General features: G+C 39.1%; 2 protein-coding genes, 2 long non-coding RNA genes and 1 pseudogene across 7 annotated transcripts; 3 read left to right on the top strand and 2 right to left on the bottom strand.

Annotated features, from left to right (window-relative positions):
- Positions 1 to 16,398: 16,398 nt before the first annotated feature.
- Positions 16,399 to 16,518, top strand: LOC145018955 (5S ribosomal RNA; annotated as a pseudogene).
- A 15,775-nt stretch (positions 16,519 to 32,293) lies between these two features.
- On the bottom strand, positions 32,294 to 38,302 carry LOC145017205 (uncharacterized). Of its 2 annotated transcripts, XR_013666417.1 has the most exons (4): positions 36,113 to 38,302; positions 35,736 to 35,818; positions 34,777 to 34,845; positions 32,294 to 33,133 (listed from the first exon to the last, which is right to left on the bottom strand). It is a non-coding gene; the product is annotated as an uncharacterized LOC145017205 (long non-coding RNA). The 2 variants fall into 2 exon arrangements; XR_013666418.1 differs by lacking the exon at positions 34,777 to 34,845.
- Positions 38,303 to 43,420: 5,118 nt separating this feature from the next.
- On the bottom strand, positions 43,421 to 46,259 carry LOC145015742 (putative bifunctional methylthioribulose-1-phosphate dehydratase/enolase-phosphatase E1 1). 2 transcript variants are annotated; one of them, XM_078974216.1, is made up of 9 exons: positions 46,008 to 46,259; positions 45,788 to 45,931; positions 45,231 to 45,410; positions 44,995 to 45,150; positions 44,527 to 44,676; positions 44,244 to 44,345; positions 43,996 to 44,105; positions 43,807 to 43,925; positions 43,421 to 43,681 (listed from the first exon to the last, which is right to left on the bottom strand). In XM_078974216.1, exons 2-9 carry the CDS (start codon positions 45,890 to 45,892, stop codon positions 43,584 to 43,586), a joined length of 1,020 nt encoding a protein of 339 aa, XP_078830342.1. In that variant the 5' UTR covers positions 45,893 to 45,931; positions 46,008 to 46,259; the 3' UTR covers positions 43,421 to 43,583. The 2 variants fall into 2 exon arrangements, with proteins under 2 accessions (XP_078830342.1, XP_078830341.1); XM_078974215.1 differs by having other exon boundaries at positions 45,788 to 46,259.
- Positions 46,260 to 49,508: 3,249 nt separating this feature from the next.
- Positions 49,509 to 53,740, top strand: LOC145017671 (uncharacterized). Of its 2 annotated transcripts, XR_013666612.1 has the most exons (7): positions 49,509 to 50,015; positions 50,118 to 50,234; positions 50,309 to 52,039; positions 52,156 to 52,226; positions 52,303 to 52,413; positions 52,588 to 52,673; positions 53,500 to 53,740. It is a non-coding gene; the product is annotated as an uncharacterized LOC145017671 (long non-coding RNA). The 2 variants fall into 2 exon arrangements; XR_013666611.1 differs by having other exon boundaries at positions 50,118 to 52,039.
- A 13,037-nt stretch (positions 53,741 to 66,777) lies between these two features.
- EMB2737 (embryo defective 2737) lies at positions 66,778 to 70,161 on the top strand. The gene is made up of 12 exons (XM_078976176.1): positions 66,778 to 67,076; positions 67,266 to 67,330; positions 67,458 to 67,556; positions 67,632 to 67,764; positions 67,854 to 67,913; positions 68,052 to 68,111; positions 68,201 to 68,323; positions 68,412 to 68,483; positions 68,550 to 68,687; positions 69,524 to 69,679; positions 69,776 to 69,880; positions 69,983 to 70,161. The coding sequence occupies exons 1-12, from the start codon at positions 66,852 to 66,854 to the stop codon at positions 70,016 to 70,018; spliced, it is 1,272 nt and encodes a 423-aa protein (XP_078832302.1). The 5' UTR covers positions 66,778 to 66,851; the 3' UTR covers positions 70,019 to 70,161.
- The last annotated feature ends 74,018 nt before the right edge of the window (positions 70,162 to 144,179 follow it).

Below are 144,179 nucleotides of genomic sequence, written 5' to 3' on the forward strand. Positions count from 1 at the left end.
ATTAAAAATATAGATTGAAGAATAAAATTTAAAATGTATATATATTTTTGAACGTCGGAAGAGGCGTCAAAAGCGTTACATTATACAATAAAAATGACTGGAGAAGAACACCAATCAAACAAATTTATGGAAATAATCTCTGCTTTGTATTTGATCCAGTTAAACGCTTCAATTTGAATGTCATCAGCCAGCTACATTGAACTTCACCTCATCTTATTGAAAACGAAGCTTTTCAAATGTTCTATAAGACCGAGTCGATCAAAGTCCACAACAACGTCTTCCTTTTATTACCAATTCTAATGGAGCATTCATCATTTAAAATTAGGGGTGTCAATTTATGACACGAGACGACAAAAATACACGATACGAAACGAAATCGGGACGAAATCAAAATTCGAATTCGTTTTCGTGTCGTGTTCATGTCAAGTTTAAAAAACACGATGTCGTGTCGTGTCGTGTTCGTGTTTACAATCACACACAAAATTGACACGATTGAGCATGTATTTGTCGTGTTTTCGTGTTTGTCGTTTTTATCGTGTTATATATAATTAAATATGAATTAAATAAAATAATAGTTATGTAATATTATCTTTGTCGTGTCGTGTCGTGTTGTCGTTTTTTAATTGGTTCGTTTTCGTGTTAGTGAAAAAAAACACAACATCGTGTCGTGTCGTGTTCGTGTTACAAAAAACTTTATCGTGTCATGTCGTGTCAGACAAAAACACGACACGACGGTCCGATTTGACAGGCCTATTTAAAATATATGTAAGTTGATAGTTTTACAAAAAAAGTTACAAAATGAGATAAAAATTAGAGACCCATCAAGGGGTGGAACACGAACATGACAATTAGGGGGCCAAAAAGCAAAACTTCAAAAGAAAACAAAACATACAAGTATAACATTTAGAATTTTATATTTTCGAAGTTTTGCACAATTAATCATTTTCAACAATTTTGTTTTCCTGATACGAAATCAATAGTAGGATATTATGATGACAACATATATATAATTGGTTTTTGAAAATAATTTTCTTTTTTTTATTTGTTAATTGTCTTATTTTATTTATTTATTTATTTTGGAACGGTAGAATTTTATTAAGCTAGCAAAAAGTTAGAACAAACAATTACATGGAAATAGAAGAGGGATTTTGAAGTCAAGTAATCCAACCTAACTTAGCTTTGTTAATTGTCTTATTTAAGTCTAAGAATTAACTATTTTATATATTTATAATCTTTTAAGATTTTGTTTCTTAATCTGTTTTACTAGGTTGTGTTGATTAGTTTTTCGTGTTTCTTTTTACAGGATAATGGCCAGACTGAATCAAAGGAGTGATCGGGATCAAGCTCCCAAAGAATTGGCTGATCACCGGTTTTTACAATTCCCGAGGAACTTGAATGCCAAAACACTTTCGACTTATTAGAGTAGGATTGGTCATTTGCTTCACCAAGAGATTGACATAGCACCATCATTTGACTGGGAATTGGCATCCTGGACAGGATGACCTGATACGAGGTTTTTTGACATACACCTACTTGGATGCAGGTGGTGTATTGTGTTTACATGTCGTGGTTGGGACAATTTGTTAGAGTTAAGGAGCCTGCTTATGAAGAGTTTTTGTTGGGGTTCTTTCTGACAGTTACTTTCGATCCTACCAAGGCTTATGATGATAGGAATGCATTTTCTTTTAGGCTATATGGTGTTAGCAGAGAGTGTAGCGTGATTGAGCTTGCTATTAGAGTTGGGATTTACACCAAGGCCGAAACGAGGAGCTTCCACTTTTGGGAGTTTCTTAGTGCTTGTATTACATCATCACGAAGGGATTACAGTGAGAGTGATCATTAGGCTGAACTTACGGGCAATGTGTATGTACCATCAACTATATGAGAAAATATGATTTGTTTAACTACATATTAGTTATTGCATAGTTTAATTTCTATCTCTATCACACATCACAAGCATCATGAGAGGGGGCCTTCGACCGATGTATTTTACTTATAGGCACTTATCACACCAGGGAGGCACATGAACCTCTCAATTTTTGTAGCTATGTATTTGGCACATAAGGCCAGAGGAGCTCGAGATGATAACCCAATTTGTGGAGGGCATTTCATCACTAGATTTGCTCGATCTTATTCCTTGTTGACAGGAGAGATTACGAGAAGGATGGTACGATATGAAATGAAGATGATGAGTCAACAACTTGTGGAGATGGTGAGGGTTATATTACATGGCGATGATGATATCTTGAGGATATGGCCTAATGACGCCACACTAATATCTGAAGAGATAGCACCAGCACCAGAGCCATAGAGGCGCACGAGACGTAGACCTTCCATTTGGGGAGCGCAACAGGACTAGAGCCAGAGATTTATATATGTTACCTTGCTCACTACATGGAGGTGATTGATTCTCGACGGTAGTGGGTCGAAGATGCATTGACTACATTTTTCGTGTATCAGGATTTTTAGTATACGACCCCTAAGTAATGAGATTATCAAATGATGACTTAAGGGTTGGAAGGACTCGATAAAGTTTCGTAAATTACTTAAAACTTGTTGGTATATGGATGGATGTGTGACTTAAGGTTGGATAACTTTATTACATGATGTTGTTAAAAGTTGAAAGGGAACTAAGGGGTAAAAGTTTCCAAGAACGTTAATAGCCTCTAATGATGTACTACAAATTATTAAAACAGATTGAAATTATGACAAAATTACCAAGGTGATGTAGTCATGGAAGATATTGAACTGTGACGGGATAAAGATCTAATGAGGTGGCTCACGATTTTATTCTGGGGGCGGAATCCTTTTAAGGGGTAAATAATTGTAACATCTAAAATTTAAGACTAAGTTCTTAAATTTATAAAGTAAATAAATGAAAATGATTTATATAGTTAAATCATTAAGGAATAATCATAACATAAGTTGATATGAAGTTTAGAAAGCTAGAGGTGAAAATAATAACATTTTAAAAATTAAAGGGCTAAAAATATCAAATTGGCAAAGTTGGTTGACCAAAGGATTAACTTAGCTAGTGGAAAGGACCATCAAATTCATATAATGGATGGAGGATGACTTGTTATTTCAAACTAATAGTTTTTTTACCATATGTCACACTCTCATTAATTTTAACACATGTAATTTTCTGGTTAATTCTTAGAAATTAATTTCCTAGTTTTCAAATTTCTTAATTAAGTATTTTAATTTTAGGTTATACAAAGTAATTAATGTGTCATTAATTTGTTTCTTTATATTTTCAAATTTTCATAATGTTCCTTCAATGTACATAATTCAAAATTGACGTTTCTTTCAAAGTTCATTGTCATTTTAGGCTAAAATGGTCTACATAGGAAAAATAATCAAACTTTATTGTATTTCATTGATAAAACTACAAAAAGTGGTTAAACCACAAATATGAAAAAAAAAATGTAATTATTTCTCCACAGTTAGTTTTATTAGCATAAACTGAATTGTTTATTTATTCATCATTTGTGTGTATTTATTTTTAAATTTTACTATAAAAAAATACTAAATGTTTACACCTTGATATTTAATATTTTCTTTAAAAAAAAAATACTTAATATTTATATCTTCATATATAACTTTTTTTAATCAACCCGTGTAGTACAAGGGTCTCATATCTAGTGTGAAAATAAATGAAGTAATGGCAAATTTGACAAAAGATGTAAACTATAGGGACCTAATGTGATAAATCCAAAAAAAAAGTGCACCATCTTCATTTCAGTCATATAAGATCGATGAGAGGGGAAGGCAAGCTATGAAATGGAGATTCAAGCATAATAAAAACCATAGGATTCGATTTCAAGCTTTCTAGGTTCATTTGCTGCAAATTGTGAAGAAATCAAGCGGTTCAAGGTATACTTTCTTGCTCCCTTAGTGTAGAATTTGAATTTCATCTATGGATTGAGAGTTATATGCAATTTTCATTTCATTTGATTATTTGGGTTTAGTTTTCTAACCTCCCTTGAATTGTTTTAATGATCCCATTCTCAATCAAATCATCCCATTGATGGATTTGAGTATTTGGGTGAAAACCCTTATGAATCCTAGAAATTCAAATTGGGGATTTCATTTTTATATGTTAGATTGGAATGGATTCAGTGACCAAAATGATGTTTAGAAGGAATAAATCCAATTAGAATGCCTAAACACATCTATGATGGTAGAATGATGCATAAACATGATTTTAGATGGTTTTAGGGAAATTATGATGAAACAATGGAACACTTTGAATATGAGCATTTTATGAGTAGATGATACTCATAAAAATGATTTGGTACTAATAATATGATTTGGATTCAAAAAACATAGTCTTGAATTATCTTTAGATAGACGTATGGAGCATTTGATCATAAGGGCATTTTAGGAAATCTATTGATAATTACATAATGAATCTCATCTAAGAAGTGAATGACATTAGTTAACATGAATTAACACTCTAGATATGTATTAGAACATTAAAATGAAGGAATTCTAGTGAAGTTCTAGCCCTAGTGATTGTTTTGACCCAATGGGTAATTTAGGAACATTGAATGGAATAGATGATTCCATATTTAGATTAAGTACTTGCAATGAGATTAATTATGGTACTATATAGTTAAAAACAACGAATATGTATTAAATAATTTGGGAATAATTTATATTGGTTAAAGACTGTTCTTGAGCTCATAACCCTTTCATTTGAGTGTTTGTAAACATGGTTAACATAATGCTTTGATTGAGGACTTAATGAATTAAGTTGAATGCTTTGACATGATAAAATGACCTCTAGTAGTGCTTGAAAACCTTCAAAAGTATTACAAATGGTTACCCAAAAGACCAAAACCATCCAAGCAAGTTTAAGACTCAAAAAGTGACTTTTTGGGTGTGTTTCGGTTGTTTTAGGATGCGACATGCATGGTCAGGCACGTGGCCCACGCAGAGGTATCAGGGTGCCCAACTCGACCAAAATCTAAATTTTAGTATTTTCCTCATAACTTTTGCATACAGACTCAGATTTACGTGAGGTTTTTGCCTATGTTCATATTTTTTTCATAAGGAATAGCTTAAAGCAATAAAATTTAGTAATGGAAACCTTGAGGGGTGTTTTTCTCATTTTGGTTGACATTTACTTACTTGTTATATAGGTGGTGTTTGAGAGTGTTATTCAAACAAAAGGAACTAGAAGAGAACTAGATAACCTATATGTGATTGAGGTGAGTACGTGTTGGCATTTTTCTCACTTTGGGGTGTAAGGAGAAATTATTTTATGATGATGAAATGTAATGTTTTGATATATGAAACGTTTTGAAATGAAAGTATTTAATGTTTTTGGAAATAATGTTTTGAAAGAATGCCTTGAAGGCAAAAATGTTTTAAGAGCAAAAAACATTTTTTGAAAGAAAGAATGTTTTGATAAAGTGTTTGAAAATTTTGAAGTATATATGTTTTACTTTTGAAATGCGTACTATGATACTAAAGTATGAAATATGTAAATCATGGAAAGTAATGATATGAAATAAGAGTAATGACATGAATTGGAAAGTTAAGAAAGAATGAAAGTTGCTTGGGCAATGATGTAAGAGGTTTAGAGGAATCTATTGAGGTGGTGTCTCCCTTCGCGAAGTATATTTCATAGTTAGAACGATGCCTTGGTGGATTGATTTGTTCTTTCCACCATGGTCTAGACTTAGGGGTACCCTAAGTATAAAAATGGCAACAATTTAATACCAAAATTACCCCTTAATGATAAAAGATAATGAAATATGCAAAGATATTTTTTGAAATGAAATGAAATGATATTTATGATGTGTATGAAAAGAGTTTTCCTTGAAATTGCTTGGAAATATTTTATGGTCTAAAACTACGTTTCGAAAAGACAAAATGTTTTGATGAGAATGTGATAAATGTTTCTGGCTCACAAACCCATGTAGCACACGAGACAATATTGTCTTACGTATCTCTTTTAATGCCATGTATCTCAGGTTATAGTTAAGGAGAGAGGATGATAAATGAAAACTAGAAGTAAAGAGATAGAGAATAGAGTAGAACTTGTTAAGTTCCTTATTAATTCTATTGATGCAATTCTTATTTGCTTACTATGGTTGTAATGATGCTTAATGGTAACACCCAATGTTTTAATTATAAATGTTTTTATGGGACCAGGTTTTCTTAAATGTGGGTTACATCCTGAAAAGATTTTATAACCATTAATTTGGACAAGTTTGAAAATTTTTGTTTGTTACAATGTAGGGCGTAAAGCCCTCAACTAGAAAAGGGGACTCCAACATGCTATGTGGGGAATAGCCTGTATTACGCATTATGTACTATCTCAGACTCCAAAACTCACATTAAGCATTTATTTCATTAAGATTTTACACTCAATACTCATATCTGACCCTAATGAGCATTTTAAATTATAAAGTCTTTAACTTTATGCCTTTGCATGGATAAAGAGATTTGAAATCCAAACCCTAGTTTCATAACATCATTTAATGGCCAACTGCTTATGCATGGGTGAAATATAACCATCAAGATCCCATTTTTATGTAATAAGATCCTCAAAAACAACATGAAATGTTAATCCTAAGCTCTGGAGTAACTCTTACTCACAAGAACCAAAACCATGGAACCATAACCATACAAACCAAGAAACAAGCCTATATATAAACTAAAGAACCATAAAGTTGAGAACTTTATACCTCATGAAGTTGGCAAATAGATGAAAGTTCTGGATCTTCAAGCTTGAGCCACACCACACCACTATGATAGACTCATTCTTCTTTAAAATGCACCAAAACACATAAAAAGGTTCAAAACAAGCTCATAAAGGATTAGGGTTTCGATTTGGCTATGTGGAGAGGGTGGAGGATAAGTATAGAGAGGCCTCAAGGGAGTTAAGGTCTTTAAATAGGCTAAAACCCTAAAATTTTTGGGTTTGGACATTGCACACTTACACCTTGCGTAGGACAAGTATGCCCTGTGTAGGGCATTAAGCCCTTGCGTTTCACACCCCTTCCTAGTATATTACTCCCCGTGTAAGGACCATTTTGCAAGAAAATTATACGTTAAGCTATAAATGAAAACACTTGAGAAACGGGTGTTACAGGTAATAATTACATAAACTTAACTTTGTTTTAAATTATACTACAATGTTTCTAATAGACCCATAATTTATCCCTATACCCCAAAAAAAATTGACAATCGTTTGTGATATGATTGGCCCATGTATTGGTTTCAGCCTCTATTAAGTATAATTTCCCTTCAATAAACACCTTATGAACCAATAGAAAAACAACCCACAATCACCTTTACTGTTAGTCTATTGTGTTTCATCTAAACACCAATCATATTCTCTAATATATTTAACTATACTTAGAATAGAGTTAAATATAGATATCATCGTATTCGTAGAATTCACACAAATTAAATTTAATCAGACCCATTAATAATGTTCTTCTTCTTAAGCTGAGCATGAATGGTCACTGTAACACCCCCCTCTGGCACGTATCACAATATTGTCCGCTTTGGACCACTCGGCACGAGGACTTCCCAGGGGGTCACCCATCCTGGTACTACTCCCACCCGAGCACGCTTAACTGCAGAGTTCTTATGGGATCTGCTGCCCTCACGGCTTTAAAACGCGTTGTGACAAGGAAGGTATCCACACCCCTTATAAGGAGATGTTTTGTTCTCCTTCCAAGCCGATGTAGGATCAGGTGCAACCCACCTTCACACCCCATTATAGGGTTCGACGTCCCTGTCAAACACATCGACCCGTGCCCTAGCTCTGATACCATTTGTAACATCCCCCTCTGGCACGTATCACAATATTGTCCGCTTTGGGCCACTCGGCACGAGGACTTCCCAGGGGGTCACCCATCCCGGTACTACTCCCGCCCGAGAACGCTTAACTGCAGAGTTCTTATGGGATCTGCTGCCCTCGCGGCTTTAAAACGCGTTGTGATAAGGAAGGTATCCACACCCCTTTATAAGGAAATGTTTCGTTCTCCTTCCAAGCCGATGTGGGATCAGATCTAACCCACTTTCACCCCCGTTCGACAGGGACGTCGAACCCTATAATGGGGGGTGAAGGTGGGTTGCACCTGATCCTACATCGGCTTGGAAGGAAAACAAAACATCTCCTTATAAGGGGTGTGGATACCTTCCTTGTCACAACGCGTTTTAAAGCCGTGAGGGCAGCTGTAACAACGTAAATTTTCAAATAAAATTTTCATTTAAAATAAAGTGAATTATTTCAACGAAATATAATTATTCCAAATTTCATATCAAAATACAATCATAAAATCCCCAAGATCTCAAAACATCATCAGTGTGTACGCGTCATGTCGGCGCCTTCCCACGGTCCTCGCTAGTACCTGAAACACATACATGACAACTGTAAGCATAAATGCTTAGTGAGTTCCCCAGTATACTACTTACGCATATACGCCTTTCCAGGCCTTGAGGTAATCGCCTTCCGGCCCATAACATATTGCCTTCCGGCCCGTGCCTTCCGGCCCATAAACATACACAGCAATTAATACATTAATCCTAACACATATAGCACATATATCATATATCATATACGACCTTTCAGTCACATAACATATTGCCTTCCAGCCCGTATAAACATACATAGCACGCATAGCAAATACCTTACCATTTATAGCACGTATAACACAAATCATATCCGACCTTCCGGTCACACAGTCAAACCCTTCCGGGTACAGTATAGTGAGAAGACTCACCTCACGGGTAATGAAAGCTAGCGACTCCTGAAATCACTCGCACTCGATCCGCCGAGCTACAGACTCCCTATAATGTCATATATCCCTTATTAATACTTTTATCTTTCAAGACAACTGACCCTAAGAAATTACATGTAGGTCAACTCTGGTCAACGGTCAACGGTCAACGGTCAACTTGACCGGACTCGGCGAGTGCAAAGGCGACTCGGCGAGTCTAGACGTCCTCCCCAACTTTCCCTGATGTTCCCTTTCTACTCGTCGAGTATCCCTCTTGGCTCGACGAGATCCTCGTGGAAGAATCGCGGGGCCACCCCGACTCCACTCGCCGAGTCTGAAGAACAGCTCGACGAGTCCCAGTCAATCTCCAAGCTACTTGCCGAGTCTGTTCATTGGACTCGGCGAGTCCACGCCATGCAGTTGATCAAACTGCTTCCTGAGATAAGTATTGTCCCGAAATACACAAGCATGGGACCTTCTGGACCTCTAAAGGTCCTAATACAGGGTTATAGTCGTTTGGGTAACAAGGTAATAATCCATCTAATCACCAAATGGGTTCCATAAACCCTAAATCCATGCACACATCAACATAACAGAAAAGATCCAAAATATTACCTGAATAACGCACTCTCTGTGTCCCCAAACCTCAGAACTCGAATCCCTTGCTGTTCCTTTAGCCAAAACTCTTCTCCTCCTTGCACAACAATTTCTTCAAGGTCCTAATATCCTTCAATCTTGCTCTAGATGCCCACAGCCGTTTAGGGTTCTTCTCAGTCGACTAAAGACGGACAATGACGGCCTATAAGTGCATTATATACGTTCCAAAACCAAACGGCTAGGGTTTCCGCTGAACAGCGCAGACTCGCCGAGTCCATAATGGACTCGTCGAGTCCAGTCGCGAACCCGCGACCCAGTCTGTGGTCCTACTCGGCGAGTCTGGCTCCAACTCGCCGAGTCCCCTCCTAAAACACCCCAAAAACAATATTATAAAAATACCTGAAATTTCGGGCTGTTACAACTCTCCCCCACTAGGACTAGACTTCGCCCTCGAAGTCTCACTCTGCAAATAATTCCGGATGTTGCTCCCGCATCTCACGCTCCGGCTCCAGAGTCATCTCCGATCCTTTCCGGTGTTGCCACTGAACCAACACCAGAGGTACCTCCTTGTTCCTCAGAACCTTGATCTTCCGATCCCTGATAGCTACTGGTCTCTCGGCGTAATTCAGGCTCGCATCCACCTGAATATCCTCTAGTGGAACCACTGTCGATTCATCGGCTATACACTTCCTCAACTGCGATACGTGAAAGGTATTGTGGATCTGTCCCAACTCTGCTGGCAACTCCAACCGATAAGCTACCCAGCCTACTCTTGCAATCACACGAAATGGACCTATGAACCGGGGCCCCAACTTGCCCCTCTTCCTAAACCGGATCACTCCTTTCCAAGGAGAAACCTTCAAGAGAACGAAGTCGCCAACCTGAAATTCAAGCTCGGACCGGCGTCTGTCCGCATAACTCTTCTGTCGGCTCTGGGCGGTCAATAACCTCTGTCTAACCTGCTGAATCTGCTCTGTCGTCTGGAGTACGATCTCTGTACTGCCCATCACTCTCTGTCCCACCTCTCCCCAGCAAATGGGGGTCCGACACCTCCTACCATACAACAACTCAAAAGGTGGCATACCAATGCTCGAATGATGGCTATTGTTGTAGGAAAACTCTGCCAAAGGTAAATGCGCATCCCAGCTACCCCCGAAGTCTAACACACACGCTCGAAGCATGTCCTCCAGTGTCTGAATCGTCCGCTCGCTCTGACCGCCTGTCTGGGGATGGTATGCGGTACTAAAATGCAGTTTAGTACCCAGCTCCTCATGGAATTTCTTCCAGAACCTGGAAGTGAAGCGTACATCGCGGTCCGAAACAATCGAGATCGGCACTCCATGCCGAGATACCACCTCTCTCACATATAACTCCGCCAACTTCTCCACTGATGAACTCTCGCTGATGGCAAGGAAGTGTGCACTCTTCGTCAATCTATCCACAATCACCCAAATTGCATCGACTCTTCTGGCAGTTCTTGGCAATTTGGTGATGAAATCCATAGTAATCTGTTCCCACTTCCACTCAGGAATCTCCAAAAGCTGCAACTTACCATGCGGTCTCTGGTGCTCGGCCTTAACCTTACGGCAGGTCAAACACCTCTCAACGAACCAGGCGACGTCTCTCTTCATACAAGGCCACCAGTATTCCTTCCTCAAGTCCAAATACATCTTTGTAGCCCCGGGATGGATCGAGAATTTCGATCTGTGAGCCTCCTCCATCAAAGTAGCACGCGTACCGCCCACGAATGGTACCCAAATCCGACCCTGAAACGTCAGAAGTCCTCGTCCATCCTTAACGAACTCTGAAATTAACCCAACGACCCGCTCTTTCTTCTGCATCTCGGATCTCACAGCCTCGGCTTGTGCCCCACGAATAGCATCCAATACCGGAGTCATCACCGTCAGTCTCAGACATACATCTCGTAATGAAGTGCTCTCCACCCTGCGGCTCAATGCATCGGCTACCACATTAGCCTTGCCCGGGTGGTATAGGATTTCACAGTCATAATCCTTGACCACATCCAACCATCTCCTCTGACGCATATTTAGGTTGGGTTGATCCATCAAATGCTTCAAACTCTTATGGTCCGTATATATCGTACATCGAACCCCATACAGGTAGTGACGCCAAATCTTGAGAGCGAACACTACTGCCCCCAACTCTAAGTCATGCGTGGGATATCTCGCCTCGTGAGGCTTTAGCTGCCTCAATGCATAAGCTATCACATGGCCTCTCTGCATCAACACTGCACCCAGTCCCGAAATCGATGCGTCGCAATATACGACAAAATCTTCCATCCCCTCCGGGAGAGCTAATACCGGGGCTTTGCACAGTCTCTGGCGAAGTGTCTCGAAGGAAGTCTGTTGCTCGGGTCCCCATGAGAATGCAACACCCTTCCGGGTCAATCTGGTGAGCGGTACTACGATCTTGGAGAAGTCCCTAATAAACCTCCGATAGTACCCCGCCAACCCAAGGAAACTCCTGATCTCGGAAGGTGACTTCGGTACCTCCCAACTCATCACTGCCTCGACCTTGGCCGGATCGACCAATATCCCTGCTTGATTAACAACATGTCCAAGAAATTGGACCTTCCGCAACCAGAAGTCACATTTGGAGAATTTTGCATATAGCTTCTCCGACCTCAGTACCCCAAGGACCTCCCTCAAATGTCCCTCATGCTGCTCTCTAGATCGCGAATACACTAGGATGTCGTCGATAAATACAATCACAGACCGATCCATCATCGGCCTGCATACCCTGTTCATGAGGTCCATGAACACTACCGGGGCATTGGTGAGCCCGAAAGGCATCACCACGAACTCGTAATGCCCATACCGCGTCCTAAATGCTGTCTTCTGGACGTCCTCATCCCGTACTCTTACCTGATGGTACCCTGATCTCAGATCGATCTTGGAAAACCAAGATGCCCCTTGCAACTGATCGAATAAATCATCGATCCTCGGTAACGGATAGCGGTTCTTGACCGTCACCTTGTTCAACTCCCGGTAATCAATGCACATCCGGTGTGAACCATCCTTCTTCTTGACGAACAGAATCGGTGCTCCCCACGGCGAGCTGCTCGGCCGAATAAATCCCTTCCCCAGCAACTCCTGGAGTTGCGAGGACAACTCTTGCATCTCTGGAGGTGCGAGACGATAAGGCACCTTCGCAATAGGCGCAGCCCCCAGAATCAGATCGATACCAAACTCCACTTGCTTCGCAGGAGGTACTCCCGGCAAGTCCTCGGGAAAAACATCTGGAAACTCGCGCACCACTGGAACCTCCTCCACTGACCTCGGTCTCTCGGAAGCCTCCCACGTATCCATCACATACGCCACAAAACCCTTACATCCCTGCTGTAGACATTGACTTGCCCTAGCGGCCGAACAAAAAGCTGATCCTGAACGGGTACCCTCGCCGTACACCGTAAGAACTCCCCCACTAGGGTCTCGTATAGTCACCAGCTGGCGCTCACAGTCGATGACAGCGCTGAATCGGCTCAACCAGTCCATGCCCACGATGACACAGACATCACCCATCACAATAGGAACTAGGTCAATCGGAAACTCAACCCCGAAAATCTCTAGTACGCACCCCCGAAGAACCTCCGTGGCACAAACCACCCTCTCGGCCGCTATAGAAACGCTCAGAGGCCGACTTAATGGCTCACGACTAATGTTGATATGCTGACTAAAAGCTAAAGATACAAAGGACCTACTCGCACCCGAATCAAATAACACTAGAGCAGGCATAGAGTTCACAAGAAAAGTACTTGCCACAACATCGGGCGCAGCGCGGACCTCCTCCGCAGTCAGCTAAAAGGCTCTCCCGTGAGCCCTCGGGGCCTCGACCTTCGCCGGTCGAGTCTCAGTAGTCCTGGTAGTAGGTGTAGATCCCTGACGAAGCTGCGGGCACTCAGCCTTCCGATGGCCTGTCTGGTTGCAATGAAAGCAAACCATAAACCCCTTAGGGCAATCCCTGGTAATGTGTCCTTCCTTGCCACACTTGTAACAACCACCAGCTCGGCACGCCCCCTCATGACTTTTGCCGCACTTCCCACAAGTGCGGCCCTTCTGACCTCCCGTCCTCAAATCAGCGGACTTCATCTGCTTGGCTGCCGGCTGAGACTGATCTGGCCGCCGGTCCACCTGCCGAGACTCGGCCTCCTCCCTGGCCTGGGTCTCCAACTCGATCTCGCGCTTCCTGGCATTTGCCTGAAGCTCAGTGAAAGTACGATAGGTGGAGTTTGACACAAACTCCCGAATATCCCTCCTCAAAACGCCTAAGTACCGGCTCATCTGTGACTGCTCTGTAGACACCAGCTCGGGGCAGAACATCGCCCTCTCGTGAAACTTCCGTGTGACCACTGCAACGGAATCAGTACCCTGCTTAAGAGTCAAGAACTCCTAAATCAATCGTTCCCTCTCCACTGGGGGAACTTACTCGTCCCTGAACATGTCAGTAAACCTCTCCCATGTCACCGCTGTAATCTCCGCCAAAGTGAAGTTCGCCGTCACGAACTTCCACCAATCCTTCGCTCCCAGACGGAGCTGGTTCAAAGCGAACCGTACCCTCAGGTGCTCCGGGCATGAGCAAGTGTAGAAGCACCCTTCAATGTCGGCGATCCATCTCATCGCAGCAATCGGATCCTGCGTCCCATCGAACTCAGGGGGTTTCGTGTTGCTGAATTCCCGGAATAGCAACGAATCGCCCCCTTGCGGCCTGGCAGCGGCCACCGCTGTGGTAGCGGCAGCGGCTGCAGTCTCAGTCAGTGCGGCGTACCGCTCTTCGAACGTCTCCATCAGAGTGGTCTTAATAGACCCAAACATCTCCGGGATCTCAGCCCGGATCGCTGCAGCTACCTCCTCCTGTATCATCTGACGAATATCCTCGTCGCTCACACCGCTCGAACTCACCCCGTGGCGTGTGGTAACCATGATGTCTCTGAAATACAACATAAAATTATCAGAGACTCCATCAAGTACAATTGCACTTGATACGCAACCCTACTCAGTCTCCGATATCCAGGGATTCTTACTTGGGTCTCCCACCGACCCGGTGTCTTCGGTAGTACGGGCCCAATACTACCGACCACACCGTATCAGTATTCGTCCCAAATCTTCCTCCCTAAACCCCGAATAGTGAGTACTCTACTTTGATATGCACTATCTACCTGTATGCTACCAAATATCTCATATCGGCAAACTCCCTAGACTAAGGCATCACAAATCAGGCCACTCTAGTCCTATCATGAATACCTAGTCTTCTAGCATGCATAACAATTCATAATTCATTGCATAACATAACATTGTAAAGTATTCTGGGGATCTTTACCATTCGGGCGCTGGCTGATCGTACACACTGCTTCTTCTTGTTTACCACTTTACCATTTATAAAAGTTTATGCCTTTATTATTTTTTTAAAAGATTTTCCTCAAATCCTCGGTTTGAGTTCAGTTACACCCGAAGGTACACCCGAATCCCTCAAACCAAGGCTCTGATACCAATTGTAACAACGTAAATTTTCAAATAAATTTTTCATTTAAAATAAAGTGAATTATTTCAACCAAATATAATTATTCCAAATTTCATATCAAAATACAATCATAAAATCCCCAAGATCTCAAAACATCATCAGTGTGTACGCGTCATGCCGGCGCCTTCCCACGGTCCTCGCTAGTACCTGAAACACATACATGACAACTGTAAGCATAAATGCTTAGTGAGTTCCCCAGTATACTACTTACGCATATACGCCTTTCCAGGCCTTGAGATAATCGCCTTCCGGCCCATAACATATTGCCTTCCGGCCCGTAACATATTGCCTTCCGGCCCATAAACATACACAGCAATTAATACATTAATCCTAACACATATAGCACATATATCATATATCATATCCGACCTTTCAGTCACATAACATATTGCCTTCCGGCCCGTATAAACATACATAGCACGCATAGCAAATACCTTACCATTTATAGCACGTATAACACAAATCATATCCGACCTTCCGGTCACACAGTCAAACCCTTCCGGGTACAGTATAGTGAGAAGACTCACCTCGCGGGTAATGAAAGCTAGCGACTCCTGAAATCACTCGCACTCGATCCGTCGAGCTACAGACTCCCTATAATATCATATATCCCTTATTAATACTTTTATCTTTCAAGACAACTGACCCTAAGAAATTACATGTAGGTCAACTCTGGTCAACGGTCAACGGTCAACGGTCAACTTGACCGGACACGGCGAGTGCAAAGACGACTCGGCGAGTCTAGACGTCCTCCCCAACTTTCCCTGATGTTCCCTTTCTACTCGTCGAGTATCCCTCTTGGCTCGACGAGATCCTCGTGGAAGAATCGCGGGGCCACCCCGACTCCACTCGCCGAGTCTGAAGAACAGCTCGACGAGTCCCAGTCAATCTCCAAGCTACTCGCCGAGTCTGTTCATTGGACTCGGCGAGTCCACGCCATGCAGTCGATCAAACTGCTTCCTGAGATAAGTATTGTCCCGAAATACACAAGCATGGGACCTTCTGGACCTCTAAAGGTCCTAATACAGGGTTATAGTCGTTTGGGTAACAAGGTAATAATCCATCTAATCACCAAATGGGTTCCATAAACCCTAAATCCATGCACACATCAACATAACAGAAAAGATCCAAAATATTACCTGAATAACGCACTCTCTGTGTCCCCAAACCTCAGAACTCGAATCCCTTGCTGTTCCTTTAGCCAAAACTCTTCTCCTCCTTGCACAACAATTTCTTCAAGGTCCTAATATCCTTCAATCTTGCTCTAGATGCCCACAGCCGTTTAGGGTTCTTCTCAATCGACTAAAGACGGACAATGACGGCCTATAAGTGCATTATATACGTTCCAAAACCAAACGGCTAGGGTTTCCGCTGAACAGCGCAGACTCGCCGAGTCCATAATGGACTCGTCGAGTCCAGTCGCGAACCCGCGACCCAGTCTGTGGTCCTACTCGGCGAGTCTGGCTCCAACTCGCCGAGTCCCCTCCTAAAACACCCCAAAAACAATATTATAAAAATACCTGAAATTCCGGGTTGTTACAGCAGCAGATCCCATAAGAACTCTGCAGTTAAGCGTGCTCGGGCGGGAGTAGTACCGGGATGGGTGACCCCCTGGGAAGTCCTCGTGCCGAGTGGCCCAAAGCGGACAATATTGTGATACGTGCCAGAGGGGGTGTTACAAATGGTATCAGAGCCAGGGCACGGGTCGATGTGTTCGACAGGGACGTCGAACCCTATAATGGGGGGTGAAGGTGGGTTGCACCTAATCCTACATCGGCTTGGAAGGAGAACAAAACATCTCCTTATAAGGGGTGTGGATACCTTCCTTGACACAGCGCGTTTTAAAGCCGTGAGGGCAGCAGATCCCATAAGAACTCTGCAGTTAAGCGTGCTCGGGCGGGAGTAGTACCGGGATGGGTGACCCCCTGGGAAGTCCTCGTGCCGAGTGGCCCAAAGCGGACAATATTGTGATACGTGCCAGAGGGGGTGTTACAGTCACACTTGAGCTATTAAACTTTGTTATTCTAGAAATGGGATTTGATTTGGATTTAGTATTTGGATATTGGAACATTGTGACAACAATTGTGTTGTTTTGATATATTGGGATATTATCATCATATTAATACTTGTTGCATTCTATATTAACATATTTAATCCATCAATAATCTTATTATTCTAAAGTTCATAGTTGTTTATAATTGTTGGAGCGATTATGAAGTACGACTAATATGAATTTGATTTGTTGATTCTCATTAAATGAAAGTAGGCAAGTGTTTATAATCAAGATTTATAGGTACTTCTTAGAGAAGTATTATTGAACTGGCCCGCATCGAAATCATCTCATAGATCTTTTTTGTAAGTGATTCTTGATAAAAATGTATTATCTTTGTATCCTTAATACTTGAGATACATAATGGTACTTAAGTGTAGGGATTGCTATACTTTGATGTGGTCAATTGTTGATCCTTAACCAGACAATTATAAAGACTATTTTCAGGTATGGTATGAAGTATGCAAGAGGCTTGTGTATTTAATATAGGATGTTTTATGCTTATGTGTTGAGTGCTAGACATATAACGTGCGTTATCCAAATTTAAACACCAAACGAGATTAATTATGACCCAAATCTCATGTTCAACTAGATGTCTATAATAAAGGGATAACTGAACTTATCTTATACATCAATTTTAGCTTTGAGATTTTGGGAATTATATGTTGATGGATGACATTCTCCGTCGTATTTTGTTGGGAGCAGTGAAATGTTTCTAAGTGTTCACCACTATCTACATCAATCTATGATGAGTCATGTGCAAGTGGGAGATTGAAAAGATCTTTATACCCAAGAGTCATTATAGAATGATATTTGTTAATGACATATGATCCTATAGGCCACACATTTTAGCAATTTACTGCTTATTGATTATTTATTAGAATAATTTGATTATTAATAAATATTATCAACACATGTATTTAATTAAAAAAAACATTTTTTTTATGAAAATAATAATTTTACCATCGTATTGGAAATTATTTTTTCTAGGAAATGATAATTAAAGAGAACAAAAACTAGTAAATATCATATGGTATGAATATTGAGGTTATGTACAACATTTTTGGCACGTAGAGTAACCCATTTAGTTGCAATGTAACTACTAGTTATGATATGGAGTATGATACAATCAAAGATGTAACATCCCAAAATTCAAGTCCAAAAATTTCATTTTTGAATTAATAATTTTTAAAACATTTTACCACAACATTGTCAATAAAGTCACACATTACAAAATCATAATATTGGGTCCCAAATCACGACATCAAAATAATGAATATCATAGTGCAATCCCAGAAAATCCGATGCGGAATCATGTGTGTGTGTGATGCGATGCTACGTCGCCAGCTCCTTCCCCTTAGACGAAGAGGTACCTAAAACCAAAATAGAAACTGTAAGCAAAAAGCTTAGTGAGTTCCCCCATCATACCACATACCATACAATATCGTCGGTATCTTTCAACCGATAACTTTCATCGGTATCTTTCAACCGATAATCGTCATCGGTATCTTTCAACCGGTAATCATCATTGGTATTTTTCAACTGCTAATCATCATCGGTCTCTTTCAACCGGTAACTGTCATCGGTATCTTTCAATCGGTAACTGTCATCGGTATCTTTCAACCGGTAACAGGAGACTATTCCACCCCCTACCACTAGCATGCAACATCAAGATATAACATACAATCAGGCATATCCGGGTACCGACCGACCCTTCGGTCCTAAGGACCGCTGTTAGGGAAACTAATCCCTACTGTACACATAACATATCATACAGATAAATCTAATAACCAAGGCACATAACCAGACCAAGATAATTATCGCAAAGACAATCATCTCCTAATTATTCCTATTTGGTAGGCTGGCATTGTGGCCTTAGACCCACCCCTACTTAAAGGTAACTCACCTCGTACGACTAGCTGCTGAAAATCTGCACGGGAAACCTCTGTCTGTTGCTGCTCCGGAAATCCTCCGACTATAATCCCCACAAAACACTCAGTCAGAATCTGATATCTACTCTTAGGATAAGTTGATTGTTTTACCCCTAACCAAGTCCAAGTCAAAGTCAACTTCCAGTTGACCCGACTCGCCGAGTTGGGTGGTTAACTCATTGAGTCCCTACCCTTTGCTCATCCTTATCCAAGACTCAAATCGTTGAGATTGCCAACGACTCGACAAGTTCCCCTTCTTTACGAACATCAATGAACCTTCATCCGACTCGCCGAGTTGTATGAACAACTCGTCGAGTTCACCTTCATCTGATGAACAAGTCCTGACCTTGACTCGTCGTGTTGTATGAACAACCCATCGAGTTCATCTTCAAACATAAGAAGATTGCCTTGAACTCACTGAGTCTGTTCTAGCACTCGTCGAGTCCCATGAACTCCAGGTCTAAAACTAAGTCCAATGCGTTGGGTCACTCCTTCTGTCCTGCTACAACCCTTCTAACACCCAAGTGAGTTCTTTTGACCCTCAACAGATATGGGACTCAAGGCCTTGGACTCGTCGAGTCCCAAGAACGGACTCGATCCACACCCTAAATCCTCGATTTCTAATGTACAAAACTTGTCCAAATGATAGATCCGAGCCCAAAGCACGATCTAGCATGTAAAGTTACAAACTTTACGTGCATGCATGGGACTTTTGAGCCAAAAAGGCTCTAAAATGGCTCTTTTGTTGCATGGGGCCTTCCTTGGGTGCAAAAGCAACCCAAATCTATCTTGTGACTCTTCCCAAGTGCTAGATCCGAAGTATTGACCCCCAACCATGTTTTCAAATCATGGTTGGTCACCTCATATGGCTTAAAAGCCCTAAATCTTCCCCAAAAAGGGATCTAACAAATAAACAAGCAAGGTACATACTTTATACCTTTCAAAGACTGCAAATGATGAACCAAACTCGAATCCTTCAGCCTCTTCTTGATCCTTCTATGCTCTTCCTTCTTCCTTGAGGTCAAAAACCACCAAAAATCACTCAAAAGCCTTAGATCTTGCACCAAAACACTTAGGGTTTTCTATGGAGGGTCTTTGGGAGCATTAGTGACGAGTGGTGGATGAAAGAGATGATTAAATAGGGTGCAAACCCTCAGATTAGGTGTAACGCCCCAAAATTTACCGGTTAAAAATTTCATTTTTAATTTAGTTGAAAACGTAAAATATCATTACAAACATTCATGATAAAAAACCATGTCTGGAAAACCGGTGACATCATAATCAGAATTCAGAGTACATCCCAGAAAAATCTGTAATGCGGAAACAAAAGGCGTATGTGTGATATGTTGTTACCGCGCCGGCTCCTTTCCCCTAGCTGAAGAGGTACCTGAAATCAAACTGAAAACCGTAAGCACAAAGCTTAGTGAGTTCCCCCAAAATACCCCATACCATGCAAGCGTATAACAAACAACATTCAACTATGAGATACAGGCCCTGCCCACACTCGTGAAGATACGGGCCCTGCCCACACTTCGCTATCTGGGAGATACGGGCCACGCCCACACTCGTGGAGATACGGGCCCTGCCCACACTTCACTATCTGGGAGATACGGGCCTAGCCCACACTCCACTCTCGGAGAGATACGGGCCTAGCCCACACTCAACCGCCAACTCATATCATACAAGTATCACATAGACAACAAGTATAGACAGCTCTATCACACTAGCATATATCGTAATCACTCAACTAAGAGATATGGGCTCGGCCCACACTCTAATACTAACATCTCGTCTATACAGTCTGGCCTTGGTGCCTTAGACCCGTTACTACTGAAAGGAAACTCACCTCGAAATGGCTGCTGGTGTGTGGGAACCGATTGTCTGCTGCTGCTGCTACTCCGGGAATCCTCCGGCTGTAATTCCCACACATACTCAATCAATCACTATTTACTGCCTTTTTGGGTGAAATGACCCTTTTCCCTCCCGACCATGCCCTAAGTCAAAGTCAGAGTCAACTTCCAGTTGACCCGACTCGTCGAGTTGGCTATCCAACTCGTCGAGTCCATGTCCAAACAACTATCCAGGGTTATGTTCCTACTCGTCGAGTTAGGCGTTGACTCGACGAGTTCTCCATCCAAACTGATGTTCAAGTCCTTCATCCTACCCGTCGAGTTGTATGAACAAATCGTCGAGTTCATCTTCATCCGATGAACACTCATGCTTAGACTCGCCGAGTTGTATGAACAACTCGCCGAGTCTGTTCTTGATCTATGAAGATTGCCTTGGACTCGCCGAGCCAGGCCATCACTCGCCGAGTCCTACCATGGGTGAGTTCAGCTTCCAACTCACCGAGTCACACCCTGTGACTCACTGCTCAAACTCGATACAGCAAAAAGGGGACGACTAGAAGACTCGCGAGCAGACTCGCCGAGTCACATGAACGACTCGCTGAGTCGTTGCCATGCACCCATTAATTACACCAATTTGTTCGATTCCAGTCCATGCCATTCACAGATCTGGGCTTCTAGGACACGAATCACACATAAAGTTTCCAACTTTACGTGTAGATATTCACCAATATGGATTTTAGGGTTCAAAATGCCTCAAAAGGGTAGATCTAGAGTAAACAAGCCACATGGGTCCATAAAGCTAACAGATCTGAGCTCCTGGAACTCAATCTTGCCTAGATCTAGAGGCCAAACAACTTATTATGAAACATTATGCACATACTAGCTTGGGGAATGGCTCAAGAATGTCTTAAATGAAACCTTAAGCATAGAAACAGGGGGGAAATAGGGTATACCTCAATGAAACTGTTGGAAGAACACAATGATGCTTGGATGGCTCTCCTTCCTCTTGATCTACTTCTCCTTCTTGCCTCTAAGCCTTCAAGAAAACACACAATAGCCTCAAACTCTCAAGGAACAAGCTTAGAACGGGGGTTGGGAGCTCTGGGGGTGAATGGGGCCTGGCAAGGGGCGAATATGAGGTTTAAATAGGGTGCAAACCCTTGAAACTTAGGGTTTCATCCAACAACAGTGACTCGCCGAGTCCAGGATATGGACTCGCCGAGTCGCCATCATAAACATGTCCCGGGTCTCGTCCCTACTCGGCGAGTCGGACCTATGACTCACCGAGTCCAAGGCTAAAAATGGATATACTCAAATAAGATTTACATACCAGGAACCAGGTGCTACAAATCTACTTCACTTATTTTAGACTTCGTCCTCGAAGTCTGCTGCTCAATCCTGAAACAGCTCGGGGTAATGCTCCATCATCTCGTCCATCGGCTCCCAAGTCCATTCCGAACCCCTGCGGTGCTGCCATTGCACCTTCACTAGCTCCACCCTCTTGTTCCTCAAATCCTTCGACTTCCTGTCGAGGATTGCAACTGGGCGCTCAATGTAATTCAGGCTGTCATCAACCTGAATATCCTCTAACGGCACTACCGTTGAATCGTCCACTAGGCACTTCCACAGCTGAGAAACATGGAAAGTGTTGTGGATCTGGCTGAGCTCGACTGGCAGCTCCAATATATACACCACTTTGCCCACCCGGGCTACCACCCTGAACGGTCCGATAAATCTCGGGCCCAATTTGCCCCGCTTCCTGAATCGAATGACGCCTTTCCAAGGCGACACCTTCAGGAGAACCATATCCCCGACTTGGAACTCCAAGTCGGATCAACGCTTGTCAGCGTAACTTTTCTGCCGACTCTGAGCAGTCTGAAGTCTGCTCCAAACCTGCTGGATCCTCTCGGTCGTCTCGAGCACCACCTCGGTGCTTCCCATGACTCTCTGGCCAACTTCACCCCAGCATATCGGGGTTCTGCACCTCCGCCCGTACAATGTCACACCCCAAAACCAAGAACGGCAGAAACATTCTGGGGCGGAGGACGTCATGTAAGTATCACAACACAGTAAATGTAAATAAGCAAACAACATCATCCATTGCATTAAATATATAATTTTAATACAAGCGTGTTCTGTACAGTATATACACCAAAAATAATGTGTATCAAAACAATAAGATGAGTCTTGAATGCGCTCTATCTTCTCAAAAGCTGGCCTCGGTACTTGTCTAATGATGACCTGAGAATACAAGTTATTTTGAAAGAGTTTATCAGCATTAAGCTGGTGAGTTCATAAGTGTTTTAGTGTCAGTATTTGTCATCCAAAAATGTTTGAACATGTATCAAGTATAAGTTTGTAAAATGTATGTAAAGGTTTGCAATTGTTTGTAAAAGTTTGAATCTCTCATAAAAACCTATATTTTCTATTAAAGTAGCCTTCTACCAAGGCTTAACTGTTTTGCATGCTCGTTTGATGTAAAAGTGTGTAATTTCCCAAGTGTAACTATCATTAATTTTACATTATCGTTTAAGTGAGGTTATCACTAAAATATGTAATGGGTAAATCATTGTAGTACTGTAGCCTTGTATTATAAGAACTATTGTTGTACTAATTACCTTAAACCGGATTTATATTAAGGCATTATGTGATAAATTGCACCATACTATCGACTAGTAACAACGACATAATGAATGGTCGTAATAACGGAATGACGTTTGGCACCCGCAGACCTGCAGGTCCGGCTGTAGCTAGCAGCAAGGTGTAGGATTGTCAATCCAGTATAGATCTATACGCAAACTCACGCTCTCCCTCCAAGAGAATTCTGGCTACAACTCGAGCCATGACATTTAAGTCATGCTCCGATTTAAATCACAATAATTAAAGTATTCATGTATATGTAATGTTTCTCGTTCTAGTATAGTTGTATATGTATTATTTCTAGTATAGTTGTATATGTATTGTTTCTAGTATAGCTGTATATGTATTGTTTCTAGCATCGTTGTATATGTATTGTTTCTAGCATCATTGTATATGTATTGTTTCTAGCATCATTGTATATGTATTGTTTCTAGCATCATTGTATATGTATTGCTTCTAGCATCATTGTATATGTATTGTTTCTAGTATTGTTGTATATGTATTGTATTACCCCAATGGTAACTAGCTATCGATGTACTGGTAAATATGAATATGGAAGTACTTTTTATGTCTATATATGTATATATGATATATAACTAATATGGAAATGACCCTCGGATGGTCACCCAAAATCCCACCAGACCACATCTCAGTGCACGAAAAGGAAATAGGGCAGATGGCCTTCCTAAGCCCTTTAAACATTACTTATATATATATATATATATATATATATATATATATATATATATATATATATATACATATACATATATGGGCATGCAATTTATAAAAGTAAAACAAAGTTTAATAAAAGCATTTGATAAGTAAAAAGAGTTTGTAAAACATTTTGAAGTGAAACAATTTGATAAACAGTTGAGTAGTGATAAAATCATTGGTTTTCTAGTTATTAATCACATGTGATTAATGCAATCACATGTGATTGATGTGATAACTATAAGTATTTGACTTGTATCATAACATCATACCCGTCACCACATCGGGTGCTGCGCGTGCCTCCTCGGTGGTCAGCTAGAATGCTCGGCTCCTCACCACTGGAGCCTCTGCCTTGCCCTGTCGGCCACCTGTGATCCGTAGGGTCGCTGGGGCTGGCGCCATTACCGGTGCTAAACCTGTCAACTGGGGGCAATCGGCCTTCTTGTGGCCCCTCAGGTTGCAGTGGAAACACAGTAACTCAGATGTCTGTATCGCCGCAATGGGAGTAGTACAATCCCTACTAAAGTGCCCTGTCTTACCACACTTGTAGCAGCCTTCTGATCCCCGCCGACATGCTCCCTCATGTGTCCTGCCGCATTTCCCACAGCGGCCCGGTCCCCCTTGGCCCTTCAGCCTCCCATCTGATCCCCGGGACTTCTTTCCTGAAGTCCCAATCATCTGACCCGTCTCTGCTTTCCTCTTTTGAATGTGCTCTAAATCAATCTCCCTCTCCCTCGCCCCAGCGATCATGGACTCCAGGGTAGGACAAGCTGAAAAACTAACATGCTCTCGGATGTCGGCCCGGAGCATATCATGGTAACGGGTCCTCTTCATATACTCGTCACATGCATACTGGGGCACCAACAAGGCCCTCTCTCGGAACTTGGTGGTGATCTCCATCACAGTCTCAGTCGTCTGCCTCATATCCAAAAACTCCCTAGCCAGCTGCTGAAGCTCGACCGCCAGCTCAAACTCTGCCCTGAACCTAGTCACAACGTCCGACCAGGTCTGTAACATCCCGAAATATCAAAAGTAGAGTTGAAGGGCTAAAAGAGTAAATTGGGAAAGAGTGACTCGGCGAGTCCATGTGTGGACTCGGCGAGTCCATGTGTGGACTCGGCGAGTCCATGTGTGGACTCGGCGAGTAGAGTCGCGACTTGGTCGCGTGTTAAGTGGCCAACTCGGCGAGTCAGTGTAATGGACTCGGCGAGTAGGCGCTGAGTGGAGAAAACCCTAATTCTCGGGGTTAAGCCTTATATAAAGATCATTATGTTTTCCTCCCAGCCTCTTTATCACCCCTTGAGCCCCAGAAAACCCTAAATCGCGGAGAAGCACCATTGTTGAGTGGATTGGAGCTTGGAGAAGTAATTGTTGAAGGAATTTTGGGAGATTGAAGGCTTGGAGCAAGGGGCTTTGCTTGGATTCGAATTACATTGCAGTTGGGGCATCTCTTAGAGGTAATATCTCGTTATTGGACTGTTGTTATGTGGTTTCTTCATTTTGGGGTTGTGGGAATTTGTCTAGGGATGTAATGGGAAGTCTAGAGGCTAGATCTGAGGTTGCTACCTCAGATCTGGAAGGGAGAAGAATCAGAGAGCATGAAAGTCCCTGTGTTGGAGTGTTTAATGAAGCTTACATGTCCCAAACCCTAGCCCAATGTGCAAACGGCTTAGATCTCTTTGGATTCATGTAAAGTTTGCCACTTTACGTGATGGATGAGTGGTAGGAGACTAGATCTATGCTTTGGAGCAGTTGCATGGCCTGGAATGCTTCTGAATGTATTCAGACCGGTGGTACTTGGCGAGTCACATGGGTGGACTTGACGAGTTGGATGAAGATGGCCTGGAACTCGGCGAGTTGTATGAACAACTCGGCGAGTAGGTTGAAGATAGCCGTAGACTCGGCGAGTCTGTTCTTGGACTCGACGAGTCTTGTCGAAGAGTCCCAAATATTTTCTGGTTGAGTCGAGAATCGGCGAGTCAAGGGATAACTCGGTGAGTTGTGTGTGAGTGGACTCAGAGTTGTGGGACTCGGCGAGTCTCGGGGTGACTCGGCGAGTTGAGTCGCGGATTGGGGAAGTTCTGAGCACGGGGACTCGTTGAGTCGATGGGTTGACTCGGCGAGCAGGGTCAACCAGGAGGGTTGACTTTGATGGAGGACTTTGACTTGGACCAAGAGTTGACCGTTGACTTTTAGGGCTTGGTCAGCGATGTGGCCTTTGGGCCAAGAGAGGGGTAAAATAGTCTTTTACCCTTAAGAGGGTGCCATGATAGGGTTGATTCTAGTCTTGAGAGTTATATTCATGAGAGTATTTGCCTTACGTGTTAGGCGGTGGTGGGTTCGAGATTCAAGTGTGGGGATATCTGCTTTCTGTTTTCCAGGTGAGTCTTCTCACTATACTTTACCTTGAGTAGGTAACCAGAGTTATGTGATCAGAGTATTTGTATGCTATATGTACGTGATGTGTTGTACTGCATTATTTCTATGTGATTTATGCTGTGCATGTTTATAGAGTTGGAACCGGAAGGTTCCCAGAGTTAGAACTTGAGGGTTCACAGAGTTTGGGTGCACGGACCCATAGAGTTATAGCCTCGAGTGGCTAATATGTGTTATGTGTGGTATTTTGGGGAACTCACTAAGCTTCGTGCTTACAGTGTTTTGGGTTATGTTTCAGGTTTCTTTCAGGATCACGGGACGGCACCGGCTTGATTGTACACACCGGAGAAAGAGTCATGTTTTGAGGATCCTGGTTTAATATGCAAGTGAAAATGGAGTTATGTTTTGTAATTCGATTATGAATGAGATTTTAAACAAGTGTTTCTAAGAATTAAACGATTATTTTAAATGAAAAATTGTTTTGAAATTTACGGTGTTACAAGTTGGTATCAGAGCCTTGGTTTGAGGGATTCGGATGCGCCTTCGGGTAAATCTGGACTCAAACTGAGGAAGTAAGAAAAGTTTTAAGGAAATAATTTTCTAAAAATGAATAAGAGTTCAAAGAGAAAGCAAGAAGGAGCAGTGTGTACAATCAGCCAGAGCCCGAACGGTGATTTCCCAAAATACCCTTATTTTTGTGTTATGAGATATGTATGATGCACTTTATGAGATATTATTGCATGCTAGAGATAGGCTAGGTATTTCATATGTTAGGACTAGAGTGGCCTGATTTGTGATGCCTTAGCCTAGGACTCGTTGTTATATGTGTTATGCTTTTGAGTATGTGATGAGTGAGAGTATCCAGTTAGAACCCATGAGGGGTAGAGTTACAGAGTTCGGTGGTACTTTTGAGGATGAGCCGAGAGGGTAGAGTTATCACAGAGAGGGAGTCCTATGTATTCTTCGATGCTCGAATGCTGCTTGCTTTGTGCTTTGTGGAACTCTCGATGATGGGAGTTAGCTACCAAGTGAATATGACGATATTCAGGAGGTAGATGGCCGGCATCATTAGGAGCTCTTCAGCAGCTGATAGCAAAGAAGGGGGAGGACAACGGAAGAGCCTAGGGAGTAACCCTAGCCAGATGAGTGCACTTGCAGAGTAGAGAATTTCGTTGGGGAGCGAGCACGCACGATGGGATTAGTGAAAGGGCAGGTCGAGCAGCTACTTAGAAGCTCTGGGATGGTCCGTGTGGAAAGTATGGGTAGATGTGGCAGGTAGTATGGGCCCGTACTACTGAAAGCAGAGGACCCATACTTGATACAGGGAGTATTCTGAAGGTTCTAAGGAGCGGATTGAGGAGTGATGTTATGGTTCGGGTACCATACATCAGAGCAGATTGAGGAGTGATGTTATGGTTCGAGTACCATACATCAGAGCAGATTGAGGAGTGATGTTATGGTTCGGGTACCATACATCAGAGCAGATTGCAGAGTGATGTTATGGTTCGGGTACCATACATCAGAGCAGATTGAGGAGTGATGTTATGGTTCGAGTACCATACATCAGAGCAGATTGAGGAGTGATGTTATGGTTTGGGTACCATACATCAGAGCAGATTGAGGAGTGATGTTATGGTCCGGGTACCATACATCGGAGCGGATGGAGGAGTGATGTTATGGTTCGAGTACCATACATCGGAGCGGATTGAGGAGTGATGTTATGGTCCGGGTACCATACATCGGAGCGGATTGGGGAGTGATGTTATGGTTAGGGTACCATACACCGGGGCATATTGAGAAGAGATGTCATGGAATGAGTACCATGGTTCATAGTGAAGGATGTTTGTGGTTCTCCGGTTATTCGGTCATGAGTAAATTCGAAGAGGCGTCCCTTGAGAGGGAGATCGAGAGTCCCTCAGAGTATTTTAGTAAGGAGTCAGTGAGAAGGGAGAATTTCGATCTGATTTGAGCGATCAGTCGATAAAGGAGATGTCACCTCCTATGATCTGGGAGGTACTGATTATGTACGTGTGAAAATATGAGAAGCATGATGTTTTGGTTTTGGGTTTAGGGGTAAACCCTGCAGGTCGTCATTGATGATGATTTCCCACCAGAGTATCAGGTAGCATGTGTGCCGCGAGGCAGTGATTTATCATGAGCAGATAGTCAGTTTGGACTGAGATAGTCGAGGGCCACGCTACACCTATTTGAGTATAGTCGGGTGTATGGTAGTGGTATCAGTGGGGAGTTCAGTCGAGTTTAGCGGTGCAGAGAGTTTTCTATCCATGGGGTGTTGAATATGGGAGTGGGTCCTTGTTCTTGGGATGATCCCGGTGTTGGAGCGTTAGTTGATGAGTTGAGGTGAGGGGTACGATGATTTTATGGTTCAGTCTATGAGCCAGGGATGTTATTGAGCAGTTGAGTTGTTTGGTACTAGATTGGTACGAGATTTGGAACGACTAGAGGCAGACGTGATGAGAAGTTCTTGAGGAGTTCATCAGAGGTTCAGAGTATATGAGGTCGATTCATTTCCTTAAGGGGGATTATCGGGCGTTGTGTAGCACTTTCTGGGGGCAGGTGCGATTTTGCTGGAGAAAATAGTTATGGGTTGGTTGTGTGCTATTTGGTGATGGTTCGAACCCTAAGTGGGGGAGAACCGGGTGCCGTATGTAAGAAAGCAGAGATTTGTCAAGAGCAGTTATAAGTGGAGTATAGGGATATGCAGTAAGAAATCCTGAGACCAGAGATGTCGGTGATCGAGGAAAGGGGTCAGAGTGAGTTAATGCGGGAAGTACTTGTTTGAGAAGGATGAATGTCTCCACGACAGGTGTTTATTGGTCAGGAATCTGGTATTCGTCAGTGTTGGGGCAAGTAGATAGAGAATGATTGGGCAGCCAACTCCCGGGTCGGTATGCGTACCTTTGTTTGGATTTTGAGCGGCGGGAAAAAGGGTTTCGGAGAATTATCAGCGTATTTCGTAACGTTTGCGTTTCTTCGTATTGCAATTGAGAAAGTGGATACACTGAAGTTGCAACTTGGGAAAAAAAAATGGAGATCTAGTTATGGGGTTCAAAGGGAATGTATTATTGCATCTATATGGTGCTTGGGGCAGGAGATCAGTGGTTGTGGCAAGATCTTGTGATGTTCGGTGGGGGTGTTCCGAGGTATCCGGGTATTGGCATCCTTATTTCGAAGTTATTCGTTAATCTTGAGTTGAGACGACTTGTGGTATATCAGGTATCTATGGATCTAGTGAGAGCCCTTCGAGTATGGGCATCCAGGGAGATTATTTGAGAGAGTGGATCTTCGCAAGGGTGGGCATCTATTATGTCGATTGCCTCCAGAGTCTGTGATGAATATTCGAGACGAGTATGGGTAGCCGCCTATGATAGTCTGCGGAGCACGAGCTAGTGGGGTCAGAGGGTGTTGTGATACTGCGGGGAGCCGTAGTACTCACTAGTCAGAGGGTGTTGTGATATTGCGGGGAGCCGCAGTACTCACTAGTCAGAGGGTGTTGTGATATTGCGGGGAGCCGTAGTACTCACTAGTCAGAGGGTGTTGTGATACTGCGGGGAGCCGTAGTACTCACTAGTCAGAGGGTGTTGCGATACCGCGGGGAGCCGTAGTACTCACTAGATGGCAAGGGAGTGTGATGATGGAATGTTCTCCGATCAGTGTATGATGTGGAAGAGTTTTGGGCTTGAGTAGCCCTAGTATTGAGTTGTTGGAGCCTGGATGTTGGACCGGGGCGAGACTGGGGTCCCCGTCTCTGTCGGGGAATGTGGTGAGATGCGCAAGGGATATGCGCAGCAGAAACCAGAGATCAGAGTGGAGACGATCCTCGGTTGGATTGTACTTTCTTGCATAAGGAAAAGAGAATTTCGTGACTTGCGTGTCACGGGGCCGGGATAGTGGTCACGGGGAGGAAGTTAGTGGGATATTTGGATCATGATATGGGTGACCTTTGGAGGCTCAGCTGTGGAGTCAAAAGCTGACCTGGTGCTCAGTCTCGAAGAGGGATATGAGATGAGATAGAGCTTATCATGATGATGTCTGAGGACACCTCAGAGGGAGCGAACGATTCAGACGCTCAAAGACATGCTTCGGGCATGTGTATTAGATTTCGGAGGGAGTTGCGGCACGTAACTATCCTTGGTTGAGTTACCTTATATCAACAGCCATCATTAGTGCATTGGTATGCCGCCCTTTGAGCTGTTGTATGGGAGGAGGTGTCAGACCCTCATTTGCTGGGGAAAGTGTTGATTTGCGGAAGTGGAAGTAGTAGTGAGAATGGATGATTTCGAGTATGGTGGTCGAACACTGTGTTTGTGACAGTGGTATGGAATGACATCATGATGGGATGTCTGCTGAGGACGCGGAAGGGATTCCGCGGGTGTAGAGCCAAGAGTCTCAGGATGGATGCAGGGATGGAGTCTGGGACTCCCAGCTTGATTCTGATCAAGGGTAGAGTTGAAGGGCTAAAAGAGTAAATTGGGAAAGAGTGAGTCGGCGAGTCCATGTGCGGACTCGGCGAGTAGAGTCACGACGTGGTCGCGTGTTAAGTGGCCGACTCAGCGAGTCAATGTAATGGACTCGGCGAGTAGGCGCTGAGTGGAGAAAACCCTAATTCTCGGGGTTGAGCCTTATATAAAGATCATTATGTTTTCCTCCCAGCCTCTTTATCACCTCTTGAGCCCCAGAAAACCCTAAATCGTGGAGAAGCACCATTGTTGAGTGGATTGGAGCTTGGAGAAGTAATTGTTGAAGGAATTTTGGGAGATTGAAGGCTTGGAGCAAGGGGCTTTGCTTGGATTCGAATTACATTGCAGTTGGGGCATCTCTTAGAGGTAATATCTCGTTATTGGACTGTTGTTATGTGGTTTCTTCATTTTGGGGTTGTGGGAATTTGTCTAGGGATGTAATGGGAAGTCTAGAGGCTAGATCTGAGGTTGCTACCTCAGATCTGGAAGGGAGAAGAATCAGAGAGCATGAAAGTCCCTGTGTTGGAGTGTTTAGTGAAGCTTACATGTCCCAAACCCTAGCCCAATGTGCAAACGGCTTAGATCTCTTTGGATTCACGTAAAGTTTTCCACTTTACGTGATGGATGAGTGGTAGGAGACTAGATCTATGCTTTGTAGCAGTTGCATAGCCTGGAATGCTTTTGAATGTATTCAGACCGGTGGTACTCGGTGAGTCACATGGGTGGACTCGACGAGTTGGATGAAGATGGCCTGGAACTCGGTGAGTTGTATGAACAACTCGGCGAGTAGGTTGAAGATAGCCGTAGACTCGGCGAGTCTGTTCTTGGACTCGACGAGTCAAGGGATGACTCGGTGAGTTGTGTGTGAGTGGACTCAGAGTTGTGGGACTCGGCGAGTCTCGGGGTGACTCGGCGAGTTGAGTCGCGGATTGGGGAAGTTCTGAGCACGGGGACTCGACGAGTCGACGGGTTGACTCGGCGAGCAGGGTCAACCAGGAGGGTTGACTTTGACGGAGGACTTTGACTTGGACCAAGAGTTGACCGTTGACTTTTAGGGCTTGGTCAGCAATGTGGCCTTTGGGCCAAGAGAGGGGTAAAATAGTCTTTTACTATTAAGAGGGTGCCATGATAGGGTTGATTCTAGTCTCGAGAGTTATATTCATGAGAGTATTTGCCTTACGTGTTAGGCGGTGGCGGGTTCGAGATTCAAGTGTGGGGATATCTGCTTTCTATTTGCCAAGTGAGTCTTCTCACTATACTTTACCTTGAGTAGGTAACCAGAGTTATATGATCAGAGTATTTGTATGCTATATGTACGTGATGTGTTGTACTGCATTATTTCTATGTGATTTATGTTGTGCATGTTTATAGAGTTGGAACCGGAAGGTTCCCAGAGTTAGAACCTGAGGGCTCACAGAGTTTGGGTGCACGGACCCATAGAGTTATAGCCTCGAGTGGCTAATATGTGTTATGTGTGGTATTTTGGGGAACTCACTAAGCTTCGTGCTTACAGTGTTTTGGGTTATGTTTCAGGTTTCTTTCAGGATCACGGGACGGCACCGGCTTGATTGTACACACCGGAGAAAGAGTCATGTTTTGAGGATCCTGGTTTAATATGCAAGTGAAAATGGAGTTATGTTTTGTAATTCGATTATGAATGAGATTTTAAACAAGTGTTTCTAAGAATTAAACAATTATTTTAAATGAAAAATTGTTTTGAAATTTACGGTGTTACAAGGTCATAGCCTCGATAGCTGAGGCTCCCAACGAGTCACCCATTGACTCCCACCAGTCTCGGGCTCGATCCCGCAAACACCCTGCTGCATACCTTACCTTCGACCCCTCAGGGCAGAAACTAGTCAGCTGTGCAGACTCGATGTCTGCAATCCATCGTCTGGCGGCAATGGGGTCTTTCACCCCGTGGAAATCCGGCGCACCACTGCCCCTAAAGTCCTTAAAGGACAGTGTGCGAGGTCCCGACTTGCCGGATGCCATGTCGCTCCTAAACGCCCTGAGCCGATCCTCCATCAGCTCGATGATCCCTTCCTTGATCGACCCGAAGATAATGGGGGTCGACTCAAGGATACCCCTGGTGATCTCAGACGCGATGAACTCGTGCAGCCTCTCATCAACTGGATCGGAACCTGATCCCAAACCCGACCCCTCTCCTGAACTGCCAACCGCTGGCCTCGGGCGTAGTACCACCATTCTGAAATGCAAGAAATAACAAGTGTTAGCGATACTAATACCCCTGGAGGGATCCTACTCACTACAAGTTTCCCGGTCTCATCTTGGCCTTCCTTGGTTCGGGTACGGATCCTCTGCTTTCAGTAGTATGGGCCCATACTACCTTCCACATCTATCCATACCTTTTTCAAGGACTGACTTAACTCCACCAGGTCCCTTACACTAAGGTTGGTCACTACTATACTCATCCCAGACTCGCCCTAGGGAAATCTTCGGCTCTACTCGATCCAATCCTCAGCTGCTGCAGGCCTCCTTGAATTGCCAATTAGCCATCACCCGAATACCATCACGTGCGACAAGACTCAGATAATCCTTCGAGTACCCGACTAGCCCCTACAACGGTTGGACTCAAACAAGAGCTGCGCAGTAGGATCAAATCCGGTACTCTAAGATTATTCAACTCTGATCACATGTGATGTGACATATTCGCCTAATGGCTAATTTCCATTATTCGGAGTCCCACGTAGCACGAAGCAAGCAGCATTCAGACGAGGGAAACAACCTCAAGGAATTCCGCTCTCATAGAGAGAAACTGAACTAGCACACCGTGCTAACTCATACTATCAGGCACACCCTAACAGGCTACCCTACTGTTGTCTACTCTATACTAGCATGTAATTCTCATATAGGTGGAACACATAAAGCAGGCACATAAGGCATCACTCCTAGATCCTTAGTCCTATTCTAGCATGTTGTTCTACAAAAGCTGGTAAACATAACATAAACTTGTATGCGTACTTTGGGGAATACTTACTTGAGCTCGGCCGGTCGCACATATCCCACACACTTTGTTCTTTCTTAAGCTCTTTTCTCCATTTAGAAAACATTTTCTTTTTAAAAAAAATCTTTTGATCCCTCGATTTGAGTTCAGACACCCCCGAAGGTGAGTCTGAATCCCTCAAACCAGGGCTCTGATACCAACTTGTAACGCCCCAAAATTTACCGGTTAAAAATTTCATTTTTAATTTAGATGAAAACGTAAAATATCATTACAAACATTCATGATAAAAATCCATGTCTGAAAAACCGGTGACATCATAATAAGAATTCAGAGTACATCCCAGAAAATCTGTAATGCGGAAACAAAAGGCGTATGTGTGATATGCTGCTACCGTGCCGGCTCCTTTCCCCTAGCTGAAGAGGTACCTGAAATCAAACTGCAAACCGTAAGCACAAAGCTTAGTGAGTTCCCCCAAAATACCCCATACCATGCAAGCATATAACAAACAACATTCAACTATGAGATACGGGCCCTGCCCACACTCGTGAAGATACGGGCCCTACCCACACTTCGCTATCTGGGAGATACGGGCCACGCCCACACTCGTGGAGATACGGGCCCTGCCCACACTTCACTATCTGGGAGATACGGGCCTAGCCCACACTCCACTCTCGGAGAGATACGGTCCTAGCCCACACTCAACCGCCAACTCATATCATACAAGTATCACACAGACAACAAGTATAGACAGCTCTATCACACTAGCATATATCGTAATCACTCAACTAAGAGATACGGGCTCGGCCCACACTCTAATACTAACGTCTCGTCTATACGGGCTGGCCTTGGTGCCTTAGACCCGTTACTACTGAAAGGAAACTCACCTCGAAATGGCTGCTGGTGTGTGTGGGAACCGACTGTCTGCTGCTGCTGCTACTCCGGGAATCCTCCGGCTGTAATTCCCACACATACTCAATCAATCACTATTTACTGCCTTTTTGGGTGAAATGACCCTTTTCCCTCCCGACCATGCCCTAAGTCAAAGTCAGAGTCAACTTCGAGTTGACCCGACTCGCTGAGTTGGCTATCCAACTCGTCGAGTCCATGTCCAAACGACTATCCAGGGTTCTGTTCCTACTTGTCGAGTTAGGCGTTGACTCAACGAGTTCTCCATCCAAACTGATGCTCAAGTCCTTCATCCTACCCGCCGAGTTGTATGAACAACTCGTCGAGTTCATCTTCATCCGATGAACACTCATGCTTAGACTCGCCGAGTTGTATGAACAACTCGCCGAGTCTGTTCTTGATCTATGAAGATTGCCTTGGACTCGCCGAGCCAGGCCATGACTCGCCGAGTCCTACCATGGGTGAGTTCAGCTTCCAACTCACCGAGTCACACCCTGTGACTCACTGCTCAAACTCGATACAGCAAAAAGGGGACGACTCGAAGACTCGCGAGCAGACTCGCCGAGTCACATGAACGACTCGCTGAGTCGTTGCCATGCACCCATTAATTACACCAATTTGTTTGATTCCAGTCCATGCCATTCACAGATCTGGGCTTCTAGGACACGAATCACACGTAAAGTTTCCAACTTTACGTGTAGATATTCACCAATATGGATTTTAGGGTTCAAAATGCCTCAAAAGGGTAGATCTAGGGTAAACAAGCCACATGGTTCCATAAAGCTAACAGATCTGAGCTCCTGGAGCTCAATCTTGCCTAGATCTAGAGTCCAAACAACTTATTACGAAACATTATGCACATACTAGCTTGGGGAATGGCTCAAGAATGTCTTAAATGAAACCTTAAGCATAGAAACAGGGGGAAAATAGGGTATACCTCAATGAAACTGCTAGAAGAACACAATGATGCTTGGATGGCTCTCCTTCCTCTTGATCTACTTCTCCTTCTTGCCTCTAAGCCTTCAAGAACACACACAATAGCCTCAAACTCTCAAGGAACAAGCTTAGAACAGGGGTTGGGAGCTCTGGGGGTGAATGGGGGCTGGCAAGGGGCGGATATCAGGTTTAAATAGGGTGCAAACCCCTGAAACTTAGGGTTTCATACAACAGCGGTGACTCGCCGAGTCCAGGATATAGACTCGCCGAGTCGCCATCATAAACGTGTCCCGGGTCTCGTCCCTACTCGGCGAGTCGGACCTATGACTCGCCGAGTCCAAGGCTAAAAATGGATATACTCAAATAAGATTTACATACCAGGAACCAGGTGCTACATTAGGGTTTTGTCCAATCAGAGCCTACTCGTCGAGTCTGGCCGCGGACTCGACAAGTCCATCACTTAAGTCTCGTGTCCAAACCCACTCCTACTCAACGAGTGGTGCCTTCAACTCCCCAAGTCCCAGGCCAAAAATGCAAAATAAAACAAAATAAATTATATACCAGGAACCGAGTGCTACAAAAGATCTTCACTTTGCTTGCCAAATCTATAGTTTTTTTTCTAGTAGAAGAGGTTGTGTGTTGTCTTATTTATTACATCTTCATACTTGCCATATGTAGCCCATTCGTTCATTAATTGCTTGCATTGACTTAGTACATTTGTACAAGTATATAAAGATGGGAAATAAGCAAAAACTAGCTTAGTTTTTCATTCTTTTCTTCCTCTCGTTAGTTGCCAAATGTCACACCCCCAAACCAGGATGACAGAAACGTCTGGGGGTGTATGACTTTCATGAACGTTATCACAACATAATGTACAATAGTGATCAAATCAAACACAACCATCATAAATATAATTGAGAATGTTACATTGTTACCGTGTATTGTTTGTTTCAAAACCAATTACATTATGATGACAAAAATAAATAGTTTTACGTCGCAAAGTCCTGTCCTCAAAAGCCTTATGGTTACTTGTTTAACAGTTTCCTGAGAATACAAGTAGTTTTGAAAGGTGTCAACAATTAAGTTGGTGAGTTCATAAGAGTTTTGCATGAGAAAAATCTTTAACTTTTCCTTGTAAAATGATAGTGTACGTTTCAAGAAAATCCAATATTTTCTTAAAAATAAGTTGTAGTGATAAAAACCCTAAGACCAAAAATGTATAAGCATTTCTATACTTAAAATAGTATTATGTAATTTTATTCTTATATAAAACCATTTGGACGCATGTTACCTCGTAAACCAAATGTATTGTTGATTCCCCATGTGAGTTATTACAATCATGCTAAAACCAAATTTTGGCCTGCTACGACATTCTTCAGGTGTCGGAATGTTAGACATTTATCACCCCAGACCCGCCGGTCTAGCTGTAGCTAGCAGCTTAGGTACGGGATTTTCAGTCCCGTATAGATCTATATACAAGTGCTACGCTCTCTTACCGAGATTTTGGTTATAATTCAGGACTTTAGTGTGTACTCTGGTTGGTACGGTGAAGATTGTGTCTCACATAATTGTTTCAACAAGTTTACGTATAGTGTACTGAAAACCCTTGTAAGTGTAAATATCCCATTTCCATAGTATTTACATGGTGTAAAAAAATAATTATACTTTTATATAATTATTTGTATTGTATCAAGATAGTAAAATAGTGTCAATGACTCATATATACTGACATATATATAAGTTAACATGTTTAGATGTCCCTAAATAACTTATAATTTACATCTAACACAAGTATATGAACATCTAGTATGGTGAAGCCAATTTGCTAGTTTTGGCCCTTTTTACGTCACCAAACGGTAAAAATTGAGTTATAACTTGGTAAAAAAATTTAGCTTTTTGTGGAGATTATGTCAAACTAACCTTATATGTTTAAAACAACATATTCTAGGTCAAATCTTACAAAAATGGTATCATAACCTAGTCATGACCAGTTTTTCTAGAAAACCCTACTTTTATATAAAAATGGTGCGTTTTTAGGTTTTCTTTTTGTAAAACCAAATCCTTTGTATTTTTAACTAGTTTCACAACACATGTCCAAAATAACATATTTTGATTTTCATACCACAAAAATGATGTAATAACTTGGTTAAAACCATTTTTGCTAGAAAAGTCATATTATGTTCATAAAAACCATAGCCTTTATAGTTTTTGTGACTTTTTCTAAAGAACATCTAGCATGTTTGTACTTATTTTTCATAGATTTGCATTTTAAACAACATATCACGCATAAATGTTCATAATACTAGGTAATAATATTATTTCATGTAAATAATACTTTTACACAACCTGAAGACAAACCATGTATAATAACTAGTATTATTATACAAGGTTACTTGTATCCCCCCCCCCCCCCTAAAACTTGGATAAAAACGAAAATGAGGGGTATGAACTCACTTTGAGTGTGTTTCTTGGTGGGTAAAGAGGCGAAGAGGAAGGTTTTCAAGCTAAGAACACTTGAAGGTTGAATTACCCTATGGATATTAACACATGTTAATGCGTGTAATTGTAATAAAACTAGTATACATATATATATATATATATATATATATATATATATATGTGTGTGTGTGTGTGTGTGTGTGTGTAGAATCACTAGATTAGTAAGGGAAAACTTACCAAAAGATCAAGTACCAACTTGTGGGAATTAACCTTGAGCGAAGTGGCCTTGTTCTTGAGATGAAATGAAGAAGAATGAAGAAGATGATAAATATGAAGTGTAGGGATGGGTGGGGGGGGGGGGGGGGTTGGCCGAGGTTTAAAAGGGGGAGGGGGATGGGGTGGGTAGGGTATGGGGTAGGAGTTGACTTTATTAAAATAATAATTCTTTAATAAAGTGTGTCATCACCATATAAGACAAAAATTGTCTCTTTTATTTTTATAAAAGAATAGGTAAACTATTATAAAAGTTGGTGAGTTTTATAAAAAGTGTGGTAAAAATGATATATATTTACTTAATTTGAATCGTTTAAATTCAAATTATTATCATCAAAAATAATAACACATTACATTAGAGTTAGGATAAATCCTAATTCTTTTTGTTAACATTTGAATGTTTAAGCTATGTATAGAATATGTCGCATTTGGTGAGGAATTCACCAAAGGATTGTATATGTAACATTTGTTATGAATTTGTTATGTAGTTTTTTACGTTACTAACCATAATTAGGGTTTATTTTCAATAATTGACAACAAGATAGTTACTTTGCATTATAACTTGTCAATAGTACATTAGAATCATTGGGGGGGGGGGGGGGGGGGGGGGGTTGGCCGAGGTTTAAAAGGGGGAGGGGGATGGGGTGGGTAGGGTATGGGGTAGGAGTTGACTTTATTAAAATAATAATTCTTTAATAAAGTGTGTCATCACCATATAAGACAAAAATTATCTCTTTTATTTTTATAAAAGAATAGGTAAACTATTATAAAAGTTGGTGAGTTTTATAAAAAGTGTGGTAAAAATGATGTATATTTACTTAATTTGAATCGTTTAAATTCAAATTATTATCATCAAAAATAATAACACATTACATGAGAGTTAGGATAAATCCTAATTCTTTTTGTTAACATTTGAATGTTTAAGCTATGTATAGAATATATCGCATTTGGTGAGGAATTCACCAAAGGATTGTATATGTAACATTTGTTATGAATTTGTTATGTAGTATAAGGTTTATGAACTTCACCACATTGTATTATGAATATCATTTATACAAAAATAATATATAATTGAATTATCGGATTTTTTTACGTTACTAACCATAATTAGGGTTTATATTCAATAATTGACAACAAGATAGTTACTTTGTATTATAACTTGTCAATAGTACATTAGAATCTTTCCATGCTTTGCAAAATGATATTTGGTGGGTAAACAAGATTTTTAAGTTTATTCTAATTTTAAAGCTTATGTTGTTTTTAGCGTTTTTAGGTTGCCCTCATGATCCAAATTTAGAATAAATAAAAGAGAATTTGTTTTATTAATTATTATGATTTAACTATTAATCAGAAACTATTTGGGAATTAAATTGATTCAAGGGATTAATATCAATTAATCAATAGCTGGTTATTCTGAATATTCCAAAAACCCAAAATGGATAGGGGAGAACGAAAGTTGGATCTATCCCACATTGGATGGAGATGCAATTATGGTAAGGATCCAAGGCCTATAAATAGGGTGCTTAGGATCTCATTCAATTTGCTCAATTGGCTTGATTTTTTGCCTCCTTTGTTCTCTTCTCTTAGGAAATGAAATTCTTATCCCTTATTAGGGTTTGTAAAATTTTGATCCCTTCTCCTAGTTATTTTTATTCTCTTTTTGGTGTTCATTGGATGTGATACTCTGTTTTGGGTGGTAATAAAATATCTCTAGCATAGACATCAATGGCTACATAACTGGTACATTATTCTTCCTTTTTAATGTTTTATGTTTTAGTAGAGTGGTAATAAAAGCATGAAACTTAGATCCTTAGGGTTTGTGTTTTTGTGCATGATCGTGTGTTTAGACACATAGAAAATACAATAGTGGTATCACGGCCATAGTTCATCATTACTTGCATAACTTTGATCCATATTGATTTAAATCGTATCTTGTATGTTGAATATATGATAGTGTTCCCTATCTTAACTCTGAAATATATAGTATTGCTCGGAATGTGTGGGAATTGTTTGTTAATCGAGATCCGGAATATACTCCGAAAAATGGTTTTATAAATTGAAATCCGGAACAAGTCGGATTATTCTAGAATGGGCATTTCGGAAGGTCTTTCATATGTCGACCAATGTACACAGTCCGAAATGGCTCATTCTGGAAATGATGGTTATTTGGCATATATATATATATATATATAATGGGTTTTTTTCAAAGACTTTTTTACCCTTTAGTTGTTTAGCTATATTTTTTTATTGTAAGAAAATATCAAAAAGCTAAACTTCTATCTACAAAATGACTATAGTCGTGATTTTTTTTTTTTAATTATTTTTATAAAATCCCAAAAATAAACTCCAAAAATCATGAAATTTAAGGGATCATTCAACTCATTATACTAGCAAATTTATATAAATATTTAAAATAATAATAATAATAATAAGTTTGCATACTTTTTTAAAGATGTCTTACTTTTATGAAAACTAATAGACAGAAAAGTTTTGTTCCTATATCAAAAATCCTTTTAAAATATGTATTGGAAAGTATTAGCACTATAAACTTTTCAACTGAATAACTAAAACTCTCTCGAACGGCCTTTATCAAATATATATTCGGGATGTATTGTCACATACTATATGTCGCTTTTCCAAGTACCGAAAGTGGTAATTAATTATTTGGAGACTCTTTGGAATCATTACTTTTAGGGCGGTGAAGTTTTGGAAAAGATTATAGTGCGGATTAGTAGGTAAAATGGCTAGTAAAGAGGATGTTTGACTCGGAATAGGAAGCTTTTTTTTATATACATGTGGTAGTAAATATTTTGGCTTAGCTTATTCAGTTGCATCGGATCCCGACTATATCGAATCTTTATAAAATGGGCGTCGATGTGGAATCCCTTTTATGTCCTTTATGTGGTAATCACAATGAAAACCACCTACCATTTCTTCACATCTTGCATTTTAGCTACTTTGAACTCGACTTCGATTAATGATGTTAGATAAAACTTCAAAAATGGTTCCTGTGGTTTTCAAAAATATCAAGTTTAATCCCTAAGTTTAAAAAACCTCACAGATGGTCCCTGTGGTTTCAAAACTTTTAACAAATAGTTATTTTCGTTAACTCCGTTAGCTTTTGGCCGTTAAGTGAAGGGTATTTCTGTCATTTCACTGTCGCAGTGACCATTTATGAAAATTTGTCTTATTTAAAAAAAAACTAGTTATTTAATATTAAAGGGTCTCTCTCTCTCTCTCTCTCTCTCTCTCTCTCTCCCTCCCTCCCTCCCTCCCTCCCTCTCTCTCAGCAAGAACACCAAAACCACTGCTTTTAAGCCTGCTTCCCGCAATCCGACCTCAAATCGAGCCCTCAACAACCACAGAACACAAAGAATGATCAACAAGTTTTCAAGAAGGAAATTTTCGTCATCAAACACCAAATCAACCATGAACTCAAAAGACACGACGATGAAGACGACCCCAATGTGTTAAACCCTAGTTCTACCGCTGGCGACGCTCAATCTCAGAGTTCAGGAGGAGCCGGAGTAATTCCTCCGGATCTCAAAACCCTAATCGCAGAAGAAGATACTCTCGTTCCAAGAGGAGCTTCGATTCCGATTTGGACACCAGTTTAAAGAATGACGATGGTGATGATGATAACATTGAAAACGATGAGGCACTGCAAAACCACCACCACCGACACAGGGAGGAGGTTAGGGCTTCGTCTCCTTCTAGAATGCGACGCCACGGGTCTTGCAGTAAAGAAAGAAGAACCAAATATCAATACAGTGAAGAGAATTCATGTGAAGCAAAATGTATCTCCGACGAGGACACACCTTCAGGTTTTCACCGACAACCCAAGCCAAGAGCAAATCGACATAGGGGAGATTGATCCTTTGTGTCATAGAAGGATCTCGTTAGCAGAGATTGACAATAACGCCAAGAGCAAATCGACATAGGGGAGATTGATCCTTTGTGTCATAGAAGGATCTCGTTAGCAGAGATTGACAATAACACCGATAGAACTCCACACTCCAGCAACCCAAAAATGGTTGAGATGGTTCCTCCAAGAACCCGAAGGTTATCTCGCGATCTAGACATGAATACAGAAACGATATCTGATCCTACTCCACCATCTTACGCTAGTTTGCTCTCTTCTTTGAAAGAAACCATAGACTATGATTGATGGTGGTGACAGGGTAGAAGTAAGGTGAAGGGAACCAAAATAAAGGTAGGAGATACTTATTTTATTGTTGAACAATCGAAATAAAGGAGTTGCTGAAAGGAAGGGATGACGGTAGATCTATGTGTTTTAATCGGAGTAGAGGCATGAAATCACTTACCTTGGCCGATGTCACCTGGTGGTGATGATCCTGGTTCGATGTTTTTAAGAGAGAGAGAGAGAGAGAGAGAGAGAGAGAGAGAGAGAGAGAGAGAGAGAGAGAGAGAGAGAGAGAGAGAGGGACCCTTTAATATTAAATAATTAGTTTTTTTTAAATAAGACAAATCTTCATAAATGGTCCCTGTGGCAGTGAAAAGATATAAATACCCTTCACTTAACGGCCAAAAGCTAACAGAGTTAACGAAAAGGACGATTTGTTAAAAGTTTTGAAACCACAGGGACCATCTATGTGGTTTTTTGAACTTAAGGACTAAACTTGATATTTTTGAAAAGCACATGAACCATTTTTGAAGTTTTGTCATGATGTTATTACTTGGGTGGACACGTGGCAACATAATGGAACTCCAAGGAAAAGATTTAATGTGGTGGTGCTATCTATTTTACGGTGCTTAAATGCTTGGAAATTTATATAATGCATAAAATGTGACGTTAATTGAATTGGTTGATTACAAAATCTAACTTTAGTTGTAAAATGTTTATAATGTTCTTTTCTCTAGCATCTTGCTAGTGATTTTTTTTTTTAAAAAAAAAAAAATCTTTTATTGGATCCCCTCTTGTGAAGCAAAAATCGATAAGGGACAAATTACAAATAGCATTCAAAAAATATATTTTCAAGGACCAAAAGTTAAAAATTCAAATGTTAATAGAATCCGTGTTTTTCAGCTTAAATATATTCTTGAGAAATTTAACACAATCATAAGTTGCTCATGGTTTACATCTTACCTTACACGCCACATGCTACAAAAAGAACCTTCAAAAGGGTATTTCCGTAAATGACTTTATCAACATAAATCCATGGTTCTCGGGAAGCGGTCCGTTCCCCGGCCTAACAGAAATCATCACCTCCAAACCTAACACAATGATGGTTAGAAATCAACACAATAAATAAAAATAAAATAAAAACATTAATCCAGCTCGCACAATGCATTGACGGGTTGTACTGTACAACCCGTCAATACATTTGGTTCTACTGTACCAGCTGCTTTTGCTGCTACAGCTTCTTGATAAACATCCGTCACAAATAAAACGTCTGACGGCTCGTCAACTCCAAGGCTCTCAGAGATTTCGATGTAACTTTTTGTCTCTTTCTTGTTCCTGAAAAATAAAACTTCATGATACGGATCCAAGATCCATGGGTCCGAAAAATATCCATTAAAAAAATTACCCGATTGTGGTGTCAAAAAATCCACATAAATATTTTCTCAAGTCACCATAATTCGTATATCCAAACAACAACCGTTGTGCTAGTCTGCTACCACTCGAATAAATATACACCTGATCAAAAATTTCTTGAAAATTAAAGGTCAGGTAAAGATACGAGTTGGCCCATGAAAAAAAATTCATGGGCCAACTCTTAACCAACCTGAACCAGCTTGTTTGCTCAGGTGTTCAGGTTCAGCAATTTGAACCAACCTTTAAACCAGAAGCGTGCCATCTTTCTAGAGCTTGAGGAACATCATCATAAACAACTCCTTCTAGTTCATTTTTTTTAAAACCGGTATGCCAAATGTGGCCCTGGATCATCATCAAGTGTTAGCCGTTTTATTTTATTTTTTTACGGACAAATTGCAACAAATAGCAACAGACGTTACTCTTTTACCACAATTTTCCTATTTTATATTTCCGTATTACAAAGTTCAAAGCTTTATTCGATATAAGATAATAAAACATGTTTTTAAATGTTGGTTTTTCTTACTTGTAATTGTTTTAAAGAAGTAATCTTTCTATCGGCTTTTATCATTCCTTCAACATTAGCAACCAATGCACTTATCACCTCCTCTTTTTCCGCATCATCAGATGGAATAGGAACTGCACCACTAACTCCATTTTGCAAATCATCCTGTACCTATAAGCAAAAAAAAAAATACAAATCGAAATTACATTTTTGGTCCCTGAATATAGCTGATTTTGCAATTTTGGTCCCACAAAGTTTTCCTTTGAAATTTCGGTCCATCTTGTAACATTTTTGTCAATTGGTCAAGGTTAAGTAAAGAAGGTCAAACAGGTCAATGCATGAATTAAGGATATTTAGGTCATTTCCTTTGTTAGGTCGGTTGAGTTGAGCATAAATAGGACGTTAGGGTGATTGAGTTAAAGCTCTTTATACACTCGGCAAGTTCTAAATATCAAAAGGACCAAAAATGTAATTTACTTTAAAACTTACTTGAGAGCGTAACAATTTAATATCTTCTTTAGTATCATCACTATCATAAGTCGCCTCCAAATGCATGCGAACATTATCACGTGCATATGGAAAAAGAACATCTGTAACAAACGAAATAGGTGTAGTTGTCCCCTCAATGTCCAAAACAACACAACGCTGTAACAAAATCCCTTATATTACTAATTTACTTAAACTCTTATTAAAAAAAAATGGTAAAGATTGTAAAAATTACTTACTGGGGTAGTTGGAGTATCGTTGTTTGACGAAAGTACCCCTGCCTTGAGAGATGCGTTTGAAGTGTAACGATGTGAGACCCGTTTGGGATTATGGATGGACCCGTGGGTCGGGATTGATGGGTCGATGCCCAATTGGTGAAATTTGATAGCTGAATTGACGAGATAGTGGTTGCATTTTGCCTGAAGGATTGTGAATTGTGTTGAAGTTGAATTCATATGAAACTTATAGGTGATTCTAAAAAAAAGTTGAAATTTTGAGTGTTACTGTAAAACCCTAACCCTAATTTTGAAATCAATGAATCACATGTATACAGACTTTTTGTATGTTATAGTGTGGTTTGCTCTTGTCCTTTTCATCAATTCTCAACAAATGGTGTTATATGTAATAAATCCTAAAGTGATAATTGAAAATGAATCAACAAGCATATACATATACCACACAAGAAGATGATCGAAGATCTTGATACCCAGATAAAAAGATCAAATGCACAGCTAGAAATGGAATCAAAGATGGTGAATTTAAATGAAATGAAAACAATTACTGGATTTGTAGGTACCTTCATGAAAAGAGGGACACAATCTGACCATCTAGGAGGTTTGAGAGGGTAAGGTTTTGGTAATGGTGAATATAGGAGAGATCGAATTGGAGATAACACATACATGTCGATGTCGTCTTTCTACCATTCTTTCCTTTTGGACACCTGACATATTCGTTCGTAAAACCCTAATTTTGAAATTTTCTAAAAAAAAATCAGAAATTTGAAGAAAAATTATCACCACAGAATATATATCCTGGAGATATAAACAAATGTACACGTGTATGTAGATGTAGAGAGAGATGGAGGGGGACATGATGATGAGTTGGTCGGAATTTGATACGGAATCGTCGTGAACTTTGACAGTGATGCTTCTGCCGGTGCCGGAGAATCGACCAAGATGGTAAAATTGACGGCAAAGCTCGGCGATCAGTTATTTGGCTTCTATGCGTTCTTTGTATTCTTGGGATGTCGTTGGCTGTGGATGGTGGGAATACCCGCCCTTGAAATCATACTTATGTTTAATTTATTTTTATTTATAGATATAAATACTCAATTTAGAGCTTTGTATTTAAAAATTAATGTGATATTTAAGGTTAAATGAAACAAAAAACAGGTTAAACAATATTAAAAACGGGAATTTCTAGCCAGACCGGGTTAACGGTGGAATTCATGGTCAAGGAGAACCGGGAATTCAAATGTGTGTGGGTAGGGTCGGGTGGGGGTATTTCAATGCATAGTAGCATCAAATATATGTCATATGCATTGAGGACATGTCTATACACTACAAACATATTATTATATGTTTGACATTACATACACATTATTACATATAAAAAACCATATCTTACTGATATTACATTTTTGACGGACAATAATAATTGTATCGTGCTTGAAACAATAGTAAGCTAGATGCTTAGACATATACCTAATTTTACATTATTACATATAAGACATATATTTGATGTTAGGAAAAATGACTTAAGAGGGTAACTACCTCTTATCCATGTTCACATATTAGCAACTTCTTCTTTTTTGTACATAATAAAGCAACTAACTTGTTTTAATTGTTTAAATTACATCAATATTACCGGTTAATATCTGTTTTAACAGGTAACTCAAAGGGAAAATGATTTAGGAAGGTAATTACCTCTTATCCGTGTTCACATATTGACAACTTCTTATTGTTTGTACATAAGAAAGCAACTAACTTGTTTTAACTGTGTAACATCCCAAAAATCATGACCAAAAAATTTCTTTTTTAATTTAGTACTAAAACCATAATTATCAAACCATTAATTTAATACTCCGGCATCGGGCCCCGCCCGACATCAGGCCCCGTCTGGCATCGAGCCCCTCTCGGTATACAGATATGTCTCTCTTAGGCCCCGCCTGTCTCCGGGGCCCGCCCGCTAAACACATACAATCCTATAACATGCTAACACATAAAGAAACATACTCTACTGTATCTATGTCCTAAGAAACATACTCTGGTAATAATGAGATACAAAACATCGTTCGTACTCAACTAGTGATGAGATACGGGAGCTCGCCCACACTCACCTATTGAACAGGCACATACAAGTATCACACATACAACAAATATAATTTAACATGAAAACATTCCTCAGGCACCCGCCCGACATCAGACCTTGGTCTGGAATAACATACTAGCAAACAATGCCTATGGCTAACCCCCGAGTCTTCCTACTCATAGACTACATGGGCTGGCATTGTGGCCTTAGACCTATTCACGCAGTGAGGAGACTCACCTTGCACTGTTGAAGCCCTGGCTGGAACTAGCTGAGTACGGACTAAGTTTTGTATCTCATTATTAGCAGAGTATGTTTCTTAGGACAGGGATACAATAGAGTATGTTTCTTTATGTGTTAGCATGTTAGATGATTGTATGTGTTTAGTGGGTGGGGCTCGGAGACAGGCGGGGCCTAAGAGAGACATATATGTATACCGAGCGGGGCTTGATGCCAGGCGGGGCCTGATGTCGGGCGAGGCCCGATGCTGGAGTATTAATTTAATGGTTTGACAATTATGGTTTTAGTATTAAATTAAAAACGAAATTTTTGGTCATGATTTTTGGGATGTTACACAGTTAAAACAAGTTAGTTTCTTTCTTATGTACAAAAATATAAGAAGTTGCCAATATGTGAACACGTATAAGAGATAGTTACCCTCCGTAGTCATTTTCCATTTGAGTTACCGGTTAAAACATGTATTAGCCGGTAATATTGGTATAATTTAAACAGTTAAAACAAGTTAGTTGCTTTATTATGTACAAAAAAGAAGAAGTTGTCAATATGTGAACACGGATAAGAGGTAGTTACCCTCCTAAGTCATTATCCCTTGATGTTATTATGCATTATTAAATACATGTCATGTACACTACATACAATGACGCCATCTTTTATCCGGAGAAGTGATAAGAGCATGCACAAAATTATTATTTCAAGCATGATACAATTATTATGGTCTATTAAAAATGCGGTGTTGCAGAAATCGGCCTAATCGGCCGATTAATCGCTAATCGGACCTCCACCGATGAGATTTATTGCTAATCGGTCACTATAATCGGGCTTGGTCAATGCAGGTCAAATTCGGAATTAATCGGATCTAATCAGGCCTAATCGAAGTTAATCGGACCTAATCAGGTTGGTCAATGCAGGTCAAAATCGGACCTAATCGGACCTAATCGCCGATTAATCACTTTTTTTGGAGAATTAAAGTTAGATTTATAAATTTTTTAATAATTTTCTTAAGAATTAATGGTCCCCGATTAATCCTCGCCTAACCGATTAATCCCTAATCGCTAATCCACCGATTAGCGGCCAATTAGCGATTTCTGCAACCATATAAAAATGTAATAACTGTAAAATATCGTTTTTATATATAATAGTGTGTATCTAGTGTCAAACATGTAACAATATGTGTGTAGTGTGCATGACATGTACTCACTAATGCATAATAGCATCAAATACATGTCTAATATGTAATAATGTAAAATTAGGTATATGTCTCTAATTGACTAACAATAGTTAGTTTGTTGTTTGTCATTTGTAAAATACGGTGTCTATATATAAGGATCGTTAATCCTATGAAATAAAGCAAAACGAAAATTTATGAAATAAGTTAATTGATAGGAATCAAGTTTTTTAATAGTCACTCTGAATCAAACTCGTCTTTTGGTAGTATGCTAATATAAAGTTATTTAGTTTGGCTCGTTGTTTCAAATGTCGTCGATTTCTATTTTTTCAATGCCTTTACTTGTTAGCACCTCAATAGTTCCTTCTTTGTTAGATATTCAAATGAAACATATACGTTGTTTTCCTTAGTGTATTCACTTGTTTGTTTGTTTTTTATTGGGGTATTGTTGTATTAGAAAGACATTTTATCCGATTGGTTAGTTTCTAGACTTGTTAACTATAGTGCATACGTGGCTCCTTTGCTTTGTATGTTCCTAATACTTATTTGGCAACTGATACTTATTTGGCAACTAGTATCAAGTCGACAAATGGATTAAGTGTTATGTAACTATATTCCCTTCCCAGTGGCACGTGTATCCAGTGGCGGGTGGCGGGTATATATATATATATATATATATATATATATATATATATATATATATATATATATATATATATATATATATATATATATATATATATATATATATATATATATATATATATATATATATATATATATATATTAAAGGAGGATAGTTTTTAGGAATAGTGAAGTGGAATGTTTTTTTGGCAAGAATAGTCCCCCTTTATGTATGTGTATTCAGATTGTCTTTATGGTCGTTTTATGTCAATATCCCTTTTATGTATGTGTATTCAAATTGTGTTTATGGTCGTTTTATGTCAATATCCATATTCTTTGTGGACACGTGTCGTTCATCGTCCGTCGGATTTGTTGATGTTTATCTTAGCCACATTCTGGAATTTTCCACCGCCTCTCTCTTCATACACATCTCTTTCTTCATCGTCTCCCCAGGTTCTCCATTCCTGCTATTTCGCCTTCGCTTCTTACAGAAAACCACCACCGGCCTGCCTCCGCCTCAGATAAGCTCACTGTTACACTGTTTATGTGTTCTATGTCCGGTTCGCATTCTTCTACAGCAGGTATCGAGGTATGAACCGCTCCCGCTTAGGTAGAGGACGGTGCTGGTCGGATTTTACTCCAGTTAAGCAACAGGAACCACTGATTTTTTAATGGAATGATCTTCAAGGTAAACATGAAACCCTAGAATTGATAGTTTCTATTCATATCCAAAACTCTGTAATGTTCTTCATATATGACGAATTTGTTTTCCATTGGACGAGATCGACAGGGAAGAGACCTCCGATTCCAGTGTGAAGAAGAAAAGGGGAAATAATCGGACCACTCGACTCATTTATTGACGCGCCTTAAAGACATAATGGGTTGGATATTGCGAAGAAATCCTCAGGTAGTCCCCTCTGATTCTTTTCATCGATATTTAGTTTGCAACATCATATCTAGGTCTTGAAAACCACGACTCAGGTGGGCATTTCCATCTGTATCATCAACAACCCATATATCATCACGAAGCATACTATGTGAAACATTGAAATTTTGACTATGTGTCGTTCGCCGGAGGAGCTTCGCATGCCGCCAGGAATGGCGACGCCTGACCCTTAGTCCCCAAATACCACTGGTGTTGGAATAATTTTAGGAAAGTTGCTTTTACGCTGCAAATCGTCACCAAAAGATTTCAGGTTCTTCATCCTGTTTATTCATGTGGTTCTTTTGTTTGGTTTGAGCGTCTGTGTGTTGAAGGAAGAGACCATATATGGAAATTTTGTTGTCATACTTCTTCATTCTCTAATTCCACACAAATTAATAAATTCAACAATCAACTTATATATATTCTAAGTTTGATTTAGTCAAACAGTATAGTGAAACGGCAGCTTGGGGAATTGGTATGTAAAATCATTGTTGACGCCTGTCTTTTTCGTTGTTGAATATACAAGAATATTTTACAGAGCATGTCAAATATCCTTACAAATTGTGTGATTAAAGTGTTTACACTTTTTTTCCTTGTGTTTCAGACAAATTACCTCAAAATCAGATCCATGTATGCTTTATGAGAAATTTAAGAAGAGCTGATCTAAGGTGTTCCAATTTTAGTTCAAAATTGTGTTGTGTGTTTTGATGGATCTGAGTGCATTTTGGGGATCTTAGCTTTTGACACTGTGATATTTTTTCAATTAGTTCAACTGAAGTTATTAACTACGTCAATCTACTTAACCTTTGTTTGTTTGCGAATTTATTTTCCTTTTTTAAACTTTCGGTCCATTATTTTTCTTCATTTAATAACATTGACCCTGTCCATCACCGACTCAAATATTTTGACCTGGTCAAATTTGGTCTCTCCACCAACCCCCTCACCCAGAGTCCTCCAATAAGATCCTCCATCGCTACTGACTGTTTTCTTTTTCCAAATTTACATGGATCACACGGATGAAAAATCTTCTTGTCATTTGGAGAAAGCAGCGTGCCATGTATGTTACTAAAAGTATGATTACCAACAATGTTTTTTTTAGTATATAATTTTGGTTTGTTTTCTGTTATTTTGGTTTGATATGTAAAAATGTTTTGGTTGCAAGCGGTTGTTCTTTACTTTCTGGAAGCTGTGTATTTGACAAGTGACTTTAGTTTGGTTGAGTACGTACATTATTGTTTATTAGAAGAAGTTTGTTACGTTTAAAATTTTTCTTTATATTTAGATATAACAAGTTTTTGTTTTTACAGACTTTTATCATCCTTTTAAGGACGATAACACAAAACATATAACTATTGTGGATTCAGATGTAAGATTTTGTTGGGTGCTACTCATTTTTTTTTTTTTGGTTTCTAGATGTAACAAAATTACAAATAATTATCAGTTTAAACTTATAATCTTACATTATTAACTTTTTTTTTCTACATGACTCCTAAATCTCTAAAATCATCACCGTTTATACAGGTACATTTTTTTAATTCGTTCATGCTTTGCATACTTGCAGTTAACATGTTTGGTAAACTGCCTCAATGAGACATATGATTTGTTTTCCGAGAAGTCATGGCTTAATATGAGTTTAGATTTTTTTTCATTTTCAGATGTGATCAAGAACGCTTACCAGTGAGTATGAAGCATCCAATTAGTAGACACACAAAGACCCGTATTGGTTAGGAACAGTGAAAGAAGTGGTTATTCTCCTTTTCATGAGAAAAAATAAACCCTCCTTATAGGTATGTAAATAATCTTCTATTTTTTCTGATTTATCTATTTAATTATTTTATAATTATTTTCATATCTTTATCTCACTTTAGAATTTATAAAATTTTGCGTCTTGGAGCTTTTTTAGGTGGGGCTTTTTTAGTTGAAACAAATCTCATAAGACAAATTAAAGTTGATATTAGACCTTTTACTACAAAGGTATCTCTTTATTTTTACCGTTTTACCCTTTTACCCTCTTTACCCGAACGATGGCTCACCTCCATTTCTAACACAGTGATCTGATGCTTTGGTGGTCACGAGACTCCAACCATCTGTCTCTATTGTAGAAACACGCAGAAACAGGAGGCAAGCATTACTAAGTTACAGACGTTTTCTGAAAATACAGGTTGGTTTTAGCGATTTTAATGGGTTCTTTATGGTTTTGGTGGTTGATTATCACGTAATCACCTTATACCAGATGGATTGTAGGTGCTTAAAAAAATAATTTTTTTTTTGTTTTAGGACCATATTGCCCCTGCACACTTTTTAGATTAATAAAACCAATTTTCTACAACTTCAGGACGACATTACCCCTACACATGGGAAGCATTTGACAACAGAGACGATATCCACATGAAAGCACAAGGAAGATGCATCTGAGAAGAGGTAGAGAGTCCACTCTTTTCTATTATATCATTGTACTAAATAAATCTCAATTGAGAAACTATGTTCAAGTTCAAAAAATAAGAGTTGAGTTTCAGTTTGATATCTTATATTTGATATCTTATAGGTCATAATTATATAACCTTAAACACATAAAATTTAAGGCTATCTTCGTCACTTAGGTCAAACTTATCATTTTCTATCGTTTGGCTCATTTAAATCAATGAAGAAAACTTAAATTAGTATTTTGGTTAATATAAACTTTGTATTAGAGGAACAAAAACGAGCATCCAAACCGTTAATGCCTATTTTGACAATTTAAAAGTCTTTTTTTTGGTTAAATTTTCTATTATGGTTATTTTGTTAATTTCAATCAGGTTAGACAAAAAAAATATCTTTTGGTTTATTTAAACTTGGATTACAAGTACGAAAGAATGACTCTTAACTGTTTTTGTCATTTTGACCAATTAAGTACATATATTTTTTCAATTTCTCGATATGAAAATTTTAAAGTAAGTAAAATAGAAACCATTTTTTCTTTGTAATTATTGTCTTTATTAAAATGACCATTTTCGTTTTTGTGTCTATTTCAGTTTACTGTCAATTTCGTGTTTTGGTTATGGCTATTTATAAAATTTTGGTTTTCTGATCTGCCTTTAGTTAACAAAATACCATTAGATTACTAATTGTATCATTGCTGTCAAAATCTGTTAAATTTCTGTTATAAATGTTCAAAACGTAGTATGATAAATTATTGGTCTTCATTTCTTGACTGTATTTATTTGCTTTTCAAACTTTTGATATGTTTTTTTTTCTTTTCTTTTCTCAGGGCTAATGGAATCTAACAAAACCGACGATTAAACTTATTACCATATTGTAACACACTAATTAACAAATTGATTCTTTTTTGTTTTCTTTGTTTGTTGTGGTGACTTTGCTTTTTTAGATACGTGTTTTGTCATTTTATAAATGTCTTTTGAGATAGACAATGTTATACTTAGACAACACTTAACGAGGAAAAACCCATGAAGTATTTGATATGTGGAATCCGGCTCTCCAATTTGATCACATCAACCAAAGGATAAACTCATGAAGTATATATTTCAATAAATAGTTTATCCGACAACAAAATAGTTATCCATGACCAAACAATATTAGTGCCCTATAACAACACTCAAACTATAAACAAATAGTTGATCAAATAACATCTACAAAGAACAAACAACAGATAAAATTATCACATGTGACCCCCGCAACGCGGGGGCTCCACACCTAGTATGTATTAAAGGATGACACTTTTTAGGAATAGTAAACTTATGTGATTTTTGGCAAGAATGGTCCTCTGTTTATGTGTTTGTGTTCAAATCTGTCTTTAGGTTATTTTATGTCGGTACCCATATTTTGTGCGGATACGTGTTGGGAATAGTTTCGGTTTCTCGGTCATTTTGTGTTCAAATCCGTCTTAAGGTGCAATTTTTGTTTTTTAAAACAAATATATATATAAAAGAACAAACTTTTTACATTCTATAGTGAAAATGAATATGTAAAAAATAGGAATTTAATCTTTTTTAAAAGTCATTCTTAAAATGTAAAGTTATTTTGTTTATATTTCAATTTTGCTGAAAGACTTGTCGCATCAGACACCCGCAATGCGGGGGTTCCCCACCTAGTTGGGAAGGTATGTCACTTGATCCACCAAATTCTTTTCTTTTATAAAAGTAACATATAAAATTTATTTATGAACCATCTAAAATTTTATATGTAACTTACCTTAATTTTTTTTTGACAAAGAAGTTAATATAATTCATAACTTTTAAAGCTCATATTTTATATCTCAATAGTCCAAATACTTGAGTACCCATTAAGAAAATAATTCAATATAATTTTTGAGTTATATTTTATGTCATATATTGAAAATTTTGTTTTAGATAGTGTTAGTAATGATTCAATTGTCAAAATATTTAAAGATATTAGACATTGTTGGATACACTTTCTAGAGATTTAAATCGTTTTTCCCTTATACGACACGATCAACTACCCATATTATTTTTTACTATTTTATTTAGATATATTGGTTTTATTTAAATAGTGTACCACGTATGTTTCTGTTCTAGACTCGCCACTGAGTGTATCAATATTGTTTTATTAGCATCTTCATCATTTAGCGTGTGAAAGTCAAATTAAGGGCATTTGTGATTGTCCCTTTTGGACTCACTAGGACCAATCCACCTCTAAAGCTTTCTTCGATGAAAGTTCCATCGGTGTATACACTCCACATGTATAATATTATGTTGTTCGTCATGTCAAGATCCCTTAATGGTTCTGGCTCTTTGTGTTGTACGTTATTTAAATAGGGATTGTCCTTTGAGGATAGTTTTGTGACGATATTCTATATCATATTCCTCAAGCTCGATTGTAATTTTGCCAGTCTTCCTAATTATTTTGGTTGGAGTAATATAAGTTTTATTGGTAAGTGATGCGACCTAGGTTCTGACCGTCTGGATGGTGAAGGTTGTGTTAGTTGGAGTAGAACATGAGAGGTCACAGAGAGAGAAAGTTGTCAACCGTTCTCTGGGAGGAGGTCCCGGGAAGACGCTCCAATGGTTAAGTTAGTAGTGTATTGGAGAGTGAGGGTTGAGAATCGGGAGAGATAGCTTGCTCTTCAAGGCGGAGTGGTGATCCTTTTATACTAAGGATCCTCCTCGATCCGTACAAGGGACAAGGACTGCAGTTCCGACAAGATCTGTTGTCCTTATTGGTGATTTGTGTTCCTCGTTGTGTCAGGTCCAATAATTGGTCTAGGCGATAATGCTCTGGATGTGTTCCTTGTTGCCTGGGCCGTTATCCTTGTCCTGTAGTTAAAGGTGCCCCTTGGCGAAGCTGGGCCTTCCATACGGTCGCCCCGTGCTGGGGGCGCCTGGTAGCTAGGGATTTAATGGGGGCGGCTGTGTTGGGCCTGGCCAGGCCTCGCTGGAGATCCCTAACTGGGGAGTACTTTTATTCTTGGTCGGTGCTGAGGGGCATGTCATCAAGTCCCCTAGTCCATTAATCATAGTGTTTGTTAGCTAGCTATGATGTTCTGGACTTAACTACTGGTACACGTGTTGTGACCTTGCTTGTTCATCGCTTCAGTGTCAGTGATGTGACTATTCAACCTGTGTGGCAGTTAGATCAACCGTGTCATGGACTTTCAAACATCCTGCCCTTTTCACCTATAACTTGTAGAAAGGTTTTTCCTGGTTTTTCATATTCTTCTTTCGCTTCTTCTTTCTTATCATCTCCTTTCGTATCTTCTATATGGCTTCCTGCATGAGTTTGATTCCTAGTTCCTCCGAGTTTGTTACTCTCCAGGAAGTGTACGGTCTTATGCCAGCTGACGAAGTAGAGTTTCCGACATCCGACGTTATAATCACTTCGCCACCACCCGGAAAGGTGGGTGTTTATCCGAAGACTTTTGATGTTGGCCTCCGACTTCCTTTGACTGACTTTCAGGAGGAAATGCTCTATCGCAACGGCTGCAACATTCAGATGTTGACCGCTAGCGTTGTTCATAAGATGGTGGCCTTTTAGATGATATGTCAGGTCAACGACATTGTTCCTAACTTCTTTATCTTCAAGTTCTTCTTTTGATTTGTAGCCACTGGTGATAAGTACACTTTCTCTGGTCGTCGTGGAGGTCACAACCTTGTCCTCGACAGCAAACCGCCGAAGAACTGGCAAGATAAATGGTTGTGGCTTAATCAGGAATTGATTGGTCAGGAGCATCGTCGGGAAAATGCCTTGTCGGATGTTACCCCCAAGTTGTTTCCCCATAACCAGGCGACTGTTGATCTCTTGCGCACTCTTCAGGTGGACATCGATGGGTTGTCAGAGGTGTTGCTCGCCGGCGTTGAAATAAGCCCTAGCTAGCATTCTCAGAAGGAGATATCGGTCTTTTACACTGTCTCTAATGGTAATTTATGCTTACTTCCCTCCCCCCTCCCCTTGACAAAGAAAAGGAAAAAAAATCTCATGACTCGTTGTTGTTCTTTACAGATACTGAGTGTTCCGTTTCCATGGATTACGTCATGCGGAAGCGGTACCAGGGAAAGTTAGACCACCGTGTGGTGGCTCTTCACGAGGTTCTTCCTCCGCCCCATCGCTTGAGTGCCCCTGTTGTGACTTTGTTACAGCCGTTAGGGAGTTCCTCTACGACGGGGGACCAATCGGCTTCGGATGTCTCCCTATCCACTGCTCTAATTTCCCGTCCTTCGGAGGAACCTTCGGCTGAGGATATGGAGGATAGCAAAGATGGGATTATTTCCAACGTCTGTCACGTTGTGAGGAAGCGAAAATCTATTCAAGCCATGAGGGAACTAGCGGCAGGGGGTAGTTCTAGCCAGATCGACAGGCGTGTATGTCACACCCCCAAACTGAGAACGACATAAATGTTTAGGGGTGGATGACTTCAAAGCATTTCAACCATCATATTGATAATTTATAAGTTTTTACATTGTATTAGTTAATACCCCATGTGATTAATTATAACCATGCTAGCGACTAGTTGGCCTGCTACGACATTCTCTAGGCGTTGGAATGTTACGACATTTGTCACCCCAGACCTGCCGATCTAACTATAGCTAATAGTTTAGGTGCGGGATTGTCAGTCCCGTATAGATCTATACACAAGTGTCACACTCTCTTACCTAGACTCTGGTTATAATTCAAGAACTTTAGTATGTACTCTAGTAAGTATGGTGAAGCCAAATATCTCACAAAATTGTATTAACTGGTTTACATCTAGTGTAATGAAAATCCTTTTTCTTGTAAATGTATGTATTACCCTTCCATAGTGTTTACACAGTGTAAAAATAATTATACTTTTATATAATTATTTCTTGGTCCCAAAAAGGATAAAATAGTGTGAATGCCCCATAAACTATACCTATTATAGTTTATAAAAATTGTTTTGCTGAATTGATGAATCCTTTGTATGTACCATTATATATATATATATATTGTAAGAATAAACTAGCGTATTTGTGATCGTTTTTCGTGACTTTATGTTTTTAGCAAAAGTTTGTATAAACGGTTGGGAAATGTATTTAACCATTTCGTATTTCTAACACAAGTTTTCTTGTGTTTTACTTGTATCCCCCCCTCCCCTAAAACATAGAAAATCTCGTAAAATGTCGGGGTATGAACTCATATCATGTGTGTTCTTGGCTGGATAACGAAGTGATGGTTCTGATCTTCAAGTTAGAACACTTGAAGGTGATTGTAACCTAATAGTTTTAACACATAATAGTGTGTGCAAATTAAATGAACTAACATGAAAGTGTTTTATAAACACTAGTTTTAACAAGGAAACTTACAACAATTCGTAAGAATCAACCTTGAGGAAATGGTTTCCTGGGAAGGTTTGAAGATGTTTCTGGGAAAGTGTATGAAGTTTTGAAGATGTTCGTACTGATCTTGAGAGAAAATGTAAGGAATTTGAAGATGTTTGAGGATGGAAATGAGAATTGGGAAGGATGATTTCGGCCTAATATATAGATGGGAGTAAGGGTGATGTGATGTTTGCATTGGTTTGTGTATTTTATCACATTGGGAAAAGCACCACCTAATTAAATTGGTGATTTCGGCCTAAGCTCCACCGAAATCACATGTGATTTTGATCCTAGGTATGGTTTTAATCAAGTATGATTTCGGTCTAGGCATGTGATTTCGGTCCACCACAACCGAAATCTCAAGGTTTTTGGGTCCCAAAACTGAAAACCCTAAAAGCAAGGCATGATTCATGCTTTATGTCCTAACTATTTGACTTTTTTTTGACTCATTTGACTCTTGTTGACTTGTTTGACTTTTGTTGACCCAGAATAGCCGGTTTTCACATTATCCCCCCATTAAAGGGAATCTCGTCCCGAAATTAGTTCTAGAATGGGTACTCATGAACTAGGGAAAAGGTGTGGGTACTTTTGTTTCATCTGATCTTCTCATTCCCAGGTGAATTTAGTCCCTCGCTTGGCGTTCCAGCGGATCTTCACTATGGGTCCTTTTTATCTCCTTATCCATGATTTCCATAGGTTCCTCTATGAAGTGTATACTCTCTTTACCTCGATTTCATTTAGTGGGTTTACAAGAGTCTCGTCAGACAGACACTTCTTCAAATTAGACATGTGGAAGGTGGGGTGTATGTTACTAAGTTCTTGGGGTAGTTGAAGTTTGTAAGCTACCAGGCCGATTCTAACATGAATCTTGAAATACACGATGTACCTTGGATTTAGTTTTCCATGTTTTCCAAAACGTATCATTCTCTTCCAGGGTAAGACCTTTAACAGAACACGGTCACCAACCTGGAATTCCAAGGGTTTGCGTCGCTTATCTGCATAGCTCTTTTGTCGATCCCTAGATGTTTTTTAGTCATTCCCGAATTTAGATGATCTTCTCTGTTGTCTCCCTTATAATCTCAGGGATAGTGAGAGTGTCGTTACGAACTTGCCCCTTTGCTAGCTGTGTGTCACCCACTTCAACCCAACACATAGGTGATATGTACTTGCGTCCATAGAGAGCTTCGAATGTTGCGACTTTGATGCTAGTTTGATAGCTGTTATAGTATGAGAATTCAATGAGTGGTAAATGGCTATCCCAAGATTTACCAAAGTCTATCACACAAGCTCTCAACATGTCTTCTAGCGTCTGAATGGTTCTCTCGCTTTGCCCGTGAGTTTGAGGGTGGTATGTTGTACTCATGTCGAGTTTGGTTCCCAAGGAAATTTGTAGTGATTGCCAAAATTGTGAGGTAAATCTATTATCTCTTTCGGCAATAGTGGATATTAGCACACCATGTAATCGTACGATCACTTTAATGTACATCCTGGTTAGCTTCTCTATCTTGTTAGTCTCATTTATTGGTAGGAAGTGCGTGGATTTGGTCAACCTGTCAACAATCACCCAAATGGTGTCAAGACCACCTATTGTTTTGGGCAAGTTGGTTATGCAATCCATGATTATCCGCTCCCACTTCCACTTGGGTATATCTGGTTGTTGTAGTAAACCTGTGGGCTTCTGGTATTTTACCTTGACCTTGATGCAAGTTAGGCACTTGCCCACATAGGTAGCGATTTCTGCCTTCATGTTTGGCCACCAATATAGTTTCTTGAGGTCCAGGTACATCTTGTCTGAACCGGGATGAACGGAGTATCTGGTCTTGTGAGCTTTGTGCATGACAATGTCTCTGTACTCGCCGAATCTCGGTGTCCAGATTTGATCCATGAGGTAACGATCTCCATCATCCTTGACTTCAAGGTTTTTATCCATTTCCGCAAGGCTTTGCATGTGATGTTCTCCGGTTTCAAAGCTTCCAACTACTCCTCCTTGATCTGTGAGGACAGGTGTGAATGGATGGTCATGGTCATGGCTAGAAAATCGAAATTCCCGACACCAGACCTTTGGACTCGTCGATTCCACTATGGAACTCATCGAGTAGGACCTGTTTGTCGAGTCCATACATGGACTCGGTGAGTCTGCCAGTCAGAAACCAAAAATTCGATTTTCAAGATATTTGGTGGTTCACTTTTGCATCTATTCACTAGAAAAACGACCCAGGCTCTGATACCACTGCTGGTTATGAGCATAACATCATTCCTATGGTGTTCATGCAACCCTAATTTCTTTGATCTAGTATTTTTCTACTATGAACACAACAACATTGAATACCAAAGCAATGATTCTAAGAACTAGCATATAACAATCAAATTGACATATAAACTAGGGTTTAGATCTTACCTTTCTTGTTATGTAGTAATAACAAGATCTCCTTCAATATCCTTGACCTTTGAAAGCTTAGTGTGGTAGTTCCTCAAACGTTGCACCTCTAATGGAATCACAAATACCCAATGTAAGAGGATGACTAAGGAGATAAGAGAAATCGACTAGGGTTTCTTTTAGAAGCATGGGGCCGATTTCTACATGTTGAGGGGTGTATTTATAGTTAAGGCTATTAGGGTTTTATGGTGGAAACCCTAATTTCCTTGCTTAGGGCTTAAGCAATCCATGGAGCCCATCTAGAAAGCCCTTGGACGAAATCTTCTTGGACTCTCCATAGATTTTGTCTAATCCCTCTCTATTAGGAATCCATAGCCCAACTAGCAGCTATCAAATAATTGCAGTATCAGTCCCCTTTATTTAATTAGTCACTTTTGATCACCAAATTAATTTCCAATCAATACTAATTAAATAGTATGATTTCCAAATAATATATTAAACTTGTAATATATTAATAAAACCATTTTCGAGTACCAATTTATTATTCATATAATAAATTCTACTCTTTCTCCTCTTGTCATCGTATCAAGTTGCATGAGTGAAGGCAACCCAAAAGGACCATGCTCATAATTGGGTCAAGTACATACCAAAATAGTTATGGGCTTAGACACATAATCCAACAGTTTGCCCATGAGCTTCTGGGAGAGTGAAGCGGGAAGTAATCCCCACGTGAATGCACCTGCGATCAACCCTTCATCATGTCCCAGTACGTCTAATGTTGCTTTGGTGAACATAGCGAAATAGTCCTTGACTGCCCCCTCTCTTTGCTTACACCCGATAATGGAGTGACAATTGCCTTTGTACTTACGGAGCTGCATGAAGTTAGTTAGAAATAGGTATTTTAGTTGGCTAAAGTTGCAGATGCTACCATGGTGGAAAGTTTTGAACCATGTCCCTGTGTTGCCGTCTAGGGTGGTAGGGAAGTACGTGCACCAGAAGCATTCGTCCAGCTTGAGAGATATCATCGTCCATTCATATGTATCAATGCGGCTATTCAAGTATGTAGTGTCGTTGTGTGTTTTGAGATGTGGTAGTTTGGGGGTGTTGGGAATCTCGTATTCCAACAACTCTTTTACAAACGGTGATGTGACACTGCGCGATAGGCAGTCTTGGTTCAGTGTTTGTTGAGCAAAGTGGTGTCCCGACTGTTGCATTGCTAGGAATGGCTGTACCAGCATGTTGTTGTAAGCTGCGAGGTTTGATGGTGGTGGGCCGTAAAAGTTTGGTGGCTGGAACGGTGTAGAAAACGTGTGAGTGGTGGTGGTGGTGGTGGTGGGGGGGGGGGGTTGCTGGTATGGTGTGAATGGCGGTGTCGGCATTGGGTAGTTTTGTGTTTGGAAGGCACCACTTGGGCCAATAGTGGTGTTATTCATCGGGATTGCGGATGTATGCATGAACAGGGGTGGTCTGTGAGTGGTTTGCGCCGTTAATGGTGGTGTTACGAGTGTCATTTTGTTGTGACTCATTTGTGATGTGAATGAGTGGCTGTATTAGACTGTGATCGGGATTACTTGGTCTACCGGTGTTGGGAAAAAACAATGGTATAGGAGGCAGAGTGAATGGGTTGGGTCCGCCAATGTTGGGGAACAACGGCGGGGTTGTGTTGTTTAGATTAGGTATTGGTATATGGTTTTGGAGCGTAATAAAAGGCGGAGTCGTTGCGAAAGAAGCTGTCAGGCCACCGGATGATGTTGTCTCGGAAGCCATGCCAATCGTCTGAGTTGGTGGTGTTAGTGGGGTGGTGGCCGTCTCCAGTGAGATCATCGGTCGTATCGGACTTTGTGGTGTTTCCGACGGCTATCCGGTGGCTTCGTTCGTCATTTGTTACTAAGCTGGAAAGAAAAAAAAATGAGTTTGCGTATTTACTGTCACACAATTGGACGACGCCAAATGATGCGACCGTCTGGATGGTGAAGGTTGTGTTCGTTAGAGTGGAACCTGATAGGTCACAGAGAGAGAAAAGTCGTCAACCATTCTCCGGGAGGAGGTCCCGGGAAAACGCTCTGACGGTCAAGTTAGTAGTGTATTGGAGAGTGAGGGTTGAGAATCGCGAGAGATAGCTTATCCTTCAAGGCGTAGTGGTGACCCTTTTATACTAAGGATCCTCCTCAGTTCATACGAGGGACAAGGACTGCAGTTCCGACAAGATCCGATGTCCTTATTGGTGAGTCGTGTTCCTCGTTGTGTCAGGTCCAACGATTGGTCCAAACGATAATGCTCTGGATGTGTTGCTTGTCGCATGGAACCGTTATCCTTGTCCTATAATGGAAGGTGTCCCTTGGTGAAGTCGGGCCTTCCACGTGGTCGCCCGGTAGCTAGGGATCCGCTGGGGTGGCCGTGTTGGGCCTGGACGGAGATCCCTAACTGGGGAGTACTTTTATTCTTGGTCCGCGCTGAGGGGCATGTCATCAGTTAGCTAATGAGTACTTATATATGGTGAGCATAGAAGTATGTTCTTACACATTATGATACATAGTAAAGATGGACGATACCCTTAAGTTATAAGTGAAACTATCCCCTTTAGTATACTATACCCCATATTTGCTTCTCTTATTCAATTTATAACGAATAGAGCACCTAAAATCAGCAAGCCATCCACGAGGTCGGGGTCGCCCCCACTTTACAACCTAGAAACCCTCTTACCCAATCGCAACTGAAAAATCAAATGAAAGCTCCGCTTGAAACATAGGCGTGTGGTGATATTGTATATAAGATCACAGATTGTGGTAAACACCATGATTGTAAAACTAATATGCTACATAGTGGTAGACATTCATATTACAAAAATACTACACTAACATGATGGGATAATCCACCATCACACACTTACACTCATAAATAGTAAAGATATTATTACATTCAAAGTAAAAACATAATAGTAAATAATAGAAAGTAATAACGATGGGATATAGGTGTGAAGAGTAAATTACATGAATGATCCTATGGTTTGGGGTAATTTACACGTTTGGTCCCTAACTTGTTTTTTTTAACTCGGAAGGTCCCTATGATTTGTTTTTGTTACGTGCTTGGTCCCTACGGTTTGTTTATGTTACACGTTTGGTCCATTTCTTACCTAAAAAGATTATTACTTAAATAGGAAAAAATGATTGGGTAGGTAAGATAAGGTGAATGGGGTGGGGTTGGGGGTGTGTTTACTTAAATAAATTAAAATATCAAGGGAAAAACAGTATCTTTAGGTAAGACAGGGACCAAGCGCGTAACAACAACAAACAGTAGGGACCTTCCGAGTTAAAAAAATAAGTTAGGGACCAACCACGTAAATTACGCTAAACCATAGGGACCATTCGTGTAATTTACTCAGGTGTGAATTATAGTGGATGTTATTACATGCGTCACGATACTATTAGTACGATGTTGATGGATTTTGGCACTCCTCACAAGCAATGCAATAAGTTTTTTCTCTGTGTCGAACTAGTTAAATTTAAGAGGCTCTATATGCTATTTTTAGCGCTAATATGGCTTCTTTTACCTTTTATTTTCCGATTGAAGTTGCTTTTCTTCGCACATCCATTATGTTTTTTTAAATGGGAGGGATTTCTCCTTTGATTGCGCTATAAACCCGCAATTCATTGCATGTCTTTTAACTCTTTCGGAGTGGGTGTTTCTCGGAAGTCCTTTACCTTCGTTGGGTTTATCTAGATGCTCCCTTTAACAAAAATTATCCAAGGAATTTCCATTCCTCGACCTCAAAGTATATTTTGTGGAGATAAGCTTCATCTAAGCAATCTAGAGTGTAATAAATGTTTCCTTGATGTGATTTTGTAGTCTTTGTTCATCGTAGCTTTTGATGACCATGTCATCGACATATACATCTATTTTTCACCTATTTGGCCTTTAAAAACGTTATCGACTAACCCTTAGTATGTCACATTGGAAATCATTTGGTTATAAGGTATTTTTTAAAAGCAAAACATGCCACATGTTGTGTAGAGCATGCCATGTTTAAAAAAAGAGTAAATTACATGAATGGTCCCTATGGTTTAGGGTAATTTGTACGTTTGGTCTCAAACTTATTTTTTTTAACTTGGAAGATCCATACTATTTGTTTTTGTTACTCGTTTGGTTCCTGTCTTACCTAAAAAGACTATTTTACCATTGATATTTTTAATTTATTTAAATAAAACACACCTCATCCTTATCCACTCACTTTACCTTCTTATCCCACAATTTTTTCCTAGTTAAATAATATTCTTTTTAGGTATAATAGAGACCAAACGCGTAACAAACAGCGGGGACCAATCGCATAACAAAAAGAAATAGTAAGAACTTTCTGAGTTAAAAAATAAGTTAGGGATTAAACGTGCAAATTACCCCAAACCATAGAGACTATTCATGTAAGTTACTCTTAAAAAAAATGTAATTAGCCAATTTTGTCTTGTTTCTCCGGAAAAATTTATAAAACCCCAATATATTTTTATCTAATTTTTTAAAAAACCACTATATTATTATTTTTAGTATATTAAAACCGTTATATTTTTTAAAAGTCTAATTTGCAATTTTTTAACCTCATGAAAACTTAAATTATTTTCATCCGACCATTAAAAACCAGCTATGTTATTTTCTTAATATATTAAATTGTTTATATTTTCATAAGTTAGTAATCCATAAGTTTTTAGACTCATTACCTACCATTTTAATATACAAAAAATAACTTAATAATATTTTAAAAGTTAAATAAAAATATGTTGGATGTTTTTTATTTTTTATATTTTTTTTCTTGACAAATTTGCAAAAATAACCCTTATGGTATGTCAAAACTAGCAAGTTTGGTCAAAAACGTTTGGGCCCACAAGAATGATCCAATAATATGGTTTTGTTGCAAGTTTGGTCTAATTTGTATTGAACTTTTTTTGTATTGATGATTTTGTCCCTTATTATTTTATTCTTCATTTTTGTTTTATTACCAACAATTAAAAAACAATTAAAAATAAAACAAAAATAAAATATCTTTCTCTCTCTCTCTCAAAAAAAAACCTATAAGTAGATAAACACACATTTAGATTCACATTCATCTTTTGTAAACTTACACACAATCGATTCATAATTACATTCATATCCACTCTTGTTAAGAATCTGCTTTATCCTCATGATCTTTAACAACTCCCTGGTTGTAAATCCTAGCCCCAAATCGCTAATATGTTCTAAACACCAAGGTCATTAAATCCATAATTATTAGATGGAAGAACACCTGATTTTGCAAGTTCATCACCTCATAGATGTTGGTCATTCATGGAAGAACACCTTTATTGATCCATCCAGTCATCGTCTTCTTCACCCACCTCCATAAACTTCAATAATCGACATCCCATATTGTTGTTTACTACACCAACAAAAAAAAATCAAAAAAGAAAAAGAAAAGAAGCCATGTTCTTGTTGCACTGCATATTGATCAAGAAGAAGGATATGCATATCGGTCAGAGTTAAAATTGAGTAAACTTCACCTCAGCCCTAGCCGCTGCCTCTCAAATCCAACAGAAAATCTATTCAGCAAAAAATCGATTCAAGACACACATACACATATGTTCTTGAGGCGAATCAGGTGATGGTTTCAGGATAAGATGGTGATGGTTTAGGTGGTGCGATGTTGATGATTATGTCAGGACGAGGGATAATGAATACATGTTCTTGAGGTGAAGCATGTCAAATCTGTTCTCCCAAACTCCTCAACCCATCACACAACGATCAGAAATGCGATCCGCGACGGAGCTGTGAACTCGATTTGTTTATCCTCTGTCTCCTTCGTCGGTAAAATCGGAGGCATTAGGGCGGGATCAAGAATCGCATGGATGAATTCACATCATGTTTTGAATCATAAGAACCATACTACCAAACCCTAAATGATCTGATGACACAAATTGATGAAATTTTAGAACTTTTGGTTTTACCTCTTGAATCCACGATCTGGAAACGAGATTTGGAAATGGGGTCATCACTATGTGTGTGAGAGGGATATTTTATTTTTAATTGTTGTAATAAAACAAAAATGAAAAATAAAATAATAAGGGGCAAAATTATCAATACAAAAAAATTCAAACAAAATTGAACCAAACTTGCAACAAAATCAAATTATTGGACAATCCTTGTGACCCAATGCGTTTGGATCAAACTTGTTAGTTTTGACGATACTGCAATGACCGTTCTTGATTTTTTTATTTTATTTTTTATTTTTAAAATTTTAAATTTTTAAGTTTGCGGCAAGTCTATTTGATTTACTACACTGTTTGGTTACAAGACTACCGCAGTCCCCAGACCCGTTTTTTGGATTATCAATTTATCATAAACCATGAGCATTTGGGTCAGGGGTATATATATCATCACCTACCTCTATCCATTGACGTTCTACTCCTTCCAACAATGGGGAATGGCACTAATCAATTCATCAAGAACGCTAAGGGATTGCTCGATGGTCAAGTCAGATTCTTCAATCAACACTTAAGCGAACCCTTGGCTAACGTGTTCGACTTACCTATCAAAATTGTATTGTCTCCGTTCACTATCTCTAATGACATTTCCGGCTCCGCTCCTCGTGGTTTTGGCATCCCGGAGTTCATCTCCAAGCTCTCATATTCTGCAATCTTTGTATGTTCTTACCACTTCATTTCATCTGCATTGATAACGATAAACATTTAGGGTTTTGTTGAATTCGAGGTTTTAGTCGGACATAACTTCATCTCCAAATTGTTATGTTGGGTTTGTTGAATTGGGGGTTTTCAGTGGGATACGATTAAATTACTGAACATAATCCTGTATTTCATCGTTTATCTTCAGGCAGTTGCTGCTCTTGGGACATGTGATATCGCACTGGAATTAGGGAAAAAAGTGATTTGTCAAAGGTGCTTCCTTCTTTCTTCCATTGATGTAAACTCTTCCATTCTATCATTTTAGGTGTTTGATTCCAGATTTAGTGTCTGGATTGTGGAAATTACATGATATGAGCTTGTTGTGGCTTCAAACTTGCAGAAACTGTCAAACTTGCAATGGATGGAACGCCTTAAGATGCACCATGTGCAGAGGCACAGGGAAGGTCATGTATCAGGTGAAAAACTACACATTAAGAAGGTATGTTTAAAATCTTTTATACTTTCTTGATTTCATTTTATAATCTTGATTTACTTATGTTAAAACTTTCTTCAGTGGTGAAAAAGCAACAGCTGAAGCTATTGCAGATGCCATTGCTGAAAACAGAGCAGAGCTTGTTCATCTTCCAGCCACCATGGATCTTAATGTTCCATTGCCATCAAAAGACTGTGATTCCTGTGATGGATCTGTAAGCATTAAGCCACTAAACATAAAAATTAAACTTTATAAACTTTTTTACTTTTCTTCATGTAAACTAGCTTTACTAATTTTGTACAGGGTGTAATGAAATGCCCTGAGTGCAAGGATAAATTACAAGTCAGGATATCTGCTGATGATGTGAGTATTTGAACAAGCTGTTTCTTTTTTTAAAAAAAAACTTTAATGAACTTATTGGTTTAAGCACTTAATTTGGATAGCTATAATATATATTCAGTTTTGAGTTCTTAAGCAAAGAGTAAATTATCCACTTTGCAGATTATCGAGCCACCATGGAAAGCTTACAACATAATGAAAAAAATGGACTACCCTTATGAGGTAGGTGCAAATTACAATTCTACCCTTTTCCTCTAGTAACAATTATCCTCACTTGAAAACATCTTTTTTTATTTTTATTTTTATTTCAGCATATTATTGACAGCATGAAAGATCCAAGCATTGCTGCATTTTGGTTAATCACAATGCCTCAAATCATGGGAGGATTTGAATATGATGATGAAGTCAAACAAAAAATATGGTGGCAATACAAGGTTCTTCTTTCTTTCTTTCTTTTTATTTATTATTTCAGTTTTATTAAGAAATAAAAAACAAAAAATACCTTCTTTTGTTTTTATTTAGGAAAATATGCGATATGATCAACTTCGTGATGCTGTGGCAATGAGGAAACCTGGATGGGAGTATTTACAAGAAGTGAGATAAAATTTATAATTTATAATTTATAAATGTTAATTAATTAATTATATTTAACATGTTTAGGGATTGATCTCAATGGATCCAGAACGTGCAAGAAATGATCCGGTGGTTGTAAAGAACATTCCTTACTTCAAAGCAAAAGCCAAATTAGAAGGAGAAGTTATGAAGCTCAATCCACCACCAAGACCTCAAAACTGGGGGGTATAAACTAATCAAATTTACATATTTGGTCCCTGTGTTTAGTTGATTTTGTCCGTTTTGGTCCCTAAAAGAATCAGGTTGCAGTTTGTGGACCTTGTTTCACTGCTTCATGACACTTTTTCTTCGTGATTGTCTAGGTTAACAGCCTAGCTGTTGTTATTATTATTTTTTTAAAATGACCATTTTGCCCTTGGACCAATACTGAAAAAAGTATAGCGTAGGGACCAGATTTGTAATTTTCACTGATTTTTTTTTTTTTTTTTTTTTTTTTCAATTTGGTCCTTATGTAAGGTTCTTGTAAAGTTTTTTTTAGTAAATTACATATTTGGTCCCTGTGTTAAGTATTTTTTAGTAAACATAAGGACCAAAATTGCAAACATAAGCTATACATAAGGACCAAAAATGTAGTTTACTCTAAGGTTTACTTTATAACGTTATATATGTGCATATGTATATATATATATTTTTTTAAAGTTATGATATTTTCAGTGTATATTGCAAAAAGAATTATTTGTTAATATATTATTCTTAAGTTATTTATATACTAATATAACTTGCTATTCTGAAAATATATTTTGCTACATATATAGCTATAATTAATTAATTATACATCCTTGTGGTATACTGTTTTTTTTTTTTTTTTTTTGGGTTTGGTCCAAGGGCAAAATGGTCATTTTGCTGTTAATTTACACAACTTAGGGACCAAAACCTTAAAAAACTTCAAAATAAGGATCAAAATGGTAACCCAATTTCTTTAGGGACCAAAACCGAAAAAATCAGCTAAACTCAAGGGACCAAAAGTATAACTTGCTCAAGTTTTTAAAATTTTTTTGTAGGAACTAAATGTCCCATTAAATGCATCTTCATGGAGTGAAGAAGATTTAAAAGATCCAAAAAAGTTATATGAAATGACAGTTCTTTTGAACGCACAAAGAGAAATTGCAGAAAAGATTTTAGATGATCAATGGGAGACAAAATGGCGCCAAGAAAAGGTAAAACGTTATATATAATAATTTATTAATTTATTAAAATTAATCTTTGTGTGTGTGTGAAATTTCACCAAACAAGTGTGTGTTTGTGATTTTTAGTTGAACAAGATGTTGGAGGAGAAGCTACAACCGTATATTGAGAATATTGACAATGGTGTTCTTTCTCAACCGATATTAATTGGAGCCCCAAAAAACGATCAAAAGGTTTTAATTGATTATTTGATATCACATAATTATTTTTTAAATGCATATATTTATATAATATAATAATATACATACTAATTTTGTTTATTTGATGTATGATAGAGGACTCGTCGACAAAGAAGATGGTGGTGGTTTTGATATGGGAGCTAATAATATGTCAAGAAGTATGTATTTGGGTTAAATGCTTTATTTTTGATATATAAGAGATGCTTTTAGTTTAGAATGTGTAAGCAAATGTACACTTGAAATACTATATATATTTGTTTTACAAAATTACAAAATCATGCACAACAAAAGCATAAAAAAAACTAATAACATTGTGTTTATTGGAAAATGACTTTGGAGCCAAAAGTTAAGCCTAACAATTGGGTTGAGTTCAAGTTTACGGGTTACGGGTTGGTGGGTTAGGGTCAGAATACAATGACCCAACCTAATTCATATAATATCAATCCAACCTAACACACATAACCTATTTAAGTATATGGGTTTGCAGGTGAAGGAGTCGATTTCGGATGAAAAAGTCGATGAGTTGTTTTTGTATAACTTTTCACATGATAAATTTATACGAATTATACATGCCTTTAAATTAATTAGCAATTTTCATTTTACATTGATTATAATGATTTGAACAACCAATACAAATATATCATAGTAAGCTAATACACAGCATATTTGAAAAAAAGTTTCCAACGAGGTATATGGACTATGTTCTATTAATTAATAAATAGAATTTTATTTTTTATAAATATAATATATAAAAAAGAGGTGTTTACGAACTCAAATAGATATACGAACTATACATGTCTCTAAATTAATTAGTAATTAACATTTTATATTGATTAGAATGATTTGAACAACCAATAAAAATATATCATAATAAGCTAATAAACAACATATTTGATAAAAAGAACTATACATGTCTCTAAATTAATTAGTAATTAACATTTTATATTGACTAGAATGATTTGAACAATCAATACAAATATATCATAATAAGCTAATAAACAACATATTTGACAAAAAGGTTTCCAACGACGTGTATTATCGACTATATTCTATTGATTCATAAATAAAATTTTATTTTTTATAAATATAATATATAAAAAAAAGGATTTTACGAATCCAAACAAATATACGAATTATACATGTCTCTAAATTAATTAGTAATTAGCATTTTACAGTGACTATAATGATTTGAACAACCAATACAAATATATCTTAATAAGCTAATAAGCAACATATTTGAAAAAAAAGGTTTCCAACGACGTATATCATCGACTATATTCTATTATTTTATAAATAAAATTTTATTTTTTATAAATATAATATAAAAAAGAGGTTTTCGCGAACCCTTGGCGGGTCAAAATTTTCAACCAAAACCTGTTCATTTTCGTGTCGAGTTATGGGTTGGGTCGCGAATTGCCATCCGTACCAAAAATAGCATCGACACTGGCACCAACCTAGTTTAGTCCCTCGCAGCTTGGTTTTCGGTTCTTTGCGTTGCAGTCCGGTTCAGGCCGATTCTAAAACCATGTTCATAGCTATTAACACCAATAACTTTATTTGATATATGCTCATGAGTTTACTATCAAACTAAGTATTATTATCTCTACATTCTATTAGATTACATCCACCATAGCCAAGAAGTATCCAATGAGCTCTTTTATCATCTTAGATCATCATCAATACTTCATTCTACCTACAAAGTATATAGCAACATATTATTATCTTTATAACTTGATACCATACTCATGCCGACACACTCTTTTTGCATATACATTCTTTTGACATTACATACACACAATTAATAACAAAAGCACTCAAATCAGACACAACAAATGGACTTACGTAAGGTGTCCCAAGTGAAACACAAGACTTAGGAAATTTAGCACTTTTAACATAGTACTTCCAAAACTTTGACAACTTATGTTACATGATATTATACTATCGTACAAACATACTAACGATACACGTATTAAAACTCAAATTTACAAGTATTGAAATACACACCTTATCAAAATTTAAAGTGTTACAATATTCTCTCTATAATAAAGATTTCGTCCGTAGAATCTCTTAAGCAACGCGATATGATTCATTCGCATCAAATTTTGTTCCAAACCCTAAATTAAAACAACTTTATAGAAATACCCCCATCAAAAACCAGGTAAAAAGAGTATGATATATCATTATATCGAATACTTTTATAAAATCCCTATTCTATACATCATTGGTTTTAAATATGTTTTTTTTTTTAAACTATGACAATACTTTATTTAAATACAAATGGGAATCTCATCATTAGACATTAGTCCTCAACTTTCACAAAATTTCTAGTTTACTTTGACAGTACATCTAATTTTAATACAACAACCACTCATCACATGATTTACATGTTTTTCTCCCCTATGAAAGCCTAGTCGTTGAGGAGTGAAATTTTATTATAGAGGTTTCTATTTTTTAGGTTCCAGATTATTATCATAATCAGATCATTTTAACCAAACGTAATTAAAAAACTAATCTCTATATTTTATGTATTACTAAAACTTATTTAAAATCCTATAGACATAAAAGTTTAGTAGTTGTAGATGTATACACATAATAGCAGTCAAATTCATACACATAATAAGAATATTCTATCAGTTCTATAATAACAACCCACTTTCAAATCATACACATAATATAATTGTGCTTATAGTTTTACACACATAATAATCGGCTTCCTCCATGAAATTCCGACGACCCTTCATCTAGAAACAACTTCTTTATTCTCAATCTTATATTGAGCACAACCCATTTCAATTTTACTAATATCTTCTTTAGGATTTCATAGTAGAAAAAGCACAACCACATACCCTCCTTGGAATTGATTAGTAGGTGTGCGTGCATGCTCAAAGCTCTATAATTTGTTCCTTTTTTTCTCCTCGTCACACACACCATTACACGCATGATTATGTTTCATCAAATAGAGAAAAAAACCTATCTTGTGTTTCTGTGTTCATCATGTGTGTGAAGAGGTTTAGAGGAAATGATGGCCGACTAATGAGCGAAAACCGATTAAAAGTTTTAAATGAAAAAACTAGTGCAAATACGAGGACAAAAAAAACTACTTTTCGTAAACCGAAAAAAATTATAATTTTAAGAGCTTTTATGACATTCTCCCTGAAAAAAGAACTTCACATATTAAAGCACACAATTAAAAAAAAGATTATCCTATTGGGTTTTCGATAATAATCTAAAAATAGTTAGAAAAATATAATAATTTTTGCACCTTAAATGCTATATATAGATTCATCTTCGAGTCTTGTATTTGACCATGAAGCTATAAATATAAATATGGTCATAAATCTTGAAATTTCATATTCACCAACGCAAATATCTACGTAAACACAATTTATGATCCACAAGGTATGAAAATGTAAATACTTACTGTTGGAATCCTAAGTCGAGTAGGACTTGGAGACCAAGTAATAGCAACCTAGTTTTTAGGAAATCATAAAACAAGTAGGTTTCTAGTTTCCTAATTGTAATTTAATTACAAGTCGGTAGTTAGGAGTATATGTACACATGGTTTTAGGTCGAGTTATGATCATCGGAAAGCATTGTAAACACCGTGAGTTTTGAGTGATATTCTCACAATAATCAAAGAGTTATTTTGATTAACATAACTGTGTTTACATATTCCGATCTTTAATTGGTATCAGAGCTTGAGTCAAGAAGCTGTGAGATCAAATTCTTTAACTGTTGACAATCGAGGTCAACATGGCTGATGCAGGGGGTGAGGGAGGATCTGCTCTGGTGACTATGAAGGAAACTGGATCGACTTCAGTTCAATGTCCCATACTCAATTCCACAAATTACACAGTTTGGTCCTTGCGTATGAAGGTTGTTCTAAAAATTCATAAAGCATGGAGTATTATCGACTCAGGAATAGAGAAAAATGATGAGAAGGATTACCTAGCAATGGGATTATTGTATCAGGCAATCCGAGAATCGTTAATCATGCAAATCGGAGAAGCCGAGTCTTCGAAGGTACTTTGGGAATTGGGACGCAATCAAGGCTCAATACATTGGGGTTGATCGAGTAAAGGAGGCCCATCTTCAAACCCTAAACGCCGAATTCAATCGGCTAAAGATGATGGAGTCGGAAACCATCAACGCGTATGCTAGAAAGCTGTCCGGTATAGCCTCGAAATCAGCAGCTTTAGGAGAGGTTATTGATGAATCGAAATTAGTGAAGAAGTTCCTCAAAACCTTGCCTCGTTCGAAGTTTATACACATCATCACCTCTTTGGAACGGGTGCTCGATCTGAAATCAATCGGATTCGAAGATGTAGTGAGTCGATTAAAGGCATACGAAGAACGAATAAAAGAAGAAGAGGACAACGGAGGAGGTCAGGCGAGAGTGATGCTCACGAAATCAGCGTCGTCTAGCTATGGTGGATCATCGGGGCATCAGCGAGACGGAAAAAGAAAAAGGAACTGGAAAGGGAATGATGGGTCAAGTGGGTTTAACCAGGGAACCGGGTTGAATGGTGGGTCAAGTGGATCAGGTCTAAATGGGTTTAAAACAAAATAGGCCCAAGGTGGGAGCCCAATTCTAATTCTGATTTATCTCATTCTAATTCCAACGATTGCAAAAATTGTAATTGTTGTTGTGGCAAAAATCAGAAAAATAGGGAAAAAGATTGATCTAAGGTGATTTTCTTTCGGTGTGACAAACCGGGTCATTTTGCTTCTGAATGTCCAGAACGACTCCAAAAATTACAAGAAGGTGATTTTTCGGAACATGACGACAGCAACGAATCCGTGTTCTAAATACAGATTGGGTTGAAGAATTCTCTAGAAGGAATTAGAAATTCGGGGGTGATTGTTGGAATCCTAAGTCGAGTAGGACTTGGAGACCAAGTAATAGCAACCTAGTTTTTAGGAAATCATAAAACAAGTAGGTTTCTAGTTTCCTAATTTTAATCTAATTACAAGTCGGTAGTTAGGAGTATATATACACATGGTTTTAGGTCGAGTTATGATCATTGGAAAGCATTGTAAACACCGTGAGTTTTGAGTGATATTCTCACAATAATCAAAGAGTTATTTTGATTAACATAACTGTGTTTACATATTCTAATCTTTACTTACATTGTAGGCTCTAGAGGTTGGTGTTTAACTGTATATGATAGACATTTTCATATGTAATTCGACCAAATTATATTAGACACTGTGGTGTTTGACGCAACACAAGTGTCAAATGGTAATCAAAGTGAGACAAATGAGTTATAAGGAAAGCCTTTGACCCTTTGTAGGATCTCCAACATACAACCTTGGAAGGTGATAATAATCACCTGCTTTGATGTGTTTTATTGATTTTAATATGAGATTATAAAGATTATGAATGTAATACGAGTACAAGAGTAATGCTAAGGCCAATCGTGTATTTTGTGTGCTAGATACATGTGTTATTTATAGTCTAATTTAATTAACAAGAAGTCCGATAATTCCGGGATCCTACGGAATCAGAATATGAACGTTATTTGACTTGGTATTCCAGGTCTTTTGCCTGGTTGAGATAACTCTCCGTTGAGAATGGGTCTTGTGTTGACTAGTTATACACATGTGAGAAAAATAAATATAAATATAGCCGTTACAAGTGTTAGAAATATTAGTGGTAATAATTAGGAACTTGGGATATGTTTAAGGATCCTGAATATGATTCAAGGATCCTACCCATAACAATTGCCTCCAAATTATATCTGTGAAATATAAATGTTAGTTTTCAAATATTTGGAGGTATAATTTTAAAGCAAAGAGCAAAGTAAAAAGTTTTAATGGATAGGGTAATTTAAATTTCTATGGATAGATTTCTAGCCGTTGGAATGGGTCAAATCACCATTCTACCTTTCCTTGATTTTTGTATAGATAGAGTATACAACCTTTGAATTTCATCTTACTATTTAGCTCTTTTTCTGGAAGTCCACTGGATATCGTCGAAGGTACTATCTTTGTTTATTTTCTCCTTCATAGTTTTCTTTTTCTTCTAAAAATGGCCAAAAAAGGAGCTCGTTCTCGCACAAACATCATAGCTATACCCGATGATGATTTTGTAGATCAAAAAATCCTTTCCTACGAGGAAACTTGTACCTTTGATGAAGACAATATCGAAGCTTTGAATTCACTATGATCTTTTCCAGCTGGTACTATTTTAAAACCTTTTGATGCAAGGATTCAACCGAATTTCATTTCTCCTGTTTGGGTCTGCTTTCCTAAGTACCCTTTCACTGTAGGTCTTTCTTATCATTTTTCCAGGATTATCTCTGAATTCTTTGAAATCACCAAAATCTCGTATATCTAGGCCATACAACGGTTTGGAGGATCCTTTACTGGATTGATCGTCTGAATCGTTCCATGGACCTTAACATTGGGTTAAACGAGTTAGCCTATGTTTATGATCTTTTGAATTTTGGGAACTCTCGTTTCCTGTTGAAAGTCAAGACTGAAAAATAACCCCTTATCTTGAAGTCCAATCATAATGACGGTGCTTGGAAAGGAATATACTTTTTCATGAAACGTGATTCGATTCTTGGTGAAAATCTTTTACCTTAATCCTGGGTCAAGAAGGGTTGGGTTTCTAATTTCCATATTAAGGATCCCGATATTCACACTTTTTATTTTGTTTGATTTTTTTTTGCAGGTTTCAAGTTTGATGAGCTAATCCCACATGCTGAAGATATTGGAGATAGGATCGAGAACTTCCTTTCTTTGCCAAAGATTGATAGGAAATTCAAGCTTGATCCTTCTAGCCACCAATAAAGTTAAACCACTATTATCCCTATGGCTACCGGTAAGGATCCTTGACTTTAGTTCATTCTATAAGAAGGATTTTGAACTGATATAGGAATTTCGTATTATGCTTTAGGATCCAAATCTAACCATTTTGGCGCACATTTTACTTTTGCCGACCTTGATTCCGCCATGTCCAGTGACCAACTGGTGGTCAAGAAAGAAAAATCATCTCTTCTTTCCAAGAAGGCTCCTATAGATTTATCTGTCAAGACTCTAGGATCCCGAAAAAGGAAATCAACCAAAGTTTTCAACCTAGAAAACCTTGAGCTGGATGAAGCGTTGAAAAAGTTTCTCTCCTTCTTGCAATCTATAAGTACCCTTGTAGTTTATTCTCTTTTTTCATTTTTATACATGTTCTCAGTTTTCTCCTCGTTTTTTTTACAGGTGGCTGATCACATCTCTCATTCTTCCGAGGATCTCAAGGCTAAGCTCGACCAAACATAACAAGTTTTGAGGGAAAGAGGCGGTCAACAAGGATCTTCTCCAGATGGTGGAGGAGTTGGTTAAGGAGAAAGCAGTAAGAGAAGAGAAGCATACGATGGAGAGATGATCCGTCTCTATTCGTAGCTATCTAGACAATTATATATTGCAATCATCACAATTACATAATCACGTATTGGGATTATTGAATGCCAGGATCCTCGAATGTTCGAATCCTTGGACGCTAGGATCCTTATGTTTTAGGATCTTTGATTTTCCGTGCATAGCAAACGTTAGCTTGGGGTGGGCGTTAGCTTGGCTAAATCCCCTATGATTCTTAAATTAGTATTGGTTTTCTAAGAATAAAAAGCATCGGATAAGAGTAGAGGGTAGAGAAAGTGTACCTTGAGTTTGTTTAAAAATGATCGACATAACTTACATGAAGTATGATTTTAGGTGGATGACATTCCAGGATCTTGGCAGGATGTTACCTTCAAGGGTGGCTATCCAATATTCCCCCTTTCCTGCTTTTGAATAAATGAGATACAGTCCTTCCCATTTGGGTGCCAATTTGCCTGCAATGGGATCCTTGGTGTTTTGGAATGTTTTCCTAAGTACCAAGTCACCTACCTGGAACCTTATGAATTTGATGTTCTTGTTATGTTCTCTGGTGATCCTCTATTGATGAGCAACAATGCGGATCCTGGAAAGATCCCTGAGTTCATTGATAATGTCAAGATCCTGGGCTAGGATCCTATCGTTGTTCTCTTGATCCTGCAATTGATATCTTACTGTTGGGATTACTACTTCAGTAGGGATCACGACTTCTATTCAAAACACCAAGGAGTATGGAGTTTGGCCAATGGCTACCTTTAAAGTGGTCCTATCTGCCCATAAGATGAGAGGAAGTTCTTCTGCCTATCCTCCTTTCTTCTCATCTAACCTCTTCTTTAGATTGTTGACTATGATCTTATTGATGGATTTAGCTTGACCATTAGCTTGAGGGTGAACAAGAGTGGACATTATCATTTTAGTCCTCCAACTCGTACAAAAGTCTTTAGTCCTTTTGCTTATGAACTGGGATCCATTATCACATATGATTTTAGCAGGGATCCCAAACCTGGTCAGGATATTACATTTGATAAACGAGACCACTTCCTTATCTCATACTTGAACGAAGGCTTCAGCCTCTATCCATTTCGAGAAGTATTCCATCATCACTAGCATGAACACCATTCCACCAGGACCTTTTGGTAGCTTGCCAACTATATCCATTCCCCATTTCATGAATGACCAAGGGGAAATTATAGGATGCAACGGTTCTACTAGTTGATGTAGGATGTTGCAATGTCTTTGGCAAGAATCAGGTTTTTGGGCATGTAAGAAAAATCCTTTTTCATTGTTGGCCAATAGTATCCGGTCCATAATTCTTTAGAGAACAATGATCTGCCCCTAATGTGGTTGCTATAATCTCATTCGTGTATATCTTTTAGGGCCTTTGTAGCTTCGTGATCTTTTAAGCATCTAAGGTATGGACCTGCCATGGATTTCTTGTACATTCTTCCTTGGATCATCATAAATCATGAGACCCTCATCTTAAATGCTTTTTCTCATTTTTCCTCTCCTGGGATTGTGCCATTTTGGAGATATTCCATTATAGGCTGGATCCAAGATTTGGAGTGCTGCAGAGGATCTTGAATGTTGAGAAAAGCATCCTGAGGAAACGGTTGAGGGTCACGATCTTCGATTATTACCATGTTGGTGGTTTGGCCATGGTGATTGGGATCATTAGGTTTATTGGAGGGATCTTCTATCGTCGGGATCAATATATGGGTTACATAGATCCTGACTTCTGGTGGGATCTTAAGGGAAGATCCCAGGTTGGCTAGTGCGTCTGCCTCAACATTTTCTTCTTTGGGAATGTAACACCCCAATCTTCAAGTAATTTCAAATTCATCCCTTGGGCTATAATTATGTCATTTTTAGTCCTTGGATTGGAAAGAAATTGCCACGGGAAGCCCTAGTGGCAAAATGGTGATTATGGGAGCATAAGTAGTACGCAGGGCGTACATGTGAGTACGTTAAGCGTACTAAGGTGCACCCTAGTACGCTGGGCGTACGTGTGTCTGGGTGAAACTCTGAGTTTTAGGGTTTGTGGAGTATTTAAGCCTCATTATCGACCCTTTTTCCCCATCTTTTCAGCCTCCAAGTTTTGGGATTGTTTTTGGCGAACCCTAACTCCTCTAGTGTGTATGTGTGTATCGGTTAAGAGTGTGTTTATTGTACGGTTGAAGGAGAAATTAATGCATCAAAGGTGTCAAGGAAGGAAGAAACTTGTAGATATGGGATTATCATCATCTCGGGACGCTTCAGGAGGTATAAAGCATCCACATTTATGCTTGGATTGTTTAGATCTTGTTTTGGTAGCTTTTTGGTGTTCTTCTTGTCCTAAAAGTCCCATTGTTATGCATGCTTTGTTTTGGATGTTTTGAGCCGTCCTTTCAGATCCTAGGAAGGGTTCAAAGTCATAAAAATGAGGTCCCTTTGGCTGGTTTGGCTTCATGTTTCTAATAAGAGGTCTTAATGGATTAAGACCATGTATTAAGCCATTTTTGGACGACCAAAGTCTTAAAGTTTGAGACTTTATGGTTCTTTAGTGCTTTTGAGCCATGGATCTGAGGTTTGAGCGTAAGTGCTTCAGCCATTAAGCACTTAAGAAGGAAAAAAGATCTGTGAGGGTACTCCCCACGTAGGGAAGCGTACGTCGCGTATACCAAGTCAACCACCCCGATGGTGGTTAATGGGAGGTGAAGTACACCTAGCGTACCGAAATGGGTACGCCCTGCGTATGCGCTCTGTGTGGGTTTAGACTTTGGGCTTTGATTCTTGGGCCCTAATGGACTATCTAGATAAGTGTGTTTTGGGCTAAATAGAGGATCGAACCTTAGATAAGGCCCAATAAGGAGTGGGGCCCAATTTGGAAATTGGGCCAAGTATGGGCCTTGAGGTAATTTGAGCCTTTTTGGATTAAGATTCAGGTTTGGTTTGGATTGGGTTGTGTTGAGCCATCTGGGATTTTATGGTTTGGGCTTTTGGGTTGCTGGATTTTCTTGAGTGAAGGCCTAATTTGGAAAATTGGATAAAATTGGACTTAAGGAGTTTATTTTGATATTGGGCTTTTGTCATCTAGTTTGGGCCTTAGCTTTGGGCCAAGCTTGAGGAAGGGTAAAAAGGTCTTTTACCTTGAATTGGAATCGAATTATGAGTCAGCGACTAGATGTTGATGGATTATCATTTTGGTATCTGTTAACACGTGGGTGATAGAGGATCTGCAACTAGAGGATATTCATGGAATCAACTATTGATGGGGTGCTGTCTTGATATGATGGTTCAGAATCTGGCAGCCAATAGCCAGGGATCATCTGTGTGATCGGTAGTGCAAGGTGAGTTTTCCTCACTGTACTTACGGTTCCAATGCACCAAGGCCAACCCATTAGACTGATAGCCTGATATTGCTGATATGCTGAGTATGATATAGTTATGCATGCTAGTCTTGTTATGCTAGTCTGGTAGATCTGTAGATCTGTAGGACTACCTGTGAATTCCCAGTTTATCTGTTTATGATATTATCTGCTATATGTTGACATATTGCGTGGATGGGTTAAGGTAGTACTGCTTCGTGCAATAGCCAACAAACCTTGGAGCATTCCAGATATGAGCTGAAGGCCAGGTAGGGCATACCAGACTCATACTGAGGTCTCAATAGCATTCTATATATGAGCTGAGGACCCGGTTGGTATTCCAGAATCGTACTGAGGGCTTGAGGGTATTGGAACAATCCAAATATGAGCTGAGGGCCTGGAAGGGCATGCCAGACTCATACTAAGGGCTCATGGGCATTCCATATACGAGCTGAGGGCGGGGTAGGGCATGTCAAACTCGTACTGAGGGTCGGGGAGCAAGCTAGACATAAGCTGTAGGCGTAGGGGGCAAGCCAGACTTATGCTGTGGGCTCAGGGGTAATCCAGTCTATTAGATGTTGACCCATTGCATGCTGTTATTCTTTATATGTGTTATTGTTTGTGTATTGATACTTTGGGGGAACTCACTAAGCTTCGTGCTTACAGTTTTGGTTTATGGTTTCAGGTACTTTAGTACGTGGATCGTGGTAAGGTGAAGGCGTGACCGTACACATCCTCGTGTTTATGAAACTTATGGTTTTTGGGAAGCTCTGATAACGTTATTGTTTTGAAAACTATGTGTAAATGATTCCGGTTTTACATAAAGGTTTTGGAAACAACGGTTTTGTAAAAACTTCTTTAATGAATGGGTTGTTTTGAAAAGTTTAAATTTTATTGAAATTTTATGGATGTTACAAGTTGGTATCTGTGACAACCCGAAAATTTTATTCTAGTAAAAGTCAATCTTAGTCAACGAAAGTAAAAACATTTCAATTAAAGGTCAAATTTATTTCTTTAATTACCTTAAAATAGTTAGAGTAATAAGTTATAGATGAATGGACTTTGTATTCAGAGTGTAATGTGTTAAGGAGGAAAATCCCATAGGAATAGAGAACCTTTGCCTGACCTGCAAACCTCGTAACCGCAAACCTCAGTTTGCAGCCGCAAACTTCGGACCGCAAACCCACTTCGGAGCCGTGAACTGTCCTCGGTCATTAACCCTCCTTCGGACCGTACACTCCTCCCTATATATATGAGTTTGGCAGATTTTATCCTCATTTCTTCATCTCTAGCCATAAACACTCTTTTTCTCTCTAGATCTTCAACCAAAAACTCTCAATTCCCTCTTAAATATCATCCTTCTTCCCTTAATCTTCAAGGGAACATGCTTAGGATCTTCAAGTGTTCATCATTCATCAAGATTATTGGGCCGTAAACTCAAGAACACCAAGTGTTCTTGGGCCGTGAACACCCAGCTGGCTGTGAACAACTTGCAGCCTTCAAACTTTGCATCTAACACCCCTATTTGTAAGTTAAACTTGAAAATTAGTTCAATTCCCTATCATTCTTATGATTATATTCATTAATAAGAATACTTATATATATATATATATATATATATATATATATATATATATATATATATATATATATGTCACACCCCAAACCGGAACGGCGGAAACATTCGTCGGCGGAGGACGTCATGCTCAGTATCATAACCATAGTGAAGAAAGTAAACACAACCATCATAAATACAATTTAAAAGGTTACATCGTTACAAAAATACATGTTTCCAAATAAATTACATATGATGTCAAAATAGTTCAAAAGAAATCTGCGCCTTAGCGTATTGCCTTCAAAAATCTTGTGGTTACCTGAATTACTGAATACGTGAGAATACAAGTTGTTTTTGAAAGAGTATTAGCATTAAAGCTGGTGAGTTCATAAACAATTTATGAAGGAAAAATCGATTTTGTTCCTCTTCGTTTGTTACAAGTTTGTTCCAGAAAATCCAATATTTTCTAAAAGGCTTATTGTAGTCTTAACTGAACCAAGACTTAGTATATGCAAGTAAATTGTCATACTTATGTGTGGTTTTATATTTAAATAAAACTCCTTAAATCCCCGTGAACTTTTTTGTTAATTCCCCATGTGAGATGTTATAACCATGCTAAAACTCGAAGAACTCGTACTCGACGTTCTTCAAGCGTCGGAATGTTATGACACTTGTCACCCCAGACCTGCCGGTCTAGCTGTTGCAAGCAGCTTAGGTGCGGGTTTGTCAGACCCAATATAGATCTATACACAACTATCATGCTCTCCTTCCAAGAGATTCTGATTATAACTACAGGACTTTTCTGTGGTACTTAAGAGTACCCCGAAGGTGAATGTCTCACAAATTTATTCATTAACAAGTTCACGTTTGTAATGAAATACTCGTTTTGTAAATCGATTGTATTACCATTTCTGTGTGAAATGAGGTGTTCAAAATATACCTATTATAGTTTATCAGTTGTGAGTTATGATTTAATGAAAAATTGATATGCATGACTTTGTATTTCAATGAAAACGACATTGAAACTACTAAGTGTAAATCTTACACACCTTGCTCAGCATGTTACAAGGTGTGAATAACTCTTAAACTTGTGTTTGATAGTTTTACCCTTAACTATCACTGTTTTAGAATATTTATAGAAAAATCATCGTGAGTCAAAAACTGAACCTGTAAACTCGAAGAGTTTGGAAAAATATTTTACCGTGTTCATAAATTTTCCTATAATTTTTGATGGTCACAAACCAGAGTGAAAATGTTCATCTTCACAACCTGGTCCGATTTTGTTGCTGCAGTGATAGACAGTTTTGTAAAAATCACCATAAATTCTAGAAAAATCGTATGGAGATGTGCAAGTAGTCATTTTAAATTTATAAGCCTGAACTATTTGCATATTAAACAGTTTTGAAAAATATTAAGTTTAAGTTTGGTAAAACAGTTTGTGAAGAGGTCATAACTTTTCTGTTGTAAGTTGTCATGTTAAGTTTCAAATATATTTTGGTGTTTTAACTTGTATCCCCCCCAAAGCTAAAGAAAACTAGAAAATGTAGGGGTATGAATTCACCTTGAGTGATTTCTTGAAGAATGGAAGGTTGAAGACGAGGAGTATCAAGTCGAGAACACTCAATGAACACTTGAAGTGTTGGATGATCTAAGAATGATTTTTGGTGTTAAAATGTCTGTAGATGATTCAAGGATGTTATGAAACATGGAATAACACTTGAGTGTAGATGAAATACTTACCAAAAAGTAAATTAATAGCTCAAGAACACCTTCAAAAAAACGCTGGAAGTAGAGAGAAAAAGAGGCTTTCTTGAGGGGCTAAGAAGTGTGTAAGTGTTTGAGAGTGATCAAAGTGAACCAAGAAATCCTACAGGGATTTCTTTATATAGATGTTGCTGGAGAAATTTGCAAGGTTGAAGGGATGTTTGCCTTGGTTTGTGTGATGTGGATAGGATTGGACTAATGAGGAAGTGACACATGGAAGGCAAGTGGGCACACTTGACCCACTTGTGGGGTAGAATACTCCTCTTAATATAAAATAATGATTTTTAACTAATAAATCCTTGAGAAATGAATAAAATATGACTTTTGGGGGTTTAAAATGGTAAAAATAAGAATTTGGTTAAAAATTCCCATCAAAAACGTCAAAAACGGGCTTAGGAAGCGAAAGTTGTCGAAAACTGAGCATTAAGGAGCGAACCCGCGAGGGGTTCGGTTCTTATTGCTGAGGACCGAGAGAGGCACAAGGGAACCGAAGGAAGGGAGAAGGAAGCAAAATGGACCGAAGGCGAAGGTAGGTTTAGAGTGAAGGCGAGGCTCGACTTCGGTCTGCGAGGTTCAATCCTGTATGTTTCGGTTTCGATCCTCCGAGTTTCGGTCCCGTCTGCAGTTTCGGTTTCGGCCCTTCAGTATTTTGGTTCTTAAGGTTCGGTTCTAATGGGGCTTTGGTCCTAATAGGAGCTTCGGCCCTATATGATTATTTTTCAATTTAACTTTCCGTTTTGCGTGATTTTTGGCCAAGTTAAGGGTCGAGATGACCCGAATGACTATAAAAAGTTGAGAGAGATTAGGGAGAGATTTAATTTTAGCCAATATTAGTGCATAGTCTCGCAATGCAAGGTCCATGAACCCTGTTATACCTCATTTATGACTATTTTAAGTCCCCAAAAGGGTCCATAGTCGTGTTTTTGATGCATTTAACTCCCTTCTTAGGGTTTCACATTGATAAAGACATAAAATATCCGTGAAACTTGAATTCTTGACATACTAATGTACAATATCATAGAGTAACTTTTAATCATACAAGTATTAGATAAGTTTGACTGGTTTTGACTTGTTGACTTGACTTTGACTTGTTGACTTTGACTTGACTTTGACTTTGAATTGAATTTGATGGTTGTCACATTATCCCCCTGTTAGAAGGAATTTCATCCTGAAATTTTCATTTTGAGTGGGACATAAAGGGTTGGGGAATTGATGTGGATACTTTTGCTTCATTTGGTCCTCACGTTCCCAAGTAATTTCGGGTCCTCGCTTGGCGTTCCAGCGAGCCTTTATGATTGGAATGCAGTTTTGTTTCGTCGATTTGACCTCTCGATCTATGATTTCAATAGGTTCCTTTACGAAGTGGGGGTTCTCATTGATCTCAATTTCTTCCAAAGGAATGACAAGGGTCTCATCAGACAAACATTTCTTCAGGTTCGACACATGAAAGGTAGGATGAACGTGATTTAGTTCCTGGGGTAATCGTAGATTGTATGCTACTGGGCCAATCCTGTCGAGGATTTCGAATGGTCCGATATACCTTGGATTTAGTTTCCATGTTTTCCAACACGTATTAATCCCTTCCAAGGTGATACTTTCAGTAGTACTCGATCCCCAACTTGGAACTCCAAAGGCTTTCGTCTCTTATCCGCGTAGCTCTTTTGTCAGTCTTGCGAAGCCTTCATTCGTTCTCGAATTTGGACGATCTTTTTTGTTGTTTCCCTGATGATCTCTGGGCAATTGAGTGTGCTGTTAGGAACTTGCCCTCTTGCTAGTTGCGTATCGCCCACCTCATCCCAACATAGGGGTGATTTGCGATTACGACCATTGAGGGCTTTGAACGGAGCAACTTTGATGCTAGTGTGATAACTACTACTGTATGAGAATTCGATAAGGGGTAAATGAGCATCCCAAGATTTACCAAAGCCTATCACACAAGTTCTTAGCATGTCCTCTAACGTCTGAATAGTCCTTTCACTTTGCCCGTCGTTCTGTGGGTGGTAGGCTGTACTCATGTCCAGCCTAGTTCCCATAGCTTTCTGCAGTGACTGTTAGAATCATGATGTGAACCGACTATATCTATCGGAGATAATGGATATCGGTACTCCGTGAAGTCGCACGACTTCCTTAATGTAGAGCCTTGTCAGTTTCTCCATTTTGTTTGTCTCTTTTATTGGTAGGAAGTGTGCGGATTTGGTTAATCTATCGATGATTACCCAAATGGTTTCAAGTCCACCCGTTGTCTTAGGTAACTTGGTAATGAAATCCATTGTAATCCGATCCCACTTCCACTCGGGTATCTCTGGCTGCTGAAGTAGTCCCAAGGGCTTCTGATACTCCACCTTAACCTTGGCGCAAGTCAGGCACTTGCCCACAAATGTAGCTATTTCGGCTTTTATGTTCGGCCACCAATACATCTTCTTGAGGTATAAATACTTATTGTCTGAGCCGGGATGCACTGAGTAATGAGTTTTATGAGATTCATTCATGAGAACATCCATGAGTCCACCAAATTTTGGTGTCTAGATTCGGTTCATGAGACAACGAACTCCGTCATCCCTGACTTCAAGATTTTTGTCCATTCCTCTCAACGCTTCTCCTGCCACGTTTTCTGGTTTTAAGGCTTCTTCCTGTGCCTCTCTGATTTGCGTGGAAAGGTGTGAATGGATGGTCATGGTTAACGCTTTTACTCGGCGGCCCGAGTACTCCTTTCTGCTCAAGGCGTCCGCAACCATGTTAGCTTTTCCCGCGTGATAACGAATCTCGCATTCGTAATCATTTAGCAATTCCACCCATCATCTTTGCCTCATGTTGAGTTCTTTTTGATTGAGGACATGCTGAAGGCTTTTGTGATCGGTGAAGATAGTGCACTTGGTGCCATAGAGGTAATGTCTCCAAATTTTTAGGGTGAAAACTACTGCTCCTAATTCAAGATCGTGCGTCATATAGTTTACCTCGTGCGTCTTCAGTTGTCTTGAGGTGTAGGCAATGACCTTTTCTCATTGCATCAACACACATCCTAGACCTTGGTTTGACGCATCGCAATAAACCACAAAGTCCTCGGTTCCATCCGGTAAGGACAAGATTGGAGCACTGCACAGAGTTCGTTTCAACGTTTGGAATGCAACCTCTTGCTTATCCCCCTAGACGAAAGTCACCCCTTTTTGAGTCAAGGTGGTGAGTGGTTTTGCAATTTTGGAAAAGTTTTGAATGAACCTTCGATAGTAACCGATGAGTCCTAAAAATTGCCGGATCTTCGTGGGTGTTCTTGGTGCTGCCTAGCTTTCGATTGCCTTGATCTTTGAAGGGTCCACATGTATTCCTTTCTTTCTGACTACATGTCCAAGGAAATTCACTTCTTGAATCTAAAACTCGCACTTTGAGAATTTTGCGTACAATTTCTCCACCCTCGGTGTCTCCAGGACTTGACGTAAATGTTGGCTGTGTTCTTCCTTACTTCGGGAGTAGACTAGTATATCATCGATGAATACAATCATGAACTTGTCTAAGTAAGGTCGACACACCCGATTCATCAGGTCCATAAACGTTGTGGGTGCATTTGTTAGGCCGAAAGGCATAACTACAAACTCGTAGTGACCATAGCGCGTTCTGAAGGCCATCTTGGGAATATCCTCCTCTTGAACTCGTAGTTGATGGTACCCTGATCTGAGGTCAATCTTTGAGATGAAACTTGCTCCTTGTAGCTGGTCGAAGAGGTCATCGATTTGAGGCAAAGGGTACCAGTTTTTAATGGTGAGTTTGTTCAATTCACGGTAGTCAATGCACATACGGAACGATCCATCCTTTTTCTTGACGAACAAGACCGGTGTTCCCCAAGATGAGAAGCTTGGCCTTATGAAACCTTTTCTTAGCAGTTCGTTCAATTGACTGGACAATTCCTACATATCGGCTGGGGCTAGACAGTATGGCGATTTGGCTACGGGGGTAGCTCCAAGAATTAGGTCGATTCAGAATTCGACTTGTCTAGCAGGGGGAACTCCGGGAAGGTCTTCCGGGAATATGTCGGGGGAAGTTACAGACCTCCAGAATGTCTTTTATGTTTTTTTCTTCTTGTTTCTTGTCTACGACGTGGGCTAGGAAGGCGTGGTACTCTTTGCAGAGATACTTTTGAGCCTTGACACACGAAATGATCTGAAAGTTTGAGATAGGTTTGTGGCCATAGACGACGAGAGTTTCGCCATTTGGCAAATTAAGGCGAATGACCTTTTCGTGACATAGGATTTCGGTATGGTGAGGGCACAACCAATCCATCCCAATGATGACATCAAAACTTTTTATGGTGACCGACATAAGGTCGGTTTGGAAAGATTGATTGTTTAGGGTGAATGTACACCCGGTGTAAATTTCATTAGTGTTTTCTGTTTTTCAGTTAGCCATTTCTACGGTGAATGTGTCTTTTAGTGTTTGTGGTTTTTTTTAAGAAAGCGTTTAAATTGATGGCTCACGAAGCTTTTCTCTGCGCCACAATAGAAAAGAATGCATGCATATGTATTGTTGAGGAGAAACGTACCGGTGACCACAGTTGGATCTGCAACGGCTTCCTCATGACTTATCACCAGAACTTTGCCCACTTCACCAGAGTTGGGGGTCCTTGCCTTTAGGCAGTTCCGCTTGAAGTGTCATGCCTCTCCACAACCATAGCAGGTTTGACTTGTGTCACACCCCAAAACCAAGAACGGAAGAAACGTTCTGGGGTGGAGGACGTCATGTAAAGTATCACAACACAGTATAATAGTAAACAAGTAAACAACATAATCCATTGCATTAAATATATAATTTTAATACATGTGTGTTCTGTAGTATATAAGACACCAAAATATGAATCAAAATATAAGACGAGTCTTGTATGCGCTCCATCTTCTCAAAAGCTGACATCGGTACCTGTCTACTGATGACCTGAGAATACAAGTTATTTTGAAAGATTTTATCAGCATTAAAGCTGGTGAGTTCATAAGTATTTAGTGTTTATGTTTGTATCAAAATGTTTGAAATAGTGTTTGAAGTACGAGTTTGTAAACGTTTGTAGTAAAAGAATGTGTATGTTTGTAAGTGTTTGTAAAAGTTCATAACTCCTAGAAAATCCTATATTTTCTACTAAAAGTAGCCTTCTACCAAGGCACAACTGTTTTGTATGTTTTTTTCTTGTAAAAGTGTGTAATTTTCCCAAGCGTATCTATCATTATCAAAATATAGTTTATACATTAATGTTTAAGTGAAATAATCACCAAATATATGTAAAGGGGTAATTTAATGTAGTACTGTAGTGTTGTATTATAGAAACTACTGCTGTACTAACTACCTTAAACCAGATTTATATCAAGGTATTATGTGATTAATTGTACCATACTATCGACTATGAACACGACAATGTAAGTTGTCAAAAGGTATGACATTTGGCACCCAAAGACCTGCATGTCCCGCTGTAGCTAGCAACAAGGTGCAGGATAGTCAATCGAGTATAGATCTATACGCAAAGTCATGCTCTCCCTCCAGGAGATTCTGGTTACAACTCGGGCCATGACAATGAAGGCATGCTCCGATACAGTGGATCACATTTATGTTATAGTATACTTGTATATGTACTGTATGTACTTGTGTAATGAATGTATTGTTTCTCCTCATAGTATAGTTGTATATGTTCTCATCATAGTATAGTTGTATATGTTCTCATCCTAGTATAGTTGTATATGTTCTCATCATAGTATAGTTGTATATGTTCTCATCTTAGTATGGTTGTATATGTTTTCATCCTAGTATAGTTGTATATGTTCTCATCATAGTATAAGTAATGACTCATGAATGAACTGACTCTTGTATGCTTCATTGAACTAGAAGTAGTAAGTATTATAATCCTAAACTATACCTATTATAGTTTATTAGTAGACTTGTTTGTATGACTGAATGTACTGAAATGAGATAAAAGTCTTTATATCTGTACATATATACATAATATATAAGTAAGGATTCAACGACACTCGGACAAACAACCGGGCACTTTAAGTCCACAACCAAACAAGGACATGAAGTAAAGTCGGTTATCTCTCCTAAGTCCTTCAAACCTTATTTATATAACTATATATGTAGAAGACATGGTTTTAACAATATATAAGTTTGAATACTGTAAAAGAAAGGTTTAGTATACATAAGTGAATTTGATAAAGAGTTTGACATGTAAAATAGTTTGATAAATAGTTTGAAGTCATTTGTTTGGTAAAACAATTTAAAATATGGAAAATTCATTAGTATGCTAGTTATTAATCACATCTTATTAATCTAATAACTAACATGGTTCAACTTGTATTCTCCCCCATAAAAGCATTTAAAAACATTTAAAGACATTTCAAAGGTTAATTAAGGGGTATGAACTCACCTGTAGTGAGTGGTTTGTTCGGAAGTGTTGGACAAGGTGCCAGGTGTCAAGTGAAGACTAGTTAACATATAATAACATATATGTATCTAATTTGTCAAATAACAACTAATTAATCAAGTTAAGACACCCTAGGACATGGAAACACTTTGATTCAAGTGTTAGAGGTACCAAAGGGTTTCATCTAAGGGTTGTGTGGCATGGCATTGGAGTTTATGGTCCATGAACCACTCCTTATGGAGTTTACGATCCTTGAACATTTTCCCATGAGTTTATGGCCATAAAATCATGGTACTAAGTGCCATATTGTGTTTTGAGGTCTTACAAGTCATGATTGAGCATCCAATGATCAAGTCCAAGCCTTAGGAAAGCATTAGGAGCACAATAGGACTACTTTGTAGAGTTTACGGCCTACGGACCATATCCTTATGTGTTTACGGCCATAAAATCTTATGGGGACTTGTTTTGATTGTTTTTTAAGGTCTTAAACACTTCCAGGAAGGATCAAGACTAGTATCCTAGGCTTAGGAAGGGACTAGGGTCCATTTAACCACCTTAAGAAGGTTTTACGGCCCAAGAACATCCTTGGCCATAAACTCCTTTGTTCTTATGATTATTGATGATTTTCAAGTGTTATCAAGTTCATATTAAGCACACAAGAAGCTAGGGAAAGTGTACTTACAAGATAGAAGCTTGATTGGGTGTTTAAGGTCCAAGAACACTAGTATGTGTTCTTGGTGTTTTGAAGAACACTTGAAGATCTAGTTGAAAAGCAATAATAAATGGATGAAATGATGTATAAACACTAGATGTTAGGTTATAAAAACGAATCAAGTCAAGAAACACTTACGTTTTCAGAAGATCAGGTGAAGAACGGGATGATAGTTGAGAGAGAATGGAGAGTGTTCTTGTGGGTGGAAGTGAGAAATGAGGGATTTGGGGAGTAAACTCATGCCTAAGGCATGAGTTCACGGCCATGATAGAGTTCACGGCCCAAAATCTCTTTGTTTGGCCGTGAACACCTAACTAAGGTGTTGGTTGTTCCATTGCTATCCCGATATTCTAGAAATCACTTCCTTTTATCCGTTCGATTCATGAATAATTAATAAAACTACTCAAACGGACTTTAAACCGGCTAAAATTAGCAAAATTGTAATTGAATTTTATTTTAAGTGCTTGACTTTAGAGTTTGTACGAATGAAAATTCCGGGTTGTCACAACTTGCTCCGACGTTGGCAGGTTGTATGTTTTGTTGGACTGGAGTTTTACAAAATCGAGCGGTGTGCCCCTTTTTGTTACAATTGGTGCAATGCATTTCACGGCATGCACCATTGTGGTGAAAGCTGCACTTGTTGCACTTGGGTAGGTTCCCGACGTATTGCCTTATCGGAGTTGGGTTGGCAGTGGTTGTGGCGGCGTGTACAATAACCACTTGTTGCTTTTTGGCAGGGTCTTGAGCAGGTTGACCCTTTTTCTTATTCCAGAACTTCCTTTTGTTGTTCCCCCTTTTGCTTGTTCAGGGGTGGTTGTCATAGTGCAATGGCTGGCTTTATGGTCGATGAGTTGTTGTGCCAGTTCTTTGGCATTGTCAAAGGTAGTTGGTTTTGAGGCCAAAACGTTTCCTTGAAGTTGGGGAGATAGTCCCCATATGTATCTTTCCACCTTTTTGCTTTCCGAGGGAACCATCCCGGGACACAGCACGGCTAGGTCGCTAAACCTTGAGGTATAAGATAGGATGTCAGAGACTGTCATTTTGAGATCCTAAAGTTCTTCCTCCAACTTCTGTATCTCGCCCCTTGGGAAGTATTCCTTCATTAACATGGTTTTCAGGTCTTCCCATGTTATCGAATTAGCCACCAGAAGTGTCAATGCTTTGACATAGCCATTCCACCAGGTTAGGGCCCTTTCGGAGAATGTGCATAATTTGACCTTGTTTGCTTCAGGGCATGCACATATTTCGAAGATGGATTCGGTTTACTCGAACCATTGCATCAATGCTATGACACCTCTGCTGTGACATCCCCAAAATCTCGGCCTGAAAAGACCGATTTTCATTTATGCTTTTAAAATAAGTTCAGAGTAAATCCTTTTGATTTGAAAGAGTTGCGGAATTTGTTCCCAAAAACAAAACATGATAAAACAATGTTTACCATAGCATTTCATAAAAGAAATGTATTTTTCATTATATAATCAAAACTCGGGGTGTCATGTTCCGATATAGACCAACAAGCATAAACGATAACATTACAAGTCATTCAACAAATATTTACATATACAGACTTGTAAACAAAACAACTTGATGGTTCATCCATCTTACGCCCTTGCGCCACTTCCTGTAATACAAATAAAACTGAGTGGGTCAGGCTTGGGAGCCTGGTGAGCATATAGGGTTTCAACCCACAATAAATAATTAAATTAATTATTATTAACCAAAAATAACCCAGTTACCCATTCCCGTTATTCTCACTTTACGTCCCTAAAATAACTAACACAAGGGACCTAATCTAAGAATATTTTCATCGGGGTGACAACACATGCTGCGGGGGTTCCTCAGCAATATAAGTCAAATAAGGCAACCATGAGGGGGATGGAATACAACGAATGAACACCCAAGTTCATTAACACCTACAGGTTATGAGCCTGCTAGCGTTCCACTGGACTGTCTAGAAAAGTCTGTGGTCATCATCTAAATTCCGCTAGATGACTGGATCAAAACAACAACGAGGCCTCTCATCTGTTTATTACACACCAACTATCTACCCATGTTCTACCCAACATATTAGTAGATAAAAACATACATTTTTATACATATTTTCAAAACTTGTATAGCATGCTTGATCAATACATTTTCCTTATAACAGATGAGGCACACATACATAACACGTATTTCATATAGAAATAATCAGATCTGTAAGATAGAAGAAAGTGAATATACATTCACACACATAACAACAAAATATACAGATAACACGTATCTCATATAAAATACTTCATAGTTATACGTTAGGAGAAAGTAACAACGCATTCACATGTATAAACGACAATAAACTTAATACACTCAAACCATACTTGTATTATTATTGCGTTTATGAAAGGTAGTATACACTCACTTGATCAGAAGATGATCAGACAGCACTACGGCTTTCAAAAGTAGTAATCCGCAGCAGATCTGGAAGATCTCTACAAAAATTGAACTTCTCGCGGGCAGAGCTTCGGCTCGGAAACCGCACTTCTCGGGATCTTTGGGATCTCGGGACTTGCTTCGCGACTCGGAAATATTACCGGGGCTTCGGGGTACTTTAGGCACGCAAATCGATGCAAAACGGGAGAGAGAAGAGAGAAAATAGCAACCCTAAACGGCTGGCCCTTCAAATCTATTTATAGGGCAAATTTGGCCCTTGCCACGTCGTGGCAACCTTTTTCCACGTCGTGGGCTTGGTCGTCACTGCATGCGTCATCCCAAGTTGCATCTGGGGGCCTCCCGGAGGTGTCAGGACACTTGCCACGTCGTGGCACTGCTTGCCACGTCGTGGTCTCTGACAGCTTTGGGGTTTCGCGCCCCGAACTTCAGAAATTCATAACTTTCTCATACGAACTCTGTTTTCGACGTTCTTTATATCGCCGCGAAGGTGAGATCATGATCTACAACTCTCGTTTAGACTCCATTGGCTAATTTTGACTTTATTTTTAATATATTATAAGTATATTACTTATATATTATTTTTAGTAGGCCGGGACAGGAAAACTCCGTTCGAAATTCATAACTCCTTCATCTGAACTCCGATTCCGTCCGTCTTTCCATCGTTGCACTACTATCGATGAGATCTTCATTTCTAATTTAGATCACTAAGGATAGATATCTATCTACCTTAAATTCACTATTTACATCGCGCTGGGTCGCGCTGGGTCGTGCCGGTTCTGTCGCGAAACTTCGACAGGTCATAACTTCTTCGTTATAACTTGGATTTCGGCATTATTTATATCTTCGGAAACCTTGTTTCAACTAATACAACATTATCTAAAGATATCGAGTTTATTTTACACTTCAATTTTGACGCTTATTTTTATTCTTAATTAATCAAACCACATAATTAAGCAATTAAGCACAAAACACATAATACTCAAATAATACACTTCTATTATTTCAAAACGGGTTACAAAGGTTAACCTAGACCATTACATTGCTAAAAATGGCAAGCCCAGAAACAGAGGCGTTACAATTCTCCCCACCTTAGAATGATTCCGTCCCCGGAATCACACCTCAACAAACAAATGCGGATAGCGACCCATCATGTCACTCTCCGTCTCCTAGGTGAGATTCGGCCCATTCGTGTGTTTCCATCGGACAAGCACTAACTCGACCATCTTGCGTCGCAACTTCTTAGTCTTTCGGTCAACAATTGCCTCTGGTTCTTCAATCAACCTTTTGTTCTCATCGATTCTCAACTCCGAAAGTGGAATCATGTCAGGAACTTCCCCCGTGAACTTTCGTAAATAACACACATGAAAAGTGTTATGAATTCCATTCAGTTCTTCTGGTAGTTCGAGCTTGTAAGCTTGGTTCCCAATCCTCTGAAGAACTTTAAACGGTCCAATAAACCTTGGACTCAACTTTTCCCTTTTACCAAGTCTTATAAGTCCCTTCCACGGCGAGACTTTAAGCAAAACCGAATCCCCAACTTCAAAAGTCATCGGTCTTCGCTTTTTGTCAGCATAGCTCTTTTGACGATCCTGAGCCGCTAACATTCTTTCCCTAATTATTTTCAACTTTTCAGCAGTTTGATGAACCATCTCCGGTCCCATAAACTGCTTTTCCCTAGCCTCAAGCCAACAAGACGGCGTACGACACTTTTGTCCGTACAAAGCTTGGTAAGGTGCCATCTTAATGCTCGAGTGAAAACTATTATTATAGTAAAATTCTACCAAAGGTAAATGTTCATCCCAATTACCTAGGAATTCCAAGGTACATGCTCTCAGCATATCTTCAAGTGTTTGTATCGTTCTTTCACTCTGACCATCAGTCTGCGGATGGTAAGCTGTACTTAAACATAACTTGGTACCCATTTCCTCTTGTAGACATTTCCAAAACCTTGAGATGAAACGACTATCATGATCAGACACAATTGTTAGTGGAACACCGTGAAGTCTCACAATTTCCTTCACATAAGAATTCACAAGCTTTTCCATAGACCATTTCTCTCTGGCTGCTATGAAATGCGCACTCTTAGTGAATCGATCGACGACCACCCAAATCATGTCGTGACCATTCTTTGTTCTGGGCAGTTTAGTGACAAAATCCATAGCAATGTCTTCCCACTTACCCATAGGCACAGGTAAAGGTTCTAAACTCCCATACGGTTTCTGATGTTGTGTCTTGACTCTCGCACAAGTCACACACTCGGCCACATACTTTGCAACATCAAGCTTCATCGTCGGCCACCAGTAGTAGGGTTTCAGGTCCCTATACATTTTAGTGCTACCGGGATGAATCGAGTACATGGTATTGTGAGCTTCTTCCATCAGAAGATCTCTGACTCCTCCTATCTTAGGTATCCAAATCCGATCTTGGAACACCTTCAATCCATGACCGTTTGTACCAAACACCAACGTTTTGCCCAAACGTTCCTCCTTCCGGTCATTCTTCTCAGAAGCTTCGCTTTGAGCTTTCTTTATACTTTCTAAAATAGTCGAGACAACTTCAATTCTCAACGCTCTTGGCCTTTTCCTTTCAAGATTGACTTTCCGACTGAGAGCATCAGCAACAACATTAGCTTTACCGGGATGGTAAAGTATCTCACAGTCGTAGTCCTTAAGTAATTCCAGCCAGCGTCGTTGCCTCATATTCAATTCCTTCTGATTAAAGAGATATAGGAGACTCTTATGATCAGTGAAAAGTTTGCACTTTGTGCCATAGAGGTAATGCCTCCATATTTTCAGAGCGAAAACTACCGCTGCCAACTCCAAATCATGAGTCGGGTAGTTCTTTTCATGCTCTTTCAGTTGTCGAGACGCATATGCTATCACCTTTTCTATTTGGGTCAAAACACAACCCAATCCAACCCCAGACGCATCGCTATAAACAGTGAAGTCTTCAACTCCATCGGGTAGAGAAAGTATCGGTGCCTCGCATAGTTTCTTCTTTAGCTTCTCGAATGCTTCTTTATGCTTCTCACTCCAAGCATAAGTAGCTCCTTTGTGGGTCAAAGCTGTCAATGGAGTAGCAATCGAAGAAAAGCCTTGGATAAACCTTCGGTAATATCCGGCTAATCCTAAAAAGCTTCGGATCTCCGTGGGACTTTTCGGTTGTTCCCACTTCATTACAGCTTCAATCTTTGCTGGATCAACCATTATCCCTTCTTGGTTGACCACGTGACCCAAGAATTGGACTTCTCGAATCCAAAAATCACATTTGGAGAACTTTGCATACAACTTCTCCTTCTTCAAGACTTCTAACACTTCTAACAAGTGTCTGCCATGCTCCTCTTGGCTTTTTGAGTAAATCAGAATGTCGTCTATGAACACTATCACGGATTTATCAAGGAACGGATTACAAACCCTATTCATTAAATCCATGAATGCTGCAGGAGCATTGGTTAGTCCAAACAACATAACCAAGAACTCGTAGTGTCCATATCTAGTTCTGAATGCAGTCTTCTCTATATCCTACTCTCTTACTTTCAGCTGATGATATCCTGACCTAAGATCGATCTTCGAGAAATAGCTCGAACCTTGCAATTGATCAAATAGGTCATCAATCCTCGGCAACGGATATTTGTTCTTTATTGTTTCCTTGTTCAGCTCTCTGTAATCAATGCACATTCTCATACTTCCATCTTTCTTCTTCACGAATAAAACCTGGAGCTCCCCAGGGTGATGAACTAGGTCTAATGAAACCTTTGTCCAATAACTCCTGAAGTTGCATCATCAGCTCCTTCATCTCCGTCGGTGCTAATCGATAAGGCGCTTTTGCTATTGGCGTGGTTCCTGGTAACAAGTCAATTCTGAACTCCACTTGTCTATCAGGCGGTAATCCAGGAAGATCTTTGGGAAATACTTCCGGATAATCACACACCACTGGAATACTCTGCATCACCTTCTTTTCCTTCTTAGCATCAATCACGAATGCTAAATATGATGTACATCCCTTGGTCAAACACTTTCTGGCTTTCATTAGAGAAATGATTCCAGAATTTACTCGGCGTTTGTCCCCATACACCATAAACGAATCTTTTCCAGGCGGGTTTACTTTAACAATCTTCTTCTTGCATAAAATTTCGGCATCATTGGCGCTGAGCTAATCCATTCCCAACACGATGTCGAAACCGTTAAGTTCAATAGGCAATAATTCCTCGCGGAACTTATTCTCATTCAAGTCAATTAAGATGTTTTTCATACGATGGCTAACAGGTACAAACTTGCCACTAGCAACTTCGACTAATAAAGCATCATCTAGTCTATCAACAGGCAAAGCTAGTTTTCTACCAAATTCATGCGATATAAAGGAGTAGTTGGCTCCAAAATCAAATAAAATTTGGGTAGGCAAATTGTTAACGAGAAAGGTACCTGAAGCGACATCAGTTTCATCCTTAGCAGCTTCCAGTGTCATCTGGAATGCTCTCGCCTTCGGCTTTGGTGGAATGTTGGGCTTAGCTGCCTCCTTCTTCTTCGGACAGTCTTTCAAAATGTGCCCCTCTTCATTACAACCAAAACACATCCTTTTGTTGTTCGGACATTCATTGGCAAAATGTCCAACCTTTCCACACTTGTAGCAAGTTACATCCTCGCTACATTTCCCAAAGTGCTTTTTCTTACACTTTTCACACCACTTCGCTTCGCCTCCTTTTCCCCCACCAAACCTTTTCGAATCAGATTTCGAAAATTTGCTTTTCTTACCGGAACCAGATGTTCCCTCAAACTTCCTCTTCTCACCAACCTCAACCTTGTTGGTGGTTCTCCCTTTTATCATGTTTTCAACAGACTTGGCAGCCCAGATAGCTGCCTCTAGGGTAAGTGCCTGGCGTACTGGCACCTCGTACTCCCATGGAAGTCCCTTCGCATACCGATCCACCTTAGTCAGCTCGTCTGGAACGATACGCAAGGAAAACTCCATCTTATCGGTGAAGTTGTTGGTGTATTCATCAACTGACATGCTGCCCTTAGTTAATGTCAGGAACTTGTTCTCCAAATCCAACAGATTTTGAGCCGAGCAGAACTTGCGCTTAAACTGCACCAAGAACTCTGCCCATGACAATTGCAGTGGCTTATTAGGGCTCAAAGTCTTCCCTAGAGTGTTCCACCAACGAACGGCTCCACCTCAGAATTGACGCACGGCATAGATAGTTTGCAACTTACCTCTGCAGCCACACGTCATGAAGGCTAACTCCATTTCGGAGATCCAATCCATAACCCCAATCGGATCCTCCTTTCCATTGAAGGTCGATGGTGTGCAAGTCAAAAAGTCCTTGTACTTGCAACCCATTACATCATTCCTTCCATCACGGTTATCTTGCCTAACTATCGGTGGGTTGGCTGGACCAACTGATCCACTGAAGTTTCCACCTTCCGAGTGCCCTTCATTTAATTCAGGCTCTTCCACATGAATTGATAGTTCTTCACGATTCTGTTGAAGCAACCGTCTAGTTTCATCCATTTGACGATCCAACATCGTCTGAATCATCAATTGTACACCGGCCATTGTTATCGGCTCAGGTGCTGCTGCTATGACAGGTCTTTGCTCAATCACTGGTGGTTGATTCCTGTTTTCATCAGCATTTCCAACTCCACTTCTTATTCTCACCATTTTTGATCTACACACTGAATAAGGTGAAATTAGATCCTTATTCACGATAGATTTTCAAATCATCCTTATCACTCCGAAACGTTTACATGCTAGTTCTAATATTGTAGACGTACGCTTAGAATCCTACACACATAAAGTTTCTAGATCCGGTCGGCAACAGACCATAGATCCGAACAAATAATATCATATATGGCAACATATAACATTTAGCACATAAAACATTTTAGGCAACATTCCTAATATAAACTAGTGCTCGTGTCTAAAATATAACAGACACACATCTCAAAATTTCACTTAGCATTCTAAGTTTAAGTCTAGAAATCCTAAAAATTCCTAGTTCGCTTAAACTAATGCTCTGATACCAACTGTGACATCCCCAAAATCTCGGCCAGAAAAGACCGATTTTCATTTATGCTTTTAAAATAAGTTCAGAGTAAATCCTTTTGATTTGAAAGAGTTGCGAAATTTGTTCCCAAAAACAAAACATGATAAAACAATGTTTACCATAGCATTTCATAAAAGAAATGTATTTTTCATTATATAATCAAAACTCGGGGTGTCATGTTCCGATATAGACCAACAAGCATAAACGATAACATTACAAGTCATTCAACAAATATTTACATATACAGACTTGTAAACAAAACAACTTGATGGTTCATCCATCTTACGCCCTTGCGCCACTTCCTGTAATACAAATAAAACTGAGTGGGTCAGGCTTGGGAGCCTGGTGAGCATATAGGGTTTCAACCCACAATAAATAATTAAATTAATTATTATTAACCAAAAATAACCCAGTTACCCATTCCCGTTATTCTCACTTTACGTCCCTAAAATAACTAACACAAGGGACCTAATCTAAGAATATTTCATCGGGGTGACAACACATGCTGCGGGGGTTCCTCAGCAATATAAGTCAAATAAGGCAACCATGAGGGGGATGGAATACAGCGAATGAACACCCAAGTTCATTAACACCTACAGGTTATGAGCCTGCTAGCGTTCCACTGGATTGTCTAGAAAAGTCTGTGGTCATCATCTAAATTCCGCTAGATGACTGGATCAAAACAACAACGAGGCCTCTCATCTGTTTATTACACACCAACTATCTACCCATGTTCTACCCAACATATTAGTAGATAAAAACATACATTTTTATACATATTTTCAAAACTTGTATAACATGCTTGATCAATACATTTTCCTTATAACAGATGAGGCACACACACATAACACGTATTTCATATAGAAATAATCAGATCTGTAAGATAGAAGAAAGTGAATATAAATTCACACACATAACAACAAAATATACAGATAACACGTATCTCATATAAAATACTTCATAGTTATACGTTAGGAGAAAGTAACAACGCATTCACATGTATAAACGACAATAAACTTAATACACTCAAACCATACTTGTATTATTATTGCGTTTATGAAAGGTAGTATACACTCACTTGATCAGAAGATGATCAGACAACACTACGGCTTTCAAAAGTAGTAATCCGCAGCAGATCTGGAAGATCTCTACAAAAATCGAACTTCTCGCGGGCAGAGCTTCGGCTCGGAAACCGCACTTCTCGGGATCTTTGGGATCTCGGGACTTGCTTCGCGACTCGGGAATATTACCGGGGCTTCGGGGTACTTCTGGCATGCAAATCGATGCAAAACGGGAGAGAGAAGAGAGAAAATAGCAACCCTAAACGGCTGGCCCTTCAAATCTATTTATAGGGCAAATTTGGCCCTTGCCACGTCGTGGCAACCTTTTTCCACGTCGTGGGCTTGGTCGTCACTGCATGCGTCATCCCAAGTTGCATCTGGGGGCCTCCCGGAGGTGTCAGGACACTTGCCACGTTGTGGCACTGCTTGCCACGTTGTGGTCTCTGACAGTTTTGGGGTTTCGCGAACTTTAGAAATTCATAACTTTCGCATACGAACTCCGTTTTCGACGTTCTTTATATCGCCGCGAAGGTGAGATCATGATCTACAACTCTCGTTTAGACTCCGTTGGCTAATTTTGACTTTATTTTTAATATATTATAAGTATATTACTTATATATTATTTTTAGTAGGCCGGGACAGGAAAACTCCGTTCGAAATTCATAACTCCTTCATCTGAACTCCGATTCCGTCCGTCTTTCCGTCGTTGCACTACTATCGATGAGATCTTCAATTCTCATTTAGATCACTAAGGATAGATATCTATCTACCTTAAATTCACTATTTACATCGCGCTGAGTCGCGCTGGGTCGTGCTGGTTCTGTCGTGAAACTTCGACAGGTCATAACTTCTTCGTTATAACTCGGATTTCGGCATTCTTTATATCTTCGGAAACCTTGTTTCAACTACTACAACATTATCTAAAGATATCGAGTTTATTTTACACTTCAATTTTGACGCTTATTTTTATTCTTAATTAATCAAACCACATAATTAAGCAATTAAGCACAAAACACATAATACTCAAATAATACACTTCTATTATTTCAAAACGGGTTACAAAGGTTAACCTAGACCATTACATTGCTAAAAATGGCAAGCCCAGAAACACAGGCGTTACATCTGCTTCCATTGAAGGTTTTGGGTTTGGCATTAGTAAATGCTTTGTAGGTACACTCTCTTGAGCGTCCCTGACTGTCCCGGTTGTTAGAATTTGTGGAACCATTACATGCACCACCCGCATTATTGGTGTTGATTTGGGACATTGCGGCTGCTACTGTGGCTGTTACGGCAACCTGGAACATTACCGGGTCGAACTGAGGGGTGGTGGAGGTGGTGGAGGTGGTGGTGGTGGTGCAGCTCCTGCGGTGTTGCCACGTCTAGGATTTCTACGAGGTGGCATTTTCTACCATATCAAGAATGAAAAGACAACAAGTCTTTGATAGCGTTCACAAGTCGAGAGTTAAAACTAAACATTATTAGTTCTTTATGTGTATCATGATTTCGACTTGTAAAGATATTGTATGAATCCATTCATGCTATAAGTCTATAGATAATAAAATATAGACTTTATGAATGTTGATAGATTTGATTCACATGAAATGTCTGTGATAGTATCCATTCCGGCCCATCCAACAATCGTTCGATGTATAATATTTATATATAATTAAGATTAAATAAACTTTCGAGTCTAATGGGTCTGTCCTGGGCCCACAACCAAACAAGGAACATGATCCAAGGCTGAACCACCATTTCTAGGTCGACATGGTCTTAATTATATATAATTTTGATTTATACATCAAGCAATCATAAATCGGACACTAGTAAATTTAGTCTGAAAACAATCCCTGTTATGAACTTGATGTAATGTTTCCAATTAAACAAATAGCGTGTCAATTCATTGATATAACTTAGTATACAATATTGGGGAAAATTTGACCCTACGAGGGGTCTATTTTACATCAATTTTTGACCGCCTAATAGATCCCAAAAGTGTAAACACTTAAATAGCAAGATCGGACATAAAATACTAGAAAATAATAGTGATATTTATCCGCAAAACTAAATTAAGATGAAGCGAGCAGTGCAAACACTACTTGCAGCGGTTGAAGCTCTGCTGATCACGAAGTTTCTCATTTCGGCTCTGGATTCAGCCGCCTGGCGTTCTGCGTCTGTCATACGTCCTTCTAGAGCAGATTGGTGTTCTCGAAGTTCTTGTACTTCAGCTCAGGTCGCGGCCATTTCCCGTTGAAGAATCTCGGTGCGGTCTCGAGTTTGATCGTGGTCATCATCCAACCAACGAATACGAACGGAGTTGACTTGGCTGGTGGCACCAACTTCCACGAGATGTCAGGTGTGTACCCTGGTTTGCTCCTCGTGGCATGCGACATGGTGAACCATGATAGGAAAGGCTATGTCGGCTGACCCTCCTTGGACGAGGTCATAAAAACCTCGTTCCATGCCATAGGGAGGTCGTTGACCTCGCTCTTTGCTCCATCGATGTATATTTTCGGTCCATTGGGGTGTCGGGTCTTGGAAGTGTTGTGGAGGGATAGGGGCAGGGTGTGGGTTGTAAACTTCGGGTTCTGAGCCGGTTCCATCTGCGTCTTCTTCCTTTTTACTGTCTACAGATTCTTCCTCTTCCGTGGGTTCTTCATCCTCCATGGGTTCCTCTTCGGAATCTTCCTCTAGGTCTTCCACAATCCAACCGACATTCCCTTGGTTGGGGAAGTAGGGATCAACCAGCAAGTGAAATCCTAGCATCGCGCTTTATAATGTGATTATTACAATCCAACCGACATTCCCTTGGTTATCGCAATTTATAATGTGATTATTACGGTTTTTGTGTTAAAATACTCCTATAGTATTCTTATGTTTGATTCTCAAGGTTGTTGGTAAGTTGAAGACTTGTTGCCCATCATGATTCTTCTTCGACATACGTTGGTCATACCTTGGCTAAATATAGTTGATCAGGCTATATTCATCCAAGATATGACTTCATACCCCGAAGTTGGATCATGGTGCCCAACTTGTCTCTATACTCTTATGTTATTGCCATTATGATACTGAATTAATGGGTGCAATTGTATGAATACTTTTATAAAAATACTAATTTTTTATTTGTAAAATATATTTTGAAAGCTACGTCAGAGAATTTTTGTCCCGTTGTATTTATAGTTTGAATATTTTACGTAGTTCGATATACTTAGTTCACTACAAACAAAGCTCTGATACCAATCTGTCACACCCCGAAACCAGAACGGCGGAAACGTTCGGGGGCAGAGGACGTCATGCTCTGATACCATGATTGAAAGACCTTAACTTTCGTATTTATGAAAGACCCAAACTTTCATACTCGACAATATAGTTACTCCAAAACATGCTACTTGCATATTCATAAAAACAATATTTTACATTGATAAAGAGGTTACAAACTATTGGATACAAACCGACTATTTTAAAGTGTTATATATTACATAACTTCCCAGGATTCTATAGTTTTATACATATGGGAGTGCAAAATACAATAGTTTCAAACTACTCACAAACTTTTATCGATACAATAGTTTCAAACTATTCAAAAATCTTCTACCAGTATATAACTATACTGGATGCTTATCTCCTGAAAATTTGTTAAACATTGAGAGGGTAAACGGTGACGCTTAGCAAGTTCAATAATAGATACAATATAACGTTATGCCATATATATATACTTTAATATGGCAGAAGCAAAGAGGAACAAGGAACAACAAGGGCATATGTGAATCATGTGACAAACATTCCATATCAATCATTGATTTGATTTAAAGATATATAATCAATGAGACATAACAATTTCCATGCTTGATATACATCAATATAGCTTTGGCCCAAACGGCACAGAAGATATACAACTTTGGATTAACCTTTTGGTAGATTTCAGGCTTATAGCCCTGTCTAACCTTCTGCCACTACCATAGAAAAGAATTCGTTCTCTTACGGAGACATGTTTCACATGGCCAGAGGCTACATACCAGTACCAACGTGAATTTAAGTCCTTTCACTGATCACATGCTCAAAGGTATTTATTTGCTATTAAAAATAGTGAATAAAAATAACCTAGGAAAATGACCCGGAATAATAACACTGAAAAGAACATAACACATATAACACATAACATACAATTATTTCTATATATTAAACTCACCGTGAAATAACCGGGGGCTAAAATATTAATTTGGGCAGTACTTCGGCTCTAAATATGACTTTCATCGTTGAAAACCGGGCTTTGCGAAGGTATGGCTTCAAAACCGAAAAGATAAATTTTTCGGGCTTCTCGGGAGTCTCAGGGCATGTTTCGGGCTTTGGAATCAATACCGGGGCTTCGGGGGAAGTTGGAATAGTAAAAATATCAAAAAGAGGGGTGATATTGCCAGATTTCTCAAACTACCCAGAGGTCTCGCAGGCCCTCTATTTATAGGGGAGGAGGAGCTCGGATCCGAAGCCAAGAGGAACACGCGGCAGCAGCGAGGGGCTCCAGATGGCGCGCATGCGAGGGAGGTAGGTGGCTGCGAGGATCGGACCAACTGGAATCAGGGAGAGGCTTCGGACAGACAGGTGCTCGCCTCGTATTGGTCGGATGGCACGAGTCGGAACAGCAGGCTCGCTGATGGCAGCTTCGGATTGGACCCAACTTCGGTCCAATGGGCAGGCTCCACGTTGGTGCGAGGGTGATCCGGGGGTGTCTCATGCGAAGGTGTCCGAAGCTTAGTGGACCTCAGACTTGGTCCAATAAGAAGGCGAGACAACAACCTCGGTCCTATCAGAAGGCGACACGTGGATGCTGTATGCGAGGGATGACGTGGCAGTACTATTCATGCGAATTTTCTCGAAAAATGTGCCAAATCTTGTAAAATTCATAACTTTCGCATACGAGCTCCGTTTTTGATGTTCTTTATATGCACGCGTAGCTAAAATTACGCTCTACAACTTTTGTTTAGACTTTGTTGGCTAATTTTGATTTAATTTTAATATTATTATTTTTAACACACCGGGACAGGAAAATCCGTTAAAAATTTATAACTTCTTCATCCGACGTCCGTTTTCGTCAGACTTTTTACTGTTGTATTACAAATGACGAGACCTTCAATTCTCATTTAGGTTGTGTCGGCTAAAAATCACTCGATCTAAAATTCGAGTTTTCAGTTGTCTACTGCTAAGCTGAAACTTCGAAAAATCATAACTTCTTCATACGAAGTCAGATTTTGGCGTTCTTTTTCTTGGTTTAATGAATACTACGAATTTCATTTAGATTACTAAGGATAAAAAGTAGTTTATCAGAAACTCACTTTTTACATCATTCGGCACTGTGCCGGTTTTATCGCGGATCTTCGATTGGTCATAACTTCTTTGTTACAACTCGGATTTCGATGAGGTTTTCGCCTAAATGTTTCTAGCGAGATTATCTAATACTTTCAATAATAAAATTTTACTTATTTCAAATTTTATATTTTCGCTATATTTCACTATTTGACATTTAATTGGAATCTCATAAGACTTCTATTATTTTATGAGTGATTCTAAACATAGTTTTACTTCATTTCTAGTAAAAACTATCTGTTAGAACTCAACATTCAAATTCACATAATATTTCATAATATTGTTTACTTAAAACACGATTTCAAAACGTGTATGTTACAAATACCTCCTCCTTTTGAGGATTTCGTCCTCGAAATTACATCGATTAAAATAAATGGGGATATTTTGCTCTTATCTCATTCTTATTTTCCCAAGTATAATTTGGGCCTCGATGGTGTTTCCACTTGAAAAGCACCAACTCCACTTCTTTATTACGTAGATTAGTTGTTCTTTCATTCACGATCTCTTCCGGCTCTTCTACATATCTTAACTTATTATCTAATTTCACCTCGGATAATGGAATTGTCTCATCATTGATGCTCAAGCATTTGCGCAGATAGCTCACATGAAACACATCATGAATACTTGCCAAATTTGTAGGCAATTCTAAGCGGTATGCTTGCTTTCCAATTCTCTAGATGATTTTGAAAGGACCAACAAATCTAGGACTTAACTTTCCTTTCTTCCCACATTTCGTAAGGCCTTTCCATGGGGATACCTTCAGCATCACGAAATCACCCACTTGGAATTCTATGGGTCGTCTTCTCTTTTATGTATAGGACTTCTGTCGATCCTGGGCCGCTTTCATTCTTTCTCATACGATTTGAATTTTGTCGGTGGTGTCTTAAATCATTTTAGGGCCTCCAAGGATCCTCTGTCCTATGTCTCGCCAACATAATGGAGTACGACACTTGGGACCATATAATGCTTCATATGGTGGCATTTTGATTAAAGCGTGGTAACTATTATTATACGAGATTTCGACAAGAGGTAAGTATTTATCCCAGTTACCACCGAACTCCAAGACACATGCACGAAGCATATCTTCTACTGTTTGGATTGTTCTCTCCGTTTGACCATCTGTTTGGGGATGATAAGCTGTGCTGAGAGCAACTCGAGATCCTAATTCACGTTGCATACTCGCCCAAAAGTGAGAAGTGAAGCGAGTATCACGATCGGAAATGATCTTTAGTGGCACACCATGTCTTGCCACAATTTCATCCAAGTATACTTTTGCGTAATTCACCATTGGAGCCGTTTCACGCATGGCAAGAAAATGAGCGCTTTTAGTCAGGCGGTCAACGATTACCCAAATGCTATCATGTTGTCTAGCAGTATTTGGCAATTTGGTAATGAAATCCATGGACAATTCTTCCCATTTCCATACAGGAACACTAAGACTTTCTGGGGTTCCGTAAGGCTTTTGGTGCTCTGCTTTGACTTGTAAGCATACTAAGCATTCCTGTACATATCTTCCAATGTCTTTCTTTAATCTAGGCCACCAATAATCAACTCTTACATCATAGTACATTTTACTTGTACCAGGATGGATTGACAATTTAGATTTGTGGACTTCATCTAAAATCTTCTGTCGCAATCCACCAATCTTTGGAATCCACAGCCGATTCTTGAATACTTTTAATCCTCGCGGATCATCAAGTAAAGCATCACTATAATGTATCATCCCTTCTTTCTTCACATTTTCTGGCTTTAGGGCCTCTTCTTGCCATTTTTCTAATTCATCTAAAATAGTGAATTTTATTGTAGTATGAGTAATAGCATAACACATACTATTGCGATAAACCTTTCGGCTAAGTGCATCAGTAACCACGTTAGCTTTTCCAGGATGATATAGGATTTCACAATCATAATCCATGATCAGCTCCATGGGTCTTTGTTCTCTCATATTCAAAGTTTGTTGACTGAATATGTACTTGAGACTTTTGTGGTCGGTAAATAATTGGCACTTTGTACCAAAAAGATAATGCCTCCAAAGTTTTAGGGCAAATATCACTGCAGCGAGTTCGAGATCATGAGTGGGATAATTCTTTTCATAATTTTTCAGTTGTCTTGAGGCATAGGCTATCACTTTCCCACGTTGCATCAACACACAACCGAGTCCTAATCTTGAAGCATCGCTATATCCGGAGAAATCATCATTACCTTCTGGGAGTGATAAGATTGGAGCATGAGTCAAAAGATCTTTTAGAGTTGAGAAAGCTTTTTCTTGGGCTTCACCCCATTCGAACTTCACTTCCTTCCGTGTAAGACTCATGAGAGGTACGACTGTACGAGAAAAGTCTTTAATGAATCTCCGGTAATATCCTGCGAGACCCAAGAAATTGCAAATTTCGGAAGCATTACGGGGCACTTCCCAATTTTGAATGGCTTCGATTTTGATAGGATCTACGGATACACCATCACTAGAAATAACATGGCCGAGAAATTGAACTTGGCGAAGCCAAAATTCTCATTTCGAGAATTTAGCATATAGTTTCTCCTTTCGAAGAAGTTCTAATACTACACGAATATGAATGGCATGATCAGCTTCAGACTTGGAAGAGATCAGAATATCATTAATGAATACGATTACTGATTTATCGAGCATTGGGCGACATACCCGATTCATCATATCCATGAACACAGCATGAGCGTTTGTTAAACCAAACGGCATAATAAGGAATTCATAATGCCCATATCGAGTACGAAAAGCAGTCTTTAGTACATCTTGCTCATGAACTTTCAACTGATGATAGCCAGATCTTAAATCAATCTTTGAGAAGTACCTAACACCCTGAAGTTGATCGAATAAATCGTCTATGCGAGGTAGTGGGTACTTGTTCTTGATAGTCACCTTATTCAGCTCACGATAATCAATGCACATCTACATCAATCCATCTTTCTTCTTGAAAAATAGTACTGGAGCACCCCAAGGAGAGGTAATCGGTCGAATGAAATCCTTGTCAAGTAGTTCCTGCAGTTGGATCATCATTTCTTTCATCTCAGCTGGCGCAAGACGATAATGAGTCTTTGGAATTGGAGCAACACCAGGCACAAGGTCAATTTGGAATTCTACTTGCCTATCCGGAGGAAGGCCAGGCAAGTCATCGGGGGAAAACATCAGGATATTCGTTAACAACTAGAACATCATTTACAATTTTCTTCTCCTCTTTTGAGACATCAACTGTGTAGGCCAGATAGATAGAACACCCTTTCGATATGAATTTACGAGCTTTAAGGAAAGAGATTATTTTTAAGAGTCTTTGTTCACCGTAGACATAGATAGGATTCTCCCCATAAATAGGAATGCATACTATCTTTTCATAGAACAAGAGTTCTGCGTGGTTCTTTGATAACCAATCCATGTCAAGAATAATATCAAAGTTGGGCATGGAGATAGGGATCAGGTTAGCAAGGAAAGTATAGCCTTCAATTTCTATAACACAATCCCTATAGACTTTATCAGCAAGTAATGATATACTTCCCGTAGTATCTACGTGAAATGGTTGCGCGAGTACAAAGAAAGCAATTTGAAAGGAATGCGCAAATTTGTAAGACACAAAAGAATATGAGGCACCTGAATCAAATAAGATGTGAGTAGGTCTAGAGTTGACAAGAAATGTACCCGTCACAACATTCGGGTCCTCGCGTGCCTCCTATGAGGTAATCTGGAATGCACGACCCTTAGCTTTTGGCACCTCCTCCTTTTTAGTTGGAGTAGCCTTTGATTGTTGAACAGGGACTTGGCTTCTCGCCGGTTGTTGAACAGAAGCTTGACTTCCCGTGATCTGGCTAGTAAGAGTAGGGTAAAAACGCTTCTTGTATCCAATAATACCACATGCATACAAGTAACATCCTTTCTTGGGCAAGCTGGCTTTATATGAACCTTTTCTCCACATCCATAATAGACAATGGATTCCTTAACTATTTTGCATTGGCCCGGATGATTCCTTCCACAAATATGACATGAAGGCGATTGCATAGAAAAAGATTGTGATCTACCGCATCCACGAGAGACATTTGAGTTTGAACTTGATTACCAAGTTCAATCCGAACGGATTGAGCTGGCAGAAAAGAAGGAACAGGAACAGTTCTTTCATTACGTGGATGCTTCGGAGCAGTAACAGTGGCACCACGTATTTCTAAGTCATGCTCACGTCTTTGAGCATATTCAACGGCTTTATCGAATGATAGAACTTCTCGATTGGAAACAAAATCGTGGATTTCGTGTCATAGTCCCTCCATGAATTACTGAATTTTCTCATCTTCAGTTGGAATATACTTTGTAGCAAACCTTGCTCTTTGATTAAACTGAGTTTCATACTCATTCATAGTTATTCTGTAACGCCCGTGTTTCTAGGCTTGCCATTTTTAGCAATGTAATAGTCTAGGTTAACCTTGTAACTCAACTTGAAATAATAAGAATATATTATTTGTGAATTATTTGAATTATGTGATTTATGTGTGTATTTTCTTAATTTTTATAATCTAATGAATTAAGAATAAAATAAGCGTCAAAATTTAAGTGTGAGATAAGCCCGACATCTTTGCATAAAGTTGTAGTGGTCGAAACAAGGATTCCGGGGATATAAGGAATGCCAAAATCCGAGTTATAACGAAGAAGTTATGACCTGTCGAAGTTTCGCGACAGAACCGACACGACGCCGAGTGACGTAAAATATGAATTTAAGATAGAGCGATATTTAGCCTTAGCAATCTAAACGAAAGTCGTAGATTTCGTTAAACCGAGAGCGTGCATAAAAGGAACGCCCAAATCTGACTTCATATGAGGAAGTTATGATTTTATGAAGTTTCGACTTAGCAGTATACAGTCCGAATACTCGATTTGAGATCGAGCGGTTTTTAGCCGAAACAATCTAAATGAGAATCTAAGATCTTGTTGTTAGTAGCGAAACGATGAAAAGTTAGGTGAGAACGGACGTCAGACGAAGAAGTTATGAATTTATAACGAAGTTTTTCTGTCCCGGCCTTCTAAAAGTAAATAATAAAAATAAAAGTCAAAATTAGCCGACGGAGTCTAAATGAAAGTTGTAGAGTATGGTCTGACCTTCGCGTGGATATAAAGAACGTCGAAAACAGAGCTCGTATGCGAAAGTTACGCAATTTAGAAGTTTGACAAGTCAATTACGCCCCGCGTAATTTGTGTACGCCCCGCGTACTCAGTCGGATGCAACTTGTCTGACCAATACTCGAGTGCCACCAGTCGACGCACGCAGTGACGTCAAAGTACGCCTCGCATAACCCGAGTACGCCCCGCGTACTGAGTACGCCCTGCGTAATTTGAGTACGCCCCACGTAATCCCAGACCCAGCAGCCTATAAATAGAACTCGAATTCAGCCATTTTCTCTTGTTCAAACTCTTCCCTCTCTCTAAGTTTTTCCTCGATTTGCGTGCCAATCATACCCCGAAGCCCCGGTAATATTCCCGAGCCCCGAAGCAAGATCCGAAGCCCCGAGGATCCCGAAGAGCGTTATTCCCGAGCCGAAACGCTGCCCGCGAGGAGCCCGGTTTTGTGAAGATCTTCCAGATCTACGGAGAAACACCTCTTCTACAAGCCGTAGTGCTGCCCGATCATCTTCTGATCAGGTGAGTGTGTAGTTATTTTCTTTCCAACGCAATATTATGAAGTATTTCCTATAAAATACGTGTTATGTGTATATATTTGGTTGTTATACGTGTGAGTGTATATTCACTCTCTTCTATCTTATAAATATGATGTATTCTCTATGAAATACGTGTTATGTGTGTATGCCTCATCTGTTACGTGGAATATGTATTGCTTAAAGCATGTTATACAGGTTTTTAAACTATGTATAAAAACGTATATTTTTATCCACTAATATGTTGGGTAGAACATGGGTGGATAATTGGTGTGTAATAAACAGATGAGAGGCCTCGGTGTTATTGGTGTTATTCTAGTCATTCAGCAGAGTATGGATGACGACCACGGACTATTCTAGACTGTCCTGTGGAACACTAGCAGGCTCATTACCTGTAGGTGTTGTGAACGACGTGTTCACTGGTGTACTCTATCCCCCACATGGTTGCCTTTAGGACACTTATTGTTGAGGAAGCCCCTCTGCAGTGATGTCCGTCCCGATGAAAAATCCTGAAATAGGTTCCTTATAATAGACGTTATTTTTAGGAACGTAAGGTGAGGATAACGGGAATGGGTAATCGGGTTTATTGTTGATTGTTGAAATTAAATATAATTATTGTGGGTTGAAAACCCTATATGCTCACCAGGCTCCCAAGCTTGACCCACTCAGTTGATTTATTTTACAGGAAGTGGCGCAAGAGCTTAAGATGGGCGAACATCAAGTTGTTTTGTTTACAAGTCTGTATATGTATATATTTGTTGAATGACTTGTAATGCTATCGTTTATGCTTTATGATCTGTATCGGAACATGACATCCCGACTTTTGATTGTGAAATGAAATCATATTTCTTTATGAAATGTTTTGATAAATATCTATTTTATCATGTTTTGTTTTTGGGAACAAATTCCGCATCTCTTTTAAAATTAAAAGGATTTACTCTGAAAATTATTTTAAAAAGCATAAATGAAATCGGACTTTTCTAGCCGAGATTTTGGGGATGTCATAGTTGGTATCAGAGCATTAGTTTAAGCGAACTAGGAATTTGTAGGATTTCTAAACTTAAACTTAGCATTCTAAGTGGAGATTGTGAGGTGTGTGTCTGTTGGATTTTAGACACAAGCACTAGTTTATTTTAGGAATGTTGCCTAAAATGCTTTTATGTGCTAAATGTTATATGTTGCCATATATGATATTATTTGTTCGCATCTACGGTTTATTGCCAACCGGATCTGAAGGTTTATGTGTTTAGGATTCTAAGCGTATATGTACGATATTAGAACTAGCATGTAATCGTTTGGAGTAATAAGGTGAAATTATTCGGTGTATAGATCAAAATGGTGAGAACAAGAAGCGGAGTTGGAAATGCTAATGAAAACAGGAATCAACCGCCTGTAATCGAGCAAGTACCTGTCGTAGCTGCTGCACCTGAGCCGATAACAATGACTGGTGTACAAATGATGATTCAAATGATGTTGGATCGTCAGATGGAAGAAACAAGACGCCTGCTTAGGCAGAATCGTGAAGAACCGTTAATTCAAGCGGAAGAGCCCGAGGAGAATGGAGGGCAGTCTGAAGGAGAAAACTTTAGTGGGATCATTGGTCAAGACGAACAACCAATGGTTAGACGCAATAACCAGTATGGAGGAAATGATGGTCGTGGGTGCAAGTATAAGGATTTCATGGCATCCAAACCACCATGCCTATCTGGAAGCCCGACGCCGGTACAAGTTATGGATTGGGTCTCTGAAATGGAGACTATGTTTGAAAGTTGCGAATGCAGCAACAGGCAGAAGACCGATCTTGCGATCCCTCTGCTAAAATCTGGCGTGTTGAGTTGGTGGAAGCTGTTAGCTGACTCTATGCCCAAGGGAGAAGCAAGCAAAATGTCTTGGGAAGACTTGCTGGAACAACTAAAACTGCAATACTGCTCCGAGCAGGACCTTCTGGAAATCAGTAATGAGTTTCAGAATTTGAAGAAGGGGAAATTGAGCGTTACTGAATACGCTACAAGTTTCACGGAAAAGATGAAGTTTATCCCATATTTGGTGCCTAAAGAACTCTCTAAGGTCAACAAGTTTGCCCTTGGACTACCAGCGGACTATGGTCCAATGGTTAAGCAAGCAACCAGATTGAAAGCCGCCATCTGGGCTGCTAGAAATGTTGAGACCCAGATCAGGGAAAAAGGTCTAGAAAGGTCAGAGGTTGGTGAGAAAAGGAAAATCGATGGATTTTCAGGGTCCAGCAAGAAAAGTAAATTCTTGAAGTCTAGTTCGAGAGGAAGTGGAGGAAAGGTAGAGGCGAAATGGTGCGACAAGTGCAAGAAGAAGCATCATGGGAAGTGCGGCGGGGAAACCACATGCTACAAATGTGGAAAGCCAGGGCATTATGCCAACGAATGCACCTTCACCAAGAATGTTTGTTATGGTTGTGGTGAGGAGGGGCACATCTCAAGGGATTGTCCGAAGAAGAAGGAGGCAGCAAGACCCAACATTCCGCCGAAGCCAAAGGCGAGAGCATTCCAGATGACACTGGAAGCTGCTAAAGATGAAGCTGATGTCGCTTCAGGTACCTTTCTCGTTAACAAATTGCCTGCCCAAATTTTATTTGATTCTGGAGCCAACTACTCCTTTATATCGCATGAATTTGGTAGAAAACTAGCTTTGCCTATTGTGAGACTAGATAATGCTTTATTAGTCGAAGTTGCTAGTGGCAAGATTGTACCTGTTAGCCATCATATGAAAAACATTTTAATTGATTTGAATGGGAATAAGTTCCACGAGGAATTATTACCTATAGAACTTAATGGTTTCGACATCGTTTTTGGAATGGATTGGCTTAGTGCCAATGATGCCGAAATTTTATGCAAGAAGAAAATAGTGAAAGTGAATCCGCCTGGAAAGGAATTGTTTATGGTGTATGGAGATAAACGCAGAGTAAATTTTGGAATCATTTCTCTAATGAAAGCCAGAAAATGTTTGACCAAGGGATGTACATCATATTTAGCATTCGTGATCGATGCTAAGAAGGAAAAGAAGGTGATGCAAAATATTCCTGTTGTGTGTGATTATCCGGAAGTATTTCCCGAAGATCTTCCTGGATTACCGCCCGATCGACAAGTAGAATTTCGTATTGACTTGTTGCCCGGAACAACGCCAATTGCAAAAGCACCTTATCGATTAGCACCGACGGAGATGAAGGAGCTAATGATGCAACTTCAGGAATTATTGGACAAAGGTTTCATCAGACCTAGTTCATCGCCCTGGGGAGCTCCGGTGTTATTCGTAAAGAAAAAAGATGGAAGCATGAGGATGTGCATTGATTATCGAGAGCTGAATAAGGCAACAATAAAGAATAGATATCCGTTGCCGAGGATTGATGACCTATTCGATCAGCTACAAGGTTCAAGTTATTTCTCAAAGATCGACTTGAGGTCAGGATATCATCAGCTAAAAGTAAGAGAGCAGGATATAGAGAAGACCGCATTCAGAACCCGATATGGACACTATGAGTTTTTGGTTATGTCGTTTGGACTAACCAATGCTCCAGCAACATTCATGGATTTAATGAATAGGGTTTGTAATCCGTTCCTTGATAAATCTGTGATAGTGTTCATTGATGACATTCTGATTTATTCAAAAAGCCAAGAGGAGCATGGCAGACACTTACGAGAAGTTTTGGAAGTCTTGAAGAAGGAGAAGCTGTATGCGAAGTTCTCCAAATGTGATTTTTGGATTCGAGAAGTCCAATTCTTGGGTCACGTGGTCAACCAAGAAGGTATAAAGGTTGATCCAGCAAAGATTGAAGCTGTAATGAAGTGGGAACAACCAAAAAGTCCCACGGAGATTCGAAGCTTTTTAGGATTAGCCGGATATTACCGAAGGTTTATCCAAGGCTTTTCTTCGATTTCTAGTCCATTAACAGCTTTGACCCACAAAAGAGCTACTTATGCTTGGAGTGATAAGCATAAAGAAGCATTCGAGAAGCTAAAGAAGAAACTATGCGAGGCACCGATACTTTCTCTACCCGGTGGAGTTGAAGACTTCGCTGTTTATAGCGATGCGTCTGGTGTTGGATTGGGTTGTGTTTTGACCCAAAGAGATAAGGTGATCGCATATGCATCTCGACAGCTGAAAGAGCATGAAAAGAACTACCCGACTCATGATTTGGAGTTGGCAGCGGTAGTTTTCGCTCTGAAAATATGGAGGCATTACCTCTATGGCACGAAGTGCAAACTTTTCACTGATCATAAGAGTCTCCAATATCTCTTTATTCAGAAAGAATTGAATATGAGGCAACGACGCTGGCTGGAACTACTTAAAGACTACGACTGTGAGATACTTTACCACCCCGGTAAAGCCAATGTTGTCGCTGATGCTCTCAGTCGGAAAGTCAATCTTGAAAAGAGAAGGCCAAGAGCGTTGAGAATTGAAGTTGTCTCAACCATTTTGGAAAGTATAAAGAAAGCTCAAGAGGAAGCTTCGGAGAAGAATGACTGGAAGGAAGAACGTTTGGGCAAAACGTTGGTGTTCGGTGTAAATAGTCATGGACTGAAGTTGTTCCAAGATTGGATTTGGATACCTAAGACAGGAGGAGTCAGAGATCTTCTGATGGAAGAAGCTCACAAGACCATGTACTCAATTCATCCCGGTAGCACTAAAATGTATAGGGACCTGAAACCCTATTATTGGTGGCCGACGATGAAGCTCGACATTGCGAAGTATGTGGCCGAGTGTGTGACTTGTGCAAGAGTCAAGGCACAACATCAGAAACCGTACGGGAGTTTAGAACCATTGCCTGTGCCTATGGGTAAGTGGGAAGACATTACTATGGATTTTGTCACTAAACTGCCCAGAACAAAGAATGGTCACGACATGATTTGGGTGGTCGTCGATCGATTCACTAAGAGTGCGCATTTCATAGCAGCCAATGAGAAATGGTCTATGGAAAAGCTTGCGAATTCTTATGTGAAGGAAATTGTGAGACTTCACGGTGTTCCGCTAACAATTGTGTCGGATCGTGATAGTCGTTTCACCTCAAGATTTTGGAAAAGTCTACAAGAGGAATTGGGTACCAAGTTGTGTTTAAGTACAGCTTACCATCCGCAGACTGATGGTCAGAGCGAACGGACGATACAAACACTTGAAGATATGCTGAGAGCATGTACCTTGGAATTCCTAGGTAATTGGGATGAACATTTACCGTTGGTAGAATTTTCCTATAACAATAGTTTTCACTCGAGGATTAAGATGGCACCTTACCAAGCTTTGTATGGACAAAAGTGTCGTACGCCGTCTTGTTGGCTTGAGGCTGGGGAAAAGCAGTTTATGGGGCCGGAGATAGTCCATCAAACTGCTGAAAAGTTGAAAATAATTAGGGAGAGAATGTTAGCAGCTCAGGATCGTCAAAAGAGTTATGCTGACAAAAAGCGAAGACCGATGACTTTTGAAGTTGGAGATTCGGTTTTGCTTAAAGTCTTGCCGTGGAAGGGACTTATAAGATTTGGAAAAAGGGGAAAGTTAAGTCCAAGGTTTATTGGACCGTTTAAAGTTCTTCAGAGGATTGGGAACCAAGCTTACAAGCTCGAACTACCAGAAGAACTGAATGGAATTCATAACACTTTCCATGTGTGTTATTTGAGGAAGTTCACGGGAGAAGTTCCCGACATAATTCCACTTTCAGAGTTGAGGATCGATGATAACAAAAGGTTGATTGAGGAACCAGAGGCAATTGTTGACCGAAAGACTAAGAAATTGCGACGTAAGATGGTGGAGTTAGTGCTTGTCCGATGGAAATACACGAATGGGCCAAATCTCACCTGGGAGACGGAGAGTGACATGATGAGTCGCTATCCGCATTTGTTTGCTGGTGTGTGATTCCGGGGACAGAATCATTCTAAGGTGGAGAGAATTGTAACGCCCGTGTTTCTAGGCTTGCCATTTTTAGCAATGTAATAGTCTAGGTTAACCTTGTAACTCAACTTGAAATAATAAGAATATATTATTTGTGAATTATTTGAATTATGTGATTTATGTGTGTATTTTCTTAATTTTTATAATCTAATGAATTAAGAATAAAATAAGAGTCAAAATTTAAGTGTGAGATAAGCCCGACATCTTTGCATAAAGTTGTAGTGGTCGAAACAAGGATTCCGGGGATATAAGGAATGCCAAAATCCGAGTTATAACGAAGAAGTTATGACCTGTCGAAGTTTCGCGACAGAACCGACACGACGCCGAGTGACGTAAAATATGAATTTAAGATAGAGCGATATTTAGCCTTAGCAATCTAAATGAAAGTCGTAGATTTCGTTAAACCGAGAGCGTGCATAAAAGGAACGCCCAAATCTGACTTCGTATGAGGAAGTTATGATTTTATGAAGTTTCGACTTAGCAGTATACAGCCCGGATACTCGATTTGAGATCGAGCGGTTTTTAGCCGAAACAATCTAAATGAGAATCGAAGATCTTGTTGTTAGTAGCGAAACGATGAAAAGTTAGGCGAGAACGGACGTCAGACGAAGAAGTTATGAATTTATAACGAAGTTTTTCTGTCCCGGCCTTCTAAAAATAAATAATAAAAATAAAAGTCAAAATTAGGTGATGGAGTCTAAATGAAAGTTGTAGAGTATGGTCTGACCTTCGCGTGGATATAAAGAACGTCGAAAACGGAGCTCGTATGCGAAAGTTACGCAATTTAGAAGTTTGACAAGTCAATTACGCCCCGTGTAATTTGTGTACGCCCCGCGTACTCAGTCGGATGCAACTTGTCTGACCAATACTCGAGTGCCACCAGTCAACGCACGCAGTGACGTCAAAGTACGCCCTGCGTAACCCGAGTACGCCCCGCGTAATCCCAGACCCAGCAGCCTATAAATAGAACTCGAATTCAGCCATTTTCTCTTGTTCAAACTCTTCCCTCTCTCTAAGTTTTGCCTCGATTTGCGTGCCAATCATACCCCGAAGCCCCGGTAATATTCCCGAGCCCCGAAGCAAGATCCGAAGCCCCGAGGATCCCGAAGAGCGTTGTTCCCGAGCCGAAACGCTGCCCGCGAGGAGCCCGGTTTTGTGAAGATCTTCCAGATCTACTGAGAAACACCTCTTCTACAAGCCGTAGTGCTGCCCGATCATCTTCTGATCAGGTGAGTGTGTAGTTATTTTCTTTCCAACGCAATATTATGAAGTATTTCCTATAAAATACGTGTTATGTGTATATATTTGGTTGTTATACGTGTGAGTGTATATTCACTCTCTTCTATCTTATAAATATGATGTATTCTCTATAAAATACGTGTTATGTGTGTATGCCTCATCTGTTACGTGGAATATGTATTGCTTAAAGCATGTTATACAGGTTTTTAAACTATGTATAAAAACGTATATTTTTATCTACTAATATGTTAGGTAGAACATGGGTAGATAATTGGTGTGTAATAAACAGATGAGAGGCCTCGGTGTTATTGGTGTTATTCTAGTCATTCAGCAGAGTATGGATGACGACCACGGACTATTCTAGACTGTCCTGTGGAACACTAGCAGGCTCATTACCTGTAGGTGTTGTGAACGACGTGTTCACTGGTGTACTCTATCCCCCACATGGTTGCCTTTAGGACACTTATTGTTGAGGAAGCCCCTCTGCAGTGATGTCCGTCCCGATGAAAAATCCTGAAATAGGTTCCTTATAATAGACGTTATTTTTAGGAACGTAAGGTGAGGATAACGGGAATGGGTAATCGGGTTTATTGTTGATTGTTGAAATTAAATATAATTATTGTGGGTTGAAAACCCTATATGCTCACCAGGCTCCCAAGCTTGACCCACTCAGTTGATTTATTTTACAGGAAGTGGCGCAAGAGCTTAAGATGGGCGAACATCAAGTTGTTTTGTTTACAAGTCTGTATATGTATATATTTGTTGAATGACTTGTAATGCTATCGTTTATGCTTTATGATCTGTATCGGAACATGACATCCCGACTTTTGATTGTGAAATGAAATCATATTTCTTTATGAAATGTTTTGATAAATATCTATTTTATCATGTTTTGTTTTTGGGAACAAATTCCGCATCTCTTTTAAAATTAAAAGGATTTACTCTGAAAATTATTTTAAAAAGCATAAATGAAATCGGACTTTTCTGGTCGAAATTTTGGGGATGTCACATATTCCTCCTTGTTTAAGCTCGAGGGATTCCTTCTCCAATCTCCTCCTCATGTCTAGAGGACAATACTTCTCTAGCAAACGAGTTTTAAACATTTCCCAGGCTAAATTCTCCTGGTCAAACCCGTTGAGAGCTTCATATGTTGCTTCCCACCAGATCAAGGCTTCTCCGATGAGCATTGCGGAAGCATAATTAGCCTTGTCTTCATTATCCACATGAGAAATACGAAACACTTTCTCTGTGTTCTAGATCCAAGTAAGAACAATAATGGGATTGAGGATCCCAGAAAACTCTGTAGCACCACTACTCTTGAAATCTTTGAACGAGGGATGCTTCACCTCTCCTTTTGAAGATTCTCCAGTGGCTTTCTCTTTTCCCTTATCACCATTCTTTTTGTGTTCTTCGAGAGTCTGTCGAATAACACCGGTAAGTTTACCCAAGAGTCGTTCCTCACGAGGAGATACTGGAGTATTCACTTCCTCGGGTTGAGGACCTCCACCAACCTCAAGCGTATGGCTACTAACCTGTTCAGCCATTGCTCTGCAATACGGAGTAACATTGTATTTTAGAATATTAGGGTTTATTATTACCTAATACTTTTACTTATATATTTCCTATGGTTTGTATCCTTATACTTACAATGATTAAGTTCATATATTGAACTTTTAATAGTTTAAGTCTAAATACCACTCCGTGGAATTTAGTTCACTCAAACTACTGCTCTGATACCATGATTGAAAGACCTCAACTTTCGTATTTATGAAAGACCCGAACTTTCATACTCGACAATATAGTTACTCCAAAACATGCTACTTGCATATTCATAAAAACAATATTTTACATTGATAAAGAGGTTACAAACTATTGGATACAAACCGACTATTTTAAAGTGTTCTATATTACATAACTTCCCAGGATTCTATAGTTTTATACATATGGGGGTGCAAAATACAATAGTTTCAAACTACTCACAAACTTTTATCGATACGATAGTTTCAAACTATTCAAAAATCTTCTACCAGTATATAACTATACTGGATGCTTATCTCCTGAAAATTTGTTAAACGTTGAGAGGGTAAGCGGTGACGCTTAGCATGTTCAATAATAGATACAATATAACGTTATGCCACATATATATATATATATATATATATATACACTTTAATATGGCAGAAGCAAAGAGGAACAAGGAACAACAAGTGCATATGTGAATCATGTGACAAACATTCCATATCAATCATTGATTTGATTTAAAGATATATAATCAATGAGACATAACAATTTCCATGCTTGATATACATCAATAAAGCTTTGGCCCAAACGGCACATAAGATATACAACTTTGGATTAACCTTTTGGTAGATTTCAGGCTTATAGCCCTGTCTAACCTTCTGCCACTACCATAGAAAAGAATTCGTTCTCTTACGGAGACATGTTTCACATGGCCAGAGGCTACATACCAGTACCAATGTGAATTTAAGTCCTTTCATTGATCACATGCTCAAAGGTATTTATTTGCTATTAAAAATAGCAAATAAAAATAACCTGGGAAAATGACCCGGAATAATAACACTGAAAAGCACATAACACATATAACACATAACATACAATTATTTCTATATATTAAACTCACCGACCGTGAAATAATCGGGGGCTAAAATATTAATTTGGGCAGTACTTCGGCTCTAAATATGACTTTCGTCGTTGAAAACCGGGCTCTGCGAAGGTATAGCTTCAAAACCGAAAAGATAAATTTTTCGGGCTTCTCGGGAGTCTCAGGGCATGTTTCGGGCTTTGGAATCAGTACCGGGGCTTTGGGGGAAGTCGGAATAGTAAAAATATCAAAAAGAGGGGTGATATTTCCAGATTTCTCAAACTACCCGAGAGGTCTCGCAGGCCCTCTATTTATAGGGGAGGAGGAGCTCGGATCCGAAGCCAAGAGGAACACGCGGCAGCAGCGAGGGGCTCCAGATGGCGCGCATGCGAGGGAGGTAGGTGGCTGCGAGGCTCGGACCAACTGGAATCAGGGAGAGGCTTCGGACAGATAGTTGTTCGCCTCGTATTGGTCGGATGGCGCGAGTCGGAACAGCAGGCTCGCTGATGGTAGCTTCGGATTGGACCCAACTTCGGTCCAATGGGCAGGCTCCACGTTGGTGATAGGATGATCCAGGGGTGTCTCATGCGAAGGTGTCCGAAGCTTAGTGGACCTTAGACTTGGTCCTATCAAAAGGTGACACAGCAACCTCGATCCTATCAGAAGGCGACACGTGGATGCTATATGCGAGGGATGACGTGACAATACTATTCATGCGAATTTTCCCGAAAAATGTGCCAAATCTTGTAAAATTCATAACTTTCACATAGGAGCTCCGTTTTTGACGTTCTTTATATGCACACGTAACTAAAGTTACGCTCTACAACTTTCTTTTAGACTTTGTTGGGTAATTTTTTTGATGTAATTTTAATATTATTGTTGTTAACAGACTGGGACAGGAAAATCCGTTAAAAATTTATAACTTCTTCATCCGACGTCCGTTTTCGTTAGACTTTTTACCGTTGTATTACAAATGACGATACCTTCAATTCTTGTTTAGGTTGTGTCGGCTAAAAATCACTCGATCTAAAATTCGAGTTTTCAGCTGTCTACTGCTAAGCTGAAACTTCGAAAAATCATAACTTCCTCATACGAAGTCAGATTTTGGCGTTCTTTTTATCGAACTTCTCGGTTTAACGAATACTATGAATTTAATTTAGATTACTAAGGCTAAAAAGTAGTTGATCAAAAACTCACTTTTTACGTCATTTGGCGCCGTGCCGGTTTTATCGCGGATCTTCGATTGGTCATAACTTCTTTGTTATAACTCGGATTTCGATGAGGTTTTGGCTAAATGTTTCTAACGAGATTATGTACTAGTTTCAATAATAAAATTTTACTTATTTCAAATTTTATTTTTCGCTATATTTCACTATTTGGCTTTTAATTGAAATTTCATAAGACTTCCTATATTTTATGAGTGATTCTAAACATAGTTTTACTTCATTTCTAGTAAAAACTATCTGTTAGAACTCAACATTCAAATTCAATTAATATTTTATAATATTATTTACTTAAAACACGATTTCAAAAAGTGTATGTTACAATAACCATAGTGAAGAAAGTAAAACACAACCATCATAATTATAATTTAAAAGGTTACATCGTTACAAAAATACATGTTTCCAAATAAATTACATATGATGTCAAAATAGGTTAAAAGAAATCTGCGCCTTAGCGTCTTGCCTTCAAAAATCTTGTGGTTACCTGAATTACTGAATACGTGAGAATACAAGTTGTTTTTGAAAGAGTATTAGCATTAAAGCTGGTGAGTTCATAAACAATTTATGAAGGAAAAATCGATTTTGTTCCTCTTCGTTTGTTACAAGTTTGTTCCAGAAAATCCAATATTTTCTAAAAGGCTTATTGTAGTCTTAACTGAACCAAGACTTAGTGTATGCAAGTAAATTGTCATACTTATCTGTGGTTTTATATTTAAATAAAACTCCTTAAATCCCCGTGAACTTTTTTGTTAATTCCCCATGTGAGATGTTATAACCATGCTAAAACTTGAAGAACTCGTACTCGACGTTCTTCAAGCGTCGGAATGTTATGACACTTGTCACCCCAGACCTGCCGGTCTAGCTGCTGCAAGCAGCTTAGGTGCGGGTTTGTCATACCCAATATAGATATATACACAACTATCACGCTCTCCCTCCAAGAGATTCTGATTATAACTACAATACTTTTTTGTGGTACTTAAGAGTACCCCGAAGGTGAATGTCTCACAAATTTATTCATTAACAAGTTCAAGTTGTTTGTCATGAAATACTCGTTTTGTAAATCGATAGTATTACCATTTCTTTGTTAATTGAGGTGTTCAAACTATACCTATTATAGTTTATCAGTTGTGTGTTATGATTTAATGAAAAATTGATACGCATGACTTTGTATTTCAACGAAAATGACATTGAAACTACGAAGTGTAACTCTTACACACCTTGCTCAGCATGTTACAAGGTGTGAATAACTCTTAAACTTGTGTTTGATAGTTTTACCCTTAACTATCACTGTTTTAGAATATTTATAGAAAAATCATCGTGAGTCGAAAACTGAACCTGTAAACTCGGAGAGTTTGGAAAAAGAGTCTACTGTGTTCATAAAGTTTCCTATAATTTTTGGTGGTCACAAACCAGAGTGAAAATGTTCATCTTCACAACCTGGTCCGATTTTGCTGCTGCAGTGATAGGCAGTTTTATTAAAATCACCATAAATTGTAGAAAAATCATATGAAGATGTACAAATAGTCATTTTAAATTTATAATCCTAAACTATTTGCATATTAAACATTTTTGAAAAACATTAAGTTTAAGTTGGGTAAAACAGTTCGTGAACAGGTCCCAACATTTCTATTGTAAGCTGTCAAGTTAAGTTTCAAATATATTTTGGTGTTTTAACTTGTATTCCCCCCTTCCCCGAAAGCTAAAGAAAACTGGAAAATATAGGGTTATGAACTCACCTTGAGTGATTTCTTGAAGAACGGAAGGTCGAAGACGAGGAGTATCAAGTCGAGAACACTTGAAGTGTTGGATGATCCTAAGAACGATTTTTGGTGTTAAAATGTGTGTAGATGATTCAAGGATGTTATGAAACATGGAATAACATTTGAGTGTAGATGAAATACTTACCAAAAAGTGCACTAATAGCTCAAGAACACCTTCAAAAACTAGCTGGAAGTAGAGAGAAAAAATGGCTTTCTTGAGGGGCTAAGAAGTGTGTAAATGTTTGAGAGTGATCAAAGTGAACCAAGAAATCCTCCAGGGGTTTCTTTATATAGATGTTGCTAGAGCAACTTGCAAGGTTGAAGGGGTGTTTGCCTTGGTTTGTGTGATGTGGTTTATATAGATGTTGACCCACTTGTGGGGTAGAATAATCCTCTTAATATAAAATAATGATTTTTAATTAATAAATCCTTGCGAAATGAATAAAATATGAGTTTTGGGGGTTTAAAATGGTAAAAATATGAATTTGGTGAAAAATTCTCGTAAAAACGTAAAAAACGGGCTTAGGAAGCAAAAGTTGTCGTAAACCTGGCATTAAGGAGCGAACCCACGAGGGGTTCGGTTCTTATTGCTGAGGATTGAGAGAGGCACAAAGGAACTGAAGGAAGGGAGACGGAAGCGAAGGTAGCAAAATGGACTGAAGGCGAAGGTAGGTTTAGAGCGAAGGTGTGGCTTGGCTTCGGTCTGCGAGGTTCGGTCCTGTCTGTTTCGATTTCGGTCCTCCAAGTTTCGGTCCCGTTTGCAGTTTCGGTTTCGGCCCTTCGGTATTTCGGTTCTTAAGGTTTGGTTCTAATGGGGCTTCGGTCCTAATAGGAGCTTCGACCCTATATGAGTGTTTTTCAATTTAACTTCCCGTTTTGCGTGATTTTTGGCTAAGTTAAGGGTCGGGATGACCCGGATGACTATAAAAAGTTGAGAGAGATTTGGGAGAGATTTAATTTTAGCCAATATTAGTGAATAGTCTCGTAATGGAAGGTCCGTGAACCCGTTATACCTCGTATATGACTATTTTAAGTCCCCAAAAGGGTCCATAGTCGTGTTTTTGATGCGTTTAACTCCCTTCTTAGGGTTTCACATTGATAAACACATAAATTATCCGTGAAGCTTTAATTCTTGACATACTAATGTACATTTTCATAGAGTAACTTTTAATCTTACAAGTATTAGATAAGTTTGACCGCTTTTGACTTGTTGACTTGACTTTGACTTGTTGAATTTGACTTTGACGTTGACGGTTGTCACAATATATATATATATATATATATATATATATATATATATACGAATCGTGTTTAGGACTCGTTTTGTTAGCAAGACTTCACTTGTGGAGCTAATGTCCTATACCAACTCTTCAATCAAATCCGCAACATAAGGTGAGTTCATACCCCTATAATCTACCATTTTAAATGGTTTTAAATGCTTTTTAGGGGGGATACAAGTTCAACACAACTAAAACAAGTTGAACACAATTAAATTGTGTTAATATTTACTTGTGATAACAATCACACAAAAGGTTTTCTTATGCTTTTAAATATTGTGTTTACAATAAAAGATTACCAAATACTTCCAAAATGACTTCAAGTCATGTAAACTCTTTTTAAACATTGTTAAACTCTTTTAAAATGTTTTATAAACTCTTTAAACTTATATTTGTCAAAATCATGTTTATATGTATAGGTATATAAATAAGACCTAAAGGGATTAGGACTAATGAATTGCCTTATTTCCTTTTCATTGTTTGGATGTGGGCTTAAGGTGGAGTTTTTTGTCCGAAGGTCGTTTCCTTCCTAATTATATATAATATACATATTGGAATATAAAAGGCTACTTCAATCAATATTGTTATATTTGTATCACGGTGAGCAAAAGGGTACACTCATGAGAGATCATGCTAATCAGGTAGAACATATAAATTATAATAGGTATAATTTATGAAACAAACGAGAAATCTATTTTTACTAGATAAGTATACAAGGTTTAAACTACTGTGTTAAGAAAAGGATATAATTCAATCTTTACTTAAAATTAGATGAACCAAAAATGTGAGATACTACTTCACGACATTGCAATATACTTGTTATGTTGCGTTTTGTAACCAGAGTGTCCTGAAGGGGGTGTGGGCATTGTGTGTATAGATCTATACGGGACTGACAATCCCACACCTCACTGCTAGCTATAGTGGGACTTGTTGGTCTACGGGTGACAAATGTCACATCAGTTTTGACGCCAGAAGGTTGTCGTGTTTATACTAGTTAATCAACATGGTTATAACCACATCACATTTTAACCCTAATTAACCAGGTTAATATTAGGGTAGTTATTATACCATAAGTGTGTAGAGGCTATATGTTGTAAAAGTGGAAATAGTTGTTTCTTTTGTTTCGCATAATTAGTTATTTTACTAAATCACAGTTTGTGCGAAGTGTATTGCTCTAGACTTAGTATATTTTTTTTACACTCAGGTTTCCTATAAATAGGGACCGAGGATAAAAGTATGAGGGAATTTTTCTCTCTGCTTATTGTAATCAGTTTCTTCATCAATATAAGATCTGATTAATATTTACATCTTGTGTTCATACTTTTCATTCATATTAATCATGATTGCATTCTAAATCTCGATAACAATTCTCTTCAATTGGTATTAGAGCGGGTGTTCTTGATATCATCAAGAATTGATCCTTGATGGCGATTTTGATTTAGTGATTCATTTTATGATCTTGGATCTTCGTGTTTAAAGAGTGTTTTTGTGTTCTAGAAGTCGATTTTTTCCTTGATTTGATCCATAATTCGACTTTCTCTCTCTAGAATACTTGTTTGTATCACTTTCTCTCTCGAGAAAACGCATTCATAATCACTTTCTCTCTCTAGAAATCTTCAAGTTCTAGTGATAAAAAATGATGGTTTACTTGGAGCATGCTTCTTGGATTGTGATCGTTAAAGATGTCAAATACAAGATCGGTTTAGAACAATTTATTGGATTAATATTGAAAGGCTTAATGATTTCATGGGATACTTTGATTTCTTATGGAGGTTTGAAGGATGATCATGGAGGATTGATTTTTCAACCACTTTCAAAGATTGAATGCTAGACTAAAGTTTGCCATAACTTGAAGAATGAGAGAGATAAAAAGGAAAGAAAGGAAAAAGAGTTGTTTGATGAGTATTTCATTTCTCTTGTTGAAAACCCAAGTGATCTTCAAGCTCTTATGTTTGTTGAAGATGTTCTTAATGATCATCATGTTCTTGATGCTCAAGAAAAAGGAGTTCATGTTGATTCTCAAGATGAAAAAGTTTTTTGCTCATTTGGAGTTCAAACTGATGATATTTTGTGTTCTTGTGATTCGTTTGAAAGAATGATTCCTTATCGGAAGCCGGTGATCCAAGAAAATCACAAGTATCAAACTCCAAAAGTTTTGATTCAAACTCAAAATGTTCATGTTGTTGAAAGTGGGTTTGTTCATGGAGTCAAGTCTTCAAGAAGCAAAAAGATGAGAAAGAAAAAGAAGAAGAAGATGAATCGGAAGAACAAGCGGGTTTACTCACAAAAATTGTCAAATGTTGTGAAGCCAAAATCCGTGAAGCAAATTTAGGTTCCAAAGCAACAATCTCCAAGTGTTGAATTGAATTTGAAGTCAAAACACAAATGTGTTGCTGGTTCTTTTGAAGATGTTCTTGGATCGTTGAAGAACACGAAGAACGAGTTGTACATCTCGCATGGTGGGTGGTACAATGTTCGATTTGGAGATTTTCTCATTCCGACAAAAGAACCAAGATCTTCCAAATTCGATTCGTTTATTGCAAACGGATCTCGATTCGTGAAAAAGGTAACTCAAATTCTCAAATGGATTCCAAAATGTCCATGATATCAATTTGTATTTTACGTTTTTCATTTTTGATCGATTTGCCTTATTGGATCTAATCCGTTTCAACCCCATAGTTGATCTAATTATTTTTTTTTAGATCAAAATCTTTAAAATCAAAATTGTATTCTCAATTTTATTTCTTTCGTATCACATGATTACTGTTCATGAGGCTCATTTTGACAAATTCAGATACTATTGGTTTATATGAGCCCAAACTTATGATTTTACTGCTCATCTTACCTTTTGATTGTGAGTCCAACATTCAATCGAAATCTGTTTTAATTTTTGAGCCCAATCTTCAATGCAATACTATTCATAGACAGATTACCTTAAGCCCATTCATATTTTTTTTAATCCGATATTAATTGGTATCAATCGGATATGAAGTGTTTCTCTTATTCATCCCAACACACTTAAAAGACTTGTACTCTTCAGTGTTCTTGAATGTTCATATGAACATGATTTCTTCTTGTCTTTCTTAGCAATCGTTGCTTACAAAATCTGTCTTGTGAATCGGTTGTGTATAGCTTTTTCTAGTGCAAGCCGATGAGGATCAAGTGAATTGGTTGTGTAAGTTTGAGTTTGATCAAATTGATCAAGAAATCTCAATTTTTTTTTGAAGAACATGGTTAGAACAGTTGTTTGAACACTTTTTGATCTGAAAATCTGGGTTAGATTTATCAATATCGTGTTTGTTGACTTCTGATTTCAAAAAGTCAAACTCTGAAAAGAAAAGTCAAACTCGATTTTCCGGTGATGATTCAATAAATTGGAGGTTGAAATTGTTGTTATTGAGTTGAGAACAAGCTATAGATGTCAAAATTATGTCTGATTGAAGGATTAATTTCGAAAATCAATTGAATGTATGTTCTTGTGATGAACACCGTTACGAACTTTAATGATGAACAATTAATTGATGGTTTTTGAGTTCATGAATGAAAAGCAAAGTTAATGCAAGAGTTGATCGATGCGAAGTCAAGAAAGAGAGGAATCGATGTTGGCTAATGAAATTTGATGAGATGAAGTCGTTCAATGAGTGGCTTATGTTTTCGACTTGTATTGCTCGTTTCTTTATGATCTGATTAATTGATTTTGATTTCGAAGCGTTTGGAGTTAATGGATGATTTTAATGTCAACGACTTGTTGACTGAAAAACGAATCTGTGAATATCGATTGGGAAAACTAATTTTCGCATTTGGTTATAGAGATAACATTGGATTCGCATATGAGTGAATTTTTTTTGATTTTGATGGTCGATGGTTTGATGAGTAATATCGACTGGAACGCGAAACCATGGATTTTGAAAAGCCAATCAGGTGGATTCGCATATGAAATAAATTTGTGTTCGCATCTGGGTTTCAAAAATGATTTCGCATTTGGTGAGAAAAATTGTGTGGTTAAAGGTAAAACAAGATTCGCATATAATGATATGATTTGGATAGGTCGCATCTATTGAGTTCGCATATAAGGTTGTGATATGGTTCGCATAAATGGAAGTCGTTCCTTCGCATTTGGTTAATTTGGTTAATTGGATGAGAAACGTGCGAAGAATTGAGATGCGAAGCATTTCACAGTTTAATGAATGGGGAAGAAAGCAAATGGGCTAGAGTTTCACATATTTGACTGTTTTTGGTGCAACGGGTCCCTACAAGTTTCAGAAAGTGAAAATTTCTACCCGGTTTTGAAAAATCTTGCAACTTTCACCCAAAAAGTCAAAATTTTTCATAAATTGGAATTTTTTTGTGGTTTTTTCGTGATTGTTTTTCCGTGCAAGATTTTTGGTGATTCATTTTTGGTACACATCAAGGGGGAGTATTGTATTGTCTATTCCTCGGGCGCTTCTCATCCTTAATGGGTTTTATAATCATTTTTTGATTATAAAAAGGGGGAGAATGATGGGTATTTGAAGCTTCTCGGGTTTGTCGAATATTCATTTGCAGATTTGAAGACCGGTGTCACTTCGAGGGGGAGTTTGGTCTTGATCACGCTAGCTCGTTGGAGATTGAAGCCAGACATCTAGTCCTAACTTTGAGGGGGAGAATGTTAGGGTGCAAAGTCATGCTTGGATGTAGTGTTTTAGGCTTTCCTCTTTGTATGTGTAAAGGGGTTGAGTCTTTCCTATAAATAGGAAGTGAGTGACTCCCATTATGTAAGTGAATCCATTTGGAGTGTTAGACTAGAGAGAGAAACTTTGTACAAACCCATTTGTATATTCTTTCTAGATCTAATAAGAGCTTAAAAAGATTTATTTACTCTATGTGTTCTTGATTTTACATGATGATTCACTAGATCTTTCATATTCCGCACATGCCATCATAATCAACACCTCTTCAAAGTGTATTTTTAAGAAGTACTACTACATCAATCATTTTCCATAAACAAAACAGAAAACATTTTTCTTATAATTTTATGGTGAGTTAAAATTATGTTATACTATCTTATAAGTACAATAACACATATACAAAATAGTTTTATGGTATTAAAACTACTTTTCACTTATAAAGTAGAAAGTATAGGACTTTCTAAAATGCATTCAATCATTTCTCTTAAAACTAATGAAACCATAAGAGTGTTAGGTTTTATACAAACAATCCTATGTGTGCATACAACCCTATATTGGATCTATGTTTTCACTAAAAGACATACAACTATATGAACACAAAATAAACCCTGGGATGCTTCTATAATTTTCGAAATTTACATAGAAGTGTAGTAGACATACCTTTGTTGTTATATAGCAATAACAACTAGTTTCCTTGATCTCTTGAACTCTCTTGAACTCTTGAAAGCAAGCACCACAATTGTAGTGCCTCTAATGGCTCACAAACACCTTGAAGCAAGAAGGCAATTAAGAGAGAGAGAGGGATAATGCTAATTTCGGCCCTAGGGTTCCATTGGAATCAAGTGGCCTTAAATTGAAGCATAGGGTATGTATTTATACTATAGGGTGCTAGGGTTTCAGTCAAAACCCTAATGGACAGCTTAGCCACCAAGCAGCCCAAGGAACCTTCTGGAATGAGGCCTTGGACGAAAATATGATGATCCTTCATCATAATTTCGTTCCCCCCTTAGTCCATTAGGTTTCCTAGCCCAAAACTCAACTATCACACATTTGACAGTTTATACCCCTTTATTTAATTTGTCTCTTTTAGTCACCAAATTAATTCCTAATTAATTTATGACTAATACTAATCAAATAAATATGATTTCTCCTTTAATATATTATTCTTATAATATATTAATAAATCATAATATCTCCTCTCTCATATCAAATTACCTTGTCAAGTTGCTTTGGTGAAGGCAACCCAAAAGGACCATGCACACTCGGGTCAAGTATATACCAAATACGGTTACTGACTTAGACATTAATCCAACAGTCTCCCACTTGGATAAGTCTAGTAACTATATCTCACGTATTACTTCCGTACCCGATAGCAATCGTAGCTTTCAATAGCCGCTGTCAACTCTGACCAATAACTTGTCCTTTAGATAAGGGATCGTATAATCCTCTGTTCTAGATATCATGCTAACAATACTTATTGTCTAGCATTTTATTTCTTGATCTCTGATTTGTTCGACATAGAACTCAGTTGAACACATCAACTTCATCTTGACCGGGCCCGGCACATAAGTCAAACCAAATCATCAAGTGGCCGAGATATCGCTTTTATCCTCATAGAATAAAAGGAACAGAAAAACGTCGACTAATATGCCTTTATCATTTACTAGTTAAACCACACACAATAATACGTTTTATAACATCAAGTTACTGATGCGTTTTCGCATTATCAATGTACAATCAACTAGCAAACAATAACCATATCTCTAGGTTTAAAGATTATATGATATTATCATCTTGCGATCACTTATGATGTCATTCATGAAGTAATACCAGCAAGTGTGGGTCTGTTCCAATGCTCAATACTAATTTCATAAGCACTCATAAACTTTGCAGCAAACCTTTGCTATGTCTAAAACTTTTCAGACAATCTACAAACAAATTTATGACAATCTTTCTTCATATCTACTTCCAACATATGAGCGATTGTGGACTGTTCGAATAATCTCATTATTCAGGAAGTCAAAACATGCAAAATTGAAACAATAGATAAATAATCAACACGAGATAGAAACTTTCTTATAAATAACACACTTTTATTTAATCATCATTCGTTGAATACGACATTATCTATTACAAGTTTCCTACCTATCTAATCTAAACTAATATCGTCCTTCAGCCCTACGCTCCTAGCGTGCTGCAAGTGCTTGACCCTACTCAGTCCCTTCGTAAGGGGATCTGCTGGGTTATCCTCTGACGATACCCTCTTAACAACGAGGAGTCCCTCTTCTACCCGATGTCTAATAAAGTGGTATTTTCTGTCGATATGTCGAGATCTGCCATGATCCCTTGGTTCCTTGGTTAAGGCAACCGCTCCTTCATTATCACAGAAAATTTCCATGGGCTCCTTTATGGATGGCACAACTCCAAGGTCTCCAATGAAGTTCTTCAACCATATAGCCTCCTTTGACGCTTCGCTCACCGCAATATACTCTGATTCGCACGTTGAATCAGCTACGGTCTCTTGCTTGGAACTTTTCCAAGTCACTGCTCCTCCATTTAGGGTAAAGACCCAGCCTGACTGCGATCGGAAGTTATCCCGATCCGTCTGAAAACTAGCATCACTGTACCCTCGTACCCTTAAGTCATCACTCCCACCGAGGACTAGAAACCATTCCTTGGTCCTCCGAAGGTACTTAAGAATATTCTTAACTGCAATCCAATGTGCTCTACCAGGATTCCCTTGATATCTGCTGACCATGCTTAAAGCGAAGGCCACATCAGGGCGAGTACAAGTCATAGCGTACATGATAGAGCCTACTGCGGAAGCGTAAGGTACTCGGCTCATATCAGCTATCTCTGTCTCTGTACTCGGGCTCTGAGTCTTACTCAGCTTGGTATTGCTTTGGATTGGCAACTCCCCTTTCTTGGAATTTTCCATACTAAAACGCTTTAGTACCTTTTCCAAGTATGTATCCTGACTGAGTCCTATCAGTCTCTTTTCCCTGTTTCTTACTATTGTTATTCCCAGAATATAAGCAGCTTCTCCGAGGTCCTTCATAGCGAAACATTTCCCAAGCCAGGACTTGACCTCCTGCAAGGTTGGGATATCGTTTCCTATGAGTAATATGTCGTCGACATACAATACGAGGAAGCTTATTATACTCCCACTGGCTTTGACATACACACAAGATTCATCTTCGCTTCGCAGAAAGCCAAACTCTTTAACCTTCTCATCAAAACAAAGATTCCATCTGCGAGATGCTTGTTTCAATCCATAAATAGATTTCTCAAGCTTGCATACTCTATTCGGATGCTTCACATCGACAAAACCCTCTGGCTGATTCATGTAGACATCCTCAGCCAACTTTCCATTAAGGAAAGCGGTCTTCACGTCCATCTGCCATATTTCATAATCATGAAACGCAGCTATGGCAAGCATCACCCTAATAGACTTTATCTTCGCAACTGGTGAGAAGGTCTCATCATAGTCAACTCCGGGAGTTTGAGTAAAACCCTTCGCAACCAATCGCGCTTTATAAGTATGCATTTTCCCATCCATGTCCGTCTTCTTCTTGAAGATCCACTTGCATCCGACTGTCTTACGACCCGGTACATTATCAACCAAATTCCAAACTTGGTTGTCGTACATGGACTGAATCTCGCTGTCCATAGCCTCTTTCCATTTTGCGGACTCTGGGCCTGCCATGGCTTCCCTATAGCTGCTAGGTTCATCCAAATTTACTAGTGTACTATCACTAATAAACGTATCCCCTTCAGTAGTAATATGAAAACCATAAAACTGGGGTGGAACACTAGCCCTAGAGGAACGTCGAAGAGGTAAGGACACGTCAACAGGTTCAACAGGAGTTTCCTCCTCAAGTTGAGTGCCAGTGTCAGAGGTTCCTTCATCGCTTTGATCTTGAATTTCTTCAAGTTCAATTTGCCTCCCACTGTCTTCTTGGCCTATCAATTCCTTTTCTCGGAAAACTCCTCTTCTAGCAACGAAGACAACATTGTCACTTGGTCTATAGAAAAGGTAGCCAAAAGACTTCTGCGGATAGCCGATGAAATAACACTTCTCACTACGAGGTTCTAGTTTGTCGTGAGTCTCTCGTCGTACGAAAGCCTCGCAACCCCAAACCTTAATATGTGCCAACGAGGGAGCCTTCCCTGTCCACATCTCGTGAGGAGTCTTGGAAACCTTCTTAGTGGGAACTAAGTTAAGTATATGGGCGGCAGTCTCTAAGGCATACCCCCAGAAAGCTATTGGTAACGAAGTCCGACTCATCATAGAACGAACCATGTCCAACAAGGTCCGATTACGTCTCTCAGCCACACCATTCAACTGTGGCGTCCTTGGAGGCGTCAATTGCGAAACGATTCCACATTCTTTTAGATAGTCGTGAAACTCAAGACTTAGGTACTCTCCTCCTCGGTCTGACCGAAGCATCTTGATTTTCCTGCCCAGCTGATTCTCCACTTCACTCTTAAACTCTTTGAACTTTTCAAAGGTTTCCGACTTTTGCTTGATCAAGTAGATATATCCATATCTGCTATAATCATCTGTAAAAGTCACGTAGAAGCGGCAAGCATCCCTTGTGGTGGATCTAAAGGGCCCACACACATCAGTGTGTATGAGATCCAATAAACCCTCACCCCTTTCACAAGTGCCAGTAAAGGGTGACTTGGTCATCTTCCCAAGTAAACAAGATTCACATGTATCATCGTCCCTAAGGTCGAATGATTCCAACACTCCATCCTTTTGGAGTTGGGCTATGCGTTTCTTGTTGACATGGCCAAGGCGACAGTGCCACAAGCATGCTTTGTCTAGACTAGTAGACGAATCAATATTCAAAACATTATTTCCGAAATTATCAACAATCATCACAGATTCATAAATCCCATTACAAGGTAATGCATTGAAATAAAAGACACCATTCAAATAAACATTAATAGAACCATTACTATTATCAAAAGAATATCTGAAACCTTGTCTAAACAACCCGTGAAAAGAAATAATGTTTCTTGCCATATCTGGTGAATAACAGCAATTCTCTAAATCTATTCCTAACCCATTACTCAACACTAAAGAATAAACACCGACTTTGGTTACAGGTGATGATCTTCTATTTCCCATAATCAGGTTCATCTTCCCATGCTCCATTTCCCTACTTCTTTTTAGGCCCTGCAAATCAGAACAAATGTGGTAACCACATCCTGTATCAAGAACCCATGAAGTAGCAAATGATGAGTTATTAGATTTAATAGAATACATACCTGCAAATGTGGGCTTGATCTTCCCATCTCTTATGTTCTGCAGATATTGTGGGCAGCTTCGCTTCCAGTGGCCCTTTTGGTGGCAATAGAAGCACTCTGCTTCTTTAGGATCGGAAGAGGGTCTAGCGGGGCCTACTTTGGTCCCACTTGAGGACGAACCATCACTGGGTTTCCCCTTATGGTGGCTCTTACATGGAGCCTTCCTCTTTTTACCCTTTCCTTGACCTATCGCCATCACAGGAGCGGCCACAGCAGGGGACGGTGCAACGGATTTGTCTTTGAGGTTGCTCTCAGCAGTCCTCAAAAGTCCTTGGAGCTTGCTCAAGGAGACCTCCTCTTTATTCATATGGTAGGTCATCCTAAACTGATTGTAGCAGGAGGGCAAGGAGTGGAGGATTATGTCGATAGCCAAATCCTCATCAAACTTAACATTAAGTTTGAGAAGACGATCAACATACCTCTGCATTTTCCGCAAATGAGAGGTTAGGGTTCTCCACTCCCCATCTTAGCGGTGATCATGTTAGTAATGATCTCATAGCGCTCTTGCCTCGTGCTCTGGTGATACCTTTCCAGCAAATCCTGATGCATTTCATAGGGATACATGTCCTCATAGGACTTTTGGAGTTCGAGGTTCATGGTGGCCAGCATGATGCAGTGAACTTTCGTGGCATCACGCTCGTGGGCCTCAAAGGCGGCCAATTCCTCAGGAGTAGCAACATCTGGGATGATCTTCTCAAGTTTTTCATCGAGGACATATTCTTTGTCCTCGTAGCGTGTGATCATGCGGGTATACCTCATCCACTCGTTGAAGTTTGAACCATCAAATGTCACTTTCTGACACAAGTTCATCAATGAGAATGACCCAGAAGCGTTGTTGTTGTTGTTTGTAGACATCTGAAAAGGAACAAAGTTTGATTAGAAATGAATCCCTAATTAAACACCCAAATGAGTAATTAGGGCTAGGATCCAACAACATTATTTACAACTTAGAAAGGGATGCCGTACTCTAAAAGTAAATAATTTGAAGGTAAGTGAATGACGATTCACTAATTCTCACCATGAAAAACGAAAAGGCAATTTAGGTTTTAAATGTATTGAAAACTCCTAGATCTTTGAGATTCATTGAACTTTTCAATGGCATGTTTAAATCTCGATATGCATTTCAAATTTGCGACTGGGATGCCGAGGATCGCAAACAAATTTGTGAATAACCATGCGAATCAATGTGGTGCACTCAATGTCATTATCACCTAATCAATGTGCCGGTGAACCATACACGCTCCATTGATCTATGACAAACATCGAGTCACCCTTCACTACCAATGTCATCCCCAAATTGATGTGCCGGTTAACCACACGCGCTCCATCAACGTTTGACAAGGGTACGAAGTGTAATTCCATGGATTAGCATCATTTTCACATTTTACCCTAAAGTAACTAAGATGGGAATTTGTAAAACAATGTAGTTACTTTGATATTTCCATTATACTTTTAATGAGGAATTAAGTGCCCTATCCTATCCGTTCGGCTAACGACCCTCCACCAGTCAAGCAAGCGGTAGATGTGAGTGTACATCCATTAAGCGCCATTTTATAGGCAGCAACCTTATACCCACCTTATAGACCGGCTTTGTGAATGAGGCCTACTAGCGATAAGACTGGCTTATTCTTATACATATATAATAATTAATCTTATAATATCATAATTGTATAAGGGTGTATTTTAAAACATTTCAAAAATACTAGTATCTTAATGTGTATTAAAATTTTCGAAAATTAAGGCAATTTAATTTAAAATTTTAAACACCAAAAAATACTTTGATTTAATAATTATCAAAATCAAACAATTAATTTGAATTATTAAATCTTTAGGGATTATCATAAAATTAAACTATTAATTTATTTAATCCTTTTATTTTTAAATATATGGAAAGGATAACACAAGATCTTCAATTATCTAGTTTAAACAATTAAATTGATAATCACAAAGATAGTATTATCCATATCCCTAAAAACTTGGGACCTTATCTTGGGGACAAGGGATTTTCGAAATCCCTAGGGTTTCATAACCCTAATTTCGAAATTTTGGAGGCTAGGCAAAAGGGTTTAAGAACCCTATCAAAAAATCGCCAACTAGGGTTTGGCAACCCTAATTTGCGAAAATCACCAAGCCTTAGGGTTTACTTGCCATAAACCCTAATTTGTCAAGTTCATAATATGCATCAAATCCAATTGAAAACAAAAAAAAACCAATGGCTCTGATACCACTGTTAGGTTTTATACAAACAATCCTATGTGTGCATACAACCCTATATTGGATCTATGTTTTCACTAAAAGACATACAACTATATGAACACAAAATAAACCCTGGGATGCTTCTATAATTTTCGAAATTTACATAGAAGTGTAGTAGACATACCTTTGTTGTTATATAGCAATAACAACTAGTTTCCTTGATCTCTTGAACTCTCTTGAACTCTTGAAAGCAAGCACCACAATTGTAGTGCCTCTAATGGCTCACAAACACCTTGAAGCAAGAAGGCAATTAAGAGAGAGAGAGGGATAATGCTAATTTCGGCCCTAGGGTTCCCTTGGAATCAAGTGGCCTTAAATTGAAGCATAGGGTATGTATTTATACTATAGGGTGCTAGGGTTTCAGTCAAAACCCTAATGGACAGCTTAGCCACCAAGCAGCCCAAGGAACCTTCTGGAATGAGGCCTTGGACGAAAATATGATGATCCTTCATCATAATTTCGTTCCCCCCTTAGTCCATTAGGTTTCCTAGCCCAAAACTCAACTATCACACATTTGACAGTTTATACCCCTTTATTTAATTTGTCTCTTTTAGTCACCAAATTAATTCCTAATTAATTTATGACTAATACTAATCAAATAAATATGATTTCTCCTTTAATATATTATTCTTAAAATATATTAATAAATCATAATATCTCCTCTCTCATATCAAATTACCTTGTCAAGTTGCTTTGGTGAAGGCAACCCAAAAGGACCATGCACACTCGGGTCAAGTATATACCAAATACGGTTACTGACTTAGACATTAATCCAACAAAAAGAAACTAATTCTTATGCACTCAACAACTTAAATGTTGATCCTCTCTTTCAAAATAACTTGTATTCTCACGAACTCCAGAAGACATGTACACTCCCAGAGCTTTTGAGAAGACATCCTAGTTTCGTGTTGTGTCTTTTTTCTTTTACTTTAGCCACTTTTTATGTCAAATGTTCAATGTTTGAACACCTATGTAAAAACTTATACATTATTAATGCAATGGTTGTTGTACTTTGATTACTATAATGCATGTGTTGTGATACTTGACATGAAGTCACCTACCCCCGGACGTTTTTGCCGTTTTGGTTTGGGGTGTGATAGTATCAGAGCCTTGGTTTGAGTGAATTGGCGGAACACTCGTGTGAATCCAGTCTCAAATTAAGGTAAAAGATTTTCAAAATGATTTTTTTAAAATGGTTTTCAAAATACTTAAGGAGGATATGATGTGTACGATCAGCTGGATCCAGTAAGTAGACCCCAAAATACCATACTATTACTTGATATTGTGATATGTTAGTACATCATGCTGGTGATAGGCTAAGGATCTTCATGAATTGCATGGTAGAATTACCTAATTATATGATGCCTGATAGCCTAGGATTACCCTTTATATGAAATTGACATCATTACTGTAGTTACTTAGTGTATGCATCATGGTTATATATAAATAAGATCTCATAGCATGAGAATGTTTGGTTTGGCCTTATTTCCTGTTCTTGTTTGATGAAGGGCTTAGGTTAGAATCAAATATTCAAATGTCTATAGGGTCCAATGTTATATATGGCTAGCATACACGAGTGCTACAGGGTTGGTGGAAGTTTCATGGATGAGTCGTATGAGGTCAGCCGGTTAGTCACGTTATTGGATGAGGAAGGATTAGCCACTCTTGAGAGAGTGAGGGTAGGGCAAAGATGTACCCGAGATGCTGGGAGTGTGAGTTCAAGGATTTCATAGGAGAATATGTCTGATCTTATTGCATTTAATGTTAGTCGGCTCCTCTGCACGAATGTTGCTTGCTTTATGCTTTATGGAACTCATGAGTGATGTGAGTTAGCTATTAGGTGAATATGTCAAGTCACATATGAAAAAGGTTGGATAATCTTAGAGTGACGGATTTGAACCTGCTGCGCAGCTCTCATCTGAGTGCAACCATTTTAGGGATGAGTCTGTTACTCTAAGGATTATCTGAGCTTTATTGCATGTGATTTTTATTCATGGAATGGCTAATTGACATTGTGTAGAGTTCTTCAGCAGCTGATGGAAGGGGAGTGTGGAATCCTAGGATAGCTTAGGGAGCCCTTTAGTGTCGTTGTTTTGTTGCAAAGGAGATTCAGGAATTTTGTGACTAGATCGTAGAGGACTCGAGATAATTCTTATGAAAAGTATGGATAGGTGTGGAAGGTAGTATTGGGACCGTACTACTGAAAGCACATGATCCATACACGATTCAAGGAAGATTCCAGGTAATCTAGGTGCTGGTCAGGAAAAATAGCATGGTTGGATACCCTGTGACAAAATTGATGTGGGTTTAATGGTTCAAAATCAGATGAGTATGTTGATTGGAAGCCTCGAGGGTTTTGTTAGAGGTCGTACCTCGATGCATGGGGAAGAAGTGGTTGGTATGATCGGTTTGGAAATTTTGTCTGAGAATTGTGCGACAGATTGTCGGATTGGGTTGTCATTGTCTGTAGCAGGGATTTTGCCTTATGTTTTTCCGAGTTAGAGGGAGTGGGCATGCTTTTGACCTCCCGACTTAGATGGGATTCTCAGCTTGAGGTCTTTTGGTCATGGTGGTTGGGAATTGCATGTACATGCTGGTTTGCGCAAGTGTTTGATGTGGCACGAGTAGCTTAGTGATGTGAGAAAGGGTAGTATTTTTGAGAGATGGGAAGGCCAGGTACCAGATCGTCGTTGGGATTGCAAGCAAGGAATATATTTTTGGGTCATAAATTGGTAGCTGTTGATGATTGTAAGCAATTATAAGTGGGAAATTCCGAGGTCTTCAGTTGGAAGTTCTGATTCATAGTAGACTCAAGTATAGTATGTTTATGTTTCCTTTGGTCCTTTGGTAAGATCGCCCTTAGTGGTGGATTGGAAGTTCTGATTCATAGTAGACTCAATTTTGGCAACTTTTGGGATCGCATTGGAAGTCTTCTCGAGCTAGTTTCGTGTTGGTAGGATCCGTGCAGTCTTAATCAAGTTTGGGAGCTTGTTTCGATTAGTGATGAGGATGTTTTCTGTTATTGATGGAGGCGGTGTGTTGATTTACCTTGGGAAATCTTTCCTTTAGATGAGGTTCGGGTTTCCTAAGAATGTGCATGGTTCTATTGGGTTATAGCCTTGGTATTCGGTCAAGAGTTTGACCATTATCCTATTGTTGGGTCATGTATGGCCATGGTTTCGTAAGATTTTTCTTGGGTAACAGCTTGCTCTATGAAGGGAATCGGGTGCGGTAGGATTGCAACATTGTTGTACTCGATTGGTGATTTTGAGGGATGTTGTTTAGGTCCCTTCAAGGCAACAAAATGAGGTGAGTATCTTTCGGTTTAGAGTGTTGGGAGAATTTTGTCATACTAAGGTCAGTGTGAGATCGGGAACATTCCAGACATGGGCTGAGGGCTAGCGAGGGCATTTTAGACTCCTGCTATGAGATCAGAAGCAATCCAGACCTATGCTGAGGACCTAGTAGAGGTATTCCAGTTATGGGTTATGGGCTTAATGGTCATGATTATTCATTTAATCTATTTGTGATACTCTCATTATTGACGCGTTGATGGGATCGGAAGGCCCATAAATCAGTTGGTTTGGATAGGGAGTGGTCAAGGGTTGTTGGGAGTACCAATCAGGTATCAGAATGAATCTGTGGAATGTCTGATACGTATTTCTTTTTGTTCGCAAGTTGCTGTTAGGGATTGGATGAAATACAAAAATTCTTGGTTTGATCATCTTCTCTCGTCAGTTCAGAGGTTGGTAATGGCATGGCAGAGAGTCAAAGGTTATTCTAAGGTTTTGGTGCATGATATGGATTCGGATTGGGAGAGGTTCACTATTGACTTGGTTTGAGGATCTCTTCTACATGTTTTGTGGTATCTTTAGTCAGAGACTTGGGGTGGATTCATGGATGGCTATTTAGGGATGGCTTATGGTGGGAACTTACATTGAGAATTGTGAGTGCATCCGTTTAAGGACTGTAAATCAGGGAGATGTGAGTTAAGGAATTGGTATGCCAAAGGAATTAGGTGGCAGGTCAGGAATTAGTTCATGTGTTTGTGCTTTGGGATAGTTCTATTAGTGAAGATCAGACAGGTAATAGGATTTCAGAATTTTAGCAGCCGTGTATCGTTCTGACAGTTAAGGAAATTCATGTTCCATATCTCATTGTATTCATGGAATATTATCATCAAGAGTTGAATAGATAGTTTAATGGATAAGCTTCATGTTTTAGCTTTGGTTCAGTAAAGGTGGTCTGTCAGGGAGTCAGACCTATTTCAAGTTTTGAGGTTTCATGTTAGGAAGGGTTGGTTTCACATAGGGCATGATTGTTTTGCTACATGGGATTATGGATTAGTCTTCTTCGGGTTGAAAGTATTTCATTTGGTTTTAGTCACCTTTAAGAGGTTGTGGAATATTCATGGCCGTGGTTGTGCCCCTCAGGATGTCGGGTATGTCGGGGATGGTAAGGAATGATTTCGAGGATGAAATCAAATTTAAGCGGGGGAGAGTTGTAACACCCCAATGCTCAAGTAATTTTAAATTCATCCCTGGGTTGTAATTAAGTCATTTTTAGTGCCTGGATTGGAAACAAGTGGCCACGGAAAGCCGTAGTGTCAAAATGATGATTATAGGATCATGAGTAGTACGTAGAGTGTATATGTGAGTACGCTAAGCGTACTAGGGCATGCCCTAGTACGTTGGGCGTACACATATATATACAGTGGGTGTACGTGTGAAACCTTTTTTTTAGGGTTTGTGGAGTATTTAAGCCTCATTATCGACCCTTTTCCCCATCTTTTCAGCCTCCAAGTTCTGGGATCATTTTTGGAAAACCCTAACTGCTCTAGTGTGTGTGTATGGGTTAAGAGTGTGTTTCTTGTATGGTTGAAGGAGACGTTAGTGCATTAAAGGAGTCTAGGAAGGAAGCAACTTGTAGATATGGGATTATCATCTTCTTGGGAAGCTTTAGGAGGTATAAAGCTTCCACATTTATTCTTGGATTGTTTAGATCTTGGTTTGGTAGATTTTTGGTGTTCTTCTTGTCCCAAAAGTCCCATTGTTATGCATGCTTTGTTTTGGACGTTTTGAGCCATCCTTTCAGACCCTAGGAAGGGTTCTAAGTCAAAAAAATGAGGTCCCTTTGGCTGGTTTGGCTTCATGTTTTTAATAGGAGGTCTTAATGGATTAAGACCATGCATTAATCCATTTTGGATGACCAAAGTCTTAAGGTTTGAGACTTTATGGTTCTTTAGTGCTTTTGATCCATAGATCTAAGGTTTGAGCTTAAGTGCTTAAGCCATTAAGCACTTAAGAAGGAAAAAAGATCTGCAAGGGTACTCCCCACATAGGGAAGCGTACGCCGCGTATACCGAGTCAACCACCCTGATGGTGGCAATAGGAGGCGAAGTACACCTCGCGTACCGAAGGGGTACACCCCGCATACACGCTCTGCGTAGATTTAGACTTTGGGCTTCGGGTTTGAGCCATCTGTTTGGGCTTTGATTCTTGGGCCCTAATGGACTATCTAGATAAGTGTGTTTTGGGATAAATAGATGATCGAACCTTAGATAAGGCCCAATAAGTAGTTGGGCCCAATTTGGAAATTTGGCTAAGTGTGGTCCTTGAGGTAATTTGAGCCTTTTTGGATCAAGATTCAGGTTTGGTTTGCATTGGGTTGTATTGGGCCATCTGGTATTTTATGGTTTGGGCTTTTGGCTTGTTGCATCTTCTTGAGTGAAGGCCCAATTTGAAAAATTGGGCCATAATCGTACTTAAGGAGTTTTGTTTGATATTGGTCCTTTTGTCATCTAGTTTGGGCCTTAGCTTTGGGCTAAGCTTGAGGAAGGGTAAAAAGGTTTTTTTACTGTGAATTGGATCGAGTTATGAGCTAGCAACTAGATGTTGATGGATTGTCATTTTGGTATCTGTTAGCATGTGGGTGATAGTGGATATGCAACTAGAGGTTATTCATGGAATCAACTATTGATGGGGTGCTGTCTTGATATGGTGGTTCAGAATTTGGTAGCCAGTAGCTAGGGATCGTCTGTGTGATCGGAAGTGCGAGGTCAGTTTTTCTCACTATACGTACGGGTCGAAGTCACCAAGGCCGACCCATTGGATTGATAACCTAATATTGCTGATATGATAAGTATGATATAGTTATGCATGCTAATCTTGTTATGCTAGTCTGGTAGATCTGTAGGACTACCTGTGAATTGCCTGTTTATATGTTTATGATATTATCTGCGATATGTCGACATATTGTGTGGATGGGTTGAGGTAGTACTGCTTCGTGCTGTAGCCAACAAACCTTGGAGCAATCCAGATATGAGCTGAGGGCCAGGTAGGGCATGCCAGACTCATACT

This window comes from Lactuca saligna, chromosome 9, assembly GCF_052625555.1.
Source record: "Lactuca saligna cultivar CGN05327 chromosome 9, ASM5262555v1, whole genome shotgun sequence".
Taxonomy (NCBI): Eukaryota; Viridiplantae; Streptophyta; class Magnoliopsida; order Asterales; family Asteraceae; genus Lactuca; species Lactuca saligna.

Bases quoted from the DNA above. Each gene is read 5' to 3' on its own strand.
- LOC145015742 (XM_078974216.1), bottom strand. From the start codon at position 45,892: ATGTATGTGTTATCTCCAATTCGATCTCTCCTATATTCACCATTACCA. The intron at 45,411-45,787 runs GTACCTACAAAT...ACAATCCTTCAG, and splicing joins GTGTCCCTCTTTTCATGAAG to GCAAAATGCAACCACTATCT. The intron at 45,151-45,230 runs GTAAGTAATTTT...ATTTTGTTACAG, and splicing joins ACGATACTCCAACTACCCCA to CGTTGTGTTGTTTTGGACAT.
- EMB2737 (XM_078976176.1), top strand. From the start codon at position 66,852: ATGGGGAATGGCACTAATCAATTCATCAAGAACGCTAAGGGATTGCTC. The intron at 67,914-68,051 runs GTGAGTATTTGA...TCCACTTTGCAG, and splicing joins TCAGGATATCTGCTGATGAT to ATTATCGAGCCACCATGGAA. The intron at 68,324-68,411 runs GTTCTTCTTTCT...GTTTTTATTTAG, and splicing joins AAATATGGTGGCAATACAAG to GAAAATATGCGATATGATCA.